This window comes from Mus musculus, chromosome 7 (assembly GCF_000001635.26).
Source record: "Mus musculus strain C57BL/6J chromosome 7, GRCm38.p6 C57BL/6J".
Classification (NCBI taxonomy): Eukaryota; Metazoa; Chordata; class Mammalia; order Rodentia; family Muridae; genus Mus; species Mus musculus.
In genome coordinates, this window is record NC_000073.6 from 102,548,906 (window position 1) to 102,674,872 (window position 125,967).

At 41.4% G+C, this 125,967-nt stretch overlaps 9 protein-coding genes and 2 pseudogenes across 11 annotated transcripts; 6 read left to right on the top strand and 5 right to left on the bottom strand.

Annotated features, from left to right (window-relative positions):
- Positions 1 to 5,380: 5,380 nt before the first annotated feature.
- Olfr549 (olfactory receptor 549) lies at positions 5,381 to 6,331 on the top strand. The gene has a single exon (NM_147101.2). The coding sequence runs from the start codon at positions 5,381 to 5,383 to the stop codon at positions 6,329 to 6,331; it is 951 nt and encodes a 316-aa protein (NP_667312.2).
- Positions 6,332 to 9,014: 2,683 nt separating this feature from the next.
- On the bottom strand, positions 9,015 to 16,577 carry Trim21 (tripartite motif-containing 21). 2 transcript variants are annotated; one of them, NM_009277.4, is made up of 8 exons: positions 16,484 to 16,577; positions 15,367 to 15,435; positions 14,789 to 15,220; positions 14,361 to 14,456; positions 12,883 to 13,113; positions 11,688 to 11,710; positions 11,063 to 11,163; positions 9,015 to 10,758 (listed from the first exon to the last, which is right to left on the bottom strand). In NM_009277.4, exons 3-8 carry the CDS (start codon positions 15,182 to 15,184, stop codon positions 10,217 to 10,219), a joined length of 1,389 nt encoding a protein of 462 aa, NP_033303.3. In that variant the 5' UTR covers positions 15,185 to 15,220; positions 15,367 to 15,435; positions 16,484 to 16,577; the 3' UTR covers positions 9,015 to 10,216. The 2 variants fall into 2 exon arrangements, with proteins under 2 accessions (NP_033303.3, NP_001076021.1); NM_001082552.2 differs by lacking the exon at positions 15,367 to 15,435.
- Positions 16,578 to 19,570: 2,993 nt separating this feature from the next.
- Gm5339 lies at positions 19,571 to 20,511 on the bottom strand (annotated as a pseudogene).
- Positions 20,512 to 22,525: 2,014 nt separating this feature from the next.
- On the top strand, positions 22,526 to 30,757 carry Olfr550 (olfactory receptor 550). 2 transcript variants are annotated; one of them, XM_006507878.2, is made up of 2 exons: positions 22,526 to 22,951; positions 29,565 to 30,757. In XM_006507878.2, the coding sequence occupies exons 1-2, from the start codon at positions 22,922 to 22,924 to the stop codon at positions 30,540 to 30,542; spliced, it is 1,008 nt and encodes a 335-aa protein (XP_006507941.1). In that variant the 5' UTR covers positions 22,526 to 22,921; the 3' UTR covers positions 30,543 to 30,757. The 2 variants fall into 2 exon arrangements, with proteins under 2 accessions (XP_006507941.1, NP_667315.2); NM_147104.2 differs by lacking the exon at positions 22,526 to 22,951 and having other exon boundaries at positions 29,564 to 30,601.
- An 8,078-nt stretch (positions 30,758 to 38,835) lies between these two features.
- On the bottom strand, positions 38,836 to 39,914 carry Olfr551 (olfactory receptor 551). The gene has a single exon (NM_146755.2). The coding sequence runs from the start codon at positions 39,834 to 39,836 to the stop codon at positions 38,889 to 38,891; it is 948 nt and encodes a 315-aa protein (NP_666966.1). The 5' UTR covers positions 39,837 to 39,914; the 3' UTR covers positions 38,836 to 38,888.
- A 15,536-nt stretch (positions 39,915 to 55,450) lies between these two features.
- On the top strand, positions 55,451 to 56,404 carry Olfr552 (olfactory receptor 552). Its single transcript, NM_147102.2, has one exon. It carries the CDS (start codon positions 55,451 to 55,453, stop codon positions 56,402 to 56,404), a length of 954 nt encoding a protein of 317 aa, NP_667313.2.
- An 8,697-nt stretch (positions 56,405 to 65,101) lies between these two features.
- On the bottom strand, positions 65,102 to 66,082 carry Olfr553 (olfactory receptor 553). The gene has a single exon (NM_207621.1). It carries the CDS (start codon positions 66,080 to 66,082, stop codon positions 65,102 to 65,104), a length of 981 nt encoding a protein of 326 aa, NP_997504.1.
- A 25,260-nt stretch (positions 66,083 to 91,342) lies between these two features.
- Positions 91,343 to 92,296, top strand: Olfr554 (olfactory receptor 554). Its single transcript, NM_146325.2, has one exon. It carries the CDS (start codon positions 91,343 to 91,345, stop codon positions 92,294 to 92,296), a length of 954 nt encoding a protein of 317 aa, NP_666437.2.
- A 5,564-nt stretch (positions 92,297 to 97,860) lies between these two features.
- Gm2996 (predicted gene 2996) lies at positions 97,861 to 99,405 on the bottom strand (annotated as a pseudogene).
- Positions 109,918 to 110,865, top strand: Olfr555 (olfactory receptor 555). The gene has a single exon (NM_147103.2). The coding sequence runs from the start codon at positions 109,918 to 109,920 to the stop codon at positions 110,863 to 110,865; it is 948 nt and encodes a 315-aa protein (NP_667314.2).
- Positions 110,866 to 120,995: 10,130 nt separating this feature from the next.
- Positions 120,996 to 122,018, top strand: Olfr556 (olfactory receptor 556). Its single transcript, NM_146754.2, has one exon. The coding sequence runs from the start codon at positions 121,017 to 121,019 to the stop codon at positions 121,989 to 121,991; it is 975 nt and encodes a 324-aa protein (NP_666965.2). The 5' UTR covers positions 120,996 to 121,016; the 3' UTR covers positions 121,992 to 122,018.
- Positions 122,019 to 125,967: the final 3,949 nt, after the last annotated feature.

The window sequence follows — 125,967 nt, forward strand, 5'->3', positions numbered from 1 at the left end:
AATAGCAGAATATTCAGTTACCCATTCTTTCAAGAAATATTTATAGAATACTAACTCTTCATGTGATACTGTGCTCATCTGGAGACAGATGTGGCTGTAGCAGAGCCATGTGGTGAATTGTGCTGTACTTTGATTTCTTGATATACCAGTGAATTTTTTTTCAGTTCCTGCCACAAAACAACAGAAGTGAGATGAAGGACATTCATTTTTCCCCTACAGTGACCACTGACTCTCTCTATGGCCCATAGCGTCATGCTCAACACATTAACAATACACAACAAAATATACTGAGAAGTAAGCATGGTTTCCTAAAGCAAGAGAAATAAAGAAGCTGTGTGGTTGACATTTATTTCCACAAGCAGTCAGAACATGCTGGGTAGACAGTATACAACATGAATGCCCAAAAATAGCACACAAAGAGCTTGGAGGGTTATCAACGAAAATGTTTTATTGATAATACCTAGATACCACCATTAGATACCAACACAGCAATGTAAGTACACTTTAAATGGACTTGATCTTTAACATTTTGTTATGGTACTGCAAACATAGCACTTAGTCGATGTGGTTTGACTGGGTGAAACAAAAACAAACAAACAAATGTTTGAAAAGATAAACAAGATTCCAATGCTTAAAGTGTTTCTTTGCCTTTTATAAGTCAGCATCTTTGAGGGTCATGCGGGATGAAGTTTGGGGCCCTTCAGAAGGTTTCTGACTAAGTTCCTGTCCTCTGATCTTATACCTTCCCCACCAAAATATCTCATCCAACATGGCAGCCGCAAGCATGCTTCTCACTATGGGCTCCCAGCATCCATGTCATGAAAGAGTTAAGGGCTTTCTAGTTATATTCCTGCTGTAGAGGAGATCTCAAAGGAGAAGAAAGTCACATGGATGAGCTCATGGTCCCTGGGGATGCTCAGAGAATGAATACTTTGTTCTTCAGGTCCTCCCACACAGTGGTATACTGACTGTGGCAGAGTCTTCTGCCATGTGGACACTCTGCAATAAGGATGGAGCGTGACTGCAGGTGGAGCCTGACAGTTGTGAAGAGGAGAGATGAGTGTTGGTATTAATCATCAGAGCCTGGTGCTTCTGTGCCCTCTGCCCACGGCACTCATAAGAGTATGAGTATGAAGATGAGGGAGGTGCGGAGGCAAAGTGATGCCTGCCTTAGTCCTTTGGTCGTCCGATGGAGTTTGTGTTTGGAATTATCCATCTGAGAACAGCCAGAGGTCAGTCCAGCTGTCCTGGTGCAAGTTTTGAGGCTTTGTGGGAACAAGAGTGGAGGGAGAGATGAGGCAACTGCTTCTTGACCTCTGAATTCATTTCTCTGAACTCACAACTCTGGAGAGCTCCATTCTGGAGTCTGGATAAATAATAACATACACAAAGTTAGCCTTGAGCAGTGGGCTTAGAGATTTGTCCTGTGATGGCCCAGAACTTTTAGGTTTTCCATTGAATTAGTAAATTCTACAAAAAACTGCTATGAACAAGTAAGATTAACTGCAAGCCACCCCTTTTACTGCCATGTCTTCATTTTGTGTGTGAACAACTGAGTTTATTAGAGTTTCTTGGCTGAGTATGGGTGGAGAGTTATGGACTGCATTCTTATGCAGTGCTGGGAGGAAGAGGGTGTCTTTGGTCTTATGATTTTGATGTAGCTTATGACTACACATTACATTTCTCACTCATGGTCTTCTTAATAAACAAAAAGGATAGTTTAAAAATGAGGTAGATAACGTGTAAATGGATCAAATGACTGTGTTCAATATAACTTTACTTTATGAGAGCAGAAGATGGGCAAGACTTGGCCCAAACCTGTAGTTTGAAGACCCCTGGAATAACTTCCCAGCCAGCATTTACAGTTTTTATTTTGTCTTTGTGTTTTTAGACAAGTTCTGTTCCTGTCACCCAAGCTGGCTTTGAACTGCCAACCCTCCCAGAACTCATATTTTTAGTGTCTGACTCAAGTTTGTGAAAGTCAAAATGGAAGTAGAGAAGCAGCCATGTTGCCCTAGGAGTTCCCTGTTTTGAGAGCTGTCTTTTCTGGTAAATAGGACAAGGAGGCTGGAGACAGGGGTAAGGGAGTAGCTCCAATCCTCAGCTCCTAGAGGATGCTCTCTGTATAGAGGAAAGCCAGAATGCTGGGTGGGGATGGGCTGATAAGACTCATGTAAGTCATCACACAGATAACTTATGATGTGTGTGAGAGTGGGCTTGACACAGTTAGTAGTGATCTGTATAAGTTTGGGGATGCCTAACTGTGCTTGTGCAGTGTCATAGTGAAGGGCTATTGGTGTGAACTGTGAAAATGTGTGTCAGTGTCACTGCTTAATCAGAACATTTGTGAGTGAACATATGATGGTGACTATAAGAATGAATGTGGTGAGAATGTGTGTGTATGTGTGTGTGTCTGCATGTGTGTGTGTGCCTGTGTGCACGTGTGTGCATGTGCGTGTGTGTGTGTGTGTGTGTGTGAGTGTGCATGTATGCATGTGTGTGTGTGCAGCTGACAGAGAAGGAATTGAATACATCCTAGGACAGTGTGAATCTAATGCTCATATTATTTTCCCTCTATCACTGTCAGCCACATCTCTGAAGTTGTAGCATAACTAGAATTTGTGGGGGTGGGATGGATGGTTTGGGTGATCATCATGAGGAAATGAAGGTTTGAAGTTTTTTTTTTTTTTAAGATTTATTTATTTATATGAGTACACTGTTACTCTCTTCAGAGACACCAGAAGAGGGCATTGGATGTCATTACAGATGGTTGTGAGCCACCATGTGGTTGCTGGGAATTGAACTCAGGACCTCTGGAAGAGCAATCAGTGCTCCTAACTTCTGAGCCATCTCTCCAGCCCGGTTTGAAGTATTTTTATTGCATGTCATTTATCTATCTATCTATCTATCTATCTATCTATCTATCTATCTATCTATCTATCTATCTATCTATCTATTTATTTGGTGTGCATGTGTGTGCAATTATGTATATGCCATGACATGTAGAGGTTATAGGAAACCTTGTGGGAGTCAGTTCTTTCTTTCCACTCTGTGGATTCCAGAAAATGAACTCATGTCATCAAGCTTGACATTTTTTATACACTGAGTCATCTTGTTGGCCCAGTGAAGGTTCTTAAAATTAAAGGAAGCTTGATGTTATCTAAACTTGGATATTAGAGTGGCTACTAACAGATTGTTTGAAAAAAATATTGATTTAACAGTTCCTTGTACAAATTTGCGATAGCTTCAATTTCATGTATTTGGTGTGAGGATTAGAAATAGGAATGTTTAATATTCAGGCATTCAATGACTACTATTATAAAATTAAGAAATATAGGTCATTGGAGGTTATAGATAAACATAGATGAAAGGTGACATTGGGTTTGGTGATCATGACACCGTAGATGATTCTATAGAATGAGATGCAGGGCAGTTTTTGAGTTACAGGCAATAGGTGACTGTGAGGAGGGAGCGAGGAAGGCAGCAGAGGACAAACCTTGCTTTTGTGAAATGGAAAGGAGACGAGACATTGAAACATGTGTTCACAGCTGGATCAGTCACCAGAGAGGGAGAAGGTGAAGTCATTAGTAATGGATTAATGTGGAGGGGTAAAGAGAGAGTTGGGGTCCAGTCCACATACGGAAGGTTCAGCCTTGCAGAGGAGAAAGAGAGAGCAGATGGCTGTGTATGAGTCAACTTGTAGGTACCAAGGGAGGGTAGAGGAGGTGAGGGCTCTAACTCTAGCCTCCTCCTTGAATAAGGAGTCTAATGTTATAATTGTCTGATAAATTGAGGTAGGGTGGTGTAGGACAGACAGGAATGGATTCAATTCTGTTCTGGGGATCCAGTATTCAGCTTACCATTTGGACAACCTGGTGACCTTTGCTCTATTGTTCTCCTATCGGAAATGGGAAGGCTACCATGGTTCCCTAAGCTGTGGTGATTGAGACACAAAGCCCTGAGCACAGCCAGCAATAACTGATCCTTGCTCACTCCACCATCTCTTCTCTATGCATCTGATACAGCAGGATGCAGCTCTCTTCAAGAGAGAGCTACTTAAAATGCACACTTACCCACCATTCCTTAGCCTGTTCCTCAGTTCAGACTCGGAAACTGCAAGAGATCATAGGGAGAAACAAAGGCTCAAGTCAGCGTGCCAAGGCGGGCAGTGGTGGGTAGGGTGGGGACTCATGTTTCAGTGGTAGAAGACACCATCACCACCACCATATCACAGGCAGCTCTCAAGAAACAAGGTTTTGCCAGATTGTAGCTCAATAGTAGAGCATTTGCCTATTGTGCACAATACCCTGGCCTTGATTTCTAACAGCACAGTGCAAAAAAAGAGGGAGGGGGCTGCATTTGCAGGAAGAGAGGCTGGCAATGGTGGAAATAAAGATGTGTAAATAGGATGTCAGTGTCTAGGGAACAAGTCTTATAACGCTTGTATTTACCACCATGCAGTTACCTGGCCTTTATAGATGCCCAAAGTCAAAGGGGATGTCTCAGGGAATAGTGTGTGATGTGCACAAGACTTGCTCCCTTAATGTCTTCTCTGGACTCTCAGTTTCATTTTCAAAAGCTGTTTCAGTGTTCTTCTTCTTGTAACTTCCTCCCACCCCTTAACCCCGGTAATGAGTCTCCAGTGGCTCCTTCTACTTCAGTATACATTCTAAAGCCTTGGAGTCGTAGCAAGCCCTTACTGAGTCCTTTGAGAGGTCTTTGATGGGGCTCATATTCCTCCATTATCACATGTCTTTATTGGCAGGACCTCACTTATTTCTTCAAGATTAAGGTTATGAAGCACTTCTAGAAAGCATTTTCAGAACTCCCCCAAAGCTTTGCAGGTTAGGCCTTTTCTTATACATTGCTTATTTTATGTAAATAGATACTGAACTTGGTTTTTGTCTGTTCTTCAAATACCCATTCCTCGAGCAAAGCTGGTGCCCAGTGTGCCAGTTGAACTGATAGGCAACTCTGTTATGACTTTTCCTTTGAGAAGTAACATTCCAAATTGCTTTTCACAGCTTATAACTATTTAGAACAGTCCACATCTCAGAGTTGTGGACTTCTAGAGTGGGATGGTCTGTCTTAAAAATGATCGACCCCATCTTTCCCTCAGATTTAAATGATTAGGGAAGCCTAGGGCAGGACAGCAACTTACTGTTGTTTGTATAGTAGATAGAATGGCAAGGATTTGTCCACATCTTTTCACCAAGAGACCTGTTATGGGGTTGCCACAATTGCTGACCAGAATGCTTTCTGCTATTCTATCCAGTGAAAAATGTCCTGTTCTCTCCTTCTCAACCCCATTCAGCATTTTGGGAAGAGGGAAGTGACTGTTATATCCTATACTCCAATGTACAAATGACCTGGCCTGGGTATGGCACCTTTTAACTACACAGGAACCAGCCATTCTGTCTTCATTCTGTTGGGCATCCCTGGCCTGGAAGAGCAGCACTTGTGGATCTCTCTCCCCTTCTTCATTTCCTACCTGGTGGCACTCTTTGGAAACATCACTCTCATCCTTGTAATCATTGCAGAACGCAGCCTCCATGAGCCCATGTACCTCTTCCTCTGCATGCTGGCTGCGGCTGACCTCATCTTGTCTACCACCACCGTGCCCAAGGCTCTGGCCATATTTTGGTTTCGTGCGGGAGCGATTTCCCTTGATGGCTGTGTCACTCAAATCTTCTTCATCCATGCTACCTTCATTGCCGAGTCGGGGATTTTGCTGGCCATGGCATTTGACCGCTATGTGGCCATCTGTGACCCACTACACTACAGCACAGTGCTCAGTCATGTGGTAATTGTTAGGATCGGCTTGGCTGTGGTCCTGAGAAGTTTCTGTGTGATCCTCCCAGATGTGTTCCTGGTGAAACGCCTGCCTTTCTGCCGTAGCAATGTGCTGCCACACACCTACTGTGAACACATGGCTGTTGCGAGGTTTGCCTGTGCTGATATTCGCGTCAATGTTTGGTATGGCTTGTCTGTCCTCCTCTCTACTGTAGTGCTCGATGCTCTGCTCATCTTGGTCTCCTACGGTCTCATTCTTCACACAGTCTTCCGCCTCCCTTCCAGAGGAGCCCGGCAAAAGGCTCTGGGCACATGTGGATCCCACCTTGGTGTTATTTCCATGTTTTACCTGCCTGGCATTTTTACCATAATTACCCAGAGGTTTGGGCAGCACGTTCCTCTCCATACCCACATCCTTCTGGCCAATGTCTGCATGCTGGCCCCTCCCATGCTGAATCCCATCATCTATGGGATCAAAACCAGACAGATTCGTGAGCGTGTACTAAGTTCTTTGTCTTCACAGTGGAAACTATGCTGAGTTTGATTAACTAGGTGCATATACACCATACAGAACTTTACATTGTTGTACCTACTTTGCAAAGACTGAAGAGTGAATCAAAACTTCCATGGATAGTGTACAAAGTGACTTGCCTTGCCTTTCAAAGTCACTTTGCCATGTCAGAGAAATATAGTGTTTAGGAAGCATGGACTTTTGGGTCAGGATTGAATCCTGACTTTGTTGATGATGATAGTGGAGGCAGAGTGTCATTCTGTGTGAACGGAGTGGGATGTGGGGTATCCATGCACCTTAGCTGGGAAGCGAACTCTATATGAATATCTTACAGGGGAAAAATCAGGCTTACTGTTATTATTGTTTTTGCAAAGCGATGGGTACATTCCTCTTATTTACTAGTCATTGGCTTTGATATTAGAAATCTTTGTAGACCCAATTAAGAACTGAATTAAACCATTATTCATTGAACATTACAGCTTAATAAATGTTTATTGTCAAAACATCAGTTTAGTTTGAGTCACATATGGAGGCTTGCCATAATCTTCATACTTCTTAATTGTGCTCTGACTGTAGGTCTATCATTAGCTACAGCATGACTGACCTATACACAGGAAGTTTGTTACATATAATGCAAAATAAATTATAGGTACATTTTAAAAATCTTTTTCTTAGTGTCTTCGAAATTTTGATACAATACTTCCTTTCTAATCTCATTTTAAATTTGAGAATTTCTATGTATTTTGATCATATCTACACGCCTCATGTCCCAAATCCATGCTCTTTCCTACCCTACTTTGTATTGTTCCTCCTCCTCCTCCTCTCCACTCCTCCTCTTTAGAAGATTAAGGAACTCCACATAAAACCAGAGACACTGAAACTTATAGAGGAGAAAGTAGGGAAAAGCCTCGAAGATATGGGTACAGGGGAAAAATTCCTGAATAGAACAGCAATGGCTTGTGCTGTAAGATCAAGAATCGATAAATGGGACCTCATAAAATTGCAAAGCTTCTGCAAAGCAAAAGACACCGTCAATAAGACAAAAAGGCCACCAACAGATTGGGAAAGGATCTTTACCTATCCCAAATCGGATAGGGGACTAATATCCAATATATATAAAGAACTCAAGAAGGTGGACTCCAGAAAATCAAATAACCCCATTAAAAAATGGGGCTCAGAGCTGAACAAAGAATTCTCACCTGAGGAATACTGAATGGCAGAGAAGCACCTGAAAAAATGTTCAACATCCTTAATCATCAGGGAAATGCAAATCAAAACAACACTGAGATTCCACTTCACTCCAGTCAGAATGGCTAAGATCAAAAACTCAGGTGACAGCAGATGCTGGCGAGGATGTGGAGAAAGGGGAACACTCCTCCATTGTTGGTGGGATTGCAAGCTTGTATAACCACTCTGGAAATCAGTCTGGCGGTTCCTCAGAAAATTGGACATAGTACTACCGGAGGATCCAGCAATACCTCTCCTGGGCATATATCCAGAAGATGTCCCAACCGGTAAGAAGAACACATGCTCCACTATGTTCATAGCAGCCTTGTTTATAATATCCAGAAGCTGGAAAGAACCCAGATGCCCCTCAACAGAGGAATGGATACAGAAAATGTGGTACATTTACACAATGGAGTACTACTCAGCTATTAAAAAAATGAATTTATGAAATTCCTAGGCAAATGGATGGACCTGGAGGGTATCATCCTGAGTGAAGTAATCCAATCACAAAGGAACTCGCACAATATGTACTCACTGATAAGTGGATATTAGCCCAGAAACTTAGGATACCCAAGATATAAGATACAACTTGCCAAACGCATGAAATCCAAGAAGAACGAAGACCAAAGTGTGGACACTTTACCCTTTCTTAGAAATGGGAACAAAACACCCATGGAAGGAGTTACAGAGACAAAATTTGGAGCTGTGACGAAAGGATGGACCATCTAGTGATTGCCATATGCAGGGATCTATCCCATAATCAGCTCCCAAACACTGACACCATTGCATACACTAGCAAGATTTCGCTGAAAGGACCCAGATATAGCTCTCTCTTGTGAGACTATGCCGGGGCCTAGCAAACACAGAAGTGGATGACCACAGTCAGCTATTGAATGGGTCACACGGCCCCTAATGGAGGAGCTAGAGAAATTACCCAAGGAGCTAAAGGGAACTGCAACCCTATAGGTGGAACAACAATATGAACTAACCAGTACCCGGGAGCTCTTGTCTTTAGCTGCATATGTATCAAAAGATGGCCTAGTCGGCCATCACTGCAAAGAGAGGCCCATTGGACTTGCAAACTTTATATGCCCCAGTACAGGGGAACACCAGGACCAAAAAGGGGGAGTGGGTGGGTAGGGGATTGGGGGGGTGGGTATGGGGGACCTTTGGGATAGCATTGAAAATGTAAACGAGGAAAATACCTAAAAAAAAAAAAAAAAAAAAGAAGTAACCCACCAGGCACTGTTTATGCTGCCTATACACTCCTGAAGATGGGGCTTTCACTGGGGGAGGGCCCATACCCTGAAAGCAAGCTGACTCTCCTTCTCCCAGCAACTGCCCAAAGCTCTTTAGCCAGGGGAGGGACTCTGTGCCCATCTCTCTCTCTGCTGCAATTTTGTCCGGCCTGAGCCAGTACAGATGTTTCTTTAATTCTTTGTGTTTGTTAATTTGAAAGGTGGCGGTAGAATGAAAGAAGCTCAGGAAAATCAACAGGCTTTATTTGATCTTAAAAGACATATTATTCAGAATTGGAACCAATACTTGGAGATCTTTCTCAAGGTAACTTTTATGTAACAAAGACACTTGTATCCAGACCATTTGTTATTGGCTATGGGGGAAAGCTGAGATAGTATGAAACCTCCCAATTCCATTCAGTGGAGAATAAGGGGTTTATTAACTATGTAACATAAATCTCCAGGTAGTATTTTTGAAGCTTTCAAAATATTTGTATACTAGTTCAGCTACTAATTTCACTTTCTTCAAGGCAATGGAATCAGAAACCAACATATCCACAAAATGACAGCAGGCAGTGTCTGAGCACAGCTGTTGTAGCCTTGTGAGAGTCAACAGCAGGGGTTCACTGACCAGACCCAGCACAGCACCCAGACTTTGGCTATCACTGGGGATACTGAGCATACTGTCAGTGTAACATTCAGCTCTTGTCTGAACCACTTTCACTACTTTATCCTGGCTTTCATTTGTTCCCATAGAAGATATTCTTGACCTGGGTTTACAGAAGAAGTGCATAGAGCATTCCAGGGAGGGAAAACAAACAAACAACGAACAATAAAACCCTAAAATCCCCCAGTAACAACAAAACAACAAACCAAACCAGAAGATGTATAATGTTAAGACATATGTATGCATATATATATATATATATATATATATATATATATATTTTACCAATAATAACTGAACAGGATAGTTCAAGCACAATTTCTAGGAAGTCCTTCTGCAAGCCACAAAAGATATAGGAGTAGACAGGTATCTAGCCAAAGGTAACAACCAAGGACAGAGAAAACAAAGGAAGTCACATAAAGGCAGAAATGTTTGTTTGTCTTTTAGATGAGTTTGGGTCCAATGTGAGGAGTCTGTTTCATTGAGGAATCATTGCGGAATCTATGTCAGGTATATTGATGGTGAAGGTCATTTGACATTGACTTTCAGTTATGTCCAGCTGATACCTTCATCCTGGGACCCTGACTCCTTTAAAGAGATGAGGGTTTAGGGTAGTTCCAACTAGATGGGTCAAAATGACCAAGTGCATGGCTGAAGAACACCAACAGGAAGTGAGCAGCAGTATCCAGAAATGGTCCCCAGGAGTCACTGGATCTTGATCAGGACAGGGAGGAGGTAAGTGTCCGGGAAGTACCGTCAGTAGGCACTGGCTCCTGACCATCACATCTTTAGTGGACAGAGCTTTAGAGGCGCTGCATTTCCCCCACTATAATTGAAACCAACATTGAAGAAAGGTCGCAGAGGTCCAGCAAAAACACACTCCGAGAAGGTGTAAATGAGGGAGCCATGGTCAGTTATGTTGTAGAAGGAGACAACGCCAGCCTCATAGTCCACAAAGATCCCAATTTGGCATGGAGGTACTTGAATGTGGAGGGTGGTCTGAGGACTGGTACCAGCCTCATAGCTGTCTTGCCATAACCAAATGGTCCAGAAGCCATTCTCGGGACTGAGTGAAAACTGCCCTTTCCTCTGAACAGAATCTCTGCAAACCCCCAGATCCCAGGCCTCCTTTTGAGTCACATCTACCTCCCAGTACATCTTCCCAGAGGAGAATCTCTGGGCACCTAGCACCATGGGGTAATTACTAAACCTCTCCTCATTGTCAGACACGTTCTGATGGGTGTCTCCCATCCTCACTTGTCTCCGATCCTTTGAGATGATGAGCCATGAGTTGGCGGTGTTGCGATCCAGAGTAATATGAACTGCAGAAAGAAGATCATAAGTAAGACTGGATGCATGAGGCCAGCTGCTCTTTGCCTAGAGTGAGGAGATCCATTTAAACTCAAAGGTGAGGGGTGACCCTGAATCTCATCATGTGAGGAAATGACCCACAGTTACTCTTGCCCTTCCTCTGACATGTGAGGAAACTTCATCTATGTCTTCTGCTCCACCTGTACCACTTGCCACCTCTTCCACACATTACCACCCTGGGTTCCTCATGACTGTCCACTCCACACTCTCATTATCCCTTTCTGTCTAGCCCACAATTCCTAGATGTCGCCTTACCCCAACATGTCCTCAGCATCTTCTTCCGCCCTGGCACAGGGCATGTGCTTGTTAGGTCTGGGGCGTCAATATCTAACGTGTCCAGGTTCCAGGATCCACTCCTAGGGAAAGAGTTTGAGAATCTTACTTCCTGCTCCTATCTTCTACCTTAGGCCCCAGTGCTCTCCTTCATGGACGGCTCAATAATTAAACTCAATACCAATATACAAATACACATGCATTCAATGTCCACAGGAAAGGAAAAAAAAGTTCCTATCTAGGAGTTCCAAGTTCTAGGAATCTCAAATAAATCTCCATCTCTTTCCAGAGCCCAAAGTCATGGCCTTGTGGATTTTATTTAATTTTACAGCAAACCATCTAACAGGTGGAATGACTTCTGTGAAGAACTTGGAGGACTCTTGGCCATGCTGTCGGTTTTACTCATTACTTATGAATGTCTTTCCGTAGGAGAGTTCTAGCAGACTCAGATTACCACTTTCTGGTGGGAGACTTTTAATGTACAAAGATGATTGATATTCATCGGGCAATTCATCATTTGATATGTTCATTAGCCATTTGAAAGCAGAGAACGTCTTAGAGTGGACCAGGTTTCTATGCACACATGCTTCCTGGTCCCTTTCCTTACCTTTCCAGGATGATCCTCACCTCCTGAGGAGAGAAGAGACAGACAGTCAACTCTGGAGTTTCTGACTGACCACTGAGATGCCATTCCTGGGGCCATGTGACATCGCCCTTGGGTAAGGCCCCAAAGATAACTCTGACAAACCGTTACCAGAAATGGCATGTGATGGCTCACAGAATATCTAGGAAGCCAACGTGGTTATGGCCTTTAGCCATGACCAGGGATTTAAAGACTGACAGAGAAAGAGACTTACAAGGGCTGGGTTCTTGGAGGAGCGGGGCTGGCCATGGAGCCAGTAGAAGAGGAAGATAAACAACAGAACCCGACTGAAGCCGGGAGGTAGCTTCAGGCAGAGAATGGCTTAGGTAGATGTCCAGAGAGGTTCCCTGCTATTTTTGGGCTTGAACTGTTTGTGGAGGAATGGCTAGTTGGTTAAAAGCTTTGTCCTGTGCTGTGGCTAATCCTCTTCACTATTTAGAGTGAGTTCAAGTGAGACTATTCATTCTCAGGCAGTGACAGCCATAACATTTGAACTGGCAGCCTCCTAGGCTCCTTAAAAAGGCACCAGGAAGCTCAGTTCAGTGACAGGCAAGAGGAAGCCTGCCAAGTCAAACCAATACAATCAGTTTTTCTATACAAAGCAGAAAGAAATGTCTGTATGCATCTGACTGAGACAGTGACACAGGTATGAGAAAAGAAACCTAGAGTGTCCCAACACCAGGCTAATATACCAAGGGTGGATGCAATGGATGCAACTTTAGAGTATGAACTGACTCTAAAACACAATCTGTCATCTTAATTTCTGCCTCTTACTACTTAGATAAACTGATGTAAGTTAACGGGAATCTCCCACTAATTCCATTAACATTTTCTCTTCCATGGAGTGAGATTGCAGCGGTACTAACCTGAGCCTGGCAGGCCACTAGTGTGCCCTTTAGGAACCTGAGCTATCATCATTATGGGAAAAATTAGAAAAAAGAATAGTAGTACGAATACATGATTATTTTAGTTCCTATGCTTCGGAAAAAAATTATTTTAAGTTTATTTTGGGAAAAGAGTGAGACTACCTGCAGAACGAGAGCACATTAAAGATAATGTAGGTAGTTTACAGAAACACAACAAGCACATTTTTTAAGAGCCGTTCCATATAGCGCAGGCTTTTCCCAAGGTACTCCTTGTGCCTGCGCAGGGGTCGCACCTGCAGTAGCTCCAGCTCTGAACCACGAATCCTCCTCTCCAGCTCTGAGATCAGCTCCTGCAGGGCCTGGTTCTTCTCAGCCAGCTCAGCCTCCTTCTTCCCCAGGAGTCTCAGGTACTCCCTTTGATCCTTCTCCAGCCTCTGCAGCTGCCTCTGCTCCTCCTGAGCCAGCAAGCTATTCTGAAGTGCGAACTCTGCGTGAATCCTCGACTTCTGGGTGTCAATGTTCCTCTGTGGTGGCAAGGGGAAGACAAGAGGTTTTCTTTTTTCTTTTTATTAGATATTTTCTTAATTTACTTTTCAATTGTTATCCCCCCTTTCTGGTTTCCCCTCCAAAAACCCCTCATCCTATCCCCCCTCCCCCTGATCACCAACCCACCCACTCCTGCTTCCTGACCCTGTCATTCCCCTAGATCGGGGCATAGTGCCTTCACAGGACCAAGGGCCTCTCCTCTCATTGATATCCAACAAGGCCATCCTCTGCTACATATGCTGCTGGAGCCATGGGTACTTTTTGGTTGGTGGTTTAGTCCCTGGGAGCTCTGGGTGTATTGGTTTGTTCATATTGTTGTTCTTCCTATGGGGCTGCAAACCCCTTCAACTCCTTGGGTACTTTCTCTAGCTCCTTCATTGGGGACCATCAAGAGTTTTCCCATAAAAATTTCCTAAGCTTGGGTGGTGTCTGTCCCCTAGACCCCCCCCCCCCCCACCTACGCATGCTTCCGGCACCAGATATTTTCTCAACCTTTCTTCCAAAAGCTACTAACGCCCATGTGAGTTCCTCTGTCTTACTATCTCAGCAAGTTGTAGAGCATAAGACCTGTTCCCATACCCATTGATACCCTGGGTGGAAAGCAGTGGTCCCAGGAAAACAGTCTTTGCCATCTTGGGAGGGTCAAGTTTTTGCTACTCATTTGGGGTCTGTGATTGGCTGTGAGCCTCTCATTCCTACCCAGTTTCAGATGCATTTCATTTTCTACCAGCAAATTCTCACTGTGACAGGCTTTAGGTCCCTAGCAGGCTTTGGACTAATAACTTGCTCACCATCAAGCAGCCACCAGGTCAGGTGGACTTCCTATCACAGACCCAAGAAACTAATGTTGACTATGCTGTTCCCTGAGACAGGGTCAGAAGGAATGACGAAACCTTAAACTTTCTCCAGAAATTCTTGATATTTGTGCCAGATTGGGGAAAATCCCATCTGATTTTAAGCTTCCTTCTTTCCTCTTCCCTCCCTCCCTTCTGCCTCCCTTCATCCCTGACTCTCTTCTATCCCTCCCTCCTTCCTTTCCTTCTCTCTTTCCTTCTCCTCTCTTCCTTCCTTTCTTTCAATTCCTCTCTATCTGGAGTCACAGTGTGTGGATGGGTCTTGGAGAGTGACCTATATAATAACTCTACCGCCCCTTGGATAGGCACAGTCATGGTTAAGGCTTGCTTGAGGTCAAGACCTGGGACACAGCCCAGCCTACAGCTCTTGCCTTCCAGTCTGTTCTTTGCATCGTGAGATCCATTTCCATCTTCTCGGCCAACTCTTTCCCCTTTCTCAGTTTTTCTAAAGCCACGTGGATCTTCTCCTGTAGAAAAAGATGGCAGGTTAGTCCCCAGGTTGGAGGAGGCAGATGGAAAGACTATGGAAGAAATCTAGTATGTCTTAACAAAAACAGAGTTACACCAATGGGTAACGGGATCTGGGCCACTGCATTTCTAATGTACCCGGGAGCCACGAGGAAGCACGATGCATGACTCCTTTCCCATGGCTTTGCCTCTGCTGCTGAGAAATAAAGTTGTATTCCATACACAAGCTCCTCTCAATGAAGGGAGAAATTATCCCTTCATCCCCCAACTTCTCAGCCACCATTCTGGGGGACAAAGTGGCTATGTTCTTTAGTCTGTGCTAAGGCCTTACCTGGTATACCTTAGCAGCCTCTTCAATAGGGACCCTGGTGTGGTCCCGGTGTTTCCCAGACTGGGCACACACCCAGCAAAGGGCCTGCCCATCTTCCTCACAGAATAGGTGAAGCTTCTCTCCATGCTTCATGCAGTGCGTTTCCTGGGTACTCTTCTTGGTATTCTGGGCTATCTGTTTAAGGTTTTCCACCATGTTGGCTATATGTCTATTGGGCCTGAGGTTTCGGAGCAGAAACTGTTGCCGGCACTCGGGACATGAACTGCCCCCATTCTTCCCAACTTCAAAAATGCATTCCTTGCAAAAGCAATGGCCACATTCGATACTCATAGGCTCCACCATGGGATCCAGGCAGATAGAACAGGTGACCTCCTCCCACATCTTTTCCAGAGACATTTTTGAGGTTGTAGAGGGTGATATCTGCCGTGGAATCTTGAGAGATGCAGAGGGGCGAAGAGATAAAAATGAGAGTTTGTAGGACAAAAGCAAAAGCAAGGCAAACCCCAAACTCCCCCAAATAATGCCAAGGTGGACAAGCGATGACACAGGAGGGAAAGGCAGAAGGCAAAAGCACCAACCTGAATGACAGGAGCCTCTCCTCCGGCCTCACCCACTGAGCAAGCCAGGCAGAAGGGGAAACCGAGTTTCTAGAAGAGACAGAGAAAACTGGTGGGGGTAACGCTGCTAACAGCTCCACCGTCACCACACCCATCCCTGCTTAACCCTCACTGTCTAGGCGTCTCCCATTTCCTTTCTGTCATCTTATGCCTCTACTGCCCAGAGACGTCAGTCATGGCAGTAACGACCATTTACCATATCACCACAGACCCTCCATATTCCAACCAGAGTTAGCTCATACTAGTCTTCATTAATCTTGGCAGAAACCACAGGGGTCAGGCATTAGGAGTCAAGGTTTATGCAGCTATACATCATAGTAGACATTTTGTCAAATATGACAGGCTGCACATATGGTGGTTGTGCAATAGGCAACACAATGCAGCCTAGGTGTGTCATTAGCGACCCCACTCAGGTTCATGTAAGATGTCATTCATTATCCGGAGTACATTGTCTAAGAGTATATGGCCCAGTTATAAGAGTTGCATGTGTGTATATGCATGTTTTTATATATGTATGTACACATATATTGATGTTTTTATATGCAAACTATACTTGTGCACAAATGCATCAATGTAGGCGTGCCCATATGTTCCCCTCTATAAATGTCTATGTACATAACATGCAGGTGTGCTCACCGGTGAACATTTTTGGGGAGCACTCCCTGGGCTCTTCTCTAAGCTGCTCCAAACCTAGTCTCAACTTCCTTTAGGGTGTGGAGTATCTTAAATCCACAGAAATTTCTACATGGATAGCACTCTCCTCAAGCAGGGATCTTCAAGGGGTAAGGGTTTCCCTGAGCTCCCCTCTGGCCTAGGTCACCACCCTGCTTCTCCTGCCCTTGCTAGGACTGTCGTCTCAGCTAGTCCAGGGCACTAGGAAAGTCACTTTCAGAGCCCAGCTTCCACAGGCCAGCATGGGCAGCTCTGCAGGGCTAGGACAAGACAACTCTGATGAAAAGAAGCAGCAGGTGGGTTCGCAAATTCCCGAGTGTGGGGTGCTGATGGGAAGAGGCTCCTTGAATCTGGTGTGGGGATAAAGAGCCCACCTAGGCCGGCCAGGGGTCCCAGTCTCACTCACCTAACCAGGGTCCTCAGCTTTAGTTATGTGCTCCCAGCTTCGCTTTTGCAAGCCTGCAGTCCAAATTTCACTTTCAGTTTCCTCTCAGAGGCAGGTCTAGCAGGAAGAGGGAGGAGCAAGGGGAGGAGTGAGGAGTTGAGTGGCAAGAGGAGGTTAGAGGCAGAGAAGGCGGAGGCTGGGCGGAGACTGGGCAGAGACAGGGCAGAGAGTGGGAGGAGAGAGGTCAGAGGTGCAAGAAACTGACTCCTGGCCACAGGCAGGGAAAAAACTCAGTACCTGTCCTCCTGGGTCTCTCTAAGGCCCCCTTGTCCCCTTTAACAGAATGTAATCTACAGGATATCGATCTTTGACACTGGTCTTTTCTTCTTACCTGGGAGCTTCTGAGAGAAGAGGTCTGAATGGGAGAGGGAGGAGTCACCATCTGTTTCCTACAGGGATGGATAGCTTCCCCCAAGACTGATCCCGCCACCGTCACTGTTTTTTATTAGTATATATTAATTGTACAGAGTACTTGAAGTATACCCATTTCCCACCACTCTGTTGTGTGATTTTGCTCTTTTCAAATAGTTTGGGGCTAGAAATTTATTCTTTATGATGTCAAGGTATGTGTTGTACCAGTGAAGGGAGTTAAGACTTATGGACAATTGATATTGTATTATAACTTGCGCTAAAAACAGCAGTGGAATTTTCCTCGCTATTTATTATATTTAGGAAACAAAACCATTCTGTGATTTGAAATTTCTAGTCCTGTTTAAGAGATCTCTCTTAGTGAAAGGCCGCCAGGCAACATCTACTGTCTAGATTGTGCTGTTGTACTGGGGCTTGGTTCCTGGAGCACAACAGTCCTAGAAAGCAGAATGAAAAAGAGTCAAGCATCCGAAAGGACGAAGACATCTATAAACATCAGAAAACGACTCTGCTTCTACCACGGAAGGTCTGCTGCTATTTCCTGCAGGCAAAGAACTTGGGTCCCAAAATAAGGCAGAGGGTAGAGTCAATGTCTATTTTGCTATTCACCACCAGAGGATGCTCTGTTTCAGTTTACACACTGGATAGAGAGATTAATGCACACCCTAGGGGTGTGCTGATATATACTCTATAATGTGCACACAGGACTACTAACATATTGTACTCAGAGCTGCCTCAGCTCCCACCTTGGTAATTGTTTGAAGACCCCACCTACTGAAGACCCAAACTCCCTTCACTCACAGATAGTACTTTGATATTTCAAACTTCCCTCTCCCTGACAAAATGACCCAAGTCTTTATTTGGGAAGAATTAATGCTATTGATATTATTGTCTAGCACATTATTAGTGTGTTGGTGAAGTGAGATGTTTATACTTTGGGTTTTAATCATATTCTCTACTAACTTGAGTGTGTATTGGCAACCCAAGTTGTCCCTGGTGATATGCAAGTACATTTTGTCCAGGACAGGAAAAGCTTCTTCTACTTATTTCTAATTTAGTGACTTAAGAAGCCCCCAAAAATATGGAAGCAGAAGGAGGACCAGTTGGAAACAAGAAAGGACCAACGGGTGTGGGAGAGGGACAAGAAAGGATGACGGGTGTGGTGGCGCACGCCTTTAATCCCAGCACTCCGGAGGCAGAGGCAGGCGGATTTCTGAGTTCGAGGCTAGCCTGGTCTACAAAGTGAGTTCCAGGACAGCCAGGGCTATACAGAGAAACCCTGTCTCGAAAAACCAAGAAAAACCAAACCAAACCAAAAAGGATGACGGAGGGCTGACCACTTGCTGGTTTTAACAATGTATCAGAATTATAGCCCTTTACTCTCATGGTTAAAGCCTTTGTTGATCCCTATAATAAAATATCACAGATCGAGTAATTCATTAAAAAAAACATACCTTTCTTTTTTATAGTTGTGGAGGATGGGAAGTAAGGCAGCAGCAGACTGGTCTTTCCAGACTTGCTCTTTTCCTCAAAGACAAGGCCTTCTCTTTGTATCCTTTCTTTTTCTTTCTTTCTTTTTTAAAAATAAGGATCCTAATCCATAGCTTCACTTCTTGTTACTGTCATATCATCATCACCATCGTCGTCATCATTATCTCGATCTATTAATTTCACTAAGACACAGACATAGATGAGATTTTCAATTTGGTGCCACACCTCCACTCTCAACAAGTCATGGCCCAGTTTTACTGACCACCTGTTCTGATGATGCACACTCAAGATGATGGTTTCCATAACCTCATTACTAGGAATTATATATAAAACAGTTACTGGTTACAGGTAATGCTTTGGAAAGAGCTTAATGGAGCAAAGTTAAAAATGGTGATGCTTGGTAGATACAATGTAGGAGAGAAAACAGATATGCTGGAATATTACTTATTTTGTTAGAAAAATTTGATTTATTTAACATAAATAATATTTAATGTAAATAATGTAAAAAATTCACCAGAAAACTGCTCAGATTTTTCTTAGAAACAGTAAAAAACAGGCTAAAAGCAATATAATATATGATGATATAGCATATTACATGATTTATTATATATGTTATTTATGGCAGCACTTCTACTTCCTCCAGGAGCCACCTACTTCCTCCTTTCACTTCCCACAGGAAGTGAAGGGAAACTCAAATCTTTTTAAAAAATTTCTTATTTTATGTTTATTACTGCTATTTAGTCACAGAAAAGATGAACACTTTACAAGAAATGTCCTTTATCATATGCCATATAGGTATAATTTTATGTGAAGAGGAACTATGAGAGAACAGGCTATCTTTACAAGGAAATAAAGAAACAGCAATAAAAGAATTCTTCCATATAAAGATTTTAAACCAAATTATTCATTTCAGAATACAAAACCTTCATTGTCGGAAGGAAAGAGAAAAACAGCAAAGAAAACAGTAAGACAGAAGACCAAGAATAAAGAACTCTTCTCTAGAGATGCACTGCATATGTAGTATATACGTATGGTCTGAGTTATCACAAAAGTACTCACGGATTATAGTCAATTCTCATATAGTTAGAAACAGCACTTTCCAAGCAAGTGCAATTGGCCCAGCACTTTCTCAGTCTCCAGTTACATGACGAGTTAAAGTTGTGTAGCAGTCACTGCTGACGAGCACTATCAAGACAAACGCTGGACAAGATATAATTTTTCTCCTTGTTCATTGTAAAGATCGGTGCCTGTTTGTAATGTTCTACAAGTTCCTCCATGGTGCTGAATTTCTGCTGCCCAATGCAGTAAACAGTCTCTTTCAGCTGGACTTTAAAATGTTTGTTTTCCCCTTGTGTTTTTAGTGATCCTGAGAAATCATTTGGCGAAGACTCACTGTCACAAATGAGGATGTCTCCTTCATGCCCTCTTTCATTTAATACCATCTCTGCCTGATGCCTGGTGACTTTGCCATAATACCAAGGATTGCCAGCAGACTTCCAAGAGAGTGAAGGCCTAATGTCATCACATTGTGGAGGCGATGGTTCCAAACCTGAGGTTAATGGATTATTCTGAACAATGGTAACATAGTTTTTTGGCATCAGGCCAACCATGCCATTGATTTTCCTGCATTTCCACCACTCTGGGTCATTTTCCGGCTTTTCAATAACATCCATTACATCGCCGTTCTCAAAACTGAGTTCTTCATCATTGGATGAGCTAAATGGGTAAAGAGCCTGTACAGCATTCAATACTTGACCCATATTTAGGTTATTGACAACTGCTGCTAATTTCTCTGAAAGAGAACCTACATGATCACCCAAAGGACTGTCACCTTCTTCAGTTACATAGTTTGAAGGAAACCATCCAGTTTGTTTGTTGTAGTTGCCATGCCATCATCCATCACTGCATTTCACCATTACGACCACCTTGGTCCCTTTTATCAATGCAATTCATCCTCTCTCTCAGCCATGTAGTTAAATTTCACAAAAGCAGGCATGTTAAGGTCATAGAGACATTCTCCTGGATCAACAAAGCTATCATCAGCAGGAGATGCAGTATCTAGAACACCGGGTTTTCTTTTCACTTCCCCAATGCTGAAAAAAATCTTTAAAGTTATTTAACCAATTCATTTTGAGTAAAAATTCTGTGTTCTCTTTTCAAAGTTTGTTGACACAGCTCCGGGATCATTTTCTGTGAGCTTCCTGGTGTGTTCTGTAACACTGAAACTTCCCACACCCAATCCCTGTGACTTAAGGTGTCCTTCAGGTTTTTAACAATAGATGCTTTCTGAGCACTAATTTCTCTTTCCACATAGTTAGAAGGGACAAAACCGGTTTTATTCATGGAATTTCCAACTCATCACCAGGATTTAGAGTCACCCAGGAGCCATAATCTCTCATTCTTCTTGATATCCAGCTCTTGTTCCTGCTGTGCCACATAATCAAATTTGGCCACCACCACCACCACTACCACCACCACCACCACCACCACCACCACCACCACCACCACCACCACGTCTTCAGCCATCTTTCTGCAGTGTCAGCACTGAGGACTGTACCAGGATGCCACTGCACAGCTCTCAGAGAGGGGTGGAGTGTGCGCAACTTGGGGGCGGGCAGACCATTGCCAATCATTTTTTTTTTCAGGAGAAAGTCTTTATTTTTCTATCAGCATGCAGAATGACTTTAGCTAATGCTTAAGAGACCCCACCCCCAAGAAGTATTTAATTGCTTATATAGGGTAGGGAATATTGGCATAATCCTTTTTGAAAAATATTTTTTTCAATTTAAAAAATTTTTTAGTGGTTATTGTATTTATTGACATTTCAAATGTTGTCCCCTTTCCAGTTTCCCCTCCACAACCCCTTATCCCCTCCCCCTGCCACTATGAGGGGGCTCCCCCACCTGCCCACCCACCCCTGCCTCAGCGCAGTAGCATTTCCCTACACTAGGTCATCAAGCCTCCATAGGACCAAGGGACCAGCCAAATCTCAAGACTCCGTAATGGATCAAAATGACATAAGCAAGAGTCCAAGGAGTCTGAGATTATCTTCAGTTGTCAACCGGCTGGCTTGAGGTAGACCTGGAGAGCTGGTGAAGCACCTCTTTTTTTGAATTAGTTTGATAAAGTCTAAAATACAAAGCGTATTAAAAGTCCTCTACAACCATGGAGTAGGGGGAGGTTAATGTGATATGCTGTTACAGAGGAGGCTTGACAGGCCACCAAAGACAGCGCTTAACTTCTTGTGGGTAATTCAAAGGTGTGTGTGTGTATAAAGTTTATAAGTCCTTTCCTAAGAGCTTCATACATTCTAATTTATTTAAGTTTTAAAAGCCTCAGTGGTTTTTAGTTTTTTCTTTAAGCTCATGAATTTGGCTGGAAAAACTTTGAGGGAATAGGGAAGAATTGAAGGAAAGGGAATGGGGTATGTAGTTGATCAAACATAGTATATGCATGTAGGAAATTCTCAAACAATAAACAAGAAAAAAATCACACAAAGTTTGCATTTTAAAAGAAAGTGTGGAAAGTCATTTTATAAAGTAAAGATCTCTGAAAGAAACAAGATTATTGAGTGTTGAGAAAAAACCCAAGATTTATTTTATTTGTGGTGTGTATACATGCCTGCGTGTTTGCGTGGGCAAGTACCCATGGAAACCAGAAGAGGATGTTGGATGCCTCGAAGCTGAAGTTATTAGGCAGTTGTGCTGCCAGATGTGAGTGCTGAGAACAAAACTCTGGTCCTCTGGAAGAACACTGTCTCCTAGTCCCATACATCCCAATTTAATCATAGTAATTAACGTTCCTATGAATAATTATGATCCAAGCATCACCTATAAGATACAAATAAAGACCAAACATCACGGAAGTCACCTTGTTTTAATCACATATTTGATGACAGATCTAGAAATAAATATCCTTGAAGTTTTCCACTACCTCATGCTTGGCAGACAATCTCCAAGGGCATTACGGAGAGAAAGTTTGCTTCATGATGTACATTCACTTTCAAACACTGTCATTTCCTAAGCAGCACCTTGGGGTTAAGTGGAGAACCCCTTTTCCTCCTCTCTTGCAACTTTCCCAGGGCTAAAGCACTGATGTTTGTTTCTGGCTACTCTGTTTCCTTTTTGGCAGAATTCAGCAAGACTCTGTGCCGATGCTTTCTGTGTGTAGGCGTTCTTCAACGTCCCTTCGCCAGAAGGACAGAGTGTGCCTCAGTCTTTAGTTATCCGCTTGCTTCGATCTGTCACTGTAATTCATGGGGTTGGGTCTTCTGGAAAAATAGCAACTCCATATGAGGTATCTGAGCATCCTCCTGCAAGAAATCAGCAGGTACGGAAGCATTTGCCCGATACTTCCCACCAAGTCTCAGAGCTGCCTGACCAAGAGCTCAGGGACCCCAGCGAGGCCAGCTGCGTAAATCTCTTGGCTTTGCATCTGGTTCCCAGCAGACCTGTTATGTCTCTACTTCTAACAGGAAGATTATAAAGTGCTGGACTTCATGGGCAGAACAAGAGATGCTTCTTACGAACACAGGAACAGATGAGAGGAGACACAGGCTCTGGAGCTGTGGTGAGTGAACCGATGAGGTGTTATGTCTGGACTGAGGGCAGTGGGTACCAGGGCCTTGCTCCATCTGCCTGCATCATCATTTCTGATGCTGAGCAGAACGAAATCCATCTAGGGCAGCCACCTTCCCTCTGAGTCAGTCAGCCTGAGACATGATAGTGACTGAATGGAAGGCCTTTCCCAATCTTTCCTTTTATAACATATGGGGTTCAGTTCCATGAGGCCTTCTTTAAATCTGACTTTGTTAGGTGATTGGAACCAAGGACCATCATGAAAAGATGAGGGACTCGGGATGAAGGGAAACCATGTTCTTCAATTTTCAACTACCTGCTTAAATCTGGGAAAAGCTATAGGTGTGTGGGTGGTTCCTCAGGACTCCCTGCAGTGACTGCTTCAGGACCAGTCAGAATCTGATAGGTGTTCTTCAGCCTGTTGTGGGGCAAAGATAGTGACAACATAGAATCTGCCTCAGTCTTAGGTTCAGCTACTTGACTAAACTTCCATTTAAATGTCAATTTCTGACAAGTCTGAGCAGGGCATCTGACAGGCCTTTTTCAACTAAGCTAATTCTGTCTGAGGAGGCTGTCAGCCATGTGATGACTGGTCACATTAACACTTACGTTTTGTGTATGAGTGTTTTGCTTGCCTGTGTGTATGTACACTGAATGTACTCTCAAAAGGTTGTGATCAGTCATGTGGATTGGGTAATGAGTGTTCTTAATCACTCAGCCAATTCTTCAGCCCCTCGAGTGTGCACTTAGAATCCTATGTTGCCTGCCTAGAATGTAATATATGTTATATACTAACATGTTCCAACCTCTGACACGCCACTGTGAAATGTATGCTTTTAATAGAAAGTACATATCATCCATATTACCAAAGACACTCAAGGAAGTGAAAGGGAGATGACATTTGCAGAGAGCTCAGATGTCCTTAGATTTATCTGTGTTAATACAGGAGGGAAGAGCCCAGTGCGCTGACTGTGAGATAGTTATAGCTGCTTATGAATTACACAAGAGGCTTTTGTGTCAGTCTGTCTCTCTTTCCACTCTCCATCTCTACTTCCTTCCTTTCTTATTTCCTTCTTTCCTCTCTATAATTTATGTGTCTGTATCTATAACACCTTAATATTAGATACATTCTGGACCTATTCTATTCTAGACTTTAACCTCACGAGTTAAATATAAAATTTTAGTTGTTTTAGCAAAGACAACACCTATATGGTGAGAATTTGAAGGTCAACTGTTTAAAACATTTAAAGAGACTTCATATAAGTCAGAATAAAAAATATAGAAGGGTCTGATTTATTTAAAAACTAGATTTTTCCTATATAGATCATGAGTTAATAAACAAATGCAGTTTCCATCCTTTCACTGGCCCGCATTGCACCTCCACTGACAGCATCAGATCTGAGTCTGTAATCAGTTCTCAGCCACAGACAATGAGGGTCCCAGCCTGAAGGGGTGTAGGGGAGGAGATGTAGAGCGGGTCACCTCCTCACCCTCTCTACCACTTAGTAAAAGCTCAGCCAGCCCAGAAGCAGAGGAGGTGGAAGAGTGTTGTTCTTTCCAGACCCTGCATGCTGTCTGTGACTCCCTTGTCACAGGTACCTGGCAGAGACAGTTTATGCCAAGCTTATCTCTGAACAGTGTACGTTTTGTCTTAATGTTAGCTAAGACTCATCAATATCATGACTTGAGGAAAACTGGATTCTTGGCTCATCCCAGACTCTGCTAGGCTTAGGATTCAGTGTTACAGCCTATTTTTTTCTGTGTCTTCCTTTTGGCCCTAGGACCCAGCTGGCAAAGCCAGAGGCTTAAATCCTCACATTCCCTTGAGAGTGTTGGTGAGTGATGCTTGGTTGCCATAGAAACCTTCTTGGGGTCTCCAACTTTCTTTAAGCTGGGCCATTTCTTTTCAAAAACTTATAGTTAAGCTACTGGGGATAGACTGCTTCTTTTTTAAGACTTCTTTGATTAACAAAATAAAATAGACTTTAGGCTATTCATGATCTTCTCGACCCTGGATAAGTAAAATGGTAGAAGGGCAGAGAATATAATTTATTTTTTCCCGTCTCCAGAATTGACTCTGTCATTGGTTTTCTACCTATCTACCCAGCCTTCTATCCATATATCATTATCTGTTTTATTTATTCCTCTAGGAACATGGCTGCTTTGGCAAGGGATCTGGGGAGCTGCTCATATTTATGTATAGTGCATGAATATTTCCATGAATGGTTTGACTTGCGGGACAGAGCATCTTAGGCAGAGCACACAGGCATGCACTCAGTGGGGAGACTGTAGGATTCAGACAGGCAAAATGGTGCCTGCTATATGAGCCCTTCTTTATTCTCTTTACTCTGACACTTCTCCAACAAGATGTGCTAGAGACAGAGAGAGAGAGAGAGAAAGGGAACGAGAACCAAGGGCAAAAGAGAGAATGATGGGAGTTTTTACACTGTCTAAGGGTTTATATGTCTGGGTTTTCATTACTTAAGAGTGTTCTCAAACTTTCTTTCTTATTAAAAAGAAGCTTTTAAAGGCTCATCTTCATTGAAATTTAGTGTAACCTAAAATATGGCATTGATGGAAATTCAAAGCAAAACGAATAACCTGATGTTTACAAAGCAATTTATTGAATTTTATTATAGCATATGGTTTTTAATAACAAAATAAAATATCATAAGATAAAACGAAAACCATCACCTTGAAGTTGGACAAGGCAAACCAACAGAAGGAAAAAGGCTACAAGAGCAGGCACAAAAGTCAGAGACCCACTTGTTCACACATTCAGGAGTCTCATAAAGTCCTAGAGTGAAAGGGACCAGGCGCAGACTGTGCAGGCCCCGTGCTTGCTGCTAAAGTCTGGGGGTTCATATGAGCTTTTCTCAGTTGATTTAGATGGCCTTGTTTTCCTAGTGTCCTCCATGCCCTTTGGCTCCTATACTCCTTCTGCCTTCTTTTCTATGGGTTTCCTGAACTCTGAGGTTCCCAGACTTTCACTGAACAAGAAGATGAAGTGACAAGGTGAGGGAAGCACTGTGTGTCAGATACATGTCATTGTTTATGCTCACAGTGGAAAAGCCATCCAGCAAAGAGAACGAGAAAACTGCAAGCACATGCAGCAGTGTGGATATGTCATAGACAAAAAAATTACACAGACAGGTGCATACTGTAGGAGCACAATTACATAAAGTTCCAAGATTTATAACATTCATCTTTGGTGTCAAAAATCAGGATAGTGGGAGGATGGGAATTACTGAAGGGGTCATAGGACTTGGAGATTCTGAAACTATTTAGTTTCTTATTTAAAAATGTAATATATGTGTGTGTATGTGTGTGTGTGTGTGTGTGTGTGAGAGAGAGAGACAGAGACAGAGATACATAGAGAGAGACAGAGAGACAGAGACAGAGAGAGATAGTCAGACAAAAAGACACATACACATACAGAGCATGCTATGGCACAACTGAAGATATCAGAGGATAACTCTGTGGAGATTATTTTTCTCTTCCACCTTTACTTGGGCTCTGGGGAGTAAACTCAGGTCGTCAGGCTTGTCCAGCAAGCACCTTTCCCCTCTGAGCCATCTTGCTGGCCTTCAATATTTGGTTACATAGATATATTCACTTTGTGGAAATTCATCAGGCTTTGCATTTTTGATATGCGGACTTGTGCACACACTATAACCCCAAGAAAGATATTTTTAAATGACCAAACATAGCAAATCTGATGAGCAGAAGGATATCTTAATAATTCATGATACTTAGGAGAAAGGGGATTGAAAAGATTAGAGATGTAAGATGGGCAAAGTCTTTCCTTTGGACTCTCTATGGAGCTTTTGCTCAGATCTGCTCCTCTGTGCATCAGAGAAACATTGATGCTCATTGCACAAAGCCAGAGTTGCTCAAAACAAAGTCGCTAAAAGCCAAATACCAACCTTGTCTTGTCTTCTCTCTCTCTCTCTCTCTCTCTCTCTCTCCCCCCCCCCATTTGCTTATTCATTTATTTTTTCCTGGCTGTATATGTAATGATTTACATATTCACACTGAACTTTTCATAAATATATGGAGCCCAATTCAATTGGAAATTTGAAAACAAACTGGAATACACAAGGACTGGAGAGAGTGGGACAAAGGAGCCGTTTTGTTACTCAGAGAAATCATAATGGCTTGACGGTTAGTCTTGTTGGATCTAAGACAGGAGACAGACCAAAGATTAGTTGATTAGAAGAATCTGCTCTAGAGAGAAAGGGCAGGTCTTTTGAGTGTTTAACGGATAAAACAAAAGTAAGGAGACAGGAACCCACAGGAAATGTAGTGTGGTTTGGGGGAGGGACGGAGGGATTAGTGTTTTGTTCATTCCATCCCCGAAACAGCCCAGTGTGATTGCTTAGTGGACAAGGGAAGGTCGGTTGTGTTGTGAGGAGAGAAGCTGGGAGAAGGTGATGTGCGAGTTTGTAAGATCATGAGCACTCACACCTGTCAGTCTGGGTTCTTTGGCAGAGGTTTATTCATCCTGAGATTCTGGAAGCTTCTGTTGCTTTGCCTGACATCTCTGTTAGCTTCAGCACACTGTTCTCAGCTAAGGAGAACTTCAAATTAGTTGACTCCATATAACAGCTTTTGTAGAAAGAGGACTGAAAAGGGGCTCTTTAAGAGAAAACTGCTCTTTAGGTGAGTTTGTACCCAGAGCCATATCTTTCTTTAAAAAAAATTTTATTGGATATTTTCTTCATTTGCATTTCAAATGCTATCCCAAAAGTCCCCTATACTCCCCCCCCCCCCCCCAGCCCTGCTCCCCTACCCACTCACTTCCACTTCTTGGCCCTGGCTTTCCCCTGTACTGGGGCATATAAAGTTTGCTAGACCAAGGGTCCTCTCTTCCCAATGATGGCCAACTAGGCCATCTTCTGCTACATATGCAGCTAGAGATACGAGCTCTGGGGGTACTGGTTAGTTCATATTGTTGTTCCACCTATAGGGTTGCAGATCCCTTCAGCTCTTGGGTACTTTCTCTAGCTCCTACACTGGGGGCCCTGTGTTCCATTCTGTAGATGACTGTGAGCATCCACTTCTGTATTTTCCAGGCACTGGCAAAGCCTCACAGATGACAGCTATATCAGGGTCCTTTCAGCAAAATCTTGCTGGCGTATGCAATAGTGTCTGCGTTTGGTGGCTGATTATGGGATGGACCCTCGGGTGGGGAAGTCTCTGGATGGTCCATCCTTTCGTCTTAGCTCTAAACTTTGTCTCTGCAACTCCTTCCATGGATATTTTATTCCCCATTCTAGGGAGGAATGAGGTATCCACGAGTTGGTCTTCCTTCTTGATTTTCTTGTTTTGGAAGTTGTATCTTGGGTATTCTAGGTTTTTGGGCTAATATGCACTTATCAGTGAGTGCATATCACGTGACTTCTTTTGTGATTGGGTTACCTCACTCAGGATGATATCCTCCAGATACATCCATTTGCCCAAGAATTTCATAAATTCGTAGTAGCCCTATCTTGATGGTAGAGTCAGAAGCACACACGAAAGCTTTAATTAGAGCATGAGGTGGGCACAGGACTGGGGAAACACTGGTAACATTGAATGCATTTGGCATCTTTGCACCTTGTTTATCAGACTCTGAGGAAACCTTGACCATTTCTTCGAAGCCAACTCAATTTCTCTGGACATTTGTCACCAGTGTAAACACTGGAAGAGGCTATTTTGACCACTATACATTGCATGTATGTACTGAAATATCACATGGGTACCCATAGATGTGTGCAATTATTGAATGTTAACCAAAAATTTAAAAATATTCAAAATGTTAGGTATCTGATTTGATTATTATATAATGTACATACTAATTGGCACAAAGAACTCCATGCATTTGAACAAATAGCAGCAATTAAAAACAAAATGTAACTAAGCAAAGGGCCTATTTTCTTTCCCTAATGCATTTCTCAGAAAGAAATGCAGAAATTTCACATAACAGCATCAGACAAGTGAAAAAGCACTCCCTAAGGGATGCTTCTGCACACACCATGGTGGACTGTCCTTTCAGGCACATTTGATAGCAGATATCAGACAGGAAACCCTCCTCTAAAAAAGAATGCATTCCATATGTTCTGTTTGTATTGTTATCCTAAGGCTAAGGTGTGTATGTGTGTGTGTGTGTGTGTGTGTGTGTGTGTGTGTGTGTGTGTGTGTTCATGTGGAAGATATAAGATTCTTTTCCTCTGCTGTGTAGGTTCCAGGGGTCAAACTTAGGCTTCAGGCTTGGCAGAGACACTTTTACCAGTTGAGCCATCTTGCCAGGCCCTCTCTCATTCTGTTTCTTTGGAGAATTTTTTTCTTCTCAATATGTAGTCTAAGAAGGCTCTCTGGAAGATTAGGCTTTAGGTTTCACTTATGTGAAAGAAGGACGTTGCTTAGGCCCAAGGGAAGGTGGCTGCTGACTGGCTAAAAAGTAGGCAGTTAGCAGTAATCAGAGATTGACTCAGAAAACGGATCCAACCACAAGTGTTTTCAGAGAAGCAAGCACTCCTAGGAGAGGGATGTTTTTAATGGCTATGAGTCAGCTCTTCATTTCTAGCTCCGTGATCACATGAATGAATGTCTCCTTCTCGTAGGGTGGACAGTTTTCTCCTGGAGTCATTATGTTCTGCAATACCAGCACTCCTGGTCACTCCACCTTCCTCCTCACTGGCTTTCCAGGCCTGGAGGCCTCCCATCACTGGGTTTCCATTCCCATCAACCTCATCTGTGTGGTTTCCATCCTGGGCAACAGCGTTATCCTTTTCCTGATCCGTACGGATCCAGCCTTACATGAGCCCATGTTCATCTTCCTGTCCATGCTAGCAGCCTCTGATCTGGGCCTCTGTGCCTCCACCTTCCCCACCATGGTGCGGCTCTTCTGGCTGGGTACTCGGGAGCTGCCCTTCGATTTCTGTGCAGCACAGATGTTTTTCATCCACGCCTTCACCTATGTGGAATCTGGTGTGCTATTGGCCATGGCCTTTGATCGCTTCATTGCCATCCGGGATCCTCTGCATTATGCCACCATCCTGCCTCACTCAGCAGTGGCCAAAGTTGGGGCTGCTGTTCTGGTGAGGGCCATCCTGCTCAACCTTCCCGGACCCATCCTTCTGCGGCGTCTGATCTTTCCTCAGATCAGTACCCTCTCCCACTGCTACTGTCTGCACTGCGACCTCGTGGGACTGGCTTGCTCAGACACCCGCATCAACAGCCTGGTTGGCCTGGTTTCCATCCTCCTCTCACTAGGCCTAGACTCCTCCCTCATCATGCTGTCCTATGCTCTGATCCTACGGACTGTGCTGGGCATTGCATCACCCGGGGAAAGGCTTAAGGCACTCAATACGTGTGTCTCACACCTCTGCATCGTTCTCATCTTTTATTTGCCCAAGTTGGGGCTGTCCGTGCTGCACCGAGTGGAGAAACACAGCTACCCAGCTCTGGCCGTGCTCATGGCTAACCTGCACTTCTTGGTGCCACCCTTCATGAACCCTGTGGTCTACTGTATCAAGTCGAAGCAGATCCGTCAGGGCTTCTTAAGGCGTTTCCAGCAGAAGAGGGTTGATATTTCCTAAGACGGAAGGATCCAGAAATATATGACCTCAGTGGACCACTATGAATCTGGGGGAGGGGAAGGTGTAGAGAATGAGGCCTTTGAATGCTTTGTCTTAACTGTTGAGTTCTTTGTGGGACCCTCCTGACCTCTATAGTTAAAGACTTCAGACGCTGAGCATGTTGGAGCACTGCAGTGATAATCTTTTTCTTGTTTTATTAAACCAGAGGTGAACTACCCTAGACTCATACATGCTGCAACAGCTCACCCAGGCTGCTAATCTGCTGTTAGCATCAACCTGCTCTAGTGTCATTTCTGTTACTGTAATAAAATACCCAGACAAAAAGCAACACAGAACGGAAGGCTGTATTTGGTTTACAAAGAGTCTGCTATTGAATGCAAGCCAACACAGGAACTTGAAGTATCATAACTGTAGACAAGAGCAGAGAGAAAAAAACCACATGGATTGTAGCCTGCTTGTACTTAGCCAGTCCCTTCCACTCTTATACAGCCCAGGATCTCTTGCCCAGGGAATGGTGCCACCCAGTGTGGACTGGGTCATTTAACAAACAAGACAACCCTCTACAGGCATGCACACAGACCAATTTGATGTAGGAAGTACCTCAATGGAGACTCCCTTCTCAGATGATTCTAGGTTGTGTCAAATAGACAGTTAAAACTAATTGTACACAGTCTATACAGGCATCTCTTCTTCCTAGATTCCTCTTTGCATTTCATGTGTAAGTAAGGAACACCTGAGGTAAGCTGTGTTTATATGTCTTCCCCAAACTTTTAACTGCCTCCCAGAAATAGCTATCAATTGCCAATAGCTCCTCAGCTAGGGGTGGGAATTTGTGCCCACCTCCCATCTCCACGGTGAGATTTTATTTGGCCTAAGCCTGCTGAGATCTTGTGCCCAACTCCCATCTCCATGGTGAGATTTTATCTGGCCTAACTCTGCTGAGATCTTGTGCACTCCTAATCAGGTGTTGTCAGTCCACATGCGACTGACTGCCCTGCTGTGTCTGGGAAACATTGTTTTCTTATTGTCACCCATGGTCTCTGTGATTAACTCAGACACCCACAACTTGTCAAGGAGTAGAGAGTCAGAAACTCCGTATGTTCAGCCTTAAATGGAACATCTATAATATCACATCATCTCCTCTCACAGCTCAGGGGTCCTTGTAGAAGAGATGATGCAAATATTGTGAGGGCCAGAGGCAGCTGTTGGGAGACAGAGAGTCCATCTTTTTAAGGCCATGGCCTTGGGTAGGTCAAGTACATGCTAATGAATGGCTGCATACCCACAAATATATGAGAATCATAAATTGGAGTCTTTTTTTTAAAATGAGGACACAAAGTTGAGAAAGTAAGGGTGTGGTATAACTCAATGTCATATATCCCCTGTATTTCATAAATCTGAGGTAGTGACCTTGCCTAGCTGTCTGCCAACAGCTTCTTCACACCAAGATCAAATGTTCAATTTAATTATCCTTCCCCAGCCCCCAAACTCTAGGAATCCCTAGAGACCTCCCATAGGTTTGAGAGCAGATCTGAGAGTTGTCTAACTCCCCATCACTTTACCACAAACACCATTTCACAACACAGTTGAGCTTAAGTAGAATGTTGACACATGCTTTAGAAGTATTTATAAGAATGACGTTTAAACCTTGCCTAGTATAGGAGGCTTGAATTGATGTTTCCTTTTTATGGAGGAAGAAAACTGCTACAACCCAGAACTGGGGGAGGAGAGACTCGATTTCTCATTGTTTTTATAGTCTTCCTGAAAGGTGTGGTGGTGTGGGGGTGTGTTTGTGTGTGTGTGTGCGTGCGTGTGTGTGTGTGTGTGTGTGCATATATAAGCATATGTGGGCTAGAGAAGAACATTGACTGTCATTCCTCTATGTACTTTGTTGACTGAATTATTTTCCTGGTCCCTGAGCTCCTGTTTTTAAAGGTTTGTAGAGTTTTTCATACAAGGCCCTGTCTATATTGCCCCTCCTATACTTCTTCACATCTTCTGTAGGCATTTATAAAGCATTGATTATAATTTACTGTTGCACTTGTTGAGAGGTGGAATTTTTTTTTCTTTTTTTTGAGAGGTGGAATTTTACATTGAGAAAAATCTTATCATTTTCAACTTACTCTACATTTTGTTGTTGTATAAAGATTCAACATGTTATTGAATGGATACAAATTTTCCCAAGTGAAGATTTTTCTTGTCATTAGGTTTTCTGGTCATTAGGTATCTGAATGCCTTAAATTTAATGAGGGAAAAGTCCACATTTAGTAATATTCTTCAAGACTTTTCCTTTAAGAAAGCATTGTGCCTAGATTAAATTTCTGTTTCTCCCAAACTGCCAACCCTGTCAGGAGTCATTTGTAAAGATGTTACAAGCTTAGCTTTTGTCTCTCACCCTTCCTTCTTCATTTCCTCCTCTTCCTCTTTCTCTTCTATTTTCACCCCTCCTCCTCCTCCTCCTCCTCCTCCTCTTCCTCCTCCTCTGTTTCCCCATCTTCCTTCATTTATTATGACAGGTTCTCATCATGTTGCCCAGGCTGGCTTCAAATTAATCTTTCTGCTTTGGCATCTTAAATTCTGGAATGACAATGTATGTCACCATGCCTGGCCTTAAGGCTCAGTTTTCATCTCTGAAACTCAGTTTCTAAGCAGCCATTATGCCAGACATCCAGCTGGTCTTCATGCATGAAACAGAGAACGAAGTTCTTGTAGCTTGGCATCTTCCATTCTTAAGATCTCATTCTTCCTTGGGGGTTATGTCTCTTTATGGATCCATTTTAATTTGTATCATTGTCTCATTCCTTTGGAGAAGATGTGAGGCTGACTGAAGGACTTGTATCTCAGGAGGATGGGTAGGCTTGTAGAGTCATTTCAGTGGGGAGGGGGAACTGCTTAAATCATCTTCACTTGTCTATAGTATAAGAAGCCCATACATACAAGATTATATTTCTGAAGGACCCAATTTATTATGGGGTAAGCTAAGAGGGATATCTGTACTTTACCAGTTAAATTATGCAGTTTTAAGGATTCTAACAAATCTCTAAGCTAAATGAATTAAGAAACAAGCAATACCCAGTCACTCCCCTCTCTTCATATAGAACCATGCTATATGGTTAGCACCAATACACTTGTCAGCCCTTAAAGAAGACAATTTGGTACCCATGGCAACCCAGGGGCAGAACCCTTGTTAACTTTTTGGGTTAGATTTTCCTCCTGTGAGAATGACTCACAACAGGTGTGGGAATTTTATTCAGAAAGGATGGGAAAAGTAGAAATGTTGAATATTCTCATTACCAGTAATTCTTTCCTTCATATTCTTTCTTGCTTTCACATCAGGCTTATGGATCCATTAACTCCACTGAAATAACTTGTCAAGGAAGGCTAAAGTGGGAGAAGTAGTCTTCCCTGGGGAAAATGCACCAATTGGTTATTCTCAGAAAACATTCACACAAGCAACATTATATGGGCTGGGCAGGTTAGATTTATATATTTAGCAATGTATATATTACATTTCAAGAAAAAGAGCCTATGAATTTGAGTGTGAGGGTGGAAGGTACATGGGAGGACTTTGAGGGAGGAAAGAGAAGGGGAAAATGGTTTAATTCTATTAATCTCAAGAACCAAAACCATTTAAAAAAGGTTCCACTCATTGTCTGATATCAGCACTTAATAGTGAGTCTTCTCACTCTAAAACCTCCTTCAGCTTCCTCTAAGACAGTAGACAATTTTTCATTTTACTCCATCACCCCACTGTGTCTTTAACTCTCACATTCTTTGGCTGCTTCCTCATTGTACCAGATTTGGATGGTGCTAACCTGGGTCCACCCTTATGCCTTCATGGCTAGCAGGAGAGCAGGGGCTCCAGGGGGCTGCAAATACTGCTCTTGGAATTGAAAGTGAAGCTGGTCATGCTGCTGAATGCATGTTTGCTTTTGGCTACAGGGCCTATTGCAGTGACTGCTGCGAGGCTCTTATGTCATTCCCTATCTATCATACCTTTGCATGCATTGTTGTGCATCAGCATTTGTTAGCTTGGACAGTAAAAATAACAACATAGTATCTTAGTTATGATTATTCTTGCTGTGATGGAACACCATGACCAAAAGCAAAATGAGGAATAAAGGGTTTGTTTAGCTTACATTTCTACAACACTGTTTACAACCAGAGGAAGTCAGGACAGGAACTCTAGCAGGGCAGGAAGCTGGAGACTAGCTGATGCAGAGGCCATGAAGGAATGCTGCATATTGGCTCACTTATCATGGCTTGCTCAGCCTGTTTTCTCATAGAACCTGGGACCACCATCCCAGGGGTAGCCCCACCTAAAACGGACTGGGCTCTTCCCAACAATCAAGAATTAAGAAAATGCCATAGGCTTGTCTACAGCTTTATCTTATGGAGACATTTTCTCAATTGAAGCTTTCTCCATTCAGATGACTATACCTTGTGTCAAGATGTCATAAACCACCAGAGACAACTTGGATATGGATTTCAGTCAATAGAAAGTCTTTATTAGCCAGTCAGTGATTGCACTGGGTGTTTGGAATCCCATCAGGGCTCCGGGCCTTTCTCAAGGTGAGCTTCTAAACACAAAAAAGATATCCTGGGTTGACATATGTCAGTTTACAAGAATGTTTACCCAAAAGTAGAACTACAGAGGCCAAAAAGCATAATTATTAGAATATTTATAAACTTTCTTAGAAATAAGAACTTTGATGTGTTGGGTCTTTGTTTTCATTTTGGCAAGTGGTGCTGTCTATGTGCTAAGTTTTATGGCCTGAATATGCTTCCATCATGGAGTCAGTTGTGTTAAGGTTTGGGAGTCTACTAAGGTTCTGTTATGCTAGTCACCTCAACTGACCCATTGTCAACTTGACACACAAGCATATCACTGTTAAGCCAAAAACTTTCTTTTTTGTTTATCCCTAGCACAACACAGCAATATACACATCACAATAAAAGCATTTTTATAAATTTAAAAAGACCCACAGTCTTTACAAATTCACTTTTTTCAGTCCATTTAAAAATCCAAAGTCTCTTTGAAAACCTGGAAACCACTTAATATTTCAGTCTCTCAACTGTGGGCTCCTGTAAAATAAAAAATACATGAAACACTTTCTTTATTCAAGAGGGAAGAACCGGGGCACAGTCACAGTCAGTCAAAGCAAAATCAAACTCTAACAGTATAAATAATTCAGGGTCAGTATCTGGGATCTATTCATGATCCTCTGGGCTCCTCCAAGGGGCTTAGGTCACTTCTCTGGCTCTACCCTCTGTAGCACAAATGACCTATCTTCCATTCCTTTCCACTGCTGCTGCTTACATTTGTAAACTCAAAGTACAAAGGAATAGACATGAACTTTATCCAAAGAAAATGAAGCTATCTTGTCTTTCATCTCCTTCCATGGAGTTTGTGTCACAAGGCAGGAGATCCTCAGAGCCCATAGGGGGACATCCAGCATGCTAAACAAACAGCCGACAGCTGGGGCTTCTCTCTTCACTCGTTCTTTTCTTCCATCCTGGGAAAATATCACACTATGCAATACAGTGTTTGCACATACTGTTTTTGCCTCAGGTTGTGTTTTCTAGAGAAGCCAAGAAAGACAGTAGATATAATAAACAGCTTTGAAAAGAAACTCTAAGGGTATGATCTGGTCATTTGATGTAGTTTGAGAGTAAGAAGGACCAAGCAGCTGCTGGCAAGAAGTGATAACATCCATCACAGTGATGTCCTGGTACTCAAGACTTCCTGTTTTGCTTGTTTGTTAGGATGAAGGTGGAAGGGAAGAAAGGGGAAAACGATGCTTGGGTGTTCTGAGGATATGCCAATCTTAGGGATTATGATAGGTTGGTTTAGATGGCGTTTGCATTCTCATAGATAAATGTCTTTGTAAGGGAAAATAATAAGCTCATCACATTCTAACTAAAACACAACAAAGGCTTTGAAGTAGACTTTACTTCCCTATGGTTGAAGGACAGACTGAGAATGAGGTCTGGAATATGCATGTTAGAGATGCCAGAGATACCAAGACAATGGAATGTGCTGATCAAAAGGTCACCTGGGTCAAATTTTCTGATTGTGAAAGTCTGGTGCTTCAAAGTTGGTGATAAGACATTTGGTTTCATGAGCCTAAAACTGTCGGATCTTCTACTGTTTCTGTACTTTTCAGTCTTGTAAGAAATACTATCTTTTTTTTAATGACAGAGAAGAATAGTTTCCCATTTTCTTGGAATCATGGGATCATATGCCAACCAGGTGCCTTGCAAGAGGCATTTACTGTTCTCTTCAAGATCCCGTTTATTCTTCCTCCTTGCATCTAGACTGCTGGTCTGCTTTTACTTTAACAAGGCAGAAGAGTGAGTTAAGATGAAGAGATGAAAAGAAACCAACGTGGAAGTTTTCAGTAAAAGACAAAAGAATAGAAAGAAAAAAAAATCAAGAAATCTATATTTGATATTAAAAACAGTAACTACTACATGGGTATACTTCCTTTCTCCAAAACACTACAGAAAAGAATGAGGCACAAATCCCAGAAAACTTTAAAGGCAAACATAATCTATGAACAATTTTATACCTATATTGACAGATTATTTTAGAGAAAATTTGGGGTCATTCGAAATATAGTGAAAAATAGAAATTCTTATTAAAAGTAGGTTTATTAAACTCCAGATATATAGAAGAAGAAGAGACTTTACTAGGGACCGAAAAGGAGACTAGAGGGACAGGGCAGGGACAATGTATGGCTACTGGGGGTGAATATGATCTAATCACATTATATATATTATGAAAGTTTCCCAATAGAGACATGATGGAATATTCAGATTCACTATGACATTCAATAGCTTATTATTTCACACAAATATTATATACTAATTAGAACCCCCTAATACTGTACCAATATAGAAAGCAGATTTTGACACACCACATGTTAAAGTAGTCTATTAATAGGAAAAATGAGACAAGTCACACAGCAACTATTTTGGAAACATTTTGTAACACTGAATACTTTATAGATAAAGAATTTAAAGGACAGGGTTGATGAGATGACTCAGCTCATTCATGATCAAACCTGATGACCCAAGCTTGGTCTGAAGAACCCCCATGGTGGAAGGAGAGAACTGACTCCTGCAGTGTGTCCTCTGACCTCCTTACTTGTGCTTTAACTAAAGCGACAAACTTCAGTGCAACTCAATTTGACAGAGGAAGAATTCCTAAGAAAATTTGCAGGAGCAGCTGGATATCCACAGGTGAAAAACAAACCTCAAATTCTACTTTATGCCATAATCGTTGTTATTTGTGTTGGGCCATACACCTTCATACATAATTGAAAAGTAAGTCTATGAAATGAATAAAAAGGCATGAACTAAATGATTTGTAGTTCACCATAACTCCCATTTTAAGTAAAAGATGTTGAGAAAACAAAATGCATCACAAAACTTGACAAACGTTTTCAGCGCGTATACTTGACAAATAACTGGGGTCCAGAGCAAAATGACAGTATAAAAATTACTAAACAAGGAAGTCTAAAATGGACACAGGACTAAAGAATTTCATAAAAGGAATATTCATTAATAGTAAACATGAGAGAGGTTGCTTAACATAATTAGTTGTAAGAAAAATGCAAAGCAACTTTGCAATGAATTTCTTCTTGGTTATACTCATTGGAGTGCTTAAAATGAAAGAAAAAAAGAATAACACCATCAAACATGAGCAGATGGGGAACATCTGGGAACTGATTGACATCATTGATGAGATTGTAACATGGAACAACTGTGTAGAACAAAGCCATTCAGTGGGCTCAGTTAAATATATACCTACCCTTAGCCCTAGCAATTGTACTTGTAGGTTGAGAAATATAGCAGCTTTATTTTCTAATAGCCCAAAGTGGGAAATAATCCAGGTGTCTAAGATCAGATGGTTAAACTGTGGTGCATTTTCAAGATGAAATATTTGTCAGCAATAGGAAGGAGTTAGCTGATATGCATAGCAGCCCAAGGTGGGAACTGTTTTCCTTATCATGTCAGTAGCCACATTTGTCTCCTTTAATCAGCATCCTTCAGAAGATAGGAGAGATGTTACACTGTGATATTTCTGTGGACACCACTATCAGTTTGGAAGCTCCCTTTAGGTAAATGTTCCTGAGCATTGAGACCCCTATCTCCATCACACAGAGCAAGCATCAGATGATACCTCCTCTGACAAGTGATAGAACTCCATATTAAAGTAAGGATACCACTGAGTGTGGGTTTCCGCCTTCCAGTCATGTAGAAATCCATGTAAACATCACTCAAGGTCTGGAGAAAACCAGCACAGGGTCTGAGAAAACCAGCATAGGTCTGCTTGAAGCACTATGATTGGGCAGGACCCCTCTTGAGTAGTCGGAGTGCTCCATCTCGGATCTGCTTGGTTTTCATCCCATAGATGATGGGGTTGAGCATGGGCGGCACGACGAGGTAGAGGTCAGCCAGGAGGATGTGGACGTGCCTGGGTACATGTTGACCAAAGCGCTGGGTATAGAATGAGAAGAGCCCTGGTGTATAGAAGAGAAGGATGACACCTAGGTGGGAGCCACAAGTGCCAAAGGTCTTTGCCCTGGCCTCTTTGGAGGAGAGGCCCAACACAGCCCGGAGGATGAGTGCATAGGATATGGCAATACAAATGGAGTCAGTTCCTACCACCAGTGTGGCTGCTGTGATGCCATATATGTTGTTTGGTTGTGTGCCCCCACAAGCCAGCTTCACCACAGCCATGTGCTCACAGTAGGAGTGTGCTACCACTCGGCCACAGTAGCTCAGCCTTGCCAGTAGGCAGGTAAGTGGGGTCATGAGCCCCAGGCCACGGAGCAGAGCAGCAGCTCCTAACTTGCTCACAGACTCTGAGGACAGCAATGACCCGTAGTGCAATGGTCGGCAGATGGCCAAGTAGCGATCAAAGGCCATTGATAGCAGGATACCGGATTCTACAGCCGAGAAACCATGGATAAAGAACATCTGGGTAGCACAGGCTCCAAAGGCAATCTCAGCTGCATTTGCCCAAAAGAGTGCGAGGAGTTTGGGGACAGTGGAGGTGCAGAGTATCAGGTCAATAGTGGACAGCATGCACAGGAACAGGTACATGGGTTGGTGCAGTGAAGGCTCAGAGCGCACCACCAACAGGACTGCCATGTTGCCAAGAACTGCTAGGGCATACATGGAGCAGAAAGGAAATGCAATCCAAAAGTGGGACGCCTCCAGGCCGGGAATCCCCATGAGCAGGAAGGAGCTTGGGTTCTGATGGCTGTGGTTTGTGTGTTGCATGATCAGGCCGAAGAAGAGTATGTATGGAAGATCTAAGCTCTGAGCTCTACAAAGCCTTAAAGAGACGGGGCAGCAGAGATCATCTTTATGCTGTAGTTTAATGACAGCAGAAACATTTGAGTTAAACTCCACAAAAGAGCATCTGGGATGATAAGATTGTAAGGCCCTAGGAAATATACAAAGCAGAAGACGGGTTAGTATCACTAAGGTTCAAAGGAACCCCTTTTAGTTCTGTATGATATAATAATGTCTTTGCTGTGGGATGGGGTGAAGGACATGGCTGTAGAACCATTTCTGTGGTGAAAGTAAGAGCTAGAGATGTTTATGAGGTAGTTCTCTCTGCCTATAAACCTTTTTGCAAGTTTCTAGTATTGTTTTCTTCAGATTCATCTGCTATGTGACAATATACAGGTGATGTTAATAATACAGAGTCTGTTGGATTGGATAGGAGCCTCAAGATGTGAAGATTTTTATTGAGGAGAAACAAATGGAGAATAAAGACATCTTGCCCCAAATCATCGAACCTATAACAACTCGTACATAAGGACTTGTCTTGACCAGAAATATCAAAACACAGGTAAAGGGCTGAGTCTCTTGTAGACTTTGATGGATAGAAAATTTCCTGGCTCATATTTGGTAAGATCCTGGACTTGCTTCATCTGTCCTATACAGACAGCTGTTGGCAGAATCAGGTGAGATGATGCAGGATTGGTAGTGGTAGGTAACAGGCTGACTTAGTCATAATAGATGGTTTGATAAGGTCATTAACATATAATTGTTTGCAAATATATCTTCTAATAAGAAATAAAAGTATTTGAAAGGACAGGAAGTGAGTTTTAATCTTCAAAAACACACAATACCCAAAGCAAGTGGAGAAAAATTTGGTTCAAAGTCAATGATGAGTTTTGATCTCTACTCCACACTTTCTGCCTCCCTGATCTCCCTCCACCTACACAGATCTTCTCACTTTTCTTATACACTAGCCAGCATTGTTTGAGAATTTAAGACAGTGGGGAGATCAAGTGAATGATGTGGGAAGAGGATAGTGGGGGAGAGATGCTGATGAAAAAGAAGCAAAAATCAGAATCAAAACCAGTGGTCACTTGGAGAGAAGTACTCATGACACGATGGAGCACAACTGTTGCTAACTGAAACAGAGAACCAGGAAGATCATCTGGAGGCACCACAGTTGTGTCCCCAACGTAAAGATGTAGTATTCCATGTAATTGGTATCATCAGCTACCTGCACCTAGGAGCCCATGAAACTGTCTTGGAGAAAGTTAGGGAGGGAAGTGGAGAGCTTTCCAGTACTGTTATGGCAGAATGTCTCTTTTCCATCCTGGTGCTAACTGTAGCTGTCACCCTGGAATAAGCTTTCCTGTCCTTTCTATTTCATTATCCATATTTAATTATTTCCTGTATAATCTTCTGTGATAGTTCCATCATCTATTCTGGAACAAATAATCAATCTCACAGGAAATTTCAGCCAAGTGGTGACTGAATGTATCAGGGGTAGAGGAAATCAGAGTGTGTGGGACCTTGTGAAATGGCATGAGCATGCTGTCTAAGCTTGTGATTTTGTGTGTCCATATAGACATGAGAAGACTCATGGGCAATTCATCAGATCAGGTTAGAGGCAAGCCTGTAGGGCAGTTTTTAATATAGTGATTGATGGTGGACAGTCTAGTCCATTGTAAGTGGTGCTATCTCTGAATTGGTTGTCCTGGCTTCTATAAGAGAGCAGGTTGAGCAAGCCATGAAGAACAAGCCAGTAAGCAGCACTCCTTCATGGTCTCTGTGCCAGCTCCTGCCTCCAGGTTCTTGCCCTGTTTGGGTTTCTGTTTTGACTTCCTTTGATGATAAATAGTGATAAGGAAGTGTAATCCAAATAACCCCTCCCATTCAGGAAATAAAAAGACTCACGGGCAAGACTGCATCCAGAAGATTCAGACTCACATATTTACAAGACACTTTCTTCGGTTGCCCATCTCTCAGATATGATTTCTCTGACAAAGAGAGAGTAGAAGGCAAAATAACCTAGGCACAAAGGAAACAGACCCTTTCTTTGCTTCCATTTCTCCCTTAGGCTATTAATCATCACACCAGATTTACTTTTCTCTTGAATGTCCACTCAAAGAACTTCACCCATCCTTCACAGATCTACATACCTCAATGTCCTTACACTCAACCCCTCCCCCTATCTTAGCTGCATTTGCATAGGGAGGAAGTGAGGTTGGAAGCACAGGCACTGAGTATACTGTGCTTAGATTACAGGGAAGATGTCAGGGCTGAAGTATAGAGCATGGTTTTCTCATTTCCTAGCTGTCACTATTATTTAAGTTAGAATTCATTAAAAACATCCAGGGTGGGAAGATTATAGGCAGTGATGCAAGGCCAAAGTTAGACCACTGTCATCAGCATTCACATTGACCCCTGTTGTCTGATTTAGGACCTGAGGACTGAACAGCATGTTTGTTGAGCCCATTCATGGTGATGGTAGTGGATGCTCTTACAGCATTCTTATTTCCATGTCTGTAGCTGACTTTTTTTTTAAATACCTTAGTGTTTTATCCCCCCCCTCCTGATTCATCTGCATCTTTCAGTCAGCCTGACATACCCTAACCTCTTTCAAATAACTTTCACAGAATATCAAGTAGTCTCCCATCCATTTGTCTTGTTTGACTCATTTTAGCATTTGCTAGAAGACAGGCCTTACCTAGAACACATGAGAATAGGTGTTCAAGCATCAGGAACAGAGCTGTGCTATGAGTAAAGGAGCAAATTGTTCACCCCTCTTGAGCACCTGAAAGCCACTTGCCAGCATTTACCACTCCTTTATGGAAGACCAAGTTCAGTGCAATTCAAATCCTGGTTTAGAAACTCACCAGCTCTGTAGATTCAGTGATCTCCTCTAAGCTCTGTTAACCTGCTTTCCTATGACCTAGAAAGGTTGATTCATACTTCATAGGTGGCTGTGTTTATTAGCATAAGAGAGTAAGAAATATCTCAATGAGAAACAACCCTAGTGGCACTTGGGTCTGTGGTCAGCATATAGTATGTGTAGTGTAGGGACATGGGCAAACTTACAAACAGCCAGACTTACCAGGTCTTGGAAGGAGGTGATAGTGGAGTTCCAGGTCCTGCAGGACTTAGACTACGGGAAACATAAGAGCGCCAGTATTTATCCTGTCATTAGGGCCCTAAGTTCCAGTGGAAACTCCTTGGAGAGAAGGACACTAAAGAGGCCTCTGGGATACTGGAAAGAGGCATCAAATTGAAGTTTTGAAATTTAGACCTTATTGGAGGAAGGAAGAATGTGTGAATCTACCTTCTGCTGTAACATAATACCACAGGTTAAATTATAAATAGTAAAAATTTAAGGTTTCAAAGGCTGGCAAGTCAAGATCCAGAACATCCATCTGGCAAGGGCCGCATTACTGTGTTACTATGTGGTATTTATTTATTTACAAACGAAACTGTCACATGATCTATCTATTCCATGACTGGGTGTACACCCAAAGAAAATGAAATCAGTATGTTGAAGAGATATCTGAACTCCCAGTGGTCATTCACAACTAGCATCATAGACTTCAGTGTTCAGCAATAGATGGGTGAATGAGGAAGATGTAGTAGATACACACAATTAAATACTACTTAGCCATAACAAAAAGATGCTATCATTTGACACAATATAAATGAACCTGGAGATAGGCAACATTAGACAGACACAAAGAGAAAAATTCTATTTATCTGTATAATATAAAAACATTACCAGAGACTCACAGAATGGGAAAGGAGATCAAAGGACACACAAATTGAAGTTAACTGAGGGATAGGTTTAAGAGAGAATTGCTGTATAATACTCTCATCTTAGTTAACAACAATTAACAATTTTTTCTTAGTGTTGGCCATCCAATCCAGTTCTTGCATGTTTTAGGCAAGCAATCTTCCCCTTTAATGTGGGATTATATACATGTTAAGGTAGCTTTATGTATGCATGCCACAAAGTACATATATTTTGAGACAATATGCCTGCCATACATGATAAGGTAGAAAAAGTTAGGAAGTGCAACCCGGGAACTATGAAGAGTTGGCTAAATGGGGGATCTTGATGACATGAGTGAGGAAGACATGTAGGTCTGTGAGATGTACTGTTAAGAGCAGTAGATAAGGAGGTCTCTGGAATTCATTTCACAAATTTGAAAGTCACCTTCAGGCCAGTTGCTAAAGTGGAGTGACAGAGAAGATGGTACTCATGAATTTTGAGATACGGCCATGGTCACTGTGATGAAGGCTACAGTAAGTCATAGAGAGGGAGTGACACTATTGTTGGGAGATATGGCCTTGTTGGAGGAAGTGTGTCCCTGGGAGTAAGACTTTGGGGTTTCAGAAGCCCAAGCCAGGCACAGTGGTTCTCTGTGTTTCTGATTCCTGCCAATTAAGATGTAGAACTCTCAGCTATCTCTTCAGCACCATGTCTACCATGGATACTACATGCTTCCCACCATGGACTAAACCTCTGACCTGTAAGCCAGCTCCAATGAAATATTTTCTCTTATAATGTTACCATGGTCATGGCATCTCTCTTCACAGCAATAAAACCCTAAGACAGAAGTATATACCAGGAGTGGGATATTGCTGTTATAGGCCTGACCATACATTTGTTTCAAGGAATATGGAACACTTGGGGATTTTGGACTAGAAAAGCCACGGGACACTTTAAGCTTGACTTAACAGGCCATACGTGAACAACAGCGGTGCTGAGGGTGAATTCAACTGTGAGAGCTCACAAGGTTTCAGAGAAGTATATTAGCAAGTGGCCTAGAGATTGTGCTTATGATATTTTGGTGAAAAATGTGACTGCTTTCTTTCTTTGTCCAAAAAAATCAGCCCAAGGATAAACTGAAGAGTTATAGATTAATAGCTTTGGAAGAGGAGATTTCATAACAACCTGTCTGTGTGGCCATTAGTGGCTAGTCTTATGCATATCTATAATGAAAAGGAGTAAGCTGAGCAAGGAAAAAGAGAAAGTGTACAGTTTGTGGAGAAAAGGGGCACCAGGAAGTGTAAACAGAGCAAGGAAAAGCCTAACACTAATTGTAATATAAGGAGCGGTGACCTCAGAGCAAGACCTCACCCAACTAAGCTTCCAAGTTATGAAAAGGAGTTAAAGAAAAATGGAGGGTAGGGCATAGTGGCACATGCCTTTAATCCCAGCATTTTGGAGGTGGAGTCAGCTGGATTTCAGTTCAAAACCAGCCTGGTTTACAAATTGAGATCTAGGATAGCTGAGCATAGACAGTAAAGGAACCCATCAAAACCATGAAGGTGGTGAAAGTATATTTGAAAAAGGGGTCATGTTCCAGCCCCAGAAAGCAGCAGAACCTGGCAGCTTTGGCCATGTGGCTCTGTCTTTAGAGTCAAGGATACAAGAAAAGGGTTATGGAATCTTCCTCAGTGACCAAGAAAAGCCACTGGGGCCAGGCATGTGGCAGGGGTGTCTTTGCATGGAGTTCTAGAGAGGCTACTGTATGGAACTGTGAAAGTGAAGCCTGGAGACCCCAAGAGTTGGAGATGCCAGAGTAATGAGGTACCTGTTGAGGAAAGCTACTATCATGGAGTTAAAGTAGTCCAAAAGAGAGAAGTAGTTTATAATCAACAAAGCAGGAAGAAATTGGAGATCTGAAGAGCACATGACATCAGAGATGGAGATATAGAGTTTGGAATTTGCCCAACTGATTTTTGGTCATGTTTTTGTTCAGTATTTGCTCACTATGCCCTCTTTCCTCTCTTTTGGAACAATTATCTATATCCATCCATCCATCCATCCATCCATCCATCCATCCATCCTTCCACCTACCCTTACATCCATCCATCTATTTGTCTATCTATCCTTTGCTATTATTGGAAGTTGATGGAAGTATATGATCTCCTGTTTAATTTTGATTTTATAGGGGATTACAGTTAAGAGATTACCATTAGTCTCAGAAGAGACTTTAGACTTTTAAACAGGGTTGACTCTAATAGATTATGGGGCCTATTGAAAGTGGATTGAATGCTTTTGTATTATGCTACAGCTACAAGCCTATGGGTCCAGGGAGTGAAATGTTGTGGTTTGAATAAAAATGATCCCAATAGGCTCATAGGGAGTGACACTATTGGAAGTTGTGGCCTTGTGAGAAGAAGTGTGTTACTGGGGTTTCAGAAGCCCAAGCCAGGCACAGTGGTTCTCTCTCTTTCTGCTCCTTGATGATCCGGATGTAGAACTCTCAGCTGTCTCTCCAGCACCATCTGCATCCATGTGCTGCTGTGCTTCCCATTATGACAATAATGGGCTAAACCTCTGATCTGTAAGCCAGCCTCAAATAATGTCTTCTTTTACAAGAATCGCCATAGTCATGATATCTCTTCACAGCAATAGAACCTAACTAAGAAAAAGAAGTTGAACAAGAGCCTGTAACACTGTGACATAAGCCCTTAAAGATTTATTTTAGGTTCTAAATGAGGGAGAGAGGATAAAAGAGGTGAGAGAAACAGCTCAAAGCCATTATTAATTGAATGATGCAATGATGGCTTGGACCAAAATGACAACAGTGGGAGCAAGAAAAAGAGCTGATATTTAGAGTAGAATTAGAAGGTAGATTAGATAGAATTGTTGGTAGATTAGTGGAAGGTGGAGTTATGAGAACATGATAGGCTTTTGGGAAGCCTCCGTGGTGACTAGCAATACTTTATAGTGCCTTAGGAAACAGAGAAAGGTTTACAGGATGGGAGCACAGAGACCTGAGCTCTGGGTAAGGCGTTTAAACTTGTATATGGACACTAGACATCCAAACAGAGATGCTGAGTAAGAATGCCATACAGTTATTCCTTGGTGTCCATGGGAAACTGGTTTCAGGATACCTCCTCATACCTCACTCTACAGATGTTCAGGTTCCTTGCATGAAATGGTATAGAATTTGTGTAAACCCAAACCAAATCACCTCTAGGTTTCTTACAACACTTAATGCAACATGATTACTCTGTATATGTTCTACTATATTGTTAAGGTACAACACACAAGTACAAAGGTCCTAATATATTTGCCAGTTTGCAATTTGTTAGAGATGTGTCAGTTTGAAGGTTTACATGTGGGAGCCAATAGATTAAAAAAAAAGCCATAGAAAATGATAATATCTCCTTAATCTTGGGAGGTAGAGAGACAGAGAGAGAGGAATCTGGGAGGGAGAGAGGAAGGGGAGGGGAAAGGGGGACTGGTTCAGATATGGAGGAGATGGGGGAGAAGTACAGAGGGTCGGGAATTTGAAAAGAGGTGTGTAGCAGTGGGGAAGGAGGAACTGGTGGTAGCCACTAGAATGTCCCAGATGCCAGGAACCCAGGAGGTTCCCAGGGCCCAACATGGAGGACATTAGCTGAAATACCCAACAAAGGTGAGATAGAACCTGTTGAGACCATATCCAGTGGATAGGCAAGGCCCCAGGTTGAGGGATGGGGTCACCCACCTATCTTAAAAATAGTAATTAAGAGTTCCCTGTGTTAAAGGCAAAGGCAGGGACAAAGAGTGGAGCAGAGTCTGAAGGAAAGGCCATTCAGAGACTACTCCACCTAGGGATCCATCCCATCTGCAGACACCAAACCCAGACACTATTGCTGATGCCAGGAAGCACTTAATGACAGGAGCCTGATTGACTGACCCCAAGAGGCTCTGTCAGAGCCTGACCAATATATATATGCAGATGCTCACAGCCAACCATTGGACTGAGCACTGGGACCCCAATGGGACAGTTAGGGCAGGAACTGAGGGAGCTGAGGGAGTTTGCAACCACATAGGAAGAATAACAATATTGACCAGCCAGAACCTCCAGAACTACCAGGGACTAAACCACTAACTAAGGGGTACACATGGGGTGGAAGTTTGGCAACCTGCAGGGAAAGTGCATGTCAGCAGGGATAGTGCTTGTCAGCAGGACACAATCTCAGTAGAAGTGGCTGCTATGCCTCAGGGAGGAATACAAGGATATAGAGGCTCATTTGAACCCCAACTTCTCTTTATTTATTATATGTAAGTACACTGTAGCTGTCTTCAGACACACCAGAATAAGGCCCCAGATCTCGTTATGGATGGTTGTGAGCCACCATGTGGTTGCTGGGAATTGAACTCAGGATCTTTGGAAGAGCAGTCAGTGCTCTTAACCCCTGAGCCATCTCTCCAGCCCCGCCCCCAACTTCTCTTCTTAGGACCATGGCACAGTAGCAGACTCCAAGACTAGTCCTGGATGTGTTTGTGTACTAATACTCTGATAATATTAAAGATTAATGATCATAGAATATTAACAGCATAGCTTGTTATTCAATAAAGATGGCATTGGGTCCTCCCTTGAGTCCTGTAAGGTGGAGAGGACTGGGCACTGAGATCACAAGAATGAAACAATCCAAGGAATGAAGAGATTAAATGCCTTGCTGAGGTGACAAGCTAGGACTCAAACCTAGGTCTCCCATCAATAACCTCAAATTACAGCTCAGTGGAGAAAACAACCATGCCACAAACCAACCAACGAACCAACCAACCAATGAACCAACCAACCCCCAAATTAGGAATCAAATAAAACAGCCAAAGATAATCTTCCTCTTATGAACAAACAACCCTCCCTTCCTTAGCCAGAAGGAGCAAGCATCACTGCCAGCCTTTTGTATATTCTGAAGAGGCTGTAGATCTCAGCAGGCACCAAGGGAGGGTGGAAAGAGGCACACTCATTACCTCACTGCAATCAGGCCAGCCACTGCCTCCAGGGAGAAGCAAGACTGAATGTGACAGCCACAAAGTGCTCAGAATGTGGGGTTGGTAGGAAGCCAAAGGCAAAGCCTAGAAAGCCCTGAGTCACCCCCCGAGAGTAGCCAGTGCCTATCATGAGGTCTGTTTAGCATGTTCCTCAGAGACAGGGCCCACTGTTCCCTTTTTCTTTTGGGACAAGGGAAGCTGCCTGAGGATATATCCAGGCTTTCCTGTGCATCTGCTCTTGTGGAGAGAGGAACATGACACTGCTTTCCTGTGACCTCCAGGAAGTGAGTGGAGCTGCAGGCTGAGGGTGAGAGCCTGCTGGGACTGAGGCAGTAGACACAGGCTGATGGGGAGGGCTACTTGTTGCTGGGACCAGCTAGCCTCTAGGGGTGGGGCTGGGGCTTGGGCAGTTTATCTAGGGGCCAGAACAGAGGAAGGAAAGAGGCCAGGGCATGTGAACTGAGAATGGGATCAGTCAGAACAATGGCAGAAACAGCACCCAAAGGCTTAGGGACAGTGCCATGGAGTGAAAGAGCCTAGCCTCACCTTCCCTTGCTTCTCAGACCCAAACAGATGACTTCTTCCTGTCTTAGGCACTACCTCACCTCCCTGTTGTCACCCATCCCAGCACACCTCTGGCTACTAGGGCATCTTTATCTTCTTATGCTTTATCTACTATGGGCTTCAGATCCTTCATCATGCCTTTATTAGAAGAAGCCTCTGCCTGCCTCCAAGGCATGTGTCCATTTTGGGGTGCTTTTTAGAGTCCACCACCAGAAGCCTCTGGCTTAGTAACCCAGCCCATGCCTATAATTTCTCCCCTCTTGTTGCTTGCCTTCCTTTCCACATTCAGGCCCTGTCCCACCCATAGCTGCTGCAAAGTGGCTGAGATAAGACATTGGGAAGGACAGGTGGGACATCTGGTTTATTAAAGGGTTCAGTCACAAGCTGCTGTGTCTCCACAGTGTGGTCCAATAGCCGCAGCCCTGGAATACTGTAGGCAGAGTCTAAAGATGTGGAAATGAGGCTTATATCTGAAGCTTGCTTTCTCCATGATGACATAGTTCTCCAAATGTATTATTCTAAGGTTTTCTCTAGGTAAAGGCATAATGAATGAGGCAGACAACTGTTCTGCCTTATGGCTCTCAGCTATGGTTCTGGGGTAGACAAAGAAACCACACAGGCTTCCTTTGGCTCCTTGCTGATATCCTTGGTGAGGAGGCAGGGAATGAACACAGCCTTCCCAGTGACATTGAAGGACTGGAAAAAACCACTCAAATGTTTTAAACAGGAGGAGACTGGCAAAGACTGACTGGAACTGGAGGTACGTTTTCTTCAAAGCCAAAAAGAGCAAAGGTTGAAGACTTCTTGGTATATTAGACACAATAGGCACGACTTGAGACTGAGCTGTGAGAGAAAAGATACAGGAAGCCAGTGGCTGTCATCAGGAGTATATAAGGGAGACAAGTCACCCAGGAAGAGCAGAGGCCTGCCTGGAACAGAAGCAGCACATGCATTTAGGATGGAGTGACACAGGATGTAAGAGGACACACTTTCATCTAGTCAGTAACTATCTCAAGTACCTAAGGAGGCCTCATGGTGTCCATAGATTCAAAAGAGACTAGGGGGCTCAAAGTGTCTATAGATACAAAAGAGCCTAGGGGGCCCAAGGTGTCCGTATATAGAAGATAATCCTGTCATCAAGGGGCTCTGATGAGGTCCAGCCTTGTGTTTTGGGAAAATTCACAGATCTACATAGCCTTGGAGTAAGAAATTGCCCTTTCTTTCTTTCTTTTTCTTTCTTTCTTTCTTTCTTTCTTTCTTTCTTTCTTTCTTTCTTTCTTTCTTTCTTTCTTTCTCTCTTTCTCTCTTTCTCTCTTTCTCTCTCTCTCTCTCTCTCTCTCTCTCTCTTTCTCTCTTTCTCTCTTTCTCTCTTTCTCTCTTTCTCTCTTTCTCTCTTTCTCTCTTTCTCTCTTTCTCTCTTTCTCTCTCTCTCTCTCTCTCTCTTTCTCTCTTTCTCTCTTTCTCTCTTTCTCTCTTTCTCTCTTTCTCTCTCTCTTTCTCTCTTTCTCTCTCTCTTTCTCTCTTTCTCTCTCTCTTTCTCTCTTTCTCTCTTTCTCTTTCTCTCTCTCTCTCTCTTTCTCTCTTTCTCTCTCTCTCTCTTTCTCTCTCTCTCTCTCTCTCTCTCCCTCCCTCCCTCCCTCCCTCCCTCTCTCTCTCTCTCTCTTTCTTTCTTAAAATTAAAATAGATTTTTTTCATATACTATAATCTGATTATAGTTTTCTATCCTCCAACTACTCCCAGATCCTCCCTCCTCCTCTTCCACACAAATCCACACCCTGTCTTTCTCTCTCTTACTAAAAAACAAACAGGCATATAAAATAAAATAAAATAAAATAAAATAAAATAAAATAAAATAAAATAAGATCAAATAAAAACCAAACAAACCAGATAGGACCAAACAAACAAACATCAGAAAAAGAATCTAAGAAAAGGCACAAGAAACACATATAGGCACACACACACACACACACACACACACACACACACACACACTTGCGCACACAGAAGTGGAGTAGAGAATTCAGTTTGGTTTTTATTGTGACTGAGGTGACAAACTGCTGTGGAGGCAGGCATAGGTTTGGGCCAGATGATGTATATTATGTAGCTGGGCCAGATGATGTATATTATGTAGCTATTAAAAGGAAGTCACCCATGCATTCCTTTAAAAATGTCCTTTAAGTACCAACTATGTTCAGTAGAGTCTGTGAGTTCTGAATTGAATTACAGGCTGTGAGTTATGAACTTTATAGACAACTGTGGATCTACAAACACAGGCAAAGCTAACAACAATGGTACTCTCATGGTATTTTTTTATACAGCATTTAATATTGTGGTTCTCAACCTGTGGGTTGTGACCACATTGGGGTCAAACAAGCCTTTCATGGGGATTACATATCGTATATTTACATTGTAACTCATAACAGTTGCAAACTTACAGTTATGAAGTAACAGTGAGAATAATTTTATGGCTGGGGGATTCACCACAACATGAGGAACTGTTAAAGGCTCACAGCATAAGGACAGTTGAGAACCACTGATGTAACAAGTTGCTATTGAAATGACTGAGAAAGTCTTCTTGGAGGTGCTCAAAAGGGCGTTTCTATGAAGGTGGCAGGATCTTGGCCAGGTAGGAAAGAGGACTAAGGAAAACAGTGCAGTTCAATATGGTAAACTATACGGGTGACTATTTGAGCAGAGGGAAGAGAATCCAGTATGGTTGAATAACGGAGGATGAACATTTAAGAGAATAGGAGTGAGGCTAATAGGTGCTGGCAGAAAGACATTTGTAGGTGTGGTTAGTGGTTTTGATTTTTTTTTTTTGGTAGCAATGGGATCCTGAAATCCGTCTTCAACTGGGAAATAAAATACCTAGACAGTTACATTGCAATGGGTAGGTTGAGTAGGGGCAGAAAATGGAGGTGAGGATGAATAGTGACTCAGGCAAGAGATGATAAATGAATGAAGGAAGACAGAGGTGATAGGGAGAGGAGCAGTGAGAGGGGAGAGAGAGATGGACGGGAAGAGATCCTTAGGGTGTGGCATCTTGCAGAAGGGTACATGGCTGTAGGGTAGTGGGAGGAAGTGTGGCTGAAGGAGTGACCAGACAATGCAGAGTTTTTATAGCCTGATTTGGGAGTCCATCCTAAGTCCTATGATAGCTGATGGAGGTTCTAGCCAAAGCTAAGGGTGACATAATTCGCCTTCTAAAATGGTCTTTCAGATTACAGTAGAGCGAAAGGGTTATTATAGAGGGCCCAAAAGTCATACAACAGAGACCAGTTAGGAGGCTTGTTTAGACATAAGATGATGGTGATTTAAACAAGAGAACTGGTAGAAGAAAGTTAGACACTGAGACACATTTGTCACATGACTACATAATGGAGAGGAAGAGGAGAATATGTAAAGGCTCACCCTGACTTTCCCAAAAGTGGAAAGCATAGCTGTGATGTACATGGATCTAGAAAGCACATTCAGAGGAAATAGATGGCAGGAAGATAGCAAGGTTCGTTTTGGGACCCCTGTGGAGTATCTGAGTGGCTGGTCTAATGGGAGAAGGGTATACTAGTTTGGAACTCAGATTTCCTGAATATACATGATGAAATTTCTAAGAAATCAAGCAGAGAAATGTGAGACTATAAATAAAAAGAGGAGAGAAAAGGGCAGTGCGGTGAGAAGATAAAACAAAGGCAAGACTGTCTAAGAGAGAAAAATCGGGAGGGTATTGAAAAATGAGAGACGAGGAAATAGAGAATGTTCTAAAATTTATTTTAACTCATCTCTTCACCCCCCCAAAACATGGATACTTATGAGGAACTATATGATATTTCAGACTGCGTACACATTGACTAATGTTCAAATCAGATCCAGAGCACCAATTTCCTCAAACTTTTCATCTATCATTTCGTTATGGTGTAAACATTAAAGATTAAAAATCTTCTAGTTTTTTAAGAAATTCAGTACATGGTCACTATCTATGCTCTATTACCCTGACAACAGTATCTGAGGATTTTCTCCCTGATTATAACTTAGCAATCAGAAATTTAAACAAGGTTTACTATGGAGGGAAACAGTTGAGGGGAAGTAGACCCAGGAAGATAAAAGGCAATGGAGCATGGCAACACACTGATGCTCATCAAGAGAAACATTTTAGACAAGGATTAATTTCTTTTCCATTCCAGTAGTTTATTTTCAACTTTTATTTACAAGAAATACAATTTATTTGAAATTTAATTACTATTATTTTTGCTTAATACTTTCATTTTAGCTTAAAAAGTACTAGGTTTCATTGCAACATGTTTGTCAAACAAAATTTGCTTTTTGTGTCTCTCCCCACTTTCCCCCACTCCCTTCCTTTCCCTGTGCCCTCTCACTCTCTGTAGCCCCCTTTCCACTGCCATGTAGCCCATGAGCTTTCTCAGAGCTTCTGCTTCCCCTCTGGGCTTTCTATACCCACTCTCACAATACCTAACTGATACCACACAGACCTGAAAAGCCATGATCTCCACAGGAGAGAGAAATGGGATTCTTGTCTTTCTGAAACTGGACACCTCACTTACTAGAACACTTTCCAGAACCATCCATTTTCCTGCACATTTCATTTAAATTCCTTACAACTGAGCTCTAATTGCCTAAATTTTAACATTGACAATTACCAGATATGTAACCATTAATAAGTAAGAACCATTAGTTAAAAAGGTACCAACATTTCCTGAGCACATTCAATGCCTTAGGTTTATGCTAAGTGTTTTACCATGATAATCTCAAAATTCTCAAAGACATGCTTTAGACTATCTCTAAAAAAGGTGAAAAGGGACCATGTGTTTTGATAAAATGTTTAAGAATTTTCTGGTAGTGGGGAATTGGACCTAGTACCTCTTCCATGCTAGGCTATGGAAGAGCCAATTCTGACCAATTCTCAGCTATGTTTGAGCATTTTCTTTCTCTTTTTCTCTCTCTTTTCTTCCTCCTTCTTTCCCTCCTTCCTTCCCCCTTCTTCCCTTCTCTCTTTCTTTCTCTTTCTCCCTCCTCCCCTCCTTCTCTCTCTCTTTCTTTCTTTCTTTCTTTCTTTCTTTCTTTCTTTCTCTCTCTCTCTCTCTCTCTCTCTCTCTCTCTCTCTCTCTCTCTCTCTCTCTCTCTTTCTTTCTTTCTTTCTTTCTTTCTTTCTTTCTTTCTTTCCTTCTTCAAGACAGAGTTTTGCTGTGTAGCCCTGAGGGCTGAGATTAAAGACATGTGACATCACACCTGAGCTCCGTTTAGCATTTTTCAAAGGAGATAATAAACATGGAGAGAGATAAAAGAGGAGAATAGGAGTCCCAATAGGAAGAATAATAGTGTCAAGGTCAAAGATCAGTGGGGTAGAATATGTCTTCTGAATGTCTTGAAATCTAGCAAGAAATGGGGTGAAAGGAAGAACTAGAGATGGAAATCAAGGCACACAAAAAGTAACAAAACAGCTCCTCATGTTCTTTTTAGCTGTAGGAACGATAGTCGTTGCAGAGATTTCTGCATGTTCAATAGAATCTATAGAATTTATATAGCATGAGCAGGGTCTTGTGGATCAGGTTTAAAGCCCAGCTACTACAGAAGTTGAAGCTGGTGGATCTTAGGTTCAAGTAAAGCTTTGGCAATTTAGTGACATCAAATCCCAAGTAAAATGTAAGAAGAGCATTTGAGATGCACCTTAGTGGGAGAGTGTATGCTGAGTTTGTTTGAGGCCCTAGGTTTAATCCTTGGCACAACAAATAAAAGCAAGCAAGCAAGCAAGCAAGCAAGCAAGCCAGCCAGCCAGCCAAAACTTGCAGATAAGTAAACTAAGGAAGAACTGATAAGCCTGTTTATTTTTTTATATAGTTAAGTTTGTTATTTCAGAAAGGAACCGTTTTTATTTAGAGTGTAGTTTGAGTTGGGAAGGCAGCAAGAAGTGGAGAAAACAAAGTGAATTTTTGTAAGATAAAAGCAGAAATCCACACCTTTAATAGAGATGCTTCTGAAATCCCTCTGTACTCCAGATGACCTTAAACTAATGATCATAAAAAGGATGATTTTGGTATCATCTGAAGTATCATGATTAGATATCATGACAATAGGTGACTTTCTCTTGTGTAATTTTTTTGATATGTATTTTTTTAGTTGTTTATTTGAAGACTCACACAAGAGAAGAAAGGCTAATTTTCTTTCATAAATGATTGGGATTTGAATTTGAACACTGACTCTGCTGATAGTGGATCCTCTGTGGAAGTAGATTGGAAGAAGAAAAAATTCCCAGCAGCCATGTTGGTTAATAATATCACCTCAACCCACCCAGTGGCCTTCTTGTTGATGGGTATCCCAGGCCTAGAGCACTTACATATTTGGATCTCCATCCCCTTCTGCTCAGCCTATACCTTGGCTGTGCTTGGCAACTGCACCCTCCTTTTCATCATTCGGGTTGATGCAGCTCTCCATGAGCCCATGTACCTCTTTCTGGCCATGTTGGCAGCAATAGATCTGGTCCTTTCCTCGTCAACACTGCCCAAAATGCTCTCCCTGTTCTGGTTCAGGGATCGGGAAATCAATTTCCATGCCTGCCTTATCCAGATGTTCTTTCTCCATTCCTTTGCTATCATGGAGTCAGCAATGTTGTTGGCCATGGCCTTCGATCGTTATGTTGCCATATGCAAACCTCTGCACTATACCACCATCCTGACCAAGCCCCTCATCATCAAGATTGGCCTGGCTGCTGTGACTCGGGCTGTGACACTAATGACTCCACTTCCTTTTCTGCTCAGACGTTTCCATTACTGTCGAGGCACAGTGATTGCCCACTGCTACTGTGAACACATGGCTGTGGTGAGGCTGGCATGTGGGGACACACGCTTCAATAACATCTATGGCATTGCTGTGGCCATGTTTATTGTGGTGCTGGACCTGCTCTTCGTTATCTTGTCTTACATCTTCATCCTTCGTGCTGTTCTCCAGCTTGCCTCCCAGGAGGCTCGCTACAAGGCCTTTGGGACATGTGTGTCGCATATAGGTGCCATCTTAGCCTTCTATACACCTGTAGTCATCTCCTCAGTCATGCATCGTGTGGCTCGTCGGGCTGCTCCTCATGTCCACATACTCCTTGCTAATTTCTATCTTCTTTTCCCACCTATGGTCAATCCTATCATCTATGGTGTCAAGACTAAGCAGATTAGAGAGCGAGTCTTAGGGCTATTCCTCAGAAAGGATTTAAAAGGTGAGTGAGGGGCCTGGAGAGATGGCTCAGCAGTTAAGAGCACTGACTGCTCTTCCAAAGGTCTTGAGATCAATTCCCAGCAAACATCTGTAATGGAGTTAGATGCTCTCTTCTGGTGTGTCTGAAGACAGTGTACTCACATACATAACATAAATAAATAAATCTTAAAAAAACAAGGTGAGGGAGGGACAGTAGAAGAGAGCAGGCAGTTTGTTGGAATTGAAAATGGTGTGTTAGGAAGCAGAGGGCTGCCAAGATCTTCATGCTTACTTTTATCTTGATGTGATTTTTAAAAATAACTAGCCATTGACAAATGACACCCGCCTGGATTCAAACTTGTCGACATTTTGGAATTCTTATTCCTGCCTTCAGTAACGTGACAGAGTCCTGGACTATGACCTCCTTCAGTCTTCAGAGAGTGACAATGATGTTCTTAAGCTCACTTGCTCATGAGAAGCTGAGGGTTTGACTTCTAGCCTGGTCCATGGAATGCGAAGCTGTATGTAATCTATCGATTTAGGACCTGGATAAGCATCAGCAGTACACCAATGAAGGAATCCTCACCACTCACTCACAGCTGGGGTCCAGATTCAGACAGACTCTCCCACTGTTGGGGTTTCTAATGTTCCAGGACTACAGGTTCCTCTAGACAGCCTTGCTTACTAGTTGGCTTTTTTTTTTAAACCTTAGCCAGCCTGTGTATTTTTTGACTTCCTTTCACTTGAGTGTCTTTACAGCCAGCTTTTTAAAAATATTGGATATTTTATTTATTTACATTTCAAATGTTATCCTCTTTCCTGGTTTTCCTCCGAACCCCCATCCATCCCCCCGCTCTGCTTCTATGAGGGTGTTCCTCTACCCACCGACCCACTCCCACCTCCCTGCTCTGGCATTCCCCTACACTGGGGCATAGAGCCTTCACAGGACCAAGGGCCTCTCCTCCCACTGGTGCCTGGCAAGGCCATCCTCAGCTTTTCTCATTAAACACTCTGAATAGCATGTGACATATCTTCTGATTTTTCCTTATGTTATATGGCTCTTTCTTTGTATATAAGCAAAAAAAAGCCCTATGTTTCTATAAGAATGTTTGTTTGTCTATCTATCTATCTATCTATCTATCTATCTATCTATCTATCTATCTATCTATCCATCTATCTATTCAGACAAGAGTATATAGGGCATTGGTTCTCAATTTGTGGGTTGTGACCCCTTTAGGAGTTGCATACCAGATATCCTGCATATCAGATATTTACAGTACAATTCATAATAGTACAAAAACACAGTTATGAAGTAGCAATGAAATAACTTTATGGCTGAGGGTCACCACAACTGAGGCACTATTATAAAGCATCGCAGCATTAGGAAGTTCCTGGTCTAGGGGCTTGGAACACATGCATCTTAAAGTTGGGATGCTGGATTTAAAGAGAAGTCCTAGGATGATAAAGAAATGATAATTGATATAGATTCTGTTCTTTGTGCTCCCCTGCCCCACTTCGATCCCAGAGTTTAGTGTATGGGAAAAGAACGAGAATGCTAAAACATAGAAGAGAGGAATATCAAGCTGTCCTTTCCTTTGTCTCATACAAACTTGCTGACTAATTTTCTTACTTTTAATCCTGACGACACACATAGACCATCTCAGGCAAGCCCTAATACATATCTACACAAATGTACCATATCTGTCTTATTTTACAACTCTTTGTTTCCTCAGGCCGCTACTTAGGAATTATATATGCTTTTCTGTAGGGAGTTAGATATTACACTTACTGCAAAAGTAATAAAACTTTTTAATTGTTTGTTCTGAGTATGATGGAGTATAAGGGAAGTTTTAAAACAACATTAAATACTGACATATAAACAGAGTAGCATGAAACAAAAGAAATGCCTCTTAAAAATTGGACATAGTACTACCGGAGGATCCAGCAATACCTCTCCTGGGCATATATCCAGAAGATGTCCCAACCGGTAAGAAGGACACATGCTCCACTATGTTCATAGCAGCCTTATTTATAATAGCCAGAAGCTGGAAAGAGCCCAGATGCCCCTCAACAGAGGAATGGATACAGAAAATGTGGTACATATACACAATGGAGTACTACTCAGCTATTAAAAAGAATGAATTTATGAAATTCCTAGGCAAATGGATGGACCTGGAGGGCATCATCCTGAGTGAGGTAACACATTCACAAAGAAACTCACACAATATGTACTCACTGATAAGTGGATATTAGCCCAAAACCTAGGATACCCAAGATATAAGATACAATTTCCTAAACACATGAAACTCAAGAAGAATGAAGACTGAAGTGTGGACACTATGCCCCTCCTTAGAATTGGGAACAAAACACCCATGGAAGGAGTTACAGAGACAAAGTTTGGAGTTGAGACGAAAGGATGGACCATGTAGAGACTGCCATATCCAGGGATCCACTCCATAATCAGCTTCCAAACGCTGACACCATTGCACACACTAGCAAGATTTTATTGAAAGGACCCAGATGTAGCTGTCTCTTGTAAGACTATGCCGGGGCCTAGCAAACACAGAAGTGGATGCTCACAGTCAGCTAATGGATGGCTCACAGGAACCCCAGTGGAGGAGCTAGAGAAAGTATCCAAGGAGCTAAAGAGATCTGCAACCCTATCGGTGGAACAACATTATGAACTAACCAGTACCCCGGAGCTCTTGACTCTAGCTGCATATGTATCAAAAGATGGCCTAGTCGGCCATCACTGGAAAGAGAGGCCCATTGGACATGCAAACTGTATATGCCCCAGTACAGGGGAACACCAGGGCCAAAAAAATGGGAATGGGTGGGTAGGGAAGTGGGGGGGAGGGTATGGGGGACTTTTGGGATAGCATTGGAAATGTAATTGAGGAAAATATGTAATAAAAATATTAAAAAAAGAAATGCCTCTTAAAAAGAATGTCTTATGTGTGTATGTACATGTCTATGTGTGGGTCTTTTCATGTATGTGTGCAGGTGTCTTCTGAGGCCAGAAGAGGGCATCAGATTACTCAAACTGAGTTCATGGGTGGTTGTGAGCTGTCTGACAGGGGTGCCTAGAACTAGATTGAGGTCCTCTGCAAGGACAGAATGTGCTCTTAACCACACAATTATCTTTCCAGCCCCAAGAAATTACTTTTAACAAGATCTGTGATTATTCTTCTGTTGGTTTATACAAGTAAGCCCATTTTTCTATAGGCTAGATTTACTCCCAACAAAGAGAGAAGAATTTTGCTTATAGCACAAGTCCAGTAATGTAAGCATCCCTATCCTGGAAACACCTCTCTCATCATCATGATGAGGGCTAGTCACAAAATCATAAAAAAAATATTCTGCATTAGCTTCTTGGTGCTGGGCCATAAAGCATAAACAAGGAAAACATCAGATTAAGTGACCCTAAAAATTTCACCAGAGAACTCCTAAGCCTGATAAACAGCTTCAATGAAGTAGCAGGATATAAAATTAACTCAAACAAGTCAATGGCCTTTCTCTACACAAAGAATAAACAGGCTGAGAAAGAAATTAGGGAAACAACACCCTTCTCAATAGTCACAAATAATATAAAATATCTCGGAGTGACTCTAACTAAGGAAGTGAAAGATCTGTATGATAAAAACTTCAAGTCTCTAAAGAAAGAAATTAAAGAAGATCTCAGAAGATGGAAAGATCTCCCATGCTCATGAATTGGCAGGATCAACATTGTAAAAATGGCTATCTTGCCAAAAGCAATCTACAGATTCAATGCAATCCCCATCAAAATTCCAACTCAACTCAATTCTTCAACGAATTAGAAAGAACAATCTGCAAATTCATCTGGAATAATAAAAAACCTAGGATAGCAAAAAGTCTTCTCAAGGATAAAAGAACCTCTGGTGGAATCACCATGCCTGACCTAAAGCTTTACTACAGAGCAATTGTGATAAAAACTGCATGGTATTGGTATAGTGACAGATAAGTAGGCCAATGGAACAGAACTGAACACCCAGAGATGAACCCACACACCTATGGTCACTTGATCTTTTACAAGGGAGCTAAAAACCATCCAGTGGAAGAAAGACAGCATTTTCAACAAATGGTGCTGGCACAACTGGCGGTTACCATGTAGAAGAATGAGAATTGATCCATTCCTATCTCCTTGTACTAAGGTCAAATCTAAGTGGATTAAGGAACTCCACATAAAACCAGAGACACTGAAACTTATAGAGGAGAAAGTTGGTAAAAGTCTCAAAGATATGGGTACAGGGGAAAAATTCCTGAATAGAACAGCAATGACTTGTGCTGTAAGATCGAGAATCGATAAATGGGACCTCATAAAATTGCAAAGCTTCTGCAAGGCAATAGACACCGTCAATAAGACAAAAAGACCACCAACAGATTGGGAAAGGATCTTTACCTATCCCAAATCGGATAGGGGACTAATATCCAATATATATATAAGGAACTCAAGAAGGTGGGCTCCAGAAAATCGAATAACCCCATTAAAAATGGGGCTCAGAGCTGATCAAAAAATTCTCACCTGAGGAATACCGAATGGCAGAGAAGCACCTGAAAAAATGTTCAACATCCTTAATCATCAGGGAAATGCAAATCAAAACAACCCTGAGATTCCACCTCACACCAGTCAGAATGGCTAAGATCAAAAATTCAGGTGACAGCAGATGCTGGCGAGGATGTGGAGAAAGAGGAACACTCCTCCATTGTTGGTGGGATTGCAAGCTTGTACAACCATTCTGGAAATCAGTCTGGCGGTTCCTCAGAAAATTGGACATAGTACTACCGGAGGATCCAGCAATACCTCTCCTGGGCATATATCCAGATGTCCCAACCGGTAAGAAGGACACATGCTCCATTATGTCCATAGCAGCCTTGTTTATAATAGCCAGAAGCTGGAAAGAACCCAGATGCCCCTCAACAGAGGAACGGATTCAGAAAATGTGGTACATTTACACAATGGAATACTACTCAGCTATTAAAAAGAATGAATTAATGAAATTCCTAGGCAAATGGATGGACCTGGAGGGCATCATCCTGAGAGAGGTAACCCAATCACAAAGGAACTCGTACAATACGTACTCACTGATAAGTGGATATTAGCCCAGAAACTTAGGATACACAAGATATAAGATACAATTTGCTAAACGCATGAAACTCAAGAAGAACGAAGGCCAAAGTGTGGACACTTTTCCCCTTCTTAGAAATGGGAACAAAACTCTCATGGAAGGAGTTACAGAGACAAAATTTGGAGCTGTGACAAAAGGATGGACCATCTAGTGATTGCCATATCCAGGGATCCATCCCATAATCAGCTCCTAAATGCTGACACCATTGCATACACTAGGAAGATTTTGCTGTAAGGACCCAGATATAGCGGTCTCTTGTGAGACTATGACGGGACCTAGCAAACACAGAAGTGGATGCTCAGAGTCAGCTATTGGATGGGTCACACGACCCCTAATGGAGGAGCTAGAGAAAGTACCCAAGGATCTAAAGGGATCTGCAACCCTATAGGTGGAACAACATTATGAACTATCCAGTACCTGGGAGCTCTTGTCTTTAGCTGCATATGTATCAAAAGATGGCCTAGTCGGCCATCACTGGAAAGAGAGGCCCTTTGGTTGCAAAGTTTATATGCCCCAGTACAGGGGAACGCCAGGGCCAAAAAGGGGGAGTGGGTGGGTAGGGGATTTGGGTGGTGGGTATGGGGGACTTTTGGGATAGCATTGGAAATGTAAACGAGGAAAATACCTAATTAAAAAAAAAGAAATTCTTAACTTTTCTTTTTTGAGATTTTTCCCACAATGGGAAAATGTATAGAAACTTTGAAGCATCAGTTCAAAGTGAGGTGTCTTCATTAACTCCATCCTATGACTCAGGGAGCTATGAGGAAGAGGATGTGGAAGGATTGTAAGGAACAGAGGTGATAGATGGTTATTTATTTATTTATTTATTTATTTATTTATTTATTTATTTATTTTTTGCATATGAATTTTTGGCCTGGATATTTGCCTGTATTACATGTGATGTTACCATGTGCATGTAGTACCTATGGAGACCAGAGAAGAGCATGGATCTCTTGGGACTGAAATTATAGTAAACTACCATGTGGGTAGTTTACTGGGAATTGAATCCCATTCTCTGGAAGAGCACTCAGTATTCTTTATTGCCCGAGCCATTGTTGCAGTGCTGATTAGGATAGTCTTTACCATCTCACAGGACCTATTCCTGTTTTATTTTGCCTCACTGCATATTCTGTCTCAGGGGCCTTTCCATGTACAATACAGAGTACTTAGGAAACAAGCTATTTTTTTTTTTTATAATTTGTGTGCCAGGAAGCACATAAAAATTTTACAGTATATTACTGCATCCTCACAATAAACCCATAATGATCACCACTATTTTCATTTACAAGAAGAGGGACCAGGCTTTGATTGTATGTCCAAAGTCTGACATACTATTCAATGTCCATTTCTACCAGTTATTATTACACAGCCAAAGTTAAGACATTTGTGCCACATGAACCTACACAAATACCATATCAATGTCTCCTCATTCAGTCTTTTCCTAAGCAGCCTGAAAAATGTATGGTAATCTTCTATTACAATCCAGAGTGTTGGTTATGGAAAGAAACAGTTGCATGAGGATGAGGCAACCATTTGTTGGATTAAGATATTCACCAATTAGTCAGATCTCCATGGAGAATTCTTCAGAGCTCATTCCCTTCTATACTGTTGAAACAAACCCCTTAATCACAAAACATACAGCTAAGACCACGGTTGACAGGAGGACTTAATGTTTGAATGGCACTAAGGCCACACTATTGCGTCTGGTGGGTGCTCTCAGGAGATGAGCCCTTGGTGGAGCAGGAGCATAAATGCAGCCACTTTTGTTATCTTTATCCTCAGCCATCCAATTCCATATGATGATGGAGATGGGTTTAGCCTATGGGAGACTCAACAGATTATCTAGGAAGAAATGCCTAGCGTTGGATTGTGCGCAGCTATTCTGTCATAAAGTTCTTAGTATTAAGCTGTATTTCAAAAGTTCAAACTTTCCTTATGTACAATTACAAGGTATTAGCAGAACTTATGCACTATAATAGTGGAACTAGGTCAAAATTTCCCCCAACATTCCTCCTACCATGGGGTTTGAGTGTTATAGTCCTTTGTCATCTCCTATGCCTGAGCCAACCTAAAATCTAAAACAGATTTCCAGCTCTGAGAAGTTAAGTGCGTATTTCCTACAAGTGTCTTTTCATGTAAAAGCCAGTATATAAAACTACTTTTAGTGCTAAAATTATATATATAACTCCCTATCTTTTCTCAGTAACTTGATTCAAGTTTGGCACTGTAATCAGAGACCTTGGTAGAATAGGAGAACAGCTGCCCTTTGCTGAGACAATAGATAAAGATTAATAAATGTTATCAAGCCAATCTTAATATTAGAGATAGATGAATGAAATCAAATTTGGGCCTGGTCAGGGGTCTACATAAATATTAGAGACTTGTGCTATTCCAAGTTTCTCATTTATTTTATTTTTAAATATACAATGAACAGAACATTCTAGTTCTGGCTTCACCATTTGTTTTCTTGAATATATTTTTCCAAAATATTAAAATGATATCTTTTTAACCTAAGGTCACCTATTTTGGCCTTTAAAAGCTCATCATAATTCAAAAACTTGAATCCAAATGACTTAGAATTTGAAAAAAACCTTAGAACATAAACAGACATACCCATGATCCTGAAGCACTAGAGTCAGGAGTGACTGCCTTTTCAAATGCATTACTAAAATTTTTATGTTTGGAACAAATTTCCCTATGGAACTTTGCAATAAGTAAGCACTATAGCAAAAAGGTTAAGTCATATAGCAAAAAGTAGCAAGAAAAGTTCCCCAAAAATGACATGAAAGATTTCCAAGGTTTGTCCACACAAGGTCTCCATTATTCTCTTCACCTTTGACCTTTTATTACACATCCCCCTTGATGTCCATCCCATGGTTACCTCCTTTCCTTTACCACTTGTTATCTAAGTGAAGCTGCTGCCCCTCACATGTGTTATTTTCTGAAAGAGAATCTATGTCTTTCCTGTCTCTTCTGTATTCCTCATTTGGCTCTAGGAGATGTGGTATATTCCATGTCCATCTTGTCTGTTTAAATGGAGGAATGGCTTGGTTTAAAGACTTTAACTCCTATAGATGGTAAAATCTCATTCTAAGAGAGTTTAAATTGCTCATTTGTGTGTTGCTTCCATTGTCAATAAATATCATTTGAATAGGGGCAATCCAGGAGAATTTAAAACATTTACCTATGTAACAGATGTCTGAAAATTTCCAACAAAGCTTGCTGAATTATGTTTAAGAAGGTATCGGAATAGAAGTCTACCATTTAGAGTTGACTGATTACCCTTGTCATAGACAAACTGGGAATCTGATGCCACCAAAGTAAAGGATAGAAAGGATCTCAGGTTTTATGGATATATGCTTATTGCACTTAACTGCATAAATTAAATAGGCCAAGTCAGGGTACAGTACAGGAGACTATGATCATATTTTCCTTCTCTCCTTCAGGATCTTAGATTCACACCGACAGAAAATGCATGCTGGAACAGAATAGATGTTAGGGCTGCTTTTACACTCTTATCCTCACAGTTTAAGTAGGATCTAGAAGTATCATGGGCTTCCTTCCTATCTACATTGAATATTTACATGTCCTTGTGTTGAGTTCCAGACTTAATAATATGCAAAAGTCTCTCTCGGATCTGCTTGGTGCGCACAGCATAGACAACTGGGTTGAGGATGGGTGGGATGAGGAGGTAAAAGTTGGCCAAAAGAATATGGATATGCGAAGGCACATTGTGGCCGAAACGATGGGTGAGAGATGAAACAGCAATAGGAATGTAGAAGACAAGGATGGCACAGATGTGAGAACCACATGTTCCTAAAGTTTTAAACCTGGCATCAGAGGTGGACAATCCTAACACAGCTCTGAAAATCATTATATAAGATGCAGTTATAGCTATGGAGTCTAGGATTAACACCAGAAAACCAATTCCCATTCCATACAGATTATTGACTTTTGTGTCACCACATGCCAAAGTGACCACAGCCATGTGCTCACAGTAAGAGTGGGCAATGATTTGGGTTCGAAAAAAGGGCAGCCTTAGGCGAATTAGAAGTGGAAGAGGTCCAATGTAGAATACTCCTCGGAGAAGTGCAGCCAACCCCAAGCGTCCCACCACTGCATGGGTAAGTACTGATGTATGGTGTAGTGGGTCACAGATGGCCACATAGCGGTCGAAAGCCATGGCAAGAAAGATGCCCGACTCAACAGTAGCAAAGCAGTGGACAAAGAACATCTGAACTAAGCAGGCGTCTAGACCAATGCTGCAGGCACCAAACCAGAAGATGGCCAATAGTTTGGGCATTGTAGAAGTTGACAGGACCAAGTCAATAACAGCCAACATACACAGGAAGAAATACATGGGCTGGTGCAGGCTGCGCTCTGTCTTAACCACTGCCAGGATGGTGATGTTCCCCACCACAGCCACCAGGTACATGGAGCCAAAGGGGATGGAAAGCCACATGTGCAGGGACTCCAATCCTGGGATGCCAGTGAGCCAGAAAGAGCTGGGTACTGAGCAGGCATTATTAGAAACGAACATGCTTGGGAGTGTGGGATACATAGAGGTGCTCTCAATGCCAGGTTTCTACTCCTGTGAGAGATGATGCCCCTGACAGCTCCAGAATAGATCCTCATCTTTGTTCTTGATAACTTGTGGCACCTATAACAAAGAATTTAGAAAGCCAACTTGAAAGGTCACTTAATGTTACTTTATAAGAATTATCTATGATGACACCATTGCTAAACACAGAAACAGGCATGCTCATGGTTTCTACAGTTGACTTTTAAAAATGTGGTGTAGAAATACCCAATATTATGCATCTCCTTGACTAAGGAAGTTTATTTTGAGGTAATTCTTTCTAAACAAACAAACAAACAAACAAACAAAAAACAAAAAGGAAATGCAGAAACTCCAGGTAATAATTAAATGTAAATAATAAATGATGTGTTTAGCACATAGCTCTCAACCAGGCACAGAATTACAGAATTGTAATCCCAGAACTCCTATAGTGAGGTGGAATGAAAGCTGCTCTCTGACTCTCACTATGTACAATGAGACACATGCACCTGCACACACACACACACACACACACACACACACACACACACACACACACACACACACACACACAAGACATGGGACCTAATCTCATACAGAAAAAGATCTCACATTATTTCAGGTTGCTGGATTTTATGGTTAAACAGAATAAAGAACAGATACAATTTCTTGAGAGTGGTTACTCTAGGGAAAGACTACTGTTAGTATTTTTTCCTGGCAAGTATTGGGTACCACTTGTGATTTGACTGAAGAGGTCCATTTTTTTCTTAGAGTAAATTTCCTTAAGGTTTTTTACCATCTACTACTGGAGAGTCATGAGAATGGAGTGAACTAAAGGGATAACGGACATGCTCCTTGCACCAGAGTCCTTGTCTCTTGGGCACCAAAGCACCAGATTATACAGGTCTTGTCTGCTTTTTGACTTTCAGATGCATCTGCTAGAAGTCCTTATTTACCTCCTCATTGTTCAGTCTGAGAGCTCAGAACAGCATTGATGCCCTTCCCCGTCTCAGGCTTGCCCTCCTGCTCCTTCTCCTCAGATACTTGTTAGTGAATTTTCACCACACCCATGTGTGTATGGTGACTTTCTTCACACAGCTGCTCTCTCTGGGAAGTTTCTTCATTGCTTTTATTTCCACCTAGGGATATTTTTCCACCCTTTAAGGCTAGTTTCAGTAAACCTTTCCAAAGCCCTCTGTGACATCTTTAATCTATACCATAGTGTGTGTGTTTGCATTGGACCCTTACAAATTCCTAAATTGTCTCAAAAACCCCCATATACATTTTAGATTTTGTGTAAAATATGACTAGCCATTTCTTTTCTACACCAAGCAGGACTAAGTCCCTAGGTAGCCTGTGAAGCCACTGCCTCAGGCTTTGATACACAGTTCATTGTAAGGGCTCCTTTGTTACTCAGTGGCTAGACCTTGGGCACATGTGGGGTAGAATCTTACATTCATGTTTGTGAATCTTAAAATAGCTTGCAATATTTTTTATATTAAGTCTTTGACTTGAATATCTGAATGTGTAAATTAGTATTGACAGTAAAGTTGCTTCCTCAGGGGTCATATAAATATACAATTGCCTTAGATCAACCAGTTAGTAAAGGGAAGGCAGGTCTAGGAGGCTGCTCAGGGAGCTAAATTACTAACGTGTCAGATTTGTTATCCCAGACCTTTATTGTACTCAGCAATTTATTTGAAGCCTCCTTTTCCATACGTAAAACAGGAACAATGTTTACTGCAAACTAAAGGTGTATGGCAAGAAGACAGGGGCTTTGATATGATAGCAGATGCCTCCCCCTGAAACTCAATATGAGTAGCAGACTGTGAACTACGCACATTTAACAATAGGGAATATTTCTCCGTGCTTGTTACATCTCAGAGGATGCTTTGAACGTGCAGGAATAGGTTAGATGGACCAAGCTTTAAGGCAGTGCTTAGTCAATAACAGAATTTTAAAACTGGGAAATGGTTGATGTGTACTTTGAATGAATAATGTATCAAAGCAGAGAGCAGCTCATTTACTCAATTTCAGGGAACATCAGAATAGTGACTACTTGTCACGAAAGACTCTGAGTCCAGGGATGGTCCTGGCTGTAGCCTCTTTCTTTGATTTGTGTCTGACATAGTTCAGCCAATGAAGCAGTAATTGAGCTTTAGGCTAGGACAAAGAGTGTTGAAAAAAATACCCATGCTATGTTTCCATTTCATATTTACAGCTGTCACCATAAGCGTCAGTCTTAACTAGGTTGTGGCACCTTAATTACCTCACTTAATCTAGAGCATTGCATACCAATATTTTCTGCTTCTACAGAGATCACATTTTTACCTGAACAGTGGTGAAAAGCCTGCAAGTCCAGGGAGAGATGGTCTGATGGTCTGAGGCTTCTGAGAAAGGTGCTGCTGACATAAGAGGCCATTAGAAACAAGACCAACTTAGGTTCGTTTCCTAACTCTATTTTTGCTGTTGTACAAATTTAGGCAATTTGTGTTTGTTTTTTATTTTGTTTTCTGCTCTGTGATATGGGAGAGCCTGAGCATTTCTTCATGTGTTTATCATCTCTATCAGGGTTAGGATTCCAAGCTGCTGAGGTGTTGTATTCACCTCACCCACTATGCTCCCGTCCACTGAACAATTGGGGCTGCATCTCCAGGACAGTAGCGAGTCCTTCTTTGCCAACTAAATGGCTATAATCTCTCTCTCTCTTTCTCTCTCTCTCTCTCCTTCCCTTCCCCCCTTCTTTCAATTTTTAATGAATTGGCATATCCTATCCTTCTTGCTTTCATGTAGTTAGAAACGTAAGAGTCTTATTTTGAAAGCTAGCTTCATTAGCACGAATATTATTGATTGAAAAGACAGGCTGATTCTGTTGGGATCAGTTCAGGGTAAAGAGATGCCTGATCCTGGAATCTAAGACAAGATCCTTAAATGGGCTGCAGGAGTCCAGTTTTTTCTCTGCTGTTCCTAAATACTAGGCAACCCTGTCTTCTATTTTTCTTTTTCTTTAACTCAACCAAGGAAATATTATATCAGCTCCCTGATGCTTTTGACTAATCCTACGAGGAAGAGGACAGATTCTGGCTCTGGAAGACTGCTTCCCATGCTTTTTCTCCCAATCATCATGAAATGGGCTTACCCATGGAGCATGCCCACACAGCTGTAGACTCTGTTATGGTGGTTAGCTCTTATCTGATGCTTGAAAAAAATGTAGTTGGAAGCCAGGGGAAGGCCATGCCCCTGATCATTTTCTATCATCTCCTTTATGTAGGGTCTGAAAATAGCTGGTTATTTCCCAAGGGCTGCACAGAGGAACTTGCATGCTTCCCTCTGGATTTGAATCCCTGTTAGGAACAGACTTCACTTCCTGTCCACTCTAGGTCCAAGGACTGAAAAAGAGGCTTGTTCTTACTCTCTGGTGAGCTCTTAGCTGGTGGTGGATTTGACTGCCTTCCCTTGGGCCTGGGGTACTCACAGACTCTAAGGGTCATACCTCATGAGAAAATTCACAAGAAAGGGGTAGGGGAAACTACTAGACCTTCATGTAACTCATGTAGGTTCTCGTAGTCACCACTCCTATGAAAAAACTTAGTCATTGTTGGAGAAATAGCTCAGTGGGTAAAGTTCTTGCTTTACAAACATAAGGAGCTGCGTTTGAGTGCCATAATCTTTGAAAAAGAGCTGGGGGTGGTAGTGCATGCCTGTAATCCCAGCACTGGGGCAGGGGACAGACACATGGCTTCCTGGGCCTTACTGGCCAGGTAGTTTTGTCTGCTTGGTGTACTTGGGCTAGGGAGAAACACTGTCTCAGAAAACAAAGTGAATGACACATAAGGAATGACACCAGAGGTTTATCTTGAGCCTACACACACAGAGAGACAGACAGGCAGACAGGTGTACAAGTGTATGCATACATACATGTACACACACACACACACACACACACACACACACACACACACACCTAAAAGCCTTAATGTAACATCTGGTCTATCCAAGAAGAAAACAACTTAAAATTTAATGTTAATCTCTTATAAAGTTTTAATTTTTCCAATTCAGTTTTGTTAAACCCACCCATTTACAAAGTGGAAATACTCACATGAAGTTACTTCATTTCACTCTTCCAGGATAGTGAGAAGGCTAATTTCAGTTTTTCCAACCAAAGTGGCACAGACATATTTCTTTAAATTTATGTCCGAGCATATCCAAGTCTATCCAAGGATAGTCTTCTAACACAGAAACTGAAGATATTGCAAAGGGTATTGATGTAAGGGGAGGTGCTGATACTAAGATCTAGTTCCCTAATTGGTTCTTGATTTGTTATTAAAGAAGGCTGGGAGCCAACTGCTGGGTGGAAGGTATAGGTGGGACTTCCAGGTCTGAAGAAGAAGAGCTGCAGGGAAAGAGAGAGGAGCTATTTCTGCCATGCTTGGGAACAAGAAGAGAACAGCAGTCAGGTAAGATCTCAGGGCAGCCAGGGCCTGCAGCACTGCTGCAGGCAGGTTTCTAGAGATATTTGGCAGGGTCTGATTGGAATGGACACTGAGTTTAGGGTGCATGGAGAGATGGGGATGGTGGTTTGGCAAGGGCACACGTTTTCAGGTGGGAGGTATCTGTGTCCAGCAATTGTGCCATGAAAAGCAAGCTGTAAAGAGACAAGCTGAGCATGTGTCCTTTTTCCTCAGATTCAAAGGCCTTGGGTGGAGCTGGCAACGCAACTCCTCCAGGAACAAGGATCTCAGGAGTGGACTGGCGAAGCCGTCAACTCCCAGGGCATAGAGTTGGTAGGAAAGAGAAGCTGTATCAGTGCTAGCAGCACCGATTCTGGAGCTGAGCCAAGAGGAACAGGAGGGGCTAATAGCACAGTCACGGTCAAAGGAAAAGAGTGTTTATAAAACTACACACAGCTTCATGCACTCTGTTTTAGCTTCCTCCCTAAGGAATTTCTTCAGCCTATGTGCAATGGCATCAACTAAACTCAGCTGAGAGATATCCCTGAAGCAAAATATACCTTTTACAGATACGAAAAAGGACATCATTTTTGCTTTAATTTTTATGTAATAAAAACATTTCTATAATTGAAAGGAATTTGTGGCCAACATAATTTTTTGAGATATTGTTTTGCTTTTATTTTTATTGAATTTAAACACACTTAAGTATTTGAAAAGAATTTGCAGCAAATATTCTTATTCTTGAAAATTAATTTTTCTCTTTTCTCAGTATTTTTATTTGTGATAGTGGGAAGGATGATTTCAGAAAATATTGAAAAGATCATTCTCGAGTCAGGGAAGCAAAAACCCAGTCTGAGTAGGGGCACAAGCCCCTTCCGGTCCGAGCAGCACCTGGTAGCTAGGGCACATAGTCGTCTGACTACCTCCAGCTACCCACAACACCCGCCAAGCGATCTTAAGACTTCCGGTGAGTGGAACACAGCATCTGCTCCAATCCAATTGTGCGGGACTTGAGACTGCATTAGTCAGGGAAGCAAAAACCCGGTCTGAGTAGGGGCACAAGCCCCTTCCGGTCCGAGCAGCACCGGGGTAGCTAGGGTGCACAGTCGCTGACTGTGCCAGATACCCATAACACCAGCCACGCGAGTGTAAGAATTCTGAGGATTGGGATCTGCCTGGCACAGGAGCGCTTTGCTTGAGCATCAGCAGCAGACATCTTGGTTCCGGGATCCCGCCGAGTGTATCCTGTACAGGCAGGTGACCATTTTCCCGGCCAGAGGATAGGGACCTGCCCGGCGCAGGAGCGCTTTGCCTGAGCATTGGCAGCAGACATCTTAGTTCCGGGACCCTGCCGAGTGTACCCTGCACAGACATGTTGGTTCCAGGACCCCGCCGAGTGTACCCTGCACAGCTCCAGAGAATACCAGATGGCGAAAGGCAAACATAAGAATCCTACTAACAGAAATCAAGACCACTCACCATCATCAGAACGCAGCACTCCCACGCCACCTAGTCCTGGGCACCCCAACACAACCGAAAAGCTAGACCCGGATTTAAAAGCATATCTCATGATGATGGTAGAGGACATCAAGAAGAACTTTAATAACTCACTTAAAGAAATACAGGAGAACACTGCTAAAGAGTTACAAGTCCTTAAAGAAAAGCAGGAAAACACAACCAAACAGGTAGAAGTCCTTATAGAAAAACAGGAAAACATGTCCAAACAGGTGATGGAAATGAACAAAACCATACTAGACCTAAAAAGGGAAGTAGACACAATAAAGAAAACCCAAAGTGAGGCAACGCTGGAGATAGAAACCCTAGGAAAAAAATCTGGAGCCATAGACGCGAGCATCAGCAACAGAATACAAGAGATGGAAGAGAGAATCTCAGGTGCAGAAGATTCCATAGAGAACATCAGCACAACAATCAAAGAAAATGGAAAACGCAAAAAGATCCTAACTCAAAACATCCAGGAAATCCAGGACAGAATGAGAAGACCAAACCTACGGATAATAGGAGTTGATGAGAATGAAGATTTTCAACTTAAAGGGCCGGCAAATATATTCAACAAAATTATTGAAGAAAACTTCCCAAACCTAAAGAATGACATGCCCATGAACATACAAGAAGCCTACAGAACTCCAAATAGACTGGACCAGAAAAGAAATTCCTCCCGACACATAATAATCAGAACAACAAATGCACTAAATAAAGAGAGAATATTAAAAGCAGTATGGGAGAAAGGTCAAGTAACATATAAAGGCAGACCTATCAGAATTACACCAGACTTTTCATTAGAGACTGTGAAAGCCAGAAGAGCCTGGACAGATGTTATACAGACACTAAGAGAACATAAATGCCAGCCCAGGCTACTATACCCGGCCAAACTCTCAATTACCATAGATGGAGAAACCAAAGTATTCCACGACAAAACCAAATTCACACATTATCTTTCCACGAATCCAGCCCTTCAAAGGATAATAACAGAAAAGAAGCAATACAAGGACGGAAATCACGCCCTAGAACAAGCAAGAAAGTAATCCCTCAACAAACCAAAAAGAAGACAGCCACAAGAACAGAATGCCAACTCTAACAACAACAACAAAAAAAAAACAGGAAGCCACAATTACTTTTCCTTAATATCTCTTAATATCAATGGACTCAATTCCCCAATAAAAAGACATAGACTAACAGACTGGCTACACAAACAGGACCCAACATTCTGCTGCTTACAGGAAACCCAACTCAGGGAAAAAGACAGACACTACCTCAGAGTGAAAGGCTAGAAAACAATTTTCCAAGCAAATGGTCTGAAGAAACAAGCTGGAGTAGCCATTCTAATATCGGATAAAATCGACTTCCAACCCAAAGTTATCAAAAAAGACAAGGAGGGACACTTCATACTCATCAAAGGTAAAATCCCCAGACAACCGGCCACCTTCCTAGTGAGTGCACAGGGATCCGCCAGCCCGAGAGGTTTGTGCCTCAGGCCCTGGCAGCGGGAGTTTCCTTGGCTCCAGGACTCCAGGGAGGGCAGGCTGCACGGGTGACAGTGTGGAATACAGAGGCCAGCCGTTTCTGGGAAAGGCAAGAGCCAGAGAGCTTCTGAGGCGGCGCCACCTTCGGCTCCAGACAACCGGCCACCTTCCTGGCCAAAGCAACACAGCTTCTGGGAAAGATCCTGTTTTGGGCCTTCATCTTCAGCCAGGAGGAGGTCCAAACACCAGATAACTGTGCACCTTCCCTGAAAGAGGAGAGCTTGCCTGCAGAGACTGCTCTGACCACTGAAACTCAGAGGAGAGAGCTAGTCTCCCACGTCTGCTGATAGAGGGTAACAAAAGCAACAGAGGAACAATCTCTAAACAAAGACAACTATAACAACTAACTCCAGAGATTGCCAGATGGCGAAAGGTAAACGTAAGAATCCTACTAACAGGAACCAAGACCACTCACCATCATCAGAACCCAGCACTCCCACCTCGCCCAGTCCAGGACATCCTAACACACCTGAAAAGGTAGACCTGGATTTAAAAGCATTTCTCATGATGATGGTAGAGGACATAAAGAAGGAATTTAATAACTCACTTAAGGAAATACAGGAGAACTCTGCTAAAGAGTTACAAGTCCTTAAAGAAAAACAGGAAAACACAACCAAACAGGTAGAAGTCCTTATAGAAAAACAGGAAAACACATCGAAACAGGTGATAGAAATGAACAAAACCATACTAGACCTAAAAAGGGAAGTAGACACAATAAAGAAAACCCAAAGTGAGGCAACGCTGGAGATAGAAACCCTAGGAAAGAAATCTGGAACCATAGATGCCAGCATCAGCAACAGAATACAAGAGATGGAAGAGAGAATCTCAGGTGCAGAAGATTCCATAGAGAACATCGGCACAACAATCAAAGAAAATGGAAAATGCAAAAAGATCCTAACTCAAAACATCCAGGAAATCCAGGACAGAATGAGAAGACCAAACCTACGGATAATAGGAGTTGATGAGAATGAAGATTTTCAACTTAAAGGGCCGGCAAATATATTCAACAAAATTATTGAAGAAAACTTCCCAAACCTAAAGAATGACATGCCCATGAACATACAAGAAGCCTACAGAACTCCAAATAGACTGGACCAGAAAAGAAATTCCTCCTGACACATAATAATCAGAACATCAAATGCACTAAATAAAGATAGAATACTAAAAGCAGTAAGGGAAAAAGGTCAAGTAACATATAAAGGCAAGCCTATCAGAATTACACCAGATTTTTCACCAGAGACTCTGAAAGCCAGAAGAGCCTGGACAGATGTTATACAGACACTAAGAGAACACAAATTCCAGCCCAGGCTACTATACCTAGCCAAACTCTCAATTACCATAGATGGAGAAACCAAAGTATTCCATGACAAAACTAAATTCACCCATTATCTCTCCACGAATCCAGCCCTTCAAAGGATAATAACAGAAAAACCAATACAAGGACGGGAACCACGCCCTAGAAAAAACAAGAAGATAATCCCTCAACAAAACTAAAAGAAGACAGCCACAAGAACAGAATGCCAACTTTAACAACAAAAATAACAGGAAGCAACAATTACTTTTCCTTAATATCTCTTAATATCAATGGACTCAACTCCCCAATAAAAAGACATAGACTAACAGACTGGCTACACAAACAGGACCCAACATTTTGCTGCTTACAGGAAACCCATCTCAGGGAAAAAGACAGACACTACCTCAGAGTGAAAGGCTGGAAAACAATTTTCCAAGCAAACGGTCTGAAGAAACAAGCTGGAGTAGCCATTCTAGTATTGAATAAAATCGACTTCCAACCCAAAGTTATCAAAAAAGACAAGGAGGGACACTTCATACTCATCAAAGGTAAAATCCTCCATGAGGAACTCACAATTCTGAATATCTACACTCCAAATGCAAGGGCAGCCACATTCATTAAAGACACCTTAGTAAAGCTCAAAGCACACGTTGCACCTCACACAATAATAGTGGGAGACTTCAACACACCACTTTCATCAATGGACAGATCGTGGAAACAGAAACTAAACAGGGACACAGTGAAACTAACAGAAGTTATGAAACAAATGGACCTGACAGATATCTACAGAACATTTTATCCTAAAACAAAAGGATATACCTTCTTCTCAGCACCTCACGGGACCTTCTCCAAAATTGAGCATATAATTGGTCACAAAACAGGCCTCAACAGATACAAAAATATTGAAATTGTCCCATGTATCCTATCAGACCACCATGGCCTAAGACTGATCTTCAATAACAACATAAATAATGGAAAGCCAACATTCACGTGGAAACTGAACAACACTCTTCTCAATGATACCTTGGTCAAGGAAGGAATAAAGGAAGAAATTAAAGACTTTTTAGATTTTAATGAAAATGAAGCCACAACATACCCAAACCTATGGGACACAATGAAAGCATTTCTAAGAGGGAAACTCATAGCTCTGAGTGCCTCCAAGAAGAAACGGGAGAGAGCACATACTAGCAGCTTGACAACACATCTAAAAGCTCTAGAAAAAAGGAAGCAAATTCACCCAAGAGGAGTAGAAGGCAGGAAATAATCAAACTCAGGGGTGAAATCAACCAAGTGGAAACAAGAAGAACTATTCAAAGAATTAACCAAACGAGGAGTTGGTTCTTTGAGAAAATCAACAAGATAGATAAACCCTTAGCTAGACTCACTAAAGGGCACACGGACAAAATCCTAATTAACAAAATCAGAAATGAAAAGGGAGACATAACAACAGATCCTGAAGAAATCCAAAACACCATCAGATCCTTCTACAAAAGGCTATACTCAACAAAACTGGAAAACCTGAATGAAATGGACAAATTTCTGGACAGATACCAGGTACCAAAGTTGAATCAGGATCAAGTTGACCATCTAAACCGTCCCATATCACCTAAATAAATAGAAGTAGTTATTAATAGTCTCCCAGCCAAAAAAAGCCCAGGACCAGACAGGTTTAGTGCAGAGGTCTATCAGACCTTCAAAGAAGATCTAATTCCAGTTCTGCACAAACTATTTCACAAAATAGAAGTAGAAGGTACTCTACCCAACTCATTTTATGAAGCCACTATTACTCTGATACCTAAACCACAGAAAGACCCAAAAAGATAGAGAACTTCAGACCAATTTCTCTTATGAATATCGATGCAAAAATCCTCAATAAAATTCTCGCTAACCGAATCCAAGAACACATTAAAGCAATCATCCATCCCGACCAAGTAGGTTTTATTCCAGGGATGCAGGGATGGTTTAATATACGAAAATCCATCAATGTAATCCATTATATAAACAAACTCAAAGACAAAAACCACATGATCATCTCGTTAGATGCAGAAAAAGCATTCCACAAGATCCAACACCCATTCATGATAAAAGTTTTGGAAAGATCAGGAATTCAAGACCCATACCTAAACATGATAAAAGCAATCTACAGCAAACCAGTAGCCAACATCAAAGTAAATGGAGAGAAGCTGGAAGCAATCCCACTAAAATCAGGGACTAGACAATGCTGCCCACTTTCTCCCTACCTTTTCTTTTTTTTTTTTTTTTAAGATTTATTTTATTATTATATCTAAGTACACTGTAGCTGTCTTCAGACACACCAGAAGAGGGCATCAGATCTTATTAAGGATGGTTGTGAGCCACCATGTGGTTGCTGGGATTTGAACTCATGACCTTTGGAAGAGCAGTCAGTGCTCTTACCCTCTGAGCCATCTCTCCAGCCCCCCTCCCTACCTTTTCAACATTGTACTTGATGTATTAGCCAGAGCAATTCGACAACAAAAGGAGATCAAGGGGATACAAATTGGAAAAGAGGAAGTCAAAATATCACCTTTTGCAGATGATATGATAGTATATATAAGTCACCCTAAAAATTCTACCAGAGAACTCCTAAACCTGATAAACAGCTTCGGTGACGTAGCTGGATATAAAATTAACTCAAACAAGTCAATGGCCTTTCTCTATACAAAGAATAAACAGGCTGAGAAAGAAATTAGGGAAACAACACCCTTCTCAATAGTCACAAATAATGTAAAATATCTTGGCGTGACTCTAACTATGGAAGTGAAAGATCTGTATGATAAAAACTTCAAGTCCCTGAAGAAAGAAATTAAAGAAAATCTCAGAAGATGGAAAGATCTCCCATGCTCATGGATTGGCAGGATCAACATTGTAAAAATGGCTATCTTGCCAAAAGCAATCTACAGATTCAATGCAATCCCCATCAAAATTCCAACTCAATTCTTCAACGAATTAGAAGGAGCAATTTGCAAATTCATCTGGAATAACAAAAAACCTAGGATAGCAAAAAGTCTTCTCAAGGATAAAAGAACATCTGGTGGAATCACCACCATGCCTGACCTAAAGCTTTACTACAGAGCAATTGTGATCAAAACTGCATGGTACTGGTATAGAGACAGACAAGTAGACCAATGGAATAGAATTGAAGACCCAGAAATGAACCCACACACCCATGGTCACTTGATCTTCGACAAGGGAGCTAAAACCATCCAGTGGAAGAAAGACAGCATTTTCAACAATTGGTGCTGGCACAACTGGTTGTTATCGTGTAGAAGAATGCGAATCGATCCATACTTATCTCCTTGTACTAAGGTCAAATCTAAGTGGATCAAGGACCTTCACATAAAACCAGAGACACTGAAACTTATAGAGGAGAAAGTGGGGAAAAGCCTTGAAGATATGGGCACAGGGGAAAAATTTCTGAACAGAACAGTAATGGCTTGTACTGTAAGATCGAGAATTGACAAATGGGACCTAATGAAACTCCAAAGTTTCTGCAAGGCAAAAGATACCGTCAATAAGACAAAAAGACCACCAACAGATTGGGAAAGGATTTTTACCTATCATAAATCAGATAGGGGACTAATATCCAATATATATAGAGAATTCAAGAGGGTGGACTCCAGAAAATCAAATAACCCCCTTAAAAGATGGGCTCAGAGCTGAACAAAGAATTTTCACCCGAGGAATACCGAAAGGCTGAGAAACACCTGAAAAAATGTTCAACATCCTTAATCATCAGAGAAATGCAAATCAAAACAACCCTGAGATTCCATCTCACACCAGTCAGAATGGCTAAGATCAAAAATTCAGGTGACAGCAGATGCTGGCGTGGATGTGGAGAAAGAGGAACACTCCTCCATTGTTGGTGGGATTGCAGGCTTGTACAACCACTCTGGAAATCAGTCTGGCGGTTCCTCAGAAAATTGGACATAGTACTACCGGAGGATCCAGCAATACCTCTCCTGGGCATATAACCAGAAGATGTCCGAACCAGTAAGAAGGACACATGCTCCACTATGTTCATAGCAGCCTTATTTATAATAGCCAGAAGCTGGAAAGAACCCAGATGCCCCTCAACTGAGGAATGGATACAGAAAATGTGGTATATCTACACAATGGATTACTACTCAGCTATTAAAAAGAATGAATTTATGAAATTCCTAGCCAAATGGATGGACCTGGAGGGCATCATCCTGAGTGAGGTAACACATTCACAAAAAAACTCACACAATATGTACTCACTGATAAGTGGATATTAGCCCAAAACCTAAGATACCCAAGATATAAGATACAATTTGCTAAACACATGAAACTCAAGAAGAATGAAGACTGAAGTGTGGACACTATGCCCCTCCTTAGAATTGGGAACAAAACACCCATGGAAGGAGTTACAGAGTCAAAGTTTGGAGCTGAGATGAAAGGATGGACCATGTAGAGACTGCCATATCCAGGGATCCAACCCATAATCAGCTTCCAAACGCTGACACCATTGCATACACTAGCAAGATTTTATTGAAAGGACCCAGATGTAGCTGTCTCTTGTGAGACTATGCCGGGGCCTAGCAAACACAGAAGTGGATGCTCACAGTCAGCTAATGGATGGATCACAGGGCTCCCAATGGAGGAGCTAGAGAAAGTAGCCAAGGAGCTAAAGGGATCTGCAACCCTATAGGTGGAACAACATTATGAACTAACCAGTACCCCGGAGCTCTTGACTCTAGCTGCATACATATCAAAAGATGGCCTAGTCGGCCTTCACTGGAAAGAGAGGCCCATTGGACTTGCAAACTTTATATGCCCCAGTACAGGGGAACACCAGGGCCAAAAAGGGGGAGTGGGTGGGCAGGGGAGTGGGGGTGGGTGGTTATGGGGGACTTTTGGTATAGCATTGGAAATGTAAATGAGCTAAATACCTAATAAAAAATGAAAAAAAAAAAGGTAAAATCCTCCAAGAGGAACTCTCAATTCTGAATATCTACTCTCTAAATGCAAGGGCAGCCACATTCATTAAAGACACTTTAGTAAAGCTCAAAGCACACATTGCACCTCACACAATAATAGTGGGAGACTTCAACACACCACTTTCATCAATGGACAGATCGTGGAAACAGAAACTGAACAGGGACACAGTAAAACTAACAGAAGTTATGAAACAAATGGATCTGACAGATATCTACAGAACATTTTATCCTAAAGCAAAAGGATATACCTTCTTCTCAGCACCTCACGGGACCTTCTCCAAAACTGACCATATAATTGGTCACAAATCAGGCCTCAACAGATACAAAAATATTAAAATTGTCACATGTGTCCTATCAGACCACCATGGCCTAATGCTGATCTTCAATAACAACATAAATAATGGGAAGCCAACATTCACGTGGAAACTGAACAACACTCTTCTCAATGATACCTTGGTCAAGGAAGGAATAAAGAAAGAAATTAAAGACTTTTTATAGTTTAATGAAAATGAAGCCACAACATACCCAAACCTATGGGACACAATGAAAGCATTTCTTTTTTTTTTTTATATTTTACATTTAATTTACTTACAGCATACTTTTTGAAAACAAGTCTAATCTACTCCTTTTCTATATGAAAGTATTTCTAAGAGGGAAACTCATAGCTCTGAGTGCCTCCAAGAAGAAACGGGAGAGAGCACATACTAGCAGCTTGACAACACATCTAAAAGCTCTAGAAAAAAGGAAGCAAATTCACCCAAGAGGAGTAGAAGGCAGGAAATAATCAAACTCAGGGGTGAAATCAACCAAGTGGAAACAAGAAGAACTATTCAAAGAATTAACCAAACGAGGAGTTGGTTCTTTGAGAAAATCAACAAGATAGATAAACCCTTAGCTAGACTCACTAGAGGGCACAGGGACAACATCCTAATTAACAAAATCAGAAATGAAAAGGGAGACATAACAACAGATCCTGAAGAAACCCAAAACACCATCAGATCCTTCTACAAAAGGCTATACTCAACAAAACTGGAAAACCTGAATGAAATGGACAAATTTCTAGACAGATACCAGGTACCAAAGTTAAATCAGGATCAAGTTAACGATCTAAACAGTCCCATATCCCCTAAGGAAATAGAAGCAGTCATTAATAGTCTCCCAGCCAAAATAAGCCCTGGACCAGATGGGTTTAGTGCAGAGTTCTACCAGACTTTCAAAGAAGATCTAATCCCAGTTCTGCACAAACCATTCCACAAAATAGAAGTAGAGGGAACTCTACCCAACTCATTCTATGAAGCCACAATTACTCTGATACCTAAACCACAGAAAGATCCAACAAAGATAGAGAACTTCAGACCAATTTCCCTTATGAATATCGATGCAAAAATCCTCAATAAAATTCTTGCTAACTGAATCCAAGAACACATTAAAGCAATCATCCATCCTGACCAAGTAGGTTTTATTCCAGGGATGCAGGGATGGTTTAATATACGAAAATCCATCAATGTAATCCATTATGTAAACAAACTCAAAGACAAAAACCACATGATCATCTTGTTAGATGCGGAAAAAGCATTCCACAAGATCCAACACCCATTCATGATAAAAGTCTTGGAAAGATCAGGAATTCAAGGCCCATACCTAAACATGATAAAAGCAATCTACAGCAAACCAGTAGCCAACATCAAAGTAAATGGTGAGAAGCTGGAAGCAATCTCTCTAAAATCAGGGACTAGACAAGGCTGCCCACATTCTCTCTACCTTTTCAACATAGTACTTGAAGTCCTAGCCAGAGCAATTCGACAACAAAAGGAGATCAAGGGGATACAAATTGGAAAAGAGGAAGTCAAAATATCACTTTTTGCAGATGATATGATAGTATATATAAGTCACCCTAAAAATTCTACCAGAGAACTCCTAAACCTGATAAACAGCTTCGGTGACGTAGCTGGATATAAAATTAACTCAAACAAGTCAATGGCCTTTCTCTATACAAAGAATAAACAGGCTGAGAAAGAAATTAGGGAAACAACACCCTTCTCAATAGTCACAAATAATGTAAAATATCTTGGCGTGACTCTAACTATGGAAGTGAAAGATCTGTATGATAAAAACTTCAAGTCCCTGAAGAAAGAAATTAAAGAAAATCTCAGAAGATGGAAAGATCTCCCATGCTCATGGATTGGCAGGATCAACATTGTAAAAATGGCTATCTTGCCAAAAGCAATCTACAGATTCAATGCAATCCCCATCAAAATTCCAACTCAATTCTTCAACGAATTAGAAAGAGCAATCTGCAAATTCATCTGGAATAACAAAAAACCTAGGATAGCAAAAACTCTCTCAAGGATAAAAATACCTCTGGTGGAATCACCATGCCTGACCTAAAGCTTTACTACAGAGCAATTGTGATCAAAACTGCATGGTACTGGTATAGTGACAGACAAGTAGAACAATGGAATAGAATTGAAGACCCAGAAATGAACCCACACACCCATGGTCACTTGATCTTCGACAAGGGAGCTAAAACCATCCAGTGGAAGAAAGACAGCATTTTCAACAAATGGTGCTGGCACAACTGGTTGTTATCATGTAGAAGAATGTGAATCGACCCATTCCTCTCTCCTTGTACTAAGGTCAAATCTAAGTGGATCAAGGAACTTCACATAAAACCAGAGACACTGAAACTTATAGAGGAGAAAGTGGGGAAAAGCCTCGAAGATATGGGCACAGGGAAAAAATTCCTGAATAGAACAGCAATGGCTTGTACTGTAAGATAGAGGATTGACAAATGGGACCTCATGAAACTGCAAAGCTTCTTCAAGGCAAAAGATACCGTCAATAAGACAAAAAGACCACCAACAGATTGGGAAAGGATTTTTACCTATCATAAATCAGATAGGGGACTAATATCCAATATATATAGAGAACTCAAGAGGGTGGACTCCAGAAAATCAAATAACCCCCTTAAAAGATGGGCTCAGAGCTGAACAAAGAATTTTCACCCGAGGAATACCGAAAGGCTGAGAAACACCTGAAAAAATGTTCAACATCCTTAATCATCAGAGAAATGCAAATCAAAACAACCCTGAGATTCCATCTCACACCAGTCAGAATGGCTAAGATCAAAAATTCAGGTGACAGCAGATGCTGGCGTGGATGTGGAGAAAGAGGAACACTCCTCCATTGTTGGTGGGATTGCAGGCTTGTACAACCACTCTGGAAATCAGTCTGGCGGTTCCTCAGAAAATTGGACATAGTACTACCGGAGGATCCAGCAATACCTCTTCTGGGCATATAACCAGAAGATGTCCGAACTGGCAAGAAGGACACATGCTCCACTATGTTCATAGCAGCCTTATTTATAATAGCCAGAAGCTGGAAAGAACCCAGATGCCCCTCAACTGAGGAATGGATACAGAAAATGTGGTACATTTACACAATGGAGTACTACTCAGCTATTAAAAAGAATGAATTTATGAAATTCCTAGGCAAATGGTTGGACCTGGAGGGCATCATCCTGAGTGAGGTAACCCAATCACAAAAAACTCAAATGAAATGTACTCACTGATAAGTGGATATTAGCCCAGAAACTTAGTATAGCGAGATATAAGGTACAATATGCAAAACACATGAAACTGAAGAAGAATGAAGACCAAAGTGTGGACACTTTGCTCCTTCTTAGAATTGGAAACAATCACCCATGGAAGGAGTTACAGAGACAAATTTTGGAGCTTAGACAAAAGGATGGACTGCCATATCCAGGGATCCATCCCATAATTAGCCTCCAAACGATGACACCATTGCATACACTAGCAAGCCTTTGTTGCAAGGACCGTGATATAGCTGTCTCTTGTGAGACTAGGCCGGGGCCTAGCAAACACAGAAGTGGATGCTCACAGTCAACTATTGGATGGATCACAGGGCCCCCAGTGGAGGAACTAGAGAAAGTATCCAAGGAGTTAAAGAGATATTCAACCCTATCGGTGGAACAACATTATGAACTAACCAGTACCCCAGAGCTCTTGACTCTAGCTGCATATGTATCAAAAGATGGCCTATCGGCCATCACTGGAAAGAGAGGCCCATTGGTCAGGCAAACTTTATATGCCCCAGTACAGGGGAACGCCAGGGCCAAAAAATGGGAATGGGTATGTAAGGGAACGGGGTGGGGGTAGCGTGTGGGGGACTTTTGGGATAGCATTGGAAATGTATTTGAGGAAAATACATAATAAAAAAAAGTATTGGAGATCAAACTCCTGGTCTCTTTTTCATTAAATGTTCTTGTTGTATACTTATATTTCAAAGGTATTAGATCTCCAAGATCATCACTAAACCAAAGTGGGAAGTAATGTCTATACTTAGTAGGTTGAATCTAGTAATCCATATATATTCTGTATACTTCTTTCGGTATATCCCACAACTTAAATATATACATTTTACTTATGAATGACACATCAAGAAAGATGGAGAGGAAGTACTAAGTCATATGTACACATCCATAAAGAAAAATAATTATCATGCAGAAACTTAAGTAGGCAATAATGTCATGAGTACTGTTGAAAAAAAGTATTGGAGAGATCAGGAATTCAAGGCCCATACCTAAACACAATAAACGCGATATACAGCAAACCAACAGTCAACATCAAATTAAATGGAGAGATACTTGAAGCAATCCCACTAAAATCAGGGACAAGACAAGGAGGCCCACTCTCCCTATATCTATTCAACCTAGTACTCGAATTTCCAGTGAGAGCTATAAGACAACAAAAGGAGATCAATGGAATAGAAATTGGCAAAGAAGTTGAGGTATCACTATTTGCAGATGATATGATAATATACATAAGCAACCCCAAAAATTCTACCAGAGAATTTCTACAGCTGATAAACAACTCCAGCAAAGTAGCTGGATATAAAATTAACTCAAATAAATCAGTAGTTTTACTTTATTCAAATGATAAACAGGCTGAGAAATAAATTAGGGAAATAATGCCTTTCACAATAATCACAAATAGTACAAAATTTCTTGGGGTAACTCTAACCAAACAAATGAAACATCTGTATGACAATAACTTCAAGTTTCCCAAGAAAGAAATCAAAGAAAACCTTGGAAAATGAAGATATCTCCTATGCTCATGGTCTGACAGAATTAACATAGTAAAAATGGCCATCCTACCAAAAGCTATCTACAGATTCAAAGCAATCCCCATAAAAATTCTTCACAGAGATAGAAAGAGCAATTCTCAAATCCATCTGGAAAAACAAAAAACCCAGAATAGTAAAAACAATTCTTAACGATAAAAGAACTTCTGGGTGAATCATTATCCCTGACCTCAAGTGATACTACAGAGCAATAGTGATAAAAACGGCTTGGTATTGGTACACAGACAGACAAGTTGATCAATGGAATAGAATTGAAGACCCAGAAATAGAACTGCACACTTATGCACATTTGATCTTTGACAAAGAAGCCAAAATTATACAATGGATAAAAAAGATAGCATCTTCAATAAATGGTACTGGTCTAACTGGCAGTTTACATGCAGAAAAATGAAAATAGATCCATATTTGTCATCTTACACTAAGCTCAAGTCCAAGTGGATCAAGGAACTCCACATAAAACCAGACACAGTGAATCTAACAGAAGATAAAGTGGGAAAGAGCCTCAAACTCATTGGCCCGGGGGTGGGGAGTATTTCCTAAACAGAACTCCAATGGCTCAGGCTATAAGATCAAGAATTGACATATAGGACCTCATGAAACTGAATAGCTTCTGTAAGGCAAAGTCATAGTCAGTAGACAAATAGGCATCCTACAGATTGGGAAAAAACCCTTCACTAACTGCCCCCCCATCTGATAGAAGGCTAATATCCAAAATATATAAAAAACTCAAGAAGCTAACTCCCCAAAAGCCAAACAATCCAATAAAAAATGGGGTATAGAACTAAACAGATAATGCACAGCAGAGGAATCTCAAATGTTCAAGAAACACTTTAAGAAATGCTCAAAGTCCTTAGTGATCAGGGAAATGGAAATCAAAATGACCCTGATATTCTACCTTACAGTAATCACAATGGCTAAGATAAAAAACTAAGGTGACAGCAGCATATGTTGGTGTGGATGTGGAGAAAGAAGAACACTTCTCCATTGCTGGTGGGATTGAAAACTGGTACAAGCACTCTGGAAAACAACCTGGAGATTCCTTAGATAATTTGAAATAAATCTACTTGAAGGCCCAGCTATACCACTCTTAGGCATATACCCCAAAAATGCCCCACCATGTCACAGGGGCACGTGTTCCACTATGTTCATAGTGGCCTTGTTTGTGATATCCAGAAGCTGGAAAAAACCCAGTTGTCCCACAACAGAATAATGGATATAGACGATGTGGTTCATTTACACAATGGAATACTACTCAGCTATTAAGAATGAGGACATCATGTGTTTAGCAGGCAAATTAATGGTACTAGAAAATATCATCCTGTGTGAGGTAACTGAGACCCAAAAGGACATGCATGGTATATACTCACTAATCAGAGGATATTAGCTAAAGCCAAAGGCCCAAGTGAGGGTGCCTCAATCCCACTTGGGAGGGAGAAGAAAGCAATCACAGGGGGTGGGCAGTAGGAGGGAGAGTCCTAGGTAGGAGAGGGGACAGGGAGGGGAAAAGGGGAACATAATCAGGTATTGGGGGGGGGGGACAGAACTGAAGCCCTTAGGACCAGCAGAAAGAATGGAAACAGGCATCCAGGGAAGGTGGGAGGTGGGAGGACCCTCCAGAATGTACCAGAGACTTGGGAGGTGAGAGACTCAGGACTTAAAGGGAGGGACCTTAAATGAAATGCTCTACAGTGGGGAGAGGGAATTTGTAGTCTTCCTCCAGTAGAAAGACAGAACATCAAGTGGAGGCATGAGGTTGCCATCCCACAGTAAAAAACTCTAACTCTGAATTGTTCCTGTTTAAAAGAACTACAGAGACAAAAATGGAGAAGAGCCCGAGGGAAAGGAGGTCCAGTGACAGGCCCATATTGGGATCCAGCTCAAGGTGAGACCCCAATGCCTGACACTATTACTGATGCTATGGTATGCTTACAAACAGGAGCCTAGCATGGCTGCCCTCCGAGAGGCTCAACAAGCAGCTGAAAGAGTCAGATGCAGATATTTACACCCATACAATGGACAGAAGCTGGTGACCCCTGTGGTTGAATTAGAGAAAAGTTGGAAGAAGCTGAGGAGGAGGGTGACCCCTTAGGAAGACCAACAGTCTCAACTAACCTGGACTCCCGAGATCTCCCAGACACTGAGACATCAACCAGGCAGCATAGACTAGCTGATATGAGGCCCCTGACACATATACAGCAGAGGACTGTCTGGTGTCGCCTCAGTGAGAGAAGATGCACCTAACCATTGAGAGACTTGAGGCCCCAGGGTGTGGAGAGGTCTGGTGGGGTGAGGGTTAGAACATCCTCTTGGAGACAGGGTTGGGGGAGGTAGTATGGGATGAGGAACGGTCAGAGGGCAGATCATGACGGGCATAATGACAGGACTGAAAAAACAGGTTAAATATAATAATAATAATAATAATAATAATAATAACAACAATAATGATAGTAATAAGATCACTATATAGGTGACAAATAAAAACATTTAATGATGTCACATTTCTCTTTTTAAAAAAGTGCCCATATATCATTTAATCATTAAATGCATTTTGTATCTTCTCATTTTTATGTCTTTGAAAATCTTATGTAATGTATTTTGACTGTAGACACCTTACCCCATTATTCCTGCCTTCCTTGACCACTCAACTTTGTGTCTTATTTTAAAACAAACAAACAAACAACAGACAATCAAGTAAAGTTTGTTCTGCCCATTTTTCTTGGATTTGTGGCTTTCTTTGGATGGTGGCTTATTGCAGGAAGAGCTCTGCCTTTAAGGACAGAGACTTTGTCTCTCAACAGTTGTCAACCGCTAACAGCTCCTGAGCTAGGGGAGGGATTTTGTGTTTACTTCCCTTTCCTCACTGTGATTTTATGTGGCTCAAGCTTGCACAGGTCTTGTGCTGCTGTGAACTCCTAGGGGCAACTGCCCTGCTATGTGCAGAAAACGCTTATTAGAGCACCCAGTTGTTCCTGTTATCCTCTTGTTTTCAGGTTTGGCGCCCTCTACTGGAAAGGGTTAGAATGATGGATTTGCTTCTGATTCCTAGGCTGAATGTAGGCAAATTATATATAATATGTGTATTTTATATATATACTTAAGACCATTTTGTGGAGGAAAAGTGATACCTTTAACATAGTTCTTCACATATGATGTACACCTTTCTCTGTTAATTGGGAAGATGAAAAGGTTTTGAGTTAGTACATTCCAATTATTATTGTCTTAAAAACGTCTTGAATACAATGCAAAATTATTTAGTTATAAAAGGCTCTTCTGATGAACTAACTTTACTAATGGTAGAGTTCATGTGTCTGAGGTCAGAATGACGAACCAAGACTCAGAAGCTACATAAGAACTTGTGTGGAATAATGTTCCCATTTCTTTACTTGGCTGAATATATCCATGCATAGAGACTCAAAAAAGAACACATATACTTGGGCAATTTTATGCAGAGTGTGAAGTTTGAGGTTGGAGTGAAGCAGGTTGCAAGCTTCCCACCTTCTTTTGGGGGCTCTGTAGCTGCAGGGTGCCATGGAGAGTGGAGGAGACTGAGTCCTCTCTGTAATGACTTTATTGCATCATCCTCTTTCCTAACTTACTGGATTCTGATCTGAAGGAGGAAGGCAGCGTCTGCTGGGATCTTGAGAGCTAACAGCTCCTAAAGAATCTTGTTGATGGGGATAATGCTATTTAAGTATTTCACTGACTTATATACAAGAACCTAAGTTACAAAACTATACAAGGATGTAAATATTCCAATTTCTTCTTGAAGACAGAGTTGGAACTGTTTGAGGTCACACAGATTCAAACATCTGGAGCTTTGGAGACATTTGCCCAATGCTTTACAACATGATGCTTCATAACCCATAAGCACCCCACTGCTTCCTTAGGTTGGCTATACTAGTTTGTGAGGAATGGCATGTTTTGTAGTCTTAGTGCATATAAGTGAGCATGGAGTGGAGTAGCTCCTTTATGATTATACATGATCCTTCCTATTTAATGTAAACTAGACATGGGAAAAAAGGTCTCTGTCTATTTTTTTTGTGGTATTGTCTTTTGATATACCTTAGTGTTAATTCAGGATTCTACCACCCTTCCCCCAATACTGTAAAGGGATAAAACTCAGGTTTTACAGCCTTCATAAATATGGACCTCCAATCGCTTCTGAGTCCAAGAAGACTCACCTATACTTTGGGAAGACTTTTTGATTTCTGCATATTGTCCCCAGAATATATCTGCCAGCTGCAGGGAGGCCAGGACAGGGGGACAAGAGCAGGTCTTCTATTTAAGAAACTATGACTTAGAAGGTGTGACCTTCCCTTTCTCACTTTGGAGCAGCCATGGCACACTGAGGTGCCTGTGATTTCAGGCAGATTCTCTGTCCATCCTCTTGGGACAGATGTGGGTGTTATCCTTCTGCACTGGACCCTGAGACACTCTACCACTCTCTGGTGGAATTCCCGAGACTCTTGCACAGAGTGTTTATAAGTTCAATGTCTCTGAAGCAGGTGTAGAGTTCTGGGCTCTTTTGACATGATCCAGTCTTGGGAAAGCATCTTATGAAGAGGAAACAAGAAAAAGAGCAGGGACCACTAGGAAGACTTCTAGCTGATGAGGATGAGGATAACTGGGATTCCTGAGCATCCAACTCTACATCATGCCCCTATTAAAAAGGTAGGGGCCTCATAGACTGCACATAAGGTGCTTGGAAATCTTTTTATCACACCAATGCAAACACAATACTTACCTTTTAAACATCTTTACAGTGTTTTAAATAGAAATAGCACACTATTCTCATGCAACCAAGCTATGCACTGTGCTACTGAGGAATTTATAGTAGAGAATGAGACAGAAAAAAAAAAGCTGTTGGCCTTCTGGCACTTGCATTGTATTTGGAGAAACATTCACATCAGCAAATCAGAGAATTTTGCATTGCAGAAGACACTTAATTAAGGGTTAAAGCAGGCTTTCTTAAGGTGATAATTAGGCCACAGCAGGGGGATTGCAAAAAGATAGGACTGTCTCAATGCCAGGAAATAGCATGAATAATCTTCAGAGGTAAAAGAACATGAAGAGTTGACAAATATCCACTCACATTGGAAGGTAGTAGGCAAAGTGGTGAGGAACAGCAAGACCAGGACTGGTAATGGGGATGTATCTGGATAGGGGTCTGAGGCAGGAGACTGTCTTAATGTGAATACTCACCTCTTACCATCTCTTTGAGGCACTTTTGCAGTCTCCTTGCATGTTTAGGGTACACAGCTTGCTTCTGACCAGGGGGTATAAGGAGATATTTAGTGCTAGGATCCCAGAGAGAAGGTTGGCTCCATCTACTCTAATGTAGCTCTCCAGTCCTGAGTAACCGTTTCACTGCCATCAGTGTTTAGAGATGGCCTGAAGAGATGAAATGGAGGTGGAATATTCAGCATGAAGAGGAAGAAAGAAGGCTGGGAAGGAAGTGTACTTCACAGCTGGTCTCTTAAGTCACTGTGCAGAGTCAGGGAGGGCCATAGATAGGGTGAGTCTGTCTCAGCTCTCTTACCCTATGGCCTGGGTATTCTCTATTTGCCCCACCAGGTCTCAGCACGGTGCATTTAGAAAGTGAACACTTGTGGAGATTCTCCTGTTTCTGGCTGGACCTTGTCAACATGAGGAACCAGCAGGAGATAGAAGAGTAATAAGGAAAACCAGAGACTTGCTCTCAAATTCTCTTCCTACCAGGCATGTTTGGATAATGTCCTTTACTTCTATACAAAGTCCCAGATCTTGAAAAGTGGCCCCTCCTGTGTTCTGCTAACTACACCTGGGTTATGAAACCATGCTCACGGTTCATCCTGATACTTCATGATCCCATCAATGCACCTCTGTAGAAGGTCCCTTCCTTGTCTCCATGAGCATGCTGGGTATTCTATTGTGGGTATCAGATAAGATCCTATCAGTACACAGTCTTTACCAGTGTTGACAAGCAGACTGCTTCCTTAGTGGGACATTAGAAGATCATTCTAATATGATCCGCATATACTGAATGAATTAATATTTACCTCAGGGCGATTTATTTATTGATGTAAAATATCACTCATTAAGGATCATACTATCAGAATTCATCCATTCATTTAAACATATATTTTTTTATTTTGCTTGTTAAGTTTATGTTGATATTATAGTGTAACATGAAATTCCATGTGTATGAAATTTCATGATTTCTTCTAAATGTTGTGTAGCACTGTATATTCAATGATGTTTATTATATGGCCCAAGAATACTGTTTTTTTTTTCTTTCTAGGGAAAAATGTCTTGCTACATTTGGGGACACAAATGAGAATTATTTATATACAACAATGTCCACTTTTCATAATGTATGTTCAGTACCCAGCTCTTTGTGGCTCACCGGCATCCCAGGACTGGAGACCTTGCACATATGGCTCTCCATTCCCTTTGGCTCCATGTACCTGGTGGCTGTGGTGGGGAACATCACCATCCTAGCTGTGGTAAGGGTAGAGCGCAGCCTGCACCAGCCCATGTACTTCTTTCTGTGCATGCTGGCTGTCATTGACCTGGTTCTGTCTACTTCTACTATGCCCAAACTTCTGGCGATTTTCTGGTTTGGTGCTGGCCACATTGGCCTGGATGCCTGCTTATGCCAAATGTTTCTTATCCATTGCTTTGCTACTGTTGAGTCGGGCATCTTCCTTGCCATGGCTTTTGACCGCTATGTAGCCATCTGCAATCCACTGCGTCACAGCATGGTGCTCACTCACACAGTGGTGGGTCGTTTGGGGCTGGCTGCCGTCCTCAGAGGAGTTCTTTACATTGGACCCCTACCACTTATGATCCGCCTGCGGTTGCCTCTTTACAAAACCCGAGTCATCTCCCATTCCTACTGTGAGCACATGGCTGTGGTTGCCTTGACCTGTGGTGACAGCAGAGTTAACAATGTCTATGGCTTGAGCATTGGCTTTCTGGTGTTGATCCTGGATTCAGCGGCCATTGCTGCCTCCTATGTGATGATTTTCAGGGCTGTGATGGGGCTGGCCACTCCCGAGGCTAGACTTAAAACTCTGGGGACATGTGGGTCTCATATCTGCGCCATTCTGATTTTCTATGTTCCCATTGCTGTTTCTTCTCTTATTCACCGGTTTGGTCACCAGGTTCCTCCTCCAATCCACACTCTGCTGGCCAACTTCTATCTCCTCATTCCCCCTATCCTCAATCCCATTGTCTATGCTGTTCGTACCAAGCAGATCCGGGACAGGCTTCTTCAGATCCTAAAGACAGGAACCAAGATCAGATGACTGACGCTTCCTCTTCTCTCTCACATAAATTCATGGAGAAGGAGGCATTCAAACATAGACTGCTATTTCCCAGATGGGAACCCCCGTCTGAGTCGTTGGGTCCACCATTTGTAGTTACAAAGGAACAGCGAGGAGGAGTGCACAATTCTGAACCTTCTAAAGGTGGAAGATATGTATTTTTTTATGACTGGAGGATGTTTGGATTATGAAGATCACTCAACAACAGCAATGTGATGAACAACAAATAAATAGCACTTTAAAAATCCCACATTTTCACACGATTCTTATCCTCTCAGATGTTATAAGGGTTTAGTGCTCCATTTTTATGTATAAAGAAATAGTAAAAATTGCTTTAAAATACATGTGCAAAATGACTTAAGCACTCTAGATCAGTGTTTTGGCTGAAATTTATAACACGCTTCGGGGTCACTACTAACCCTTTGTATTTAGTTTGTCTTTGAGACATCTTTTTATAAGTACATTTGAAAAGCTTGCTCATTTCAGTCATTGTAGCTACAAAAAAAAATCCTGAGTTATTTTTTGGCAACTGAAGTGCTGCTAAGACAGATTTTAATAATATAACGTGGTATTTTAGAAGACTGGATTGTATAGCCAATAGGGTGCATGGGTTGACAAAAGGTATTGTTTTAATAAGAAAGTGACTGTATTTGCCAATTGCCCTTGTGCTCTTTGCTATTTTGAATCACATGAGGCTCCAGGGAAGAGAGACCATCCCTCCCCACTCCATGAATCCTGATTCATCCATAGGATTTCTTTGCAATGGGGATCAGTTTAATATGAAGTTGCAATTTATAGACACATGGGTTGTACACTTCTATGTTTTATTTGATCAGGACTTAGACTGGCTAGTGTTTTGTCAACGTGACACAAGCTAGAATCATTTAAGGAGAGGAAACCTTACTTGAGAAAATGTCTCTACTGTACTGGCCTGTAAGCAAGCCTGTGGGCCTGTGGGACTTTTTTTTTTTTTTTTTTTTTTTTTTTTGATTACTGACTGATATGGGAGAACCAGCCAATTGTGGGTAGTTGTCATCCCTGGGAAGGTGGTTCTGAGTTATATAAGGAAGACAGCTAACAAGCAGCATCCCTCCATGGTCCCTGTTTAGGCTTCTACCTCTAGGTTCATGCTCTAAAAATAAATTAAAAATTCTCTAAGTCAATCAAAGATCTGCAGTGGAGTGTCACTAGCTATATCAACAACACTCCAAGAAATGACATGTTTCTTTTGTGTGTATGCTTTGTTTTATTGTGTTGTCTTTGGTTTTTTGGTTGCTTTAACTTGTTTTGATTTTTGTTTTATGATTTAGAGAGAGAGAATGAGAATGGAGTTGGGGGAGGGGAAATAACTGTATATAAATATTTTTAAAATAAAAAGAACATTTAAAATGTTTTATTTAGATTGAACTGGAAATCATGGGTCAGTTATTATAGCTCTAATGAGAGAAGAAATAAATGGTAGTTGAAGCTTATCAGAGTTGCAACATTACATTCAAAACACACCATCAGCACTGGGACAGAGTGACTTCAAAGACTAAGGTACACTTGGATGCTTAAAGTGGATATGAACATGGCCAATACATACATACATACTTTATGTATATATACATATATACATAAAGTGCGAACTTAGATCTTAAAAAAATGAGCACTTATTCAAAATAATATAGTATCAAATTAAGCAATAAGCAGTTAACCCCCCATATTACATCTAGGAATGAAAAACATCAAAGTGCGCATCTGCACACACAGTAGAGTAGAAATATGCTCTGTGTTGATATTTGCTTTTGCTGTTTTATGAGTCGGTAGAATAAATTAGTCACTGAAGGACTTTTTGGGTGAGGCACTAATTACTGACATTGCAAAGAACAGTCTTGGTGGCTTGTTTTTAAAGTGACAGAGTGTGGTTTCCGTCCTTGTATTGTTTTTTTTTTTTTTTTTTTTTTTCTGTTATAATCCTTTGAAGGGCTGGATTCATGGAAAGATAATGTGTGGATTTGGTTTTGTCGTGGAATACTTTGGTTTCTCCATCTATGGTAATTGAGAGTTTGGCTGGGTATAGCAGCCTGGGCTGGAATCTGTGTTCTCTTAGTGTCTGTATAACATCTGTCCAGGCTCTTCTGGCTTTCATAGTCTCTGGTGAAAAATCTGGTGTAATTCTAATAGGCTTGCCTTTATATGTTACTTGACCTTTTCCCCTTACTGCTTTTAGTGTTCTATCTTTTTTTTTTTTAATGTAAGCAATGGTCCTGCCACTCTTTATTTCTCATAATACAGTTTTCAAAAGAAGAAGAATTATACACTTTAAATTCTGATCACAAGTTCTTTTTACATTTGAACCAAAGAATGAATGTTAGTACTTCAAAAAAAAATACCTTCAATGTGTAAGCATAAAAATTATCATATGAGAAACATTCAAAAACTAGAGTAGGCTCACTTCGAAATGGAGCACACCTAGTCCCCAGTGACAGCAGGAACAGACATTACCAGAGTCAGGGGTTCTTAGGAGCTCCAACTCTTTACCACTGATCCACAATCAACCCGTTTTCTACCAACAGTATAGGAGAACTTAGTTTTAAAATAACAGCATCATCTTCCCCCCTGGTCCAGTTGTTTCATTAGGCAGTATTTACAAAAGCACATGAAAGTTTCTTACTGATGATCAACAACTTTGAGTACTGGTTTTTACTTTTTAAAGCAATGAATTAAATTCTTTTTTTTTTTTTTAAAGAAGATAAACGCACAGTGAAATTATATCTTCGTCTCATTTTCAAAACAAAGCAATTCAGAATACAAAATAACTCAGGTGGCCAGCACCTAACTTATCCTCTAGGTGGCAAAATTAAAACAAACAAACAAAGAAAAAAGCTGTGGGTCGGATTCCCAGTCTGTTCATTCACTTGAACCTACTACTCAGAACACAGAATCACATGTAACCAACCCCAGGCCAGCCCCAAACTTGCTATGTAGCTGAGGCTGGCCTTAAGCTGCTCCTGATCATTGTGTCTCTACCTCCCAATTGCTGGTATTAGAGGCTTTAGTCACCTTGCCCCATTTAGGCAGTTGTTGGGTTTCTTAATTATTTTTATAATTTTTAAATATTTGTGAGCATGTGCCTGTGTTCCAAGAACAAGTAGAAGCCAGATGAGGGCTGCAGCAGCAAGCTGTCCTACATGGGACTGAGACCTCAATCCTAGTGAGTAGCAAGGACCCTAACTGCTGACTTATCATGTCCCCCCCATTCTTTTTGTGTGAATTCAGACAAGAGCATGCCACAGTGCATGTGCAGATCTGAAAGGACAAACTTTATGGTTTAGTTAGGGGCGGGGGGGGGGGGTCAGACAGACTTAGGTGCCAGCCTTACTCAAAGGGTATTTTTACCTACTGAGCCATTCCATTTATCCAGAATATGTTTGTTTGTTTTTTGTTGTTTTTTTGGTTTTGGTTTTTTAGTCTCGTCAGTGTTTATTTTCTGTGTACTGGTGTTTTGCCTGCGTATGTCTTGTGTGAGGGGTGTCAGATTCCCTGGAACTGGAGTTACTGGCAGGTGTGAGTGGTCATGTGGGTGCTGCAAATTGAACCCGGGTTCTCTGGAAGAGCAGCCAGTACTCTTAGGTGTTGAGCCATTGCTTCAGCCCCCAGTAGGTTTCTAAACTTACTCATGACTTTCATATTGCCCTAAGTTAACCTAGATTGACTGACAGGGCAGTAGTTACCAATAATCAGAACTGTACTGTATTTTATGGGCTGATGATCACTTCTTAATACAACTTATTTCATATATTGTATCATTCACCCAGACTGGAGGCAGAGAGGTTGCAAAAGTCTGTCACTTGTTAGCAGCCATGAAGAGCGACTTTGAAGTCAGTAGGGAAAGCAAGGATGTGGTCCAGCACTGGCCTTATCAACCACAGTTCCTGGGTCTGACACAACACCTAAGTTAATCCAGGGAATGCAAGGGCTGCCCGGAAGCCCTGTCCCTCCCCAGTGTTATATATAGTAACCTTGTCCTGAGGAGAAAACAGTAGCAATATCAAAGCAGTTACGGATAATTCACTAGGAAAACTTTAGAAGCCAGTGCCCACATCTAAGTCCCAGGGCGAGGAGGTAGAAGCAGGGAGATCACTTGAAGTTCCAGGCCAGTCTGCTTTACACACTGAGTTCCAGACCAGCCAGGCATACATATGAGAACCTGTCTCAAAAAGAGGGAAGAAATCATGGCACCATGATTATGACAATGTTGATGTGCAACAGATGATGCTTATAAACAATTACAATATAAGCTGTATTGTGCTTATGTGTGTGTGTGAGGAGGGAGTACACATTATGCTTGCACTTGTGGGAGTTAGTTCTCCTTCACGAATGTGGTCACAGGGATCAAACTCTGACTCTCAGGTTTGGCAGGAAGTGCCTTTACCTACTGAGCCATTTTGCCAGCCCTTTCCAAAAGGTATCTTTAAGTCAAATAACACTTCACCCTCAGGAGTTGATGTCTCTAGTCTTTGTTACTTTTTCTTAATTCCAAGATGGAAATCCTAGTAAGTGACCTGAATGTAACATTAAAGAATCACATGTGAAAAGTGACAGCAATAATAAATGCACATTACTTGAAGAACTGGAGGATAAAAGGGAGAGGGTAGAGCATAAAAACGTTGGCACCATCCAACTGTTTTTGAAAATAGGGAATTGCAGGCATGGCAACACATACCTGTGCCCTTACACACAGGAGGCTGAAGCAAGAGGGTCTCTAGTCACCAGTCATCCTGGACTACCATGGCTACCCTGCCTGGCCATTTTTATCTTTACAACAAGCATAGAGCTGTTTCCTGGCTCTCTCCTTCAAACAATGGCAGCCTCAATAGCAGACACTGACCTTAGAGGTTTTTTTCTGGAATGAAAAAGGGGGCAGGTTGAGACAAAGTCCTGTGTAGCCTAGGCTGTCTTTGACCTTGCATTGTAGCTGAGGGAGACTTTGAACAACCGATCCTCTTTGCAGGCATAACTCTTAGAGAGTTGCTGATCTCTGGTTCATAGCAGGAAACAAATTCAACATGGAAGACCTTGCTGTAAGAGACAGCAAGGAGAGTAACAGAGTGTTAAGAACTCAGCCAACCTTCAAGGAATGGAAAGAGAATTGAAGCTGAACCTCAATAAAGTGACACTTGTAATGGATGGAAGTATGTTCATACATGACTGAATACATGAGTTCATAATGCTTTTGTTCAGCTTTGAAACAGGGTCTTACCCTATAGCCCAGGCAGGTCTGCAACTAACTATGTAGTCCAGGCTGGCTTTGAACTAGAATCCTGCTCAGCCTCCTAGGCATACAGGCATAACCATCCATTAACAATGTTTCTTATAACATGTTAAGCTATGCATTTTGTATCTGGCTTTTAGTACATGTACTTCATTTTATACTTTTTTAAGATGTTAAAATGAAAAAACAAAGCTCGGGATTTCCCAATGTGAAAACTACCATAAATATCCACAGAGGGGTCCTAGAAATCACCTACATTATAAAATACTTCCAAGTAATAAGCTAAGAATATTTGAAAAATCTTCTATCAAAAAAAATTTTTTTTTTTTGGTTTTTTGAGACAGGGTTTCTCTGTATAGCCCTGACTGTCCTGGAACTCACTTTGTAGACCAGGCTGGCCTCAAACTCAGAAATCCACCTGCCTCTGCCTCCCGAGTGCTGGGATTAAAGGCGTGCACCACCACACCCAGCTTAAATTTTTTTTTTTATGGTCTTATTAGCCAACTCATTAGCCACGGTTGGCCTCGCACTCCTGCCCCTTCTATACTCACCTCCTGAATTACAGGCGTGCTCCTCCATGCCTGGCTAAGAATACACTTCAAACGCAGAAGTTGTTGCAGTATTATATTATGTACTATAATTTGACTAAATTGGATTTTGGTGACTTCATATTCTTCCCTTTCCTCCTTTCTCATAAGATTATTCACGTTCCTTATTGGAGATTAGAGCATGAGAATTTGAATACATTTCAGATTTCCTTTAATGTCCATATTTTGTTCCTTTCTCCGTCTTTTAGCATAGAACAGAGATTGGCTTTCTCGCCTAACCATGATGACAGTTGGGAATATGTAGCGTTATACACACATCACTAATGGACACAGGAAGCTGCTCCATCACATAGCCAGCCTGTGTCGTGTCTCTTCCATCTGTTAATGGCTGAGAGGCTGTGTCTTGTGGTTAAATGTCTAATAGACTCAAGAATGTAAGGGCAGATCCAAGCCAGAATGAACACGGTTCTTGAATGCAACATAACAAAGACAAGCAGGTAATACTGTAGTATATGTTTCTCCATCAAACATCGACAATCCCCTTCCAGTCCTTCAAGCAGCATCTTAAATGGTATGAGTGAATGGTCCCCTTCCTAGTCATAAAATTATGTGGTGTTTGACTGATTCACATATTCAAGAAGTGAGCGGTCTAGCACTCTGCGAATAATGGCTTACTCAATTATATCAAAATCTATGAAATCATCATAAAACAAAGTGTGACTGACTTGCAAATGTCTAATTAAACTGCCATTGAAGGTACTTGGGCTTACATCAGGTCGTGAATGGCAAAGCGGACAGAACACGGGCCTCCTTTCTGATCTGTGGTGGATAATGCAATGATCCAGCAAGCAGTCTTCATCCAGTTCCCGCTGACAAAATGGACATACACATCTTGCTGTGGTGTCGCCAAGTTCTTGCAGCGGGCCATATTTATCGATGTACTTCTCACAGGTCCTTATGTGCGCCCTCATGTCACTGAGGCAAACCAGAGTCCTGCACTCAGCACAGTTCTGGTATTCTGACTTCATCCTCTTGGCTATGTCAGTTGTGGGCACTCCCTCTGAAGGAAGGTATGCCCGGCAGTATGGACATGTCCATTTATTATTGTTCTTTATACTGGTCGCAATGCAAGATCGGCAGAACCATCTCCATTATGGACGAAGAAGTGGACAGAGGCATTTGACAGTGAGGGGAAGAGTAAAAGGTGGCCATGTTGGCCACCACCTTAAATCTCAGTCCTCTGCAGCAGGGCAGAGGGGTCTCTGAGCCGAAGGCTGCTGGTTTGCATCCCCAGCTCCAAGATGATCAGTCTAGTATTCTATCTTTATTTAGTTCATTTGTTGTTCTGATTATTATGTGTCGGGAGGAATTTCTTTTCTGGTCCAGTCTATTTGGAGTTCTGTAGGCTTCTTGTATGTTCATGGGCATCTCTTTCTTTAGGTTTGGGAAGTTTTCTTCTATAATTTTGTTGAAGATATTTGCAGGTCCTTTGAGTTGAAACTCTTCATTCTCATCTACTCCTATTATCTGTAGGTTTGGTCTTCTCATTGTGTCCTGGATTTCCTGGATGTTTTGAGTTAGGATCCTTTTGCATTTTGTATTTTCTTTGATTGTTGTGCCGATGTTCTCTATGGAATCTTCTGCACCTGAGATTCTCTCTTCCATCTCTAGTATTCTGTTGCTGATGCTCGCATCTATGGTTCCAGATTTCTTTCCTAGGGTTTCTATCTCCAGCATTGCCTCACTTTGGGTTTTCTTTATTGTGTCTATTTCCCTTTTTAGGTCTTGCATGGTTTTATTCAATTCCATCACCTGTTTGGTTGTGTTTTCCTGCAATTCTTTAAGGGATTTTTGTGCTTCCTCTTTAATGTCTTTTACCTATTTAGCAGTGTTCTCCTATATTTCTTTAAGTGAGTTATTAAGGTTCTTCTTGATGTCCTCTACCATCATCATGAGATATGCTTTTAAATCCGGGTCTAGGGGACTAATATCCAATATATATAAAGAACTCAAGAAGGTGGGCTCCAGAAAATCAAATAACACCATTAAAAAATGGGGCCCAGAGCTGAACAAAGAATTCTTACCTGAGGAATACCGAATGGCAGAGAAGCACCTGAAAAAATGTTCAACATCCTTAATCATCAGAGAAATGCAAATCAAAACAACCCTGAGATTCCATCTCACACCAGTCAGAATGGCTAAGATCAAAAATTCAGGTGACAGCAGATGCTGGCGAGGATGTGGAGAAAGAAGAACACTCCTCCATTGTTGGTGGGATTGCAAGCTTGTACAACCACTCTGGAAATCAGTCTGGCGGTTCCTCAGAAAATTGGACATAGTAATACCAAGGGATCCCACAATACCTCTCCTGGGCATATATCCAGAAGATGCCCCAACCGGTAAGAAGGACACATGCTTCACTATGTTCATAGCAGCCTTATTTATAATAGCCAGAAGCTGGAAAGAACCCAGATGCCCCTCAACAGAGGAATGGATACAGAAAATGTGGTACATCTACACAATGGAGTACTACTCAACTATTAAAAAGAAGGAATTTATGAAATTCCTAGGCAAATGGATGGACCTGGAGGGCATCATCCTGAGTGAGGTAACTCAATCACAAAGGAACTCACACAATATGTACTCACTGATAAGTGGATATTAGCCCAGAAACTTAGAATACCCAAGATATAAGATACAATTTGCTAAAAGCATGAAACTGAAGAAGAACGAAGACCAAAGTGTGGATACTTTGCCCCTTCCTGGAATTGGGAACAAAACACCCATGGAAGGAGTTACAGAGACAATGTTTGGAGCTGTGATGAAAGGATGGACCATTTAGAGACTGCCATATCCGGGGATCCATCCCATAATCAGCTTCCAAACGCTGACACCATTGCACACACTAGCAAGATTTTGCTGAAAGGACCCAGATATAGCTCTCTCTTGTGAGACTATGCCGGGGCCTAGCAAACACAGAAGTGGATGCTCACAGTCAGCTATTGGATGGATCACAGGGCCCCCAATGGAGGAGCTAGAGAAAGTACTCAAGGAGCTAAAGGGATCTGCAACCCTATAGGTGGAACAACATTATGAACTAACCAGTACTCCTGAGCTCTTGACTCTAGCTGTATATGTATCAAAAGATAGCCTTCAAGAACTTAACCCTGCATGCCATGTCTTTTTGATACTCCATCTTAAAGAATAATGCTAAAGATTATGGATGGTAATCATGATTAGACAACATCTTAATCTGTGCAAACAAACAGTTGTCTCATTGTCCATATGAGTTGTTTCAGGACTCCCTCTCCTATGGTTCTCCTTCTCTGGAAGATGAGGTAACCTTCCCATTCCATTGTCTTCAAATAGAAATGTGGTCCAATACTCACGGTCCACAAAGAAAGGAAATTAGTAAAGTGAAAACAAGCCCAACAGACTAGATTCTTGACCAATAGACTCAACACCAAAATAAACCACTGGAAAGATAAGAGTACACAAGACTATTTGATATTCCCCTCACCCTGTAACTCTCACCCTGCAGTCTTCTAGGACTGAGGATGAAGGTGTTTTGACAATTGCTTTAGCTTCTGTATTTTGTTTTGCTCCTTGAGATTCAATTTTCTTTATTACAACTTTTGTAGAATTTTTATTTTATTGTGTTAATTTTTTTACCCTTCATACATTAATTTTCTTTACACATTTTATTTCATTACTGGGCAATCTTTTTGACATTGCTTCCTATTTTTCCCTGGTGCTTCCCCCTTCCCTTTCTACTGTAATCTTAGTAATATTTTGATTTTTGTCATATTAGTTTTATTTTTATTAAAGAGGTCTTTTGCTTTCATTTTTATTACCTCTTACATTTATCTAATTTTATTTTTGAAGTAATTAAAATATGGGAAAGATTTTTCTTCCATTTTTATTTTTAGTTGTTGCTTGCTCTATTTTCTTTCCTCTCTTAAAAGTAGAGAAAGTACCCAAGGAACTAAAGGGATCTGCAACCTTATAGGTGGAACAACATTATGAACTAACCAGTACCTCGGAACTCTTGACTCTAGCTGCATAGGTATCAAAAGATGGCCTAGTTGGCCATCACTGGAAAGAGAGGCCCATTGGACTTGCAAACTTTATATACCCCAGTACAGGGGAACACCAGGGCCAAAAATTGGGAGTGGGTGGGTAGGGGAGTGGGGGGAAGGGTATGGGGGACTTTTGGGATAGCATTGGAAATGTAAATGAGGAAAATACCTAATAAAAATATATATAAAAAAAGCATACCTATAAGCTCTAGAACAAAAAGGACCAAATACACCCAAGAGCAGTAGACTTCAAGAAATAATTAAATTAAGGGCTGAAAACAACAAAATAGAAACAAAGAGAACAATACAAAGAATCAATGAAACCAAGAGTTGTTTCTTTGAGAAAAATCAACAAGATAGATAAACCCGTATCCAAACTATCTAAAAGGTAGAGAGAAAGAGTATCCAAATTAAAATCAGAAACAAAAGGGGGACACAACAGACACCGAAAATCTAAAGGAAATGGATAATTTTCTTTGCATATACCACCTACTAAAATTAAATCAAGATCAGATAATCAAAATAGACCTGTAACCCCAAAGGAAATAGAAACAGTTATTAAAATAATCCCATCTAGGGCCAGATGTTTTTAGTGAAGAATTCTACTATACTATCAAAGTAGAAATAATGTCAACCCTCCTCAAAATTTTCTGCAAAATAGAAGCAGAAGGAACATTGTCAAAATTATTTTATGAAGCCACAGTAGCCCTGATAGCCAATTCACATTTTGTTGAATAATAATTCAACAAAAAAGAGAATTACAGACTAATTTCCCTCATGAACATAGATATAAAAATACTCACTAAAATACTCATAAACTGGAGGAAGCCTAGGCCAGAGGCTTTGCTGCTTGTCTAGTGTCTGTGCAGCTTCTCTAGAGCAATAAGACAAGAAGAGACAACTTAGAAAAAAGTCAAAGAATTGCTATTTACAGATGCTATGATAGTATACATAAGCCACCCCCAAATTCTACTAGGAAACTCTACTCTTACAGCAGATAAACACCTTCAGTGAAGTGGCTGCATATGAGATTAACTAAAAAAAAAAAATTAATAGCCCTCCTATAGTCAAATGACAAACTCAATGAAAAAGAAACCAGGAAAATAGCAACTTTTATCATAGTCACAAATAATAGAAACTATCTTGGGATAACTCTAACCAAGCAAATAAAAGACTTGTATGATAAAAACGTCAAGTCTTTGAAGAAAGAAATCGAAGAAGATATCATAAGATAAAAAGATGCTCATGGATCCATAGGATTGATATAGTAAAAATGACCATCCTACCAAAATTAATCTACAGATTCAATGAGATCCCCATCAAAATTCCAATAAAATTCTTTATAGACCTTGAATGAATAACATTCAACTTCATATGGAAAAACAAAAAACTACACGATATCTAAAACAATCCTAAAGAATAAAAGAACTTCCATATTGTAGATTATTATCCCCACTCTTATTTCAATCTGTGCAACAGAGCAATAGCAATTAAAAACTACATGATATTGGCGTAAAAACAGACATGTGATCAATGGAATTGAATAAAAAAAATCAAACATAAATTCATACACCTATGGGCACATAGGTTTTTGTTTTTGTTTGTTTGTTTTTTTTAATAAAGAAACCAGAAATATACACTGGCAATACGATAGTGTGTTCAACAAATGGTGTTACTCCAACTGGATGCCTACATATAGAAGAATACAAATAGATCCATATTTATTACCCTGTAGAAAATTCAAGTCCAAGTGGATCAAAGTCCTCAACATAAAACTAGACACACTGAACCTGATAGAAGAGAAAGTAGGGAATAGCCTTGAACACGTTTGGACAAGAGACAATTTTCTGATCAGCACCCATAGTGTGGGGACTAAGATCAACAATTAATAAATGGTACCTCATGAAATTTAAGAGCTTCTGTAAGGCAAAATACACTGTCAATGTGACAAAATCGTAAACTACAGAGTGGGAGAAGATTTCTACCAACTCCACATCATTCATATATGTGTGTGTGTGTGTGTGTGTGTGTGTGTGCATTCAAAATAAATATTGAACTCAAGAAAGTAGACATCATTCAAACCAAATAATCCAATTATAAAATGGGGTGCAGCTAGGTGGTGGTTTAGCCCACCTTTAATCCTAACACTCAAGAGGAAGATGCAGATGTATCTTTGTGAGTTTGAGGCTAGCTAGGTTTGCAGAGTAAGTTCCAGGACATCCAGGATTATACAGAGAAACCCTGTCTTGAAAAAACAAACATACAAACAAACACTGCAAAAGAACAAAAGAAAACAAACCAACCAACCAACAAAACAAACAAACAAACAAACAAAATCCAAACCCAAGCCTCCAACCTCCAAACTAATATATAAACCAAACCAAACCAAAAACTCAAATTAATCTAAACAGGATATTTCAAAAAAGGAATCTCAAATGGCTGAGAAATACTTAAAAGAAATGTTCAACATCCTTAGCCATTAATTCAGATCAAATTTTAATTTTGATTCAAAATTCAAATCGAAATTACTTTGAAATTCCCTTTTCCAAAATTAGATGTATTAAGATCAAGAACAGAAGTGACAGCTCATGATAGTAAGATGTAGTGCAAGGGGAATACTCCTTCATTGATGGTGGAAGTGCAAACCTGCACAACCACTATTGAAAGTAATATGGAGGTTCCTCATAAAACTGGGAATTTATTTATTTATTTATTTTTTGAGATGGTTTCACTGTGAACTTTATTTTTTTTAATTAGGTATTTCCCTCGTTTACATTTCCAATGCTATCCCAAAAGTCCCCCATACCCACCCCTCCCAATCCCCTACCCACCCACTCCCCCTTTTTGGCCCTGGCGTTCCCCTGTACTGGGGCATATAAAAAAACTGGGAATTTATATAACTCAAGACTAAACCAATCGTAGTCATACACCAAAAGGGCATTCCATTCTACTAAAACGACACTTGCTCAACTATGTTCATAGGCGCTTTCTTCATTATATCCAGAAACTGGAAATAACTTAGATGTGCCTCAACCAAACAATGGATAAAGAAAATGTGGTACTTTTACACAATGGAGTATTACTTAACAGTTAAAAGAAAGACACCATGGAATTTACAGGCAAACAGAACTAGAAAACATCATGCTGAGTGAGGTAACCCAGACCCAGAAAGACAAACAAAGTATGTACTCACTTATAGTGGATATTAGCTGATCAGTAAGTGATAATCATGCTACAACCCACAGACCCAGAACGGTTAAGTTACAAGGGGGGGAGGGCTCTAGGTGGTGGTGGGGCACATGGATCTTCCTGGGAAGAGGAAATAGAATAGATTTATGAGTGGACTGGAAGAGGGTGGGAATAGGAATAGGAGAGATCAGGTTGGCAGGGAGGCATGGAGGGAGAGAGTACAGGAAACACAACTGGAACTGAAGGACATTTGGCAGATGATGTGAAAACCTAGTGCAGTAGAAAATCCTAGGATTTTTATGTGGTGACCCTCGTGAAGATTCCACAAATGGAGGATATGGAGCCTGAACCAGACATATTTTATAACCAGGCAAGTGGTGGGATTGGGACACCAACCCAGCCACAAAACCTTTGACCTACAATTTTTCCTGCTTGCAAAATGTGTTGTGTCAATGGAGGCTCAGAACTTGTGTGAGTGGCCAACCAAAGACTGGTCTAATTTCAGGTCCATGCCAGGAAAGGGAGCCCCTGTCAGACACTGCCTTGAAGACTAGGAACTGGAGGCTTGATAGCACAGAGGTCTAGGATGGGACAAAGGGGGGAAAACAATAAAATGAGCCCCAATGATATTCCACTCTACTCATAGGTTGGTGCCGAGCCCAGTTGTCATTAGGGAGGCTTCCTCTGGCAGCTGATGGGAACAGATGACAGATGCAGAGACACACAGGCAAACATTATGTGGAAAGAACCCAAATTGATGATCTACATTGGGCCCCTCCCCTTGGTTCTTGGGTAATCTGTGGAAGAGTGGAAGGATTATAGGAGCCAGAGGGCTCATGGACAGCAGGAGAACACATACTATAGAATCAATTAAACTGGGCTCCTTGGGGCTCATGGAGAGTGGAGGGGCAATCACAGAGCCTGCATGGGTCTGTGCTAGGTTCTCTGCTTATATGCTTTGGATGTTAGCTTTTTATTTTTGTGGGACTCGTAAGAGTGGGAGTGGAGGTGTCTCTGGCTCTTTTGGCTGCTCTTGGCACCCTTTACCTCATTCTGGGTTGCCTTGATACAAGGGCTGTGTCTACTCTTACTGTATCTTATTATGTTGCGTTCAGGGATTATGACATCCCTGGGAGGCCTGTTCTTTATTAAAGGGAAACTGAGGAGAAGTAGATCTAGGGGAGAGAGAAGGTTGGGGGAAGACTTGGAGGAGTGGAGGGGAAACCAGTTGGGATGTAATGTACGAAAGAAAAATAAAAACTTTATGTCAAGCTAACATGATTAAAAAAAAAGAATTATCTCACTGACAATAAAGTTCATTACACAAGAGTGTAATAAAACAAATGAAAGAACACAGACATCATAGATTGAAATTATTATACAATTGAGTGAACCTTAGTTCAGTTTCAGGGCAAATTGTGGCATGATATCATCACTGAGATGGAGAATGGCTTTAGAGGTAGGAGATGTGGAGTTGAAGATGGAGGGACTCTTTTAACTGAATGATGTAATAAGAGACAAATATGTGTGTGTGTGCGTGTGTGTGTGTGTGTGAGAGAGAGAGAGAGACAGAGACACAGAGAGAGAGACACACACAGAGAGAGACAGAGAGACAGAGAACTTTGAGATGAAGAAAACTTTTGGTCTATACTTTTTGAAGAAAGGGGTTAGGTAGAGCTCTTGAAGACATGAAGATAGAACAGCCCAAGCAGGTGCACACCACTCCTCAAGGGATGTTTTCCAAAGCAGTTGTAAAATCCCTATAGACTCCTTTTGGGTACAGACATCCACCGAGGTCTGAGTCATTCTCATAAATATGTTGCAAGCTAGTTTCAGGGAAGACAGCACCTAAATAATTCCTAACTGGAGCACAGAGATTGACTGAGGTAGGAAAAGCCTTATTTTTGTAACATGGGCCTCTTACATGGGCAGATTGTATACAAGATACTTTATGTATATTTTAAAAATGAAATCCTCAGAGAATTTGAAAAACAAACAGGATTAAGACAGAAGAGAATAATAGAGAGCCACACTACATATAACACTATAGGGAATACTATAATGGAACACTAAGGGAGAAATAAATAAAACATAGATGGTTTTAGTAGAAATAAAAAAAATGCATGCAGAAGGAAAGAATAGAGTGCATGGAGAAGCTGAAATAAAGATGAGATTGATGGATAGACAGGGATTTAAATTGAGAGATGGCATAAAGAGGGCTATGAGTTCTTAGGGAAAGTCCTAAGAAGAAAAGGTATAGAATGTGGACAGGAATGATAAGTGACAGGTAGGGGGAAAGCAGGAAAGGGGAGGGGAGAAGAGGAACCAACTGTTAGCATGTAGTAGTGATTCAGCTGGCCCTGAGGTTTTCACCAAAGGTCACTTAAAGACTCTTCAAGAACTTCACAATAAACTAACCTGAGGGATGTCCACCCGACCATTATGGGGCCATTAGCATTGTCTGGAAGGAGGGACTAACAGGCCCTGAGAAGTGAAGGGCTGCTATGTAAGGTGAAGTCTCACAAAGCTCCATGCTTAGGACATAGGCAGAGAACTGGACAGGCACTAAAGTGCTTGCTTAGAGGTGACTCTTTACTTGGAGAGAAGCCTGGATTCTGGTTACAAGGCAGCATGGTTTTGCAAGGGGACGTGGACCCTGCGTTTTAAGGATACCAAGAGTTCCGAATCTGAAAACTATCTTTCTTGTAGTCATGGACCCCAAGTAGAAATTACTCTTCTCCCATAGAAATGGAGCAGAAAGAGTTCACAGACCAGCACTTGAGTTGTTTTCTCTCTCTTTCCCTCCCTCCTCCCCCCACCCCCAAAACACGGATGTGAACAAACTACTAAACTGAAAGTGTTCCATTTATTTTCTTTGGTCTTAAGAAGAGATTTTTTTCTCTTGGTTAACAATGATCAATCCATAGAAAGGAGATGAGGAGGCATTTGAGGGTTTTCCAGAATCCCATGAAACAATCTGACATTTAATCATTTTCATCCACATACTGTTTCTTCCTTACTGAACATATGAAAATGCTTGTATATTCTTCACATATATCCTATGAAGTGATGAATAATGACATTTTTCCTTTATTGTGTTTAGCTTAGTAGTTCAGAAAGGTATAAGTATATACTTTTCTGAAAATACTTATGCAATATTTAATGAACTACATTAATATATAAGAAGAAAGAATTCCAGCATGTAAAAACAGCATACCAAAGAGTTTAAAAGTCCTGTTAGCATTTGGAAAAGGGTCACGGTTAGATACGGTTAGATTGGCTCGGCAAACAGAAACAGATGTGGGGAGACATGATAAGGAAACTGGAAAAGTCATTTTCTAGAAACTTTGTATCAGAGATCCAAGTGTAATTTTGGCTGGATTGAAGGGACCAAATGAAAGAGAAACTGGTGGAAACTGTTAGGATTTAGGGCTAGTGAGGCAGGCAGCTACCTGGGGTTCTGAGAGTGGAGTTCATGACTCTCCTTAAGAACATTAGAAGCTTTTTTTTAAAAAAATAATTTTAATTTAATATTTTTAGATTTACTTATTTATTTTATGTATATGAGTACACTGTAGCTGTCTCCAGACACACCAGAAGAGGGCATCGGATCCCATTACAGATGGTTGTGAGTCACCATGTGGTTGCTGGGAATTAAACTTAGGACCTCTGGGAGAACAGTCAGTGCTCTTAACCACTAAGCCACCTTTTTAGTCCAAATTAGAAGCTCTTAAAAAGAGGTGGGTTTTTTGTTATTAATAAGTTAGATTTCTAGAAAAATAGTTTATTGTAACTTAAGAGTGAAAAATTTGCTGAAAGTGGTGTAAATGTGAGAAAAATGCCATACGTCATCTGACATATAGAGCGACATCATTTTTTAGCTGTAGCAATAGAAAGAGAAGAAGAGGGTCGTGGTGGTACATACCTGTGAGCCTGGCATTCCTGGACCTCGGGCAGGAGGATTACAAGGTCAAGATCAATCCCAGTGACATAGTGAGAATTTATTTCAAATCCCCTCCTTCACCAAAAGACAACGGGAAGAAAAGATCAGCTTTTCATATGTTTCAGACATTATTCTGAAAATGAGTTAAATGTTGCTTGAATGAAGAGTTCCAGTATTGGTTTCCTGATTTCTGGTGTATCAAAAGATTATGAAAATAAAATTTGCATACATTTTTATGTATCATTTTCTGTTCTTTGCTACCTTAAATTTAGGTTTATAAAACGAAACTAATTTATATGTTTGACATTTGTGTGTTCACTAATGTGTCATAGAGTTCATCATAAACACAGTGGGTTAAGGGCATAGCAAAGTACATACACCAAGAGAAGGGGAGTCACTGAATTCATCCTGGAAGATGAAACTCAGAGTGGAACAAAAGTTACCTATTTGCTAACCCAATTATTTTCTCTATTCTATCTGTGTGTTTAGGAAATCACTTGCTTATCTCATATGAAATTATCTTTCCAGTTTAGGAGCTGTAAGACAAGTGAGAGAGACCAGCTTCATCCAGTGGTGAGATCACCAAGATGAATTCAAATGCTTCACAAACCAATCACCATAGCTTCATTCTGACAGGCATCCCAGGGATGCCAGACAAGAACCCGTGGATGGCCTTTCCCCTGGGCTTTCTCTACACACTAACCCTTCTGGGAAATGGCACCATCCTAGCAGTTGTCAAGGTAGAGCAGAGCCTCCATGAGCCTATGTACTACTTCCTCTGCATCTTGGCTCTGACTGATGTTAGTCTCTCCATGTCTACCTTGCCCTCTATGCTAAGTATCTTTTGGTTCAATGCCCCTGAGATTCCTTTTGATGCATGCATCACGCAGATGTTCTTCATCCATGGATTTGGAGTAGTAGAATCTGGAGTCTTAGTGTCCATGGCCTTTGACAGATTTGTGGCTATCCGAGACCCATTGCGTTATGCTTCCATCCTTACTCATGGGCTTATTGGAAAGATTGGACTAGTTGTCTTGGCCCGGGCAGTCTGTGTGGTCTTCCCAGTGCCCTTTCTTATAAAACGGCTGCCCTTCTGTCGTTCCAATGTCTTATCTCATTCATACTGTCTTCACCAAGATGCAATGAGGTTAGCCTGTGCCAGCACCCGTGTCAACAGCCTCTATGGCCTCATTGTTGTCATTCTCACATTAGGGCTCGATGCTCTCATCATTCTCTTCTCTTATGTACTTATCCTGAAGACAGTGCTAGGCATTGCCTCCAGAGCTGAGAGGCTCAAAGCCCTCAACACCTGCCTCTCTCACATCTGTGCTGTGCTTCTATTTTACATTCCTTTCATTGGTGCCACCATGATCCACAGATTTGGGAAACATTTATCACCAGTTGTGCACATGTTCATGGCTAATATCTACCTTCTCCTTCCTCCTGTGCTAAACCCTATTGTCTACAGTGTGAAGACAAAGCAGATACGTAGAAGGATCATCCAAGTGTTCCGGGGGAGAAAGAACATGTCCTAGTTGGATGGAGTCCTATACCAGATCTAGGAGAGGTGGAAAAATCCAATAGTTTCCCATTCAGAAGTTTTGGTGAAGTCAGATTTTATACATTCAGTAAAATACAAGGGCAAAAATGGTTTGTGCAGAAAAAACACATGTAATTATTGTTCTGTTTTACATTTTGCAATATAGACATTGATATGTGGTATCATAAAATCCAGTTTAATTGAGTAACATACTTTTTTATTCTTTGAAAGTAGAGATGAACATAAGCTATGACAAATTGTTTAGATAGATAATATAACCATTTATTCCTATACTGTTAAGAAATACTTTAATTGTGTAGTTGTCCATCAGTTGTCTGAATTCTTTTTTTTTTTTTTTTTTTTTTTGAGACAGGGTTTCTCTGTATAGCCCTGGCTGTCCTGGAACTCACTTTGTAGACCAAAGGTGTGCGCCACCACGCTCAGCTTTACATGTGTGATTCTTAATATGTGCCTTCTTTAGTGGTATCTCTTCTTTTTATATATAGCATATTTCTAGATTTTCTATCACAAACTTAGGGCAGTAGTACATGTCCCATTTCTTCTCTCTCTCTCTCTCTCTCTTTAAAGGATTTATTTATTTATTTTATGTGAGTCCATCACTGTCTTCAGACACACCAGAAGAGGTCATCAGATCCCATTACAGATGGTTGTGAGCCACCATGTGGTTGCTGGGATTTGAACTCAGGACCTTTGGAAGAGCAGTCGGTGCTCTTAACCTCTGAGCCATCTCTCTTGACCCCCCCCCCCCAATGGATTTTTTTGTCATACTTGACGATTCCTGGTCTTTGTATAAAGCAAGCAAAAATTCTTAATAGAAATGTTTTTTATTGTCTGAGAATTTTATACCGGCACATGTTTTGAAAGAAATCTACACTTCATCCTCTCATTTAAAATCTTTCCTATATTTTTTACCACCTTTTTTTCCCTCTTAATTTCATGTGATCATTCTCTTCTAAACCACCAGATCCACTTAATACTGGTAATATGTACACTGGTGTATGGGCATCCCCAGAGCATGTGTATCCTATCAGCAGCTGTCTCTTTGAAGAAAACTGACTCCCTCTCCTATAGCCATTAGATTGACAAGAGTTCTTCAGGTGGGAGAGAGATATTTCTTGACTACCTCTTCCACACATACTTGGATTTTGACAAGCTTGGTCTTCTGTAGATCTTGTGCATGCAGTCATAGCAACTGTGAATTGTATACAATGGCTTCGTTATATCTGAAAAACACTGTTTTGAAGCAGTCATCCACTGCTTTGGGATCTTATAGGCTTCCTGCCATTTCTTCTGAGACATTCCATGAGTCTTCTGAGAAAGATGAATGATATATGTCTATTTAGGGCCAACCACACCAACACCTCTTGTTCTCCGCACACAGACTAGTAGTGAGTCTCTGTATTAATCACTATCTAATTTGATGAAGGTTGAGAGATGCATTAATCTAGTAGTATAAAGATATGTTAAGTCGGAGAAAATTTAATACTATTTAGCAGAATAGTAATACTAGATTCTCCTTTAGAGTCTATGAACTATTCAGCCACTAGTTTTTTGCTTATTTAACAGTACTAGAAATGAGTTCTGTTTTGTGGGGAATGCCTTAAATCTAATCAGAAAGGGGTTGTGCCTGCTCCAGTGGATCTATCTAGCTGGGTCAGCTGTTATTGCAGCCTGCAGTGTTCACATCTGAGTGAGTTTTTTTTTTCCATTTTTTATTAGGTATTTAGCTCATTTACATTTCCAATGCTATACCAAAAGTCCCCCATAGCCACCCACCCCCACTCCCCTACCCACCCACTCCCCTTTTTTGGCCCTGGCGTTCCCCTGTACTGGGGCATATAAAGTTTGCGTGTCCAATGTGCCTCTCTTTGCAGTGATGGCCGCCTAGGCCATCTTTTGATACATATGCAGCTAGAGTCAAGAGCTCCGGGGTACTGGTTAGTTCATAATGTTGTTCCACCTATAGGGTTGCAGATCCCTTTAGCTCCTTGGGTACTTTCTCTAGCTCCTTCATTGGGGACCATGTGATCCATCCAATAGCCGACTGTGAGCATCCACTTCTATGTTTGCTAGGCCCAGGCATACTCTGACAAGTTTTAAATCCAAGCAGAAAGTGGTTGGTTACTCCAATAACATTTGTGCTACTATTGCACCAGCAGATCTCTCTCGCCAGGTTAGTTGTTAGTACAGCCTGCAGTGTTCACATCTAGACAGGTTGCTGATTGCTGTTCTCTAAGAATAGCATGCACAGCACCTTCTGGAGCCATGAAAACTAGCCACTAGGGAGAAAGCTTCTGTGTCAGTACCAGCCTGACTTCTCTGTGTCTTATGATTCAAATATGTGGTATCTTCATCAACAGAGACTTATTATCAAGCTCTGGAGGGTGAACAGGAACAGTGTCAATAGGTTCTAGTGTTTTAATATCTGTGGGATCCCAACAAGTGAAAAAGAGACAAGCACAAGTTTTTTATTTTGATAGCCTATGGTGTCTGGGGGAGGCAGTATTTTTTATTATAAAGTATCTCTATTTGAACTATTTTACATATACATGAGTTTGTACTCTATGAAGTTTCTAAAGTAGTAGGTTTCTTTATGGCCTTTTCAAGGGCTGCTAATGTTGCTTATCCCTTCTCAGTCCCTTCCTCTATCTTGCCTTCCCTCTCCACCCCCTCAACATATCCTGTTCAATTATTACTTTGTCTGTTAATACCATTTGTGGTATATCCCTCCCTCCTTTGAAATCATGTTCATGCCATGTTGCTTGTTTCCTGATGTCTATGGGTATTCTAGTTTAACACAAAACAGATCTAAAGGTTCAATGTTATTTACTGTAATAAAATATATGAAGGATCACATGTTACATTTATATTTCTGAGACTTTGTTACCTCAGACCATATAATGCTTTCTAGTTCCATGTATTTTCATGTAAATTTCATAATTTATTTTTTCCACATAGGTGAATGAATTTCCATAATCTACATAGACATTTTCATTATCCATTCACCAGTTGGTGGACATCTATGCTGTTCCATTTTCTGGTTTTACTAAAGCCATTAATCTTTTATCCTATGTGTTCTTTGGGTCTCTTTGTCAAAAAGTCAGATGGGTGTCTGGACCCTCAGTTCTCGCTCATTGATCAATGCATCTGTTTTTATGCCAATATCACACTGCGTTTTATAACCATGCTTGTAGTATAACTTGAAATCAGGAATGGTGATGACCTCAGCAGTGCTCTTATTAGTCAGGACTGTTTTGGTTATCCTGGCTTGTTGTATTTCTACACGAATTTTAAGGTTATCTTTTCAATTTCTGTGAAGAATAGCACTGGGATTTCATTGACTATATAGAGTGCTTTTGATAGGTTAGTTGTCTTCACAGTGAAGACAAGGAGTTAGACAGACTCTCTAATAGGAAGGCAGACTACCTATCAGGGAGAGAGACCATGACTAGGCAATACAGGTACTGAACTTCCAACATGGCCAGCTTTTTCCTTTCCTTATCCACGCTAGACTGGAGACAAAAGCCAGGCAGTTTGGAAAAAAAAAGTCACTAAGCCACCAACCAGGCAGCATACATGAGCTGGTTGCAGGCCCCCAACACATATACGACAGAGGACTGCCTGGTCTGGCCTCAGTGGGAGATGAGGCCCCAGCGAAGTGGGAGTCTTATGGGGGGTGCAGATAACATCATCTTGGAGTCAAAGGGGAGGAGGAATGGGATGAGGTACTATTGGAGGCATACCGGGAGGGGGGACTTGTTGGAATGTAAAAAAAAATAGTAATAATAATTTAAAGAAGGCCTTGTAGCTTCTTGTCTCTAACTATGAAGCCCCCTGCTAATGACTGGATCAATAAGTTCAAGGCTGATTTAGACATGTTACACAACAGTTGTCGACCAATCAACCATCCTATATTTCTTCAAAGTGACCAACCACAAATTAGAGTTGGGAAACTCTTCAGAGACTTAAAACAAAACAAAACAAAAATAAACAACAAACAAACAAAACCAGACTTTGAGAAGAGACCTGGTGTTTTTGGCTCCTGTGGGGAGGATCTTTATGGATTTGAGTCTGTAGCACATGTGTTTTCTTTCTCCCAATAAATGCCTTCACCTGCTGATTCTATCTGCTCTTCTTCAAGGTGTTCAAGATTTCTTCACTGCTGTCTCTTGCACTTAAGGTTTTCCCCACCCCTTAAGTCTTTAATTGGCAGGGAAATGAACCCAATTAAGATACTCAACCTTATCAACAATATTAATCCTACCAATCTCAGAGTTGGAGTTCTCTCTATCTTTTGGTTCTAAAACCATCAACTACTATCTTATTCCTTCACATATTTACTCAATTGTGTATGTTAGGTAAGTGCTCTACCACTAAGCTATGTGTTCAGACCCTCACATAATACTTCTTTGTTTCTGAGATAGGATCTCACTGTGTAGCTCTGGGTAGCCTGGAACTCATGATATAGATCAGGCTAGCCTTGAACTCAGAGATTCTTGTCTATTCATGCTTCCCAAAAGCATGTCACGAGAAATACTTATGAGTATAAAGGCCATCATGAACTTCTAGGAGAAACTGAGGAATACTGGAGTGACTTTAAGAGATCAGTTATGTGATCAGGGTGAACATTTGTTAAGCATTGTGAGATTCACTGATGTCTAGCCTCTAACTTTGGATTCTCTGACTTTCTAGCTCTAGGACTTCTACACATCTCACCTATAACATGTAGTCATCCTGATGATAGCAAAATAAGAGGGTTGAGAATGGAATGAGAAAACACCCTGAAAAGAACCTCTCTGGGTGCCTTGCACATCCAGGTTTTCCATCACACCCTTTGTTTTCTTTCAGGATGAACTCTGTATTCTCAAACTGGTTTAGGCATCCTCTGAGATCTGAAAAAAACAAAGGCTGTTAACCCACTAGGCATCTGACTCATCCCGTAGTCTGGAAAGATCCAGATGGAACTCAGACAAAAGCCAGTACTCTGGAGGATTTATAGTGTTTAGCTGTTAGGCGGAGGCCGAGGGACATTGGGTGTCCAGGGAAAAGGCAGGATAATAGAGTGATAGGGAGGAGAGATCCCAGAGGGAGGTCTTTGAAAAGGACAAGTCTCATCTTGACTCTCCATTGTTTTCTTTGGTCTCTTGTGATGCTTACTGACTCTGAGAAGAGTCCTAAATAAATCTCATTTCTTCTGGATGAAAGAAATATGTATCACCATGCATGGATAATTTGAGAAAGTTAGGTAGACAGAATGCTGGCGTGTAGGTAACTGAAATAGGAAATTGGGCTGTTACAACCTCCAGGTCGTGATCATCCTGGAAAGGAGGATTCAAGTCACCTGGCAAGAGGTTGGCCAGGTTTGGAAGGTACTGCTAACACCAAAGGCTCTCTCTGAGAGTGTGAGAGATTGGAAGAGATGAGAGAGTGAGCAGGAATACAGAGCTTCTTGTGTTTAAGGCAGAAAGAAGTGAAAAGTCCAACTTTGGCAAAAAGGGAAAAAGGGGAGACAGTTTTTAAGACAAAGAGGAGCTCTGAGAAAAGATCACACAATATAGGCTGAGTATCAGTGCATTTGGGTGGTGGGAGAGGCACAGGAGCAGGCACACAGAATTATCATAGGCAGTAAGGCTACATTCAGACAATGCAAAGTTCAAGTTCAACTTCAATGGGATTCAAAAATCAAAAAGTAAAAAAATTTAAGGAGGCAGCTGCTGATGCTAAAAGAAGTCACAAGGTGGCAGCAGATCTTGCATAGAGACAAAGAAAAACAACTTAGGTTGAGTGAGAGAAAAATTTAGAAAATAATGACCAAATGCTCGTTCTTGGAGAAGGCTTGTAACACATGTAAGTTTCTACAAGCAATGATTAGGAGGAAAAAGATTTAGAAGATCACAGGAAAGTATGTTGAGGCGAGGTTGTCACAGCTGGAGAGAGGGAGAGTGATCAGGGCATAAGCAGACCATGCCTTTGGCAGAAGGTGGATTTCTTTTCTTTCTTTCTTTCTTTCTTTCTTTCTTTCTTTCTTTCTTTCTTTCTTTCTTTCTTTCTTTCTTTCTTTCTTCCTTCCTTCCTTCCTTCCTTCCTTCCTTCCTTCCTTCCTCCCTCCCTCCCTCCCTCCCTCCTTCCTTTCTTTCTTTCTTTTCCAATTTTTATTAGGTATTTTCTTCGTTTACATTTCAAATGCTATCCTGAAAGTCCTCCATACCCCCCCCCCCACCCCATTCCCCTACCCACCCACTCTCACTTCTTGGCCCTAGCATTCCCCTGTACTGGGGCATATGATCTTCGAAAGACCAAAGGCCTCTCCTCCCATTGATGGCCGAGTAGGCCATCTTTTGATACATATGCAGCTAGAGACAAGAGCTCTGGGGGTACTGGTTAGTTCATATTGTTGTTCCACCTATAGGGTTGCAGACCTCTTTAGCTCCTTGGGTACTTTCTCTAGCTCCTCCATTGGGAGCCCTGTGTTCCATCCAATAGCTGACTGTGAGCATCCACTTTTGTGTTTGGCAGGCACTGGTATAGCCTCACAAGATACAGCTATATCAGGGTCCTTTCAGCAAAATCTTTCTGGCGTATGCAATGGTATCTGTGTTTATGGCTGATTTCTATCAGGCAGTCAGGAAAGGAAGATCTTGGGTCAAAGATGAATGGGGCAGTGGAAACTGTGGATCTCTGTGGTTCTCAAATCTATAGGAAATGATGTTGAGCCCTGAATTTGTGGCACTTAGGGCAGACCCAGCAGCATAGAATATCCTGAGTCATTTTCACTCTTCAACAGTCATTGTTTTGATTGCTTTCACCTGTTCTCACCTGATCTTTTACTAAGGTTGTCTCACCCCTGTGGCTACACACACAGCAAGGCTCCTATGATCCATATGTGGGGCTTATCATGTCCTTTGTCTCTGTCATTACATGGCTCCCTCCTCCTTGTGGTCTGTTTCAAAGTTTCATCATTTGCAGTAAAATCTCACACATTAGGTTTTATAGATAATTCCTCAAGATTCTGCTCAGGGTCTCTAGAGGCACCTGGGTGTCAGGTCAGTTAGTGCAGGACTGACAGTGACATGGTAAGTGTATGTCACACAGTTAGGACGGGCAACCAGGTAAGTGTTTTTTGTTTGTTTTGTTTTTTGTGTTTTTTGTTTTTGTTTTTTTGTTTTTTGTTTTTAATAGTGCTTAGATTACAGAGAAAGTATCTTCTGTAGCACAAGGGAGTCCCAGTACAGATGCCCACAGGTCTGATCTGTACAATTACTCAGGAGGGACCAAACACACAGAAGAGAAATTAAAGAGGGGATAACTGAGTAAGAATATGGTAGCTTAGCTTTGAACCCCTTTACCGATTAGAGGTCACAGGATTTAGTGGCTAGTCAGCCTACTCTCAGAGCTTATTAAATAAGAACCCTTCGATCTTCTTGAAGATTCCCGGAAGCTTAAGAAATTAGTTCCTAGGTTATTCTTGTCTACTAAGTGAACACAAGCTATGCAATTGATGTGATGACCACCGAGGCTGAGGCTTTAGCAATGTGATATTTAGGGAAGGGGTTTGACGTTAATTGGACTTAGTGTGGTTCATACTTGGGATCTTGAGTTTAGTTCTGGGATAAGCTGCCTGTCCATGTTCTCTGGATGTGGAACACTGTTGAGAGTAATCGGATGAACAGTGAAAGTATCTCCTTGGCTCTCATGAAGATTCTCATCACACACACTTTCCACACTGGCTTTCCATTCTTAGAAGAACTTTTATACAGTAGCAGTACCAAATAACAATTCTTAGCCTTTGCTCTCAGAAATGAATGAGTTGTTATTTAGATGGATAAATCCCCTTTCCATTAAAGTGACAATGAAAACAACCAAACAGTTCCTCAAACAAAACAAAACAGAGCAAATTACAGATTTGAGCCTTGCCCCGTGTATCTCTGAGTGGGAGATCTTCCAGAGGCAGATCAAAGGGTGATATGAGAAAACTTTCAGGCAATGCACGCTTTTTAAAAAAGTCTGATCACACGTACCCATTTGAATTCGTTATTTAGAACAATTTATAGGTTTAGTGTATGCAAACAGTCTTTTAAAAATTAGTTATACTTTATTGAGTATCTGTGTACTGAGCAACATTCAATATAGTGGCACCTGCAGTGTTAGCTCACTGGAAAGCCAAAAGGAAACCTTCAGTACTACTCATTTAAATATGCATGTTAGCGTAATCTGGACATACTGGGTTAAGCAGGATGAGCAATGTTTTTTCTTACTTTCTACACTTTATTAAGCATCTATTGCTCAAACCAGCATAAGGATCCCTTTGCCTAGTTTCTCAATTAAGTTCAAAACACCTCTTTGATATGGGGATGGGTGATTCTTTCTATCCTAACAACGTGCAGGTTAAGGGCTGGAAGAGTTGCCTGATTTGATCAATCAATTTGGCTAGCAAGTGACTAATGAGGTTTTTCACTCTACACATTAAAATTTTATGCTACTATGATTAGCCACTTTGTTTTTCTGTCTCTAAACCACAGAACTTTAATAACACATTTTATGTGAGACAACAGACGGGATTCTGTCCCGTGCTTTAGGAGAAAATCAGGCTTTCTAGTAGATCTGACAACATTCCCAGGTCTGAATCAATCAAAGGGGACCTTGTGTGCTGTGTTCTCGGAATACTGTGGGTCTTTTATACTATTTACATATGTGAATAAAATCACGGAAACTGAGCAACTTAAAAGGAAGGGAAGTAAAGGATTACAGCACGGGAATTTGACAGTAGTGTTGCTCCTTTGTTTTAGGATGTCTGGCAAAGTCACTACATACCCTGTGACCTGGCACTACCTGAATGAGGAAGATGCAGAGCAAAGGCAAACACTGCCAAGGTTGGAGCTCAGCTCCCAGACTCATAGAGTAGTAAATCTCTTTTCTTTACCAAAACTGCCCAGGTGAACGTATAATACTTTTTGTGGGGTGAAGTATCCATAGTTTTTTTCTTGACTTTAATGCTGTTAAATATACTGCCAGGAGTTAGTACTGGAAAGACCTAGATGGGAATCTCAAATGGCCTAAATGATGTTATATGATATAGATGAAGAATCATCTCACTTAAGTACTTAAGTCAATTGTTTTATATAGATATTTGTTGTCTATTGCAAATATAGAAATTCACCCATAAATACTGTTTCTCATCTTGGTATGATCATATATCATTTTCTCTAAAACATGCTTCACTTTCACAAGGATGACGTTTCCTTGGTCTATTTCCTTGGCAGTTTACCACGAAAAGGGGCAAACCATATTGAAGAAGCAGAAAAGCTATGGGGAGGATCATCTTTACATGTGTCTAAAGGGTTAATGTGTAATTGCTTGGGCTAGCAATTGAAACTACTTTAAGGAAATTGAGCCTCCATTTTAAAAATTACAAATATTTCAACGACATTCTCTTATATGGAAAGTGATTATGTCATTTTTAATGGCCTTATTTCCTGAACCTATACTTTCCATATAATGCATTTCTGACTGACAGGAATGTGTTTTCATAATGAGTCTATGTACTAGTCCTAGGAGGCATGACATTTGATCTCAATCAGTTTGTCTAATTCAGCAATCGTGAGAATAAAAGGTACATTCTTCTGATTATTCATTATGAAGAAATATCTGACTATAAGGAATACATGAAATATATCTTCTAACTTTGTTCCACAGGCTAGGAAAACACAAATTACAAATTAAAAACACATTTTTAAAGTGCATACCATAAGCCATAGGGATACTATTAGAATCATTAATTTGAAGTCATTATGGATCAACATGATTTCATGAAAGCTTGAAGTAAACATAAACACTCAACACCTGCATGGGGAGAGGTGGAAAGAGGAATTGAGAGATGGGCGGGAGGGCAGAGAGATCACTACTGGCAGAAAAATGAAGAATTGATATTTAAGATATGAATAGATATTAGTAAAGCACATAATATTTACATAAAGTTATTTTTTCAATGTTAATTTTTTAGGTCATGAAAAATACCACCAAGATGAAAATACTTCAACAATTTGTGAATACACAGAATAATATATTTTATAGGAATACTACCTCTCATATAGTATCTTACAAGTTAACAGAGCAGTCTGACCAGTGATGCTGGGGCCATCCTACAACCACACAATGGAATCCCCTGGCACTTTCTTCCTCTTGGGCATCCCAGGGTTTCAGTCTTCTTATCTTTGGCTGGCCATCTCACTGAGTACCATGTATAGCATAGCTGTCTTAGGAAATATGCTCATTATCATTGTGATCTGCATGGATTCCACTCTACAAGAGCCTATGTACTTCTTTCTATGTGTTCTGGCTGCTGTGGATATTGTTATGGCTTCTTCTGTGGTACCTAAGATGGTGAGCATCTTCAGTTCAGGAGACAGCTCCATCAGCTTTAATGCCTGTTTCACTCAGATGTACTTTGTCCATGCGGCCACTGCTGTGGAGACAGGTCTGCTACTGGCCATGGCTTTTGATCGCTACGTGGCCATCTGCAAGCCCTTACATTACATGAGAATTCTCACCCGTCATGTGATGCTGGGAATTAGTGTGACTATCACCGTTAGAGCTGTTATTTTTATGACTCCTTTGAGTTGGATGTTGAGTCATTTGCCATTTTGTGCCTCCAATGTAGTTCCTCATTCCTATTGTGAACACATGGCTGTGGCCAAGTTAGCATGTGCTGACCCCATGCCCAGCAGTCTCTACAGTTTGATTTTTTCCTCCATCATTGTGGGCTCAGATGTGGCCTTCATTTCAGCCTCTTATTCTTTGATTCTCAAGGCAGTTTTTGGACTGTCCTCAAGGAATGCACAGTGGAAGGCTTTGAGTACATGTGGCTCTCATGTTGGGGTCATGGCTCTGTACTATCTCCCTGGGATGGCATCCATCTATGTGGCCTGGCTAGGGCAGGACCGAGTTCCACTGCACACTCAAGTGCTATTAGCTGACTTGTACCTGATCATCCCACCCACCTTAAACCCTATCATTTATGGTATTAGGACCAGACAAATCCGGGAGCGGATATGGAGTCTGCTGACACATTGCTTCTTTTCCCAGTGCACTCAAGGTTCATGAACACAAAGCCTCTCCGACCTCCAGTGTTCCAGTCACTGCAAGGATGACTTTAAGGTCTACGGACATGGACAGGCGTAGAGTGTCCTGGCATAACACTTCCACTTCTTAGGAGACTTGGACTGAAGTGACTGTATTTTCTGCTGTATTTATTTAGAATGTTATCAGATTGAAGTTTTGGCAGAGAATGTGATTTGCTGTTTTGTTTCTGTAATTTTTCTTTTAAATCTTTATTTCAATCTAACATCAGTCCCTCTGTTAGTGAAAGTTATTTTTTTTTTACCTTTTCCCTCACTAGAATTTTCTTAGGCTTGCCCCTCCCCCGTGTTGTGGTAGAGACTGGTGGATCTTGTTCTCTGGTTCACTGAGGGTTCCATTTTATTTGACTCCCATGTTTATTCCTTATGCAGACATCTCCTCCACCTAGGACAGATTTTAGTTTATCTTATGTGAACTTGGGGTCAATAGTGCTGGCCTGTTTCTAATGAATGATTTGGAAAAAATTCTGAACCACAGTGAAAAACAAAGGAACAACAAAAACAAAACAAAACAAAACAAAACAAACCAACCAACCAAACAAACAACCCAACACAGGATGGAGAGAATCATGCTCTGGGTCCAACTCTCTTCTGAGAGTCACACAGTTTTATTAGGCAGAGACACATATATTTGATTCTTAAAGAAACTGAAAATCTTAATGAGATGAATTTTCTGATATTAAAATTCAAAGTGCTAGGAAAAACTGTAATAGCAAGTTGGCTAACTTCTCCCTTGATTAGCACAAAATGTCTTCCATTTTTTTCCAATTGACCTTAGCTTTACATCTATGAAAAAGCATGGTGTAGTACTGACACAAAGAAAAAAATAAGCAGTGGAGCAGAATAGGGAGGTCAGACCCAAACTCAGATATGTTTGGTTAACAGATCTGATGCTGGTCATGGTGTTGGGAATGCTGGACATTCAAATGTGAAGCTATCAGATGAGACCCTACCTTACATGATATGCAAAAAGAAATTGAAATAAAAAGATAAAGAGCTAATTGGAAGACTGAAAATAATTAAACTAGAGAAAATATTTAGCATTGCAAAGATTTCTTAGACATCATATCCAAAAGTGAAAAACAGATAGATATACCCACAAGGGACAGAAATAATTTTGTGTAACAAAGGACAAAATGGAATGCAAAGGCACCATATAGGTTAGAAGGATATATATGTATATGTATATGAATATGTATATGTATATGTATATATATGTATATATATTATGTATTTAATAAGAACTATTTACCTAGTAAATGATGACATCTTATAATTCAACAACAATAACAAGAAAGTAGATACTCGAATGAAAACAGTCCTGTAAGGATGATATGCAAATGACCAGCTAACTCACTTGATGATGCTTTTTGTCACTGGTCATTAGAGAGGTGAAATCTAAAATGACAGTGAGAGAATACATTTGATATGTATGTATGATAATAAAAACCCAACTGAAGCCAAGAAAAAAAGAGGTAAGAACCAACTTTGGGTGAAAATGTGGATAAACTGGACCCCTTTGCATGGTTATTGAAGATGGTGATAGTAAGCTTTCCATGGTGACAGTGTCTGACATCTATGAAATATGAAAAGCAGGGATCACCTGTGATGCAGCAATCCCACTGCAGGTACACTCACATACAATGGAAACCAGGGCTCCAAGCCACAGTGACTGGCACTCACATTCATGGTAGCACATGGATGGCTGACTGTATGAAACCAGGGAAAAGAGTTCTGATGTTGAATCTGCAGCTTCTTTCCTGGTCTTAGGAGCTCTGTGCACTTTCTGTATCTCATGTTCATTGATGAAATGTAGGCATAATAACGGTAGCTACTTCAGCAGACTGCGATAAGCAAATGAGGAAATCTTAGGAAAATACCCATTAGAGCAGTGGTTCTCAACCTATGAGTCACGACCCCTTCAGGGATTGAATGATCCATTGACATCTAAGACCACTGGAAATATGAGATATTTACATTATGATTCATAACATTAACAAATTTATAGCTATAATATAGCAACAAAAACAATTTTATCACGGGGGGGTGTGTGTCACCACTACATGAGGAAGTGTATTAAAGGGCCAAGCCATTGGAAGGTTATAAATCACTGCATTGAAAAATTAAAAATGTTATCAGGGCTGGTATTGGCCCAGTGGGTAAAGGCACATGATGCCATGTCTGACAACCTCAGTTAAATTCCTGGGACTGACGTGATGGAAGGAGGGGACGGACGCCTGGAAGTTGTTCTCTGACCTTGACATGGAGACTGTGGCATAGGCATGCCACATACAGATAGACAATCAATTAGCAAATAAGTAAGTAAGTAAATAAATAAATGAAAGAAATAAATGTACACTTGGATCATTCGATTATTTTTCCTAGATGTCCGATGTGTGTGTGAGTATTCACATGTATGGTGGGCACATGGGACAGGCAGGTGCATGTGTGTGTTCATGCATGTGAAGATCAGAACTGGTCCCTTCCTCAGCTCCTCATTCATTAGTCTAATGTTAGGTATCCTCTGGGGACTAGAATACACAAACACTAGTCACTCTCCAGGCTCCTGACTTCTCTCACAGTCTGGAATGCCCAAGAGGCTGAGCACAGAAGAGAGCCAGTCTCTGGAGGAATCTTAGTGTTTGGCTGCTGGGCAGAGGCCAAGAGAAGCAGTGCCCAGGGAAAAGGCAGGATGACAGAGTGTCTCCTGGGAACAGGAGTCCCCCAGTGGGAGGCATCTGAAAAGGACAGTCCTCATAGTAACTCCATTGCCTCCACTCTCCTGTGGTTCCTGTGGTTCCTGCTTTCCTTGATGGTCTTCTGTGAATCTACATATTACTTGGTGTGAGAAATGTGGACTAGTAGGCATACTTAATCAGAAAATGGACGTTGCAAGAGGAAAGCTGTTATGTGGACAACCGAATTAGGAAACAAGAGATTTGATTTAAGAAGTCTTTAGGCTATGGTCACCTCAGAAATGAAGATTCAAGTTCTCAAGCAGACACGTATAAAGGGTCTGGTCAACTCTGGAGGCATTATGGATACCTACAGCTTCCTCTGGAAATGGCGCAAGGGACGGCAGATACGGGAGAAGGAATAGGTAGATAGGATCACTTGTGATCAAGGCAGACTAATGAAAAGGTAACTGCAATATTGGAACGGTAGATACATAGTTTGGGATCGAAGACTTGTTGTGAGAAAAACCCATGCCTTAGGGATGAGATTGTGTCTGTGTAGAGGGGAGGCACTTAGGGAAATGAGGTTACCATGGGCAGCAAGGCAGTATTCAATGAGGTGTGCAGTAGTGTTTTTATCTGGAAAGCATGTTAATTTCGAATTGCTCCATCCTTTATTTGGAACAAAATATCATCTCACATCCTATGATTTATCTATTGATTTAAAAATGATTTGCCTAGGCGGCTTTTCAGTGATGGACCCTCCAGACATCAAGTGCATCTTCAGAATGGAAGGCAACTGGTGTAAGGATGGAAAGGTTTCTTGGGAGATTTGAGACGAGGCTTTCTGAAAAGTATTCACTCCAAGAAGCAGGAAGCAGTTGTGGCTGCATATGTTGATAGCAGAAACTGTGCACCTTAGATTTATTTATCTTATACAAGAGCTCATTGAAAAACAAGCATCCATGAAATGATGCTTAAAATGTTACTCGAGTCACAACAGATCTCTAGTGGAGGTCACTATCAATGTTCGTAAGAAAAAATGGAGCAGGGCATAAGGTGAGGATGGCCTCAGATGACAGGTGAGTTCACTTAGAGCAGCTTCTGGGTAGGAGGTGAATGGGTGTGGGCAGTCTCAATCCTTCACTTTACTTCAAATCTATAGACACCAATGTTCAACCCCAAATCTGTAGCATCCCAAACGCAGACTCCGGGCTTAAGGATGCCCAGGCTTATTTTTAACTCTTCTCAATTCTACTTTGAAGT

What these genes read in the sequence shown, in the direction of transcription:
- Olfr549 (NM_147101.2), top strand. Translation starts at nt 5,381, where the DNA reads ATGGCACCTTTTAACTACACAGGAACCAGCCATTCTGTCTTCATTCTG.
- Trim21 (NM_001082552.2), bottom strand. Translation starts at nt 15,184, where the DNA reads ATGTCTCTGGAAAAGATGTGGGAGGAGGTCACCTGTTCTATCTGCCTG. An exon ending in CAGAGCTGGAGCTACTGCAG is followed by an intron (nt 11,711 to 12,882) that starts GTGCGACCCCTG and finishes TTCTCTCCTCAG; the next exon opens with GAGGTGAGGATCATCCTGGA. An exon ending in GATGCTGAGGACATGTTGGG is followed by an intron (nt 10,759 to 11,062) that starts GTAAGGCGACAT and finishes TTCTTTCTGCAG; the next exon opens with TTCATATTACTCTGGATCGC.
- Olfr550 (XM_006507878.2), top strand. Translation starts at nt 22,922, where the DNA reads ATGAGAGGAGACACAGGCTCTGGAGCTGTG. An exon ending in ACACAGGCTCTGGAGCTGTG is followed by an intron (nt 22,952 to 29,564) that starts GTGAGTGAACCG and finishes TCCTTCTCGTAG; the next exon opens with GGTGGACAGTTTTCTCCTGG.
- Olfr551 (NM_146755.2), bottom strand. Translation starts at nt 39,836, where the DNA reads ATGCAACACACAAACCACAGCCATCAGAACCCAAGCTCCTTCCTGCTC.
- Olfr552 (NM_147102.2), top strand. Translation starts at nt 55,451, where the DNA reads ATGTTGGTTAATAATATCACCTCAACCCACCCAGTGGCCTTCTTGTTG.
- Olfr553 (NM_207621.1), bottom strand. Translation starts at nt 66,082, where the DNA reads ATGTATCCCACACTCCCAAGCATGTTCGTTTCTAATAATGCCTGCTCA.
- Olfr554 (NM_146325.2), top strand. Translation starts at nt 91,343, where the DNA reads ATGTCCACTTTTCATAATGTATGTTCAGTACCCAGCTCTTTGTGGCTC.
- Olfr555 (NM_147103.2), top strand. Translation starts at nt 109,918, where the DNA reads ATGAATTCAAATGCTTCACAAACCAATCACCATAGCTTCATTCTGACA.
- Olfr556 (NM_146754.2), top strand. Translation starts at nt 121,017, where the DNA reads ATGCTGGGGCCATCCTACAACCACACAATGGAATCCCCTGGCACTTTC.